Raw genomic sequence first — 144,179 nt, 5'->3', positions numbered from 1 at the left:
ATCCCATCGTGGGGCCAGTGAGGGGGATCGAGTCCCAGAGCAGGGGGCCAGTGAAAGGGAGTGAGTCCCAGAGCAGGGGGACAGTGAGGGGTATCGAGTCCCAGAGCAGGGGGACAATGAGGTGGATCGACTGTCAGAATGGGGGACAGTGAGAGGGATCAAGTCCCAGAGTGCAGGACAGTGAGGGGGATCGAGTCCCATCGTGGGGCCAGTGAGGGGGATCGAGTCCCAGAGTAGGGGGTCAGTGAGGGGGATTGAGTCCCAGAGCAGATGTACAGTGTGGGTGATTGAGTCCCAGATTGGAGTATAGTGAGGGTATAGAGTCCCAGAGTGGGGGACAGTGAGGTGGATTGAGTCTCAGACTGGGGGACAGTGAGGGGAATCGTGTCCCAGAGTGTGGACAGTGAGGGGGATCGAGTCCCAAAGCAGGGGGTCAGTGAAAGGTATCGAGCCCCAGAGCTGGGGGACAGTGAGGGGATCGAGTCCCAGAGCGGAGGACAGTGAGCTGGTTCGAGTCCCAGACCAAGTGGGCAGTGTGGGGGATCGAGTCCCAGAGAGGGGGACAGTGAGGTGGATCGAGTCCCAGAGTGGGGAACAGAGAGGGGGATCGAGTGCCAGATCAGAGGACAGTGAGAGGGATCGAATCAAAGATAATAGGACAGTGAGGGGGGTCGATTCCCAGATTGGGGGGACAGTGAGGGGGGAGTCCCAGAGTGGGGACCGTGAGGTGGATCGATCCCAGAGTGGGTGGAAAGTGAGGGGAAACGAGTCCCAGAGTGGGGGGCCAGTGAGGGGGATAGGGTCCCAGAGTGGGGGGCCAGTGAGGGGTCAGAGTGCCAGAGTGAGGGACAGTGAGTGTGATCGAGTCCCAGAGTAGGGGGACAGTGAGGGGGATCGAGTCCCAGAGTGGAGGACAGTGGAGGGAGTGAGCCCCAGAGTGGAGGACAGTGAGGGGGCTCAAATCCCAGAGCAGGGGGACATTGAGAGGGATCGAGTCCCAGGGCGGGGAGACAGTGAGGGGGATTGAGTCCTGGAGTGGGGATCAGTGAGGGGGATCGAGTCCCAGAATGGGGAACAGTGAGGGGGATCAAGTCCTGGAGCAGGGTTCAGTGAGGGGGATTGAGTCCCGGAGGGGGGGGACAGTGAGGGGGATCGAGTACCAGAGTGGAGGGACAGCGAGTGTGATCGAGTCCCACAGTGGGGGGTCAGTGAGGGGGATTGACTCCCAGAGTGGAGGACAGTGAAGGGGATCGAGTCCCAGAGTGGAGGACAGTCAGGGGAATCGTGTCCTACAGTGAGGGACCGTGAGGAGATCGAATCCCAGAGTGGAGGACAGTGAGGGGGATCGAGTCCCGGAGCGGGGGGGACAGTGACGGGGATCGAGTCCTGTGGGGGGGACAGTGAGGGAGATCGAGTCCCAGAGTGGGGGACAGTGAGGGGATCGAGTCCTGTGTGGGGGACTGTGAGGGGGATCGAGTCCCAGAATGGGGGACAGTGACCTGGACCGAGTCCCAGAGTGGAGGACAGTGAGGGGGATCGAGTCCCGGAGTGGGGGGACAGTGAGGGGGATTGAGTCCCAGAGCAGGGTGTCAGTGAGTGCGAATCGAGTCCAAGAGCAGCTGGACAGAGAGGGGGATCGAGTCCCAGAGTGGGGGACAGTGAAGGGAATCGAGTCCCAAAGTGCAGGACAGTGAGGGTGATCGAGTCCCAGAGTGCAGGACATTGAGAGGGAATCAAGTCCCAGAGCAGGGGGACAGTGAGGGGAATTGAGACCCGGAGTAGAGGGACAGTGAGAGGGCTCGAGTACCAGAGCAGAGGGTCAGTAAAAGGGATCGAGTCCCAGAGCAGGGATACAGTGAGGGGGATCGAGTCCCAGAGCGGTGGGACAGTGAGTGGGATCAAGTCCCAGTGCAGGGGGTCAGTGAGGGGGATCGAGCGTCAGAATGGGGGACAGTCAGGGGGATCGAGTCCCAGAGCAGGGGGTCAGTGAGGGGGATCAAGTACCAGATTGGGCGACAGTGAGGGGGATCGAGTCAGGGAGTGGTGGGTCAGTGAGGGGGTTCGAGTCCCAGAGTGGGGGACAGTGAGGGGTATCGAGTCCCAGAGCCGTCAGTCAGTAAGGAGGATAGAGTCCCACAGCAGGCAGTCAGTGAGGGGGATCGAGGCCGGAGCAGATGGACAGTGAGGGGGATCGAGTCCCACAGCAGGGGACAGTGAGGGGCATCGAGTCCCAGAGTGGGGGACAGTGAGGGGGATCGAGTCCCAGAGCAGAGGGTCGGTGAGGGGGATCAAGTCCCAGAGCAGAGGGTCAGTGAGGGGCATCGAGTCCCAGAGTGGGAGACAGTGAGGGGGATCGAGTCCCAGAGTGTGGGACAGTGAGGGGGTTCGAGTCCCAGAGCAGGGGGACAGTGAGGGGGATCAAGTCCCAGATCAGGGGGGACAGTGAGTTGGGTCGTGTCCCAGAGTGGAGGACAGTGATGGGGATCGAGTCCCAGAGTGTGGGACAGTAAGGGGGATCGAGTCTCAGAGCAGGGGGTCAGTGAGGGGGATCGAGTCCCAGAGTGCAGGACAGTGAGGGGGATCGAGTCCCATCGTGGGGGCCACTGAGGGGGATCGAGTCCCAGAGTGTGGGACAGTGAGGGGTTTCGAGTCCCAGAGCAGGGGGACAGTGAGGGGGATCAAGTCCCAGATCAGGGGGGACAGTGAGTTGGGTCGTGTCCCAGAGTGGAGGACAGTGATGGGGATCGAGTCCCAGAGTGTGGGACAGTAAGGGGGATCGAGTCTCAGAGCAGGGGGTCAGTGAGGGGGATCGAGTCCCAGAGTGCAGGACAGTGAGGGGGATCGAGTCCCATCGTGGGGGCCACTGAGGGGGATCGAGTCCCAGAGTGCAGGACAGTGAGGGCGTTCGAGTCCCAGAGCAGGGGGCCAATGAGGGGTATCGAGTACCGGAGCAGAGGGTCAGTAAAAGGGATCGAGTCCCAGAGCAGGGATACAGTGAGGGGGATCGAGTCCCAGAGCAGGGGGTCAGTGAGGGGGATCGAGTCCCAGAGCCGGCAGTCAGTGAGGAGGATAGAGTCCCACAGCAGGCAGTCAGTGAGGGGGATCGAGGCCGGAGCAGATGGACAGTGAGGGGGATCGAGTCCCACAGCAGGGGACAGTGAGGGGCATCGAGTCTCAGAGTGGGGGACAGTGAGGGGGATCGAGTCCCAGAGCAGAGGGTCGGTGAGGGGGATCAAGTCCCAGAGCAGAGGGTCAGTGAGGGGCATCGAGTCCCAGAGTGGGAGACAGTGAGGGGGATCGAGTCCCAGAGCAGAGGGTCAGTGAGGGGGATCAAGTCCCAGAGTGTGGGACAGTGAGGGGGTTCGAGTCCCAGAGCAGGGGGACAGTGAGGGGGATCAAGTCCCAGATCAGGGGGGACAGTGAGTTGGGTCGTGTCCCAGAGTGGAGGACAGTGAGGGGGATCGAGTCCCAGAGTGTGGGACAGTAAGGGGGATCGAGTCTCAGAGCAGGGGGTCAGTGAGGGGGATCGAGTTCCAGAGTGCAGGACAGTGAGGGGGATCGAGTCCCATCGTGGGGGCCACTGAGGGGGATCGAGTCCCAGAGTGCAGGACAGTGAGGGGGATCGAGTCCCAGAGCAGGGGGTCAATGAGGGGTATCGAGTACCGGAGCAGAGGGTCAGTTAGGGGGATCGAGTCCCAGAGCAGCGGGTCAGTGAGGGGGATCGAGCGCCAGAATGGGGGACAGTAAGGGGGATCAAATCCCAGAATGGTGGACAGAGTGGGGAATCAAAACACGGAGCCAGGGGACAGAGAGGGGATCGAGTCCCAGAACAGGGGGACAGTGAGGGGGATCGAGTCCCAGAGTGGGGGACAGTGAGGGGGATCGAGTCCCAGAGTGGGGGGACAGTGAGGGGGATCGAGTTCCAGAGCGGAGGACAGTGAGGGGGATCGATCCCAGAGTGGAGGACAGTGAGGGGAATCGAGTCCCGGAGTGGGGGGACAGTGAGGGGGATTGAGTCCCAGAGCAGGGGGACTGTGAGAGGAATCGAGTCCTAGAGCAGGGGGACAGTGAGGGGGCTCGAGTCCCAGAGCAGAAGGACAGTGAGGGGGCTCGAGTCCCAGAGCAGAGGGTCAGTGAGGGAGATTGAGTCCCAGAGCTGGGGGGACAGTAAGGGGGTTCGAGTCCCAGAGTGCAGGACAGTGAGGGGGATCGACTCCCAGAGTGCAGGACATTGAGGGAGATCGAGTCCCAGAGCAGGGGGTCAGTGAGGGGTATCGAGTACCGGAGCAGAGGGTTAGTGAGGGAGATCGAGTCCCGGAGCAGGGGGACAGTGAGGGGGATCGAGTTCCAGAGTGGGGGACAGTGAGGGGGATCAAATCCTGTGTGGGGGACAGTGAGGAGGATCGAGTCCCTGAGTGGGGGACAGTGAGGGGGATCAAATCCTGTGTGGGGGACAGTGAGGGGGATAGAGTCCCAGAGTGGAGGACAGTGAGGGGGATCGAGTCCCAGAGTGGGGTAACAGAGAATGGAATTGAACGGATGCCAGCAATGGGAAAACAAATCTGAGAGAAACCGTCCCTTGGAGCAGCTGAGAGTCAGTGTGGGGACGTCAGCTCCACTGGGTCTGGTGCGGCTGGTCAGACCGCATGTTGACGCCCCTGTGTCCAGTTACTACAATCTAATGTTCATGACAGATTTGTTTCTCTTACTGTAATAACTATCCTTTCACAGTGTCTTATTTATGTAAGATGATGCAACTACTTTCCTTTCTTACTCCTGTTTTGTACCTTGGCTCTTTGGACCTAAGATGACGCTCTAAGAGGTGATATGGTAAAATGTTTCCCTGTCCTCCTGTGCTTCTGTACTTGAGTACACGTGACAATAAAGGATACTTTATTCTATTCTCTGACCAGTTATTGTTTTCTAACTTGCAGACAAAGCATGCCTGGATTTGATTGAATCTCTTTTCTTCCTGCAGCTTGAATGAAGTTGAGAAGCCACACAACAGACAGAAGAATAAATCCCTTCACCAAAGACTTTCACTCTGGTCCATCACGAGGATAGAGCGAAAGGATTCCTCATCAGCTGCAAGGTGCGAGATTCAACATTGACTGCTCAAGAGGAAAGAAAATGCCAACTAAAGACCTCGGATCCAGAGTTATCCCATTCCCATGAACAAAGATAATACTGAATAACATACAACAGTACAGTGCAGAACAGGCCCTTCAGCCCTGGATACTGCACTACCTGTGAACTAATCTAAGCCCATCCCCCAACACTATTCCCGACTCTGACTGTGTGGAGTTTGCACATTCTCCCCATGTCTGTGTGGGTTTCCTCCGGGTGCTCCGGTTTCCTCCCACAGTCCAAAGATGTGCAGGTTAGGTGAATTGGCCATGCTAAATTGCCCCTAGTGTTAGGTAAAGGGGTAAATGTAGGGGAATGAGTGGGGTACGCTTCGGTGGGTCGGTGTGGACTTGTTGGGCCGAAGGGCCTGTTTCCACACTGTAAGTAATCTAATCTAATCTAATCTAATCATTATCCATGTGTTTATCCAAGGATTGTTTAAATCTCCCTAATGTGGCTGAGTTAACTACATTAGCAGGCAGGGCATTCCACGCCCTTACCACTCTCTGAGTGAAAAACCTGCCTTTAACATCTGTCTTAAATCTATCACCCCTCAATTTGCAGCTATACCCCCTTGTATGTCTCTATTAAATCGTCTCTTAGCCTTCTTTCCAGTGAGAACAGACCCAATTCTCTCAGCCTTTCCTCATAAGACCTTCCCTCCAGAGCAGGCAACATCCCCTCTGCATCTTTTCAATGCTTCCACATCCTTCCTGTAATGGGGCGACCAGAACTGTACACAATATTCCAAGTGTGGCTTCACTGGCGTTTTGTATAGTTACAGCATGACACCACGGCTCCGGAACTCAATCCCTCGACTAATAACACCTAACACACTGTCGGCCTTCTTGACAGCACTATCCACCTGGGTAGCAACTTTCAGGGATCTATGTACGTGGACTCCAAAATCCCTCTGCACATCCACACTGCCAAGAATCTTTCCATCGCCCCAGTACTCTGCCTTCCTGTTATCCTTCCCAAAGTGAATCACCTCACATTTATCTGCATTGAACTTCGTTTGCCACTTCTCAGCCCAATTCTGTAGTTTATCCAAATCCCCCTGCAACCTGTAACATTCTTCCATACTGTAAACTAATCCACCGACTTTATTGTCATCTGCAAATTGACTAATCCATCCACCTATGCCTGCATCTAAGTCATTTATAAAAATGACAAACAGCAGTGGTCCCAAAACAGATCCCTGTGGCACACCACTAATAACCAGACTCCTGACTGAATATTTTCCACCAACCACTCGTTGCCTTCTTTCAGAAAGCCAGTTTCTAATCCATCATCCTCAATCCCGTACCTCTGCATTTTTTCCAACATTTTCTCCATGTGCAACCTTATGAAAGGCTTTACTGAAGTCCATGTACACCACGTCAACTCATCTACATGCTTGGTTAGCAATGAGGTTTGTGAGACACAACCTGCCCTTGTATCCATGTTGACTATCTGAAATCAAATTGTTGCTTGCTCGATGATTATAAATCCTATCTCTTATAATCCTTTCCAAAACTTCCTACAACAGACGTAAGGCTCACTGCTTCATAATTACAATAACAAAAGAGAACTAAGGAATTGCATTTGTTCAACAAGGGTATAGCCTGATGACTGTGTGCTCAGTGAATCTAATGTCAGATATATCTACAAGATATGCAAGGTACAGAACAGGGATATATGTCATGTTGGGACCATCATTGGTTTTCGTCATTTTTGGAACTGTGAGCTGTGGTTGAACATCGGATTTGGAACTTTGATTGGCTGTTTTCTTCTGTTTCATTTCTGAAAAAGAAACGGATATTTGCACTTGGGAAATGGCCTGGAAAAATAACTGCAGGTTAATTATTGTTCAAAGAATGCTGCAGACATTTCAGCGCTGGGATGTGCTATGCTCAAGGACTAGCAGCTGATATTGGTCAATCAAGGGGAATTCAGTGCTGACCAGACAATCACAGGGAACTTTGGAAAAGGGAAATCATCAATTCAACTGTTTGTGGCTGGGTTTTTTTAGTGACAGAAGGCTGCATGCTGGGAAGCTGTGTGTTATATTATCGTTAGCTTTATATTCAGTTAATAAATTGTTGAATGTTTTGATAAAAAGATCCCAGTTTATAAGAAAACACAAGTTCCTCAAAGCCTGTTGGAAGCTGTTTGCAGGGACCAGAGACCTCAAAATTCAACCAAATCCAATCCCATGTGCATATGATATAACATGTTGTTTAAGGATTCAATTTAAAATAACTGTACTCATTGTTATCACAGTTATCAAACTGGTAAGTTTATTTCCTTTCAATTTATCCTTTTCATTGTGTCAAGTCTGATCATGTATGTGTGGTGGATATGATCAAAGAAGATCAAAGAAGTTGAAATCATTGGCGTGAATTCGATTACCTTGTTGTATAGTTTGACTCTGCTAAATGTACAACATTAATAATAAATTGCTCATTTCTGTTTAAGTTATAAATTTGGTGTTGGATATCTGTTCTTCTTAGAATTTGGTTCGGAACAGTGGGTCAATCTTGAGGTTCATTGATTATGTTAATTTCACTACCTTGTGAATCCAGTGATAGTTAGTTTGGCTTGCTGTTTTTGTGACCTTAATTGCACTGTCACATTATTGGCTGGAACAGGCACTGAGCTGGAATTAAATTTTGAAATCTCAGGTGAGGGGAGAGGTTGAGATGGAGAATTCTCAACTGGTCATTGAGCCATAGAGTCTTACAATCTGGCCTTCCGTGCTGCACTGCCATTGTGAACATTTGCCCAAGCCTTCCTCTGTGTTTGGTGATCACAAACAAGTCCAGGTCTTGCTGCAAATCAGCCCGTTCCCATACCAGGGCAAGGTCATTGCCAGTCAAAACAGGCTGCTTATATACTAAGCCTGTTTTTCACATTGAAATAACTCCACAGAGGCCAGTATCCCACCAGCAAGTCACCCTTTAGTTACACTGGCCTGGCTTCCTCAGTGCCAGCTCTCAGAGTGAGCAGAACCTCTAACACTCCTGTTCCTATCTGTCAGCCAGGGTTCCCTGATTGGACCAGGTTAACAGCTGGTCCACCTGGCTGACATAATCACAATCACTACAGGTACAATTACAACAGGTATAGGACATTTGAACAGGTACATGGATGGGAAAGGTTTAGAGGGATATGGGCCAAATGTAGGCAAATGGAATGAGTTCACCTTATAAAACCTGGTCAGCATGGGCGAGATGGGCCAAAGGGCCTGTTTCAATGCTATATGATTCTATGGCTCAATGACCAGTTGAGGATTCTCCATCTCAACTCTCGCGTCACCTGAGGTGTGGTGACCCTGGGGTTAAACCACCACCAGTCATCTCTCTCCCTAATGATCTGGTAAGGCTATGGTGACTTTTTCCTTCAGCGTTCCTTGACAGTTTATATCTTCCCGGAAGAGGACAAACCAACTCAATGATAATCAAACATAATTTGTTCACAATAATGGAGTGTTTACAAAAAAATCCAACAGTTTAATGCTTTCTTGAATATTATCATTGTTCACAAGATTTTTTTTTCTCTATTTGGAAGCATTCCCAGTTCAGAGCTAGATCTTTAGGATATGAAAGTATAAAATTTTAGCTGACTTTATTTTGGCCATGTTTGCAGTATTGTGTGCAGTTCTGGGCCCCCACACTGCAGGAAGGAAGTAGAGGTTTTGGAGATGATGCAAAAGAGATTTAGTGAGATGGTGCCTGGGTTGGATTGTGTTAATTATGAGGAGAGGTTAGACAAACCTCAATCATTTTCACTACAGTGTCAGAGACTGAGGGGTGAACTGATAGAAATATATAAGATTTTGAGAGGCAGGGATAAGGTGGATGTTTGGCGTCTTTTTCCCAGGGTGGAAATGTCAACTACTAGGGGGTCATTGGTTTAAGGTAAGAGGGAGAAGATTTTAAGAATATGTGTGAGGCACATTTTTTATACAGAGAGTAGTAGGTTCCAGAATGCGCTACCAGGGGAGGTGGCAGAAGCAGGTACAATAGTAATATTTATGAGGCGTTTAGACAGTAGCATGAACAGGCAGGGAATAGAGGGACACGGACCATGTGTAGGCAGATGGGTGATATGGTGACTCAGTGGTTAGCACTGCTGCCTCACAGCACCAGGGTCCCAGGTTCGATTCCAGCCTCGGATGACTGCCTGTGCGGAGTTTGCACATTCTCCCTGTATCTGCGTGGGTTTCCTCCCAGTGCTCTGGTTTCCTCCCACAGTCCAAAGATGTGCAGGTCAGGGTAGGTTGGCCATGTTAAATTGCCCATCGTGTTAGGCGCATTAGTCAGGGGGAATTGCTCTGAGTGGGTTACTCTTCAGAGGATCAGTGTGGACTGGTTGGGCCAAAGGGCCTCTTTCTACACTGTAGGGAATCTAATCTAAAATGGCATCATGGTCAGACAGGCATGGTGAGCTGAATGGGCCTATTCCTGTACTACATCAGTTTGCCTCCATGGGGCAACGTAGAGATGGAAGCTGTTTTCTGATTTGCGGTGGTCAATTGCAAATTGGTAGCAAGCAAACATTATTGCTCCCATATTTTGGCTACATCAGAACAGAAGAGTTGTCATTCAAATTTTCTTTAAAATCAGTATTGTACCATTAAAAGAACCAACAAATTAGCTGCAGATCAACGGGGGCTTCATAGACTTGTTGGCTTAAAGACTTGTTCTCTGAATGAATGCAATGGCTATGAAAATCTAGTGTGTGGGATTCGACCCCAGCTCTCCTTTGTTTCAGGGAAGCACTAAAGATTAGCAACGACTGAGCCAGCCTGTCTCAAAGCAAGCATATCCTATAGAGATATCTGACAAGTATGTGTTTCTATAAATTGCAGCTTCAGCACATTTTCATTTCACTCCTGGCTCCTAAAAGCTGCATTAGCAACGTTTTTGGTACTTGTAAACTCCAAGTAAGTTGAAGAAATGACGCATGTGAATATAGAGAGAGAGAGAGTGAAAGAAAGAGAGGAAGAAAATTTGAAGGTGGCAGATAAGGGACATTGTTTATTAAGATTAGAAAACCACTGACTAGTCACAACCACAAACCGTACCCTGTCTAATGATTTGAGTACGGCTCTTCTGTTTGACCACAGCCCCACAGGCAGGAAGTAAAACCAAACTCCTGTCATACCATGTGATCAAAGAAAGTGGAACTAGTGCCCAGTGACTTCCTCCTCCTCACTCCCTCAACCTTCTGGGTGAAATAACAATGTCCCTGTACTTCACTGAAACTATATACGTTGCTCACAGTCAAGTCTTCTCCAAACTGGAGAGACAAAACACAGACTCACTTTGCAAAACACCTATGTTCTGTCTGTAAAAATGACCCTGAGCATCCAGTTGGGTGCCCCTTTAACACTTCACTGTGTGCCCCATTAACACCCCACCGTGTGTTCCCCTCAACACCCTACTGTCTGCCCCTTTAACACCCCACTGTGCGCCCCTTTAACACCTCACTGTGTGTCCCATTAACACTCCACCATGTGTCCCTTTAACACCACACTGTGTCCCTTTAACACCCCACCGTTGTCCCTTTAACACCCCACTGTGTGCCCCTTTAACACCACACTGTGTCCCTTTAACACCCACTGTGTGTCCCTTTAACACCCCACTATTGTCCCTTTAACACCCACTGTGTGCCCCTTTAACACCCCACTGTGTGTCCCTTTAACACCCACTGTGTGTCCCTTTAACACCCCACCGTGTGTCCCTTTAACACCCACTGTGTCCCTTTAACACCCCACCATTGTCCCTTTAACACCCACTGTGTGTCCCTTTAACACCCCACTGTGTGCCCCTTTAACACCCCACTGAGTGCCCCTTTAACACCCCATTGTGCGTCTCTTCAACACCCCACGGTGTGCCCCTTTAACACCCCACTGTGTGTCCCTTCAACACTCCACCGTGTGTCCCAGCAACACCCCACTGTGTGTCCCTTCAACACCCCACTGTGTGTCCCTGTAACACCCCACTGTGTGTCCTTTTAACACCCCACTGTGTGTCCTTTTAACACCCCACCATGTGCCCCATTAACACCCCACTGTGTGCCCCTTTAACATCCCACTGTGTGCCCATTTAACAACCACCTGTGTGCCCCTTTACACCCCACTTTGTGTCCCTTCAACACCCCACTTTGTGTCCCTTCAACACCCCACTGGGTGCCCCTTTACCACCCCACCATGTGCCCCATTAACACCCACTGTGTGACCCTTTAACACCCCACTGTGTGTCCCTTTAACACTCCTCCGTGTGTCCCTTTAACACCCCACTGTGTGTCCCTGTAACACCCCAACGTGTGCCCCTGTAACACCCCAACGTGTGCCCCTTTACCACCCCACTGTGTGCCCCATTAACACCCCACCATGTGCCCCATTAACACCCCACCATGTGCCCCATTAACACCCCACCGTGTGCCCCTTTAACACCCGACAATGTGCCCCTTCAACACCCCACCATGTGCCCCTTTAACACACAACTATGTGGCCCTTTAACACCCCACTGTGTGCCCCTTTAACAACCCACAATGTGCCCCTTTAACACCCCACCATGTGCCCCTTTAACACACAACTATGTGCCCCTTTAACACACAACTATGTGGCTCTTTAACACCCCACCGTGTGTCCCTGTAACACCCCACTGTGTGTCCCTTCAACATTCCACTGTGTGTACTTTCAATACCCCACTGTGTGCCCCTTCAACAGCCCACAAATTACCCCTTTAATACCCCACTATGTGCCCCTTTAACACCCCACTTTGTGTCCCTTTAACACCCCACTATGTGCCCTTCAATACCCCACTGTGTGCCCCTTCAACACCCCGCAAAGTGTCCCGTTAACACTCCATCGTCTCCCTATAACACCCCACTGTGTGTCCCTTTAACACCCCACCGTGTGGCCCTTCAACAGCCCACTGTGTGTCCCTTTAACACCCCACCGTGTGGCCCTTCAACACCCCACTGTGTGTCCCTTTAACACCCCACTGTGTGCCCCATTAACACCCCACGGTGTCCCCCTTTAACACCCCACTGTGTCCCTTTAACACCCCACTGTGTGTCCCTTTAACACCCCACTGTGTGCCCCTTTAACATCCCACTGTGTGCCCATTTAACAACCACCTGTGTGCCCCTTTAACACACAACTATGTGCCCCTTTAACACACAACTATGTGGCTCTTTAACACCCCACCGTGTGTCCCTGTAACACCCCACTGTGTGTCCCTTCAACATTCCACTGTGTGTACTTTCAATACCCCACTGTGTGCCCCTTCAACAGCCCACAAATTACCCCTTTAATACCCCACTATGTGCCCCTTTAACACCCCACTTTGTGTCCCTTTAACACCCCACTATGTGCCCTTCAATACCCCACTGTGTGCCCCTTCAACACCCCGCAAAGTGTCCCGTTAACACTCCATCGTCTCCCTATAACACCCCACTGTGTGTCCCTTTAACACCCCACCGTGTGGCCCTTCAACAGCCCACTGTGTGTCCCTTTAACACCCCACCGTGTGGCCCTTCAACACCCCACTGTGTGTCCCTTTAACACCCCACTGTGTGCCCCATTAACACCCCACGGTGTCCCCCTTTAACACCCCACTGTGTCCCTTTAACACCCCACTGTGTGTCCCTTTAACACCCCACTGTGTGCCCCTTTAACATCCCACTGTGTGCCCATTTAACAACCACCTGTGTGCCCCTTTAACACCCCACTTTGTGTCCCTTCAACACCCCACTTTGTGTCCCTTCAACACCCCACTGGGTGCCCCTTTACCACCCCACCATGTGCCCCATTAACACCCACTGTGTGACCCTTTAACACCCCACTGTGTGTCCCTTTAACACTCCTCCGTGTGTCCCTTTAACACCCCACTGTGTGTCCCTGTAACACCCCAACGTGTGCCCCTGTAACACCCCAACGTGTGCCCCTTTACCACCCCACTGTGTGCCCCATTAACACCCCACCATGTGCCCCATTAACACCCCACCGTGTGCCCCATTAACACCCACCGTGTGCCCCTTCAACACCCCACAATGTGCCCCTTTAACACACAACTATGTGGCCCTTTAACACCCCACTGTGTGGCCCTTTAACACCCCACTGTGTGCCCCTTTAACAACCCACAATGTGCCCCTTTAACACCCCACCATGTGCCCCTTTAACACACAACTATGTGCCCCTTTAACACACAACTATGTGGCTCTTTAACACCCCACCGTGTGTCCCTGTAACACCCCACTGTGTGTCCCTTCAACATTCCACTGTGTGTACTTTCAATACCCCACTGTGTGCCCCTTCAACAGCCCACAAATTACCCCTTTAATACCCCACTATGTGCCCCTTTAACACCCCACTTTGTGTCCCTTTAACACCCCACTATGTGCCCTTCAATACCCCACTGTGTGCCCCTTCAACACCCCGCAAAGTGTCCCGTTAACACTCCATCGTCTCCCTATAACACCCCACTGTGTGTCCCTTTAACACCCCACCGTGTGGCCCTTCAACAGCCCACTGTGTGTCCCTTTAACACCCCACCGTGTGGCCCTTCAACACCCCACTGTGTGTCCCTTTAACACCCCACTGTGTGCCCCATTAACACCCCACGGTGTCCCCCTTTAACACCCCACTGTGTCCCTTTAACACCCCACTGTGTGTCCCTTTAACACCCTACTGTGTGCCCCATTAACACACCACTGTCTGCCCCTTTAAGACTCCACCATGTGTCCCTTCAACATCCCACCATGTGCCCCTTTTCCACTCCGCCGTGTGCATTTCAACACCCCACCATGTGCCCCTTTAACACGCCACCGTGTGTCCCTTTAACACCCACTGTGTGTCCCTTTAACACCCACTGTGTGTCCCTTTAACACCCCACTGTGTGCCCCTTTAACACCCCACTGTGAGCCCCTTTAACACCCCACCGTGTGCCCCTTTTACACCCCACCATGTGCCCCTTTAACACCCCACCATGTGTCCCTTTAACACCCCACCGTGTGTCCTTTATATCATATATTTTTATTAAGAAAAAATAGATTTTTAAATATTACAACAAATACAAAACAATGCTATTCAAAACAGTACAAAAATACTACAAAACTAAACCCAAATAATAAAAAGAAAAATTCTCCACACTCCTATCTGAATGTATAAAGATATATATAGAGTATAAAATTAAAAAAAAACCTAAACTAGCTATTTAACTAACTAAACAAATTCCTAACAACAAGCAAATAAATAGTAATAACTCAGCCCAGCCAAACAAAACACTCATACATTCACAGTTCCTCCTCCCTGGATATTGGACTCATGAAACGCAATCGTTACGGCTATATAAAAGTCCTTGTTAGTGTTGCAGATAAATCTGTGTCCAGGTATTTCAAAAAGTGTTGCCATGTCTTGTAAAAATTCTCAGTTCTGTGGTGTACCATATTTGTGAGAAAATCCAGGGGAATATGCTCCATAACAATCTTCCGCCAACCCAACAGGCCTGGGGAGTTTTCTGATATCCAACCTAGCAAGGTATTCTTCCTTGCACACAGTGTAAGGATATTGAAAAGTTTTTCCTTATGCGAGTCTGCAGGAAACACAATGGGTTGGCCTAAAAGGAGCGAAATAGGGTCCTTCTCCATCCCTACACCTAAAATTCTCTGCATTGCACCCACCACAGCGCTCCAATATGTTTGAAGCCTGTCACAAGACCAAAGATAATGGGTAAGAGTACCCGTACAGACCTTGCACTTGGGGCATGCTGAAGATACCACCGGTTTAAATTTTGATAAAAGGTCTCAGGCTAAGTGGGCCCTGTGGAGAATCCTCAACTGTAAAGCATGGGTCCTATTGCAAACTGATATCTTCCTTGCATTCTCCCAAATATCCTCCCATGCCTCTGAAGAAATTTCAGCTCTTTCCCACATCTTGCAGAGTCGATCAGGCTCATCTGAGGTGGCACCCTCCAATTTGTGATATAGAGTACTGACAGAGAGTGTACTCTTAGCCCTTAGTACCCCGAAATAGAAATAGAAATTTATGTCAGATTTGCAGGGATCAGTCAAAACTGTGGTCTGTTTTTGAATAAAATCCCTAACTTGAAAAAAACAAAAGAGGTCTCTATTAGGAAACTCGTACTTCCGTACTAACTGATCGAAGGACATCATTACATCTCCCTCAAATAACTCACCCATCGGGACACCACCCACGCCCTCCACCTCCTCCATGATTTTCTTTTCCCCGGTCCCCAACGCCTTATCTTCACGATGGACATCCAGTCCCTGTACACCTCCATCCCCCATCCTCCCCTTTGAAGGACTCAAAGCCCTCCGCTTCTTCCTTTCCCGCCGCACCAACCAGTCCCCTTCCACTGACACCCTCCTTCGACTGACTGAACTGGTCCTCACCCTGAACAACTTCTCTTTCCAATCCTCCCACTTCCTCCAAACTAAAGGAGTTGCCATGGGCAACCGCATGGGCCCCAGCTATGCCTGCCTCTTCGTAGGATATGTGGAACAGTCCATCTTTCGCAACTACACTGGCACCAGCCCCCACCTTTTCCTCCGCTACATCAATGACTGTATCGGCGCTGCCTCGTGCTCCCAGGAGGAAGTTGAACAGTTCATCCACTTTACCAACACCTTCCACCCCGACCTCAAATTCACCTGGACCGTCTGAGACTCCTCCCTCCCCTTCCTAGACCTTTCCATTTCTATTTCGGGCAACCGAATCAACACAGACATCTACTATAAACCGACTGACTCCCCCAGCTACCTAGACTACACCTCCTCCCACCCTGCCCCCTGTAAAAACGCCATCCCATATTCCCAATTCCTTTGTCTCCACCGCATCTGCTGCCAAGAGGACCAGTTCCAATACCGTACAGCCCAGATGGCCTCCTCCTTCATGGACTGCAGATTCCCCCCAGACGTGATCGACGATGCCCTCCACCGCATCTCCTCCACTTCCCACTCCTCCGCCCTTGAGCCCCGCCCCTCCAACCGCCACCAGGACAGAACCCCACTGGTTCTCACCTACCACCCCACCAACCTCCGTATACAGCATATCATCCGCCGTCATTTCCGCCACCTCCAAACGGACCCCACCACCAGGGATATATTTCCCTCCCCTTCCCTATCAGCGTTCCGAAAAGACTACTCCCTCCGTGACTCCCTCGTCAGGTCCACACCCCCAATCAACCCAACCTCCACTCCCGGCACCTTCCCCTGCAACCGCAAGAAATGCAAAACTTGCTCCCACACCTCCTCCCTTACTTCTCTCCAAGGCCCCCAGGGATCCTTCCATATCCGCTACAAATTCATCTGCACCTCCACACACATCAGCTATTGCATCCGCTGCACCCGATGTGGCCTCCTCTATATTGGGGCGACAGGCCGCCTACTTGCGGAACGCTTCAGAGAACACCTCTGGGACACCCGGACCAACCAACCCAACCACCCCATGGCTCAACACTTTAACTCCCCCTCCCACTCCACCAAGGACATGCAGGTCCTTGGACTCCTCCATCGCCAGAACATAACAACACGACGGTTGGAGGAAGAGCGCCTCATCTTCCGCCTGGGAACCCTCCAACCACAAGGGATGAACTCAGATTTCTCCAGTTTCCTTGTTTCCCCTCCCCCCACCTTGTCTCAGTCGATTCCCTCGAACTCAGCACCACCCTCCTAACCTGCAATCTTCTTCCTGACCTCTCCGCCCCCACCCTACTTTGGCCTATCACCCTCACCTTGACCTCCTTCCACCTATCACATCTCCATCGCCCCTCCCCCAAGTCCCTCCTCCCTACCTTTTATCTTAGCCTGCTGGACACACTTTCCTCATTCCTGATGAAAGGCTTATGCCCGAAACGTCGAATTTCTTGTTCTTTGGATGCTGCCTGACCTGCTGCGCTTTTCCAGCAACACATTTTCAGCTCCCATGCAAGATATACCCCTAGCTGCCCAATGTTTAACTCTTGAATCTATCATACCTGGTTGAAAACTCGGCATACCCACTAAAGGTGTAAACAAAGATGTTTTGCCAATATTACCTTCCCTCTGCCGAATTGCCCTCCATGCTTTAACAGAATTGATGACTATTGGATTATGACAATATTCCCTAACTGTCCTCGCTTTGTCCAAAAACAGCAAACTGATAAGGGGGCACCTTGCCTGGGAGACTTCGATATCTAGCCATATTGAAAGAGGGTCTCTACAAACTCAATCACTTTCGTAAGCCAAAAGCGAGCTTAATTGGTCATTTTTAATGTTCGGAAGGTCTACTCCCCCCAATCTGTGAGGCAACTGCAGTTTGGCTAATTTAATGAGGGGCCGTTTACGGTGCCAGATAAAGGAGCTGAACCAACTGTTCAATCTCCTGAGTGTTTGTTTATTGAAAATCAGGGAGAGCATCCGCATAGGATATAGCAAACGAGGGAGAATATTCATCTTAGTAAGCGCTATCCGACCCAGCCATGCGACTGGAAGTGCCTCCCATCTTTCTGGATTTTGTTTAATTGTTTTCAAATAATTGAGTAAAATTGGCTTTGAACAGCCAATCCAGAACTGGAGTAATGAATATGCCCAAATACTCAAAAACCCCCCTGTGACCACCTAAATGGGAATCTATAGTCACTCTCAAGAGCCAACTCTTTCGGAAGACCACCCATAGGCATAGCCTCTGATTTAGCAAAATTAATCTTATGCCCTGAAAAAGCGCCAAACGCGTGAATGCATTGTATCAGGCAAAGCTCTGAAACTGCTGGATTTGTCAAGAAAATTAGAACATCGTCTGCATACAGCGAGATCTTATATAATTTTGACTCCACTTCTGGAGCTGATATATTGAGATCTCCACAAGTGGCCTCTGCCAACGGTTCAATCACCAACAGAAAAAGTAATGGTGAAAGGGGACAGCCCTGCCAGCTGCCCCTAAAAATATTAAAATTGCTTGATCGTATCCCGTTGGTAATGACCGCAGCGAGAGGTACACTGGAGAGAACCTTTACCCATCTTATGAAAACTTCACCCAGACCAAACCGGTCTAGAGTATAGAAAAGGTACGGCCACTCAACTCGGTCAAATGCCTTCTCTGCATCTAAAGAAATCACCAATCCCTGTTGGCATGCTTGAATTATATTAAGCAGCCTCCTAACATTATTGGAGGATCTGCGACCCTTTATGGAGCCCGCCTGATCCTCTTTAATAATAGAGGGTAACACAGTCTCCAGCCTTAACACAAGAACCTTAGAAAGGATCTTAAAGTCCACATTTAAGAGCGAGATGGGGCTGGATTAAGCACAGTCTTCCGGATCCTTCCCTTTTTTAAGGATAAGTGAAATATTGGCCTCTCTCAGAGATGGTGGGAGACAAACATAACTGTATGAATCATTAAACATATTCAGCATCGAGCCAGTATACTTAGAAATTCCTTGTAGAAGTCCATCAGGACCGGGCGCCTTTCCACTCTGAAGCTGCGTCACAGCTTCCTGCACTTCTTGCTCTGATAATGGGGCATTGAGAAAGGACTGTTGTTCGGAAGTCACATCCGGGAGCTTGTGATCTCTAAAAAAGGATTCCATTTTGGCCTGCCCCTCCTCACAATTCTAAGACTAATATAACTTAGAGTAGAATCTCTGGAACGCCATATTAATCTTTTTAGAATCACATGTGAGGTTCGCAGACCCTTCCCTAACCGCTATAATGGTTTGTGGGGCACTTCTCCTTCTGGCAAGGTATGTTTAGTATTTGCCTGGCTTGTCACCAAGCTCGTATAACCTTTGCTTTGCAAAAGCCAGCTCCTTCTTTGTTGTCTGCGTGAGCACGGAATTTAGTGCAGACCGCAGTGCCATATTCCTCTGTCGTTTGACCAACGAGGGTCTGTCAAAATAGGCCTTCTCGGCTGCCTTCAACCGTGCTTCAAGGAGACGTTGCTGCTCACCCTTCTGCCGCTTCCTACTTGTGGAATATGAAATAACTAACCCTCTGGCATAAGCTTTGGCAGTTTCCCAAAGAACAGATGAGCTATCAACTGAGCCTATGTTGATGTCTAGGAATGCCCGAAATTCCCTGGAGAAATACTCCACAAACCTGCTGTCCATGATAATAAAGGGGTCCATTCGCCAGTACCTTGAATCCACTGTAACATCCTTAATCTAAACCATGAGGTACACTGGAGCATGATCAGAGATGGCAATATTAACAATCGTACAAGATGCCACCAGATCCAGGGTTACCACAGGGGTCAGAAAAAAAAATCAATCCTCGTGTGACATCTGTGCTGATTGGAGAAAAACGTGAAATCTCTACCTGTAGGGTGGAGACACCTTCAGACCTCCACCAATCCTAATTCCCCACACAAACCCAATAACTGTTTAGTTTGTGCAGAGGGTATCGAGGGACCTTTAGGCAACCTGTCTACTGTGGGGTCCATGAGGCAGTTAAAATCTCCCCCTATAATGATGTGCCGAGCCTTGAGACTTATCAGTTTAGAAAAGCATCTATCAAGAATTTAAGAGGATGAGCTGGGGGACAATAAACATTTAAAAAACCATATTCTTCCCCATTCAGCAAGGCTTTAAGAATTACAAACCTCTCGTATGTGTCTTTAACACATTCCAACAATTTAAATGAGAGATTTTTCCTAACCAATGTAGCCACTCTCCTACTTCTGTATTAAATGATGAAAAATAAACTCGGTCAAAGCCATTCTGCAGTAATTGCAGGTGCTCCATGTCATCCAAATGTGTCTCCTGTAACAAAACAATATCCACCTTCTCCTTTCTAAGACTTAAGAGTACCTTCTTCCTCCTAATTGGTGAGTGACTTCTCTTGATATTCCAGGTACACCATTTAATCAAATCATTAGCCATAATCTTCTGCTATTACATTTAAATTCCAGAGAGGAGGAACCCGAACCACAAATTGCTAAGCCTTAGTGTCGCATGGTCCACCAAATATAAAAAACTACATAAACTAAAACCACTACATTTAACAAACATACAAAATTATTAAAAATAAAAAAAAACAAACCAATAGCGCTGAGCAGGAGAACTCACCCCCTGCCTGGAGGGGGCAACTACCCATCCCGAACTGCCCATAAAAAGGCATCTAACCATCTCAACCACCTTCACTTCTCCCAGCTAGAGCCGCATCGCAAGCATAAGCTACAAAATATAAACACCCCATAGAATATCAATATGAATAAAAAAATATTTTATAAAAAAAGGGGGAATAAATACCCCACCCATCCTTTGGCATGTCCTTACTTAGAAATTTAAAATGTACATCCTAACCACCGCCAGACATAGTTTGAATCAAATTATTATCAATAGAGGAAAACAAGGGGGATAAACAAAGCTCCAACCGGATTTCCTCCATTTCTTTTACAGAATGATGAACGCATACCCAAGCAACGATATTTATACATACTACAATTGTTTAAATTAGGTTAGTTTGTCCACAAAGTCTCTTGCCTTCTCCAAAGTGTCAAAGAGATGCATGGATCCATCTAAGGTGATCCGAAGCACTGCTGAATATCTCAGGGAGAACTGAATCCCAAGTTCCCTCAGTCTTCTTTTGACACCATCTTATGATTTTCATTTCTGGATCACCGCCACTGAAAAGTCCTGAAAAAACATGATCTTAGACCCCTCGTAAATTAGGGCCTTTGGATCCTTCCCCTGGAGTCTGGAAGCCTCCATGACTCTCTCCTTATCCCGGTAATGATGAAACCGCATCAGGAAAGGACAAGGGCATGGACCCTGACCCAACCTCCGCTCTGCGACCCAGTGAGCCCTCTCTATCTTCAATCCTCTCATGCCAGCCTCCAAGTCAAGGAATTTCGGAAGCCAATCTTCAACAAATTCCACAGGCTGTTGAATGTTTTTTTCTCCTGCCCCTGTTTTCAAGATCATCCACTTGGTCACGCAAATTAAGAACCTGCATCGTCAGAGCTTGGATCTCATCCTTGAATGAACTGGCATCAGCTTCCACCACTGTGACCATGTGCTACACCTCATCCGTCCTCTTCTCTATGTCTCCCAGCTGCTGCTCATGCTTCTGCAGCATGAGAGAGACTGAAGCCAGCTTCTCTTCAATCTGTTTCCCCAACATCTCGCAAGATTTCAAGAGCTGGTTCACCAGGTCTTGGAGAGTAACCGGCTCCGAGGCTGCTGCAGGCTGAACTGCTGACCCGGACTTGGATGCTCCTCCTCCGTTTTAAGGCATTTCTGGACAGCTAAAAATACAGGTAGGCCAATTTTTAAATGTTTCTTGGGGCTCCACAATCTTTCTAACGCCCCAAGAAATCCTGATGACCTGGGTTGGATGGGTTAAAGGACTGTCCTGCTCCTGCTGCGATGCGAAGCTCTGCAGTGTGATCTTCTCAGATCACCGCCATCTTAGATCCCCAAAGGATCTTGTTTAATTGAAACAAAATTTCTTATATCTCCATCATGCACAATTAGATTAATATTTCCAAGCATGGGTGGCACGGTGTCACAGTGGTTAGCAGTGTTAGGAATTCCATTGCCCGTAGTGTTAGGTGAAGGGGTAAATGTAGGGGAATGGGTCTGGGTGGGTTGCTCTTCAGAGGATTGGTGTGGACTTGTCGGGATAAAGGGCCTGTTTTCACACTGTAAGTAATCTAACCTTATTTCCACATATATCCTCATGCGATAGGGATAACTCCTTCATTTCGATTTTCCTCTGGAAGATAACTCAATAATTTATCCCAATTTCTGACAACTTCCTCATTGTCCAATTTAATTTGAGGAATGTTCCAATTCAGAATCTTCTGATCTTGGTTCTTCACTCCATGTTGTAATCAGTAACACTTTCTCCTTTTGCTTTCCTACTCCGTCACAATTCCTTTTGAACATATTCACATGACACACGGTGAGATTTCTTTCTGTCTGGAGACCTTACCAAATAGTTCACCTTACACAATCTCCTTTCAACTTGATTTGGTTCACTAAACCTTGCTTTTAAAGGTTCATCTCTCACTGGAAGTAATACCCCCAACAGCAAACTTTCGAATTATTGATTTCTTGCCTGCTTCCTGTTTCATTGTATGCTGCAATACTTTTAACTGCTGTCTGGCCAACACCCCCACTCTATTTAACCATTCTCTAAAAATTGACACCTAGTCCAAATATGTGGTCTCTGAAATCTGACTAACCAATTTTTCCTTAATTAGTTTTAGCGGTCCTCTCACTCTATGTCCAAAAACTAATTCAAATGCACTGAATTTGGTCGATTCATTTGGTGCATCCCTGATCGCAAAAGGTAAAATCAGAATTCCATTATCCCAATCAGCTGGATAATCTTGACAGTAAGCCCTCAACATGATTAGATTAGACTTACAGTGTGGAAACAGGCCCTTCGGCCCAACAAGTCCACACCGACCCGCCGAAGCGCAACCCACCCATACCCCTACATTTACCCCTTACCTAACACTATGGGCAATTTTAGCTTGGCCAATTCACCTGACCCGCACATCTTTGTGACTGTGGGAGGAAACCGGAGCACCCGGAGGAAACCCACGCAGACACGGGGAGAACGTGCAAACTCCACACAGTCAGTCGCCTGAGTCAGGAATTGAACCCGGGTCTACAGGCGCTGTGAGGCAGCAGTGCTAACCACTGTGCCACCGTGCCGCCCATATCTTTAATATCTAATGCCATCTTTCAGTACCCCCTGCGATACTCACTGGTATATAGTCGATTTGAGTTGTTTTATTCTTAAGCTGTCCATAACTTTCTTGAATAATTTTGATGTGAACTTTGACCCTTGAACTGTGAGTAGTCTCATGAAAAATTTGAGTGACCATTCTACAATTCCTTTAGCTGTGATATTGTGTAATGGAATACCCTCTGGAAATTTAGTGGAAACATCCATTATTGTTAACAAATACAGATTCACACTTTTTGTTTGAGGTAGAGGATCATACATAATCAGTTAAGACCCTTGCAAAAGGTTCCTCATATGCAGGAATAGGTATGGTAGGTACGGGTTTTATTACTACCTGCACTTTGTCAGTTACCTCACCGGCTCTACCTCCTAGCTTTGGTTGAATCAACAAAACCCACATGGTCACTGGCCACTTTGTTTATTTAGCCAGCTTCTCAAATGAGATGAAAAAAGACTTCTACATCTTTCTCCTCAAACTTCGGTAATGCTTGAATATATTTAACAGATCCCCAAGGCCTTTGGCTCCTAGGGGTTTGCTCCTCCTCACTCTCCTCCTCCCTCAGCTTACCTTCAGACTTCCCCTCCATCCTTTTAAGCTGACATTTCTGTCTTAGTGCCAATTTACAAAGTTCAAACTCTCTCTTTCTCCCTTTCTTCTGCTGAAGAGATTTTATCCTTTTCTTTTTTGTTCTGCTGGGTGATTCATTCTTTCTCTCGTTTCACTGCTTTTAATTGTAATTTACACTGTCTCATTTCTTTTCTTCTTTCTTTTCTTTTTGCCTATAACTCAAGCTGCTTCGCTTTCAATTGAAATTTAGAATTTCCAAAAATTCTGATGGTATTTCCATCAAATTTGAATGCTGAGCTACTGTTGTAATTATCTCTCTTTTCCTCATGGAAGGAGGCTGCTCCAACTCCAACTTGTTTGCCAATTCCAGCAGCTTTTCCTTGATCACCTTCTTCCACTCCCAGAAACCCTTAGCAATGAAAAAGCCATTACTAAACCAAGCGCTGCCTAAACCAACCAAATTCAACGCCTGGAACATAAAGACACCAACACCTACCACATGCTGTCTTCGAGTCCAACAACCCGAAGCCCAAACTAAATCCTACCAAGCGACCCCAGTCTGTTATGGACCAGTCCAGATCCCCACAAAACATTGTAAATAGATAACCCAGGCTCTAATGTTTCCTATTTTAAAGGCAGATCTAAAATGGATATTCAGGAAGTGTTGCAGCTGGTCAAACCACTTGGCTTTAAGCAAAACAGAATTTATTTAAACACTACTGTTGAAACATGAACAAAAGAAAATAGCACTTAGAATAACTTAACTATTTGAATACCCAACCAACGTGATAATGCTAATAAGCTTGGCATTTAAATTTGATAACCTTTGGAAATTTACTGTTCCAATCCCCGCAACATCCCATAAACACATCCCTTGACAAAGGGTAAATTCCAATACAAGTTCTTATAGGCAGGACAGAGTTCAGAGAGAAATGTCAAGCAAGAAACATCTGTTGAAGCATGGAACCTTTCTCACAGTAGCAGCTTCTCTATTGTCAGCAGCTTCTGACTTCCTGCTCAAAAGTAAACAAAATAGTTTAAAACTGAATTGGGAGAACTGGGCACTCCTCTGCCATTGCTTAAAGTAGCCACTTTCAGATATACGGCACCTCTGCCTTTATGACCCCTCTTGTAAAATAACAAGGTCAAAATAACCTTGTTAAAGAGACAGCATCATCACAGGAGTCTTCAGTGTTCCAACATTCATCTTTGAGATCCTGGCAACTACGTCAAATTGTTGGGTTCCAATGAAATGAGGAACAAGTCTGCAATCTTTTGCTTCTTTTTATATGTAGATTACATAATTGCAAGTTGAGACCTCTGCAGTAACAGCTTTAATTGTGCTTTTTATACATTTTTACTGGATGCTTCCTGAAACCAGAAATATCAGTCAGTACATTTTGTTCATCTATTTGACAATATATCTCCATGACATACTCACAAACTGGTCCCCATATCCTAACCATAAGATCTTGGTAACAGTCTATTCATTACACACTCTCACATCTGCTTCAAACTGATTTCTTTAGTTTTGACCGTACAACGACAATAGCATTTGTAATTTTAATCGTTGTCATTTTGTAGCTTAATCACACAATTTTCAATATATCCCAAACCATCCTGAACACTGCGGCAATCCCAATTTGTGTTTGGAAAGTTGAAATCTCCTACCAATCTATGCTCCTAGGGGCGGCACGATGGCTCAGTGGGTAGTGCTGCTGCCTCACAGTGCCAGGGACCTAGGTTCCCCTTCAGGCAACTGTCAAGAGTGGAGTTTGCACATTCTCCCTGTGTCTGCATGGGCTTCCTCGAAGTGCTCCAATTTCCTCCCACAATCCAAAGATTGTGTTTGGTGAATTGACCATGATAAATTGCCCATTGTATTCTGGGATGTGTCGGCTAGGTGGATTATTCAGGGGAAATGTCGAGTGATAAGGTAGGGGAATTGGGCTGAGTGGGTTATTCTTTAGAGGGTCGGTGTAGACCTGTTGGGCCAAATGACCTGTTCCCACACTGTAGGAATTCTTTTCTACTCTATTCTATTCTTATAGCTAACTGCAGTCACCCTACATACTTGCTCCTCAATTTTCCATTGCCTACAGGTTGAGCCTGTTGTACAATCCCAATAAAGTAATCGCCCACTTAATTTTTTTTCACAGTTCCACCCATTTGGCTTCACTGGATGATCCCTCAGGAGTATCCTCTGTAAGTACTGCCGTGATGTCTACCATCATCAATAATACCACTCACCCTAACAAAGGGGCACACTTTTAAATTAAAAGGCAGGAGATTTACTGGGGATCTGAGGAAAAATCTTTTGTATCCAGAGGGCGGTGAGGGTCTGGAATGTACTGCCTACAAGAAGGGAGAAGGGTGGTAGCTGGAATGCAAAACCTCAAAATATTTAAGAAAGGACTTGGACGAGCACTTGCAGTTTCAGAACTTTCAGGCTATGTGCTTTGTGTGGGAATTTGGGCTACTGTTGATTGAGGATAACTTTGGTGGTACTGACTCAATAGGTCAAACGACCTCTCTGCTCTGTACAATTTAATAGTACTCCTCATCACAATGAATCCAATTTTATTATCAAAACCAACACGCAACGGTGTTTTTGCATGAAAGCAGTTGTACTTAACAGAAAGATGAAAACTGCTTTCTAAGCTGAAATTTACTGTTTGTGGCAAAAGTGAAATACCAGCACAAACTGATACTGCAAACGTAGCCAGTTTTCACTTCTGGGTTTTTCTGCTTTAAAAAGCAAAGATGTCATGCCTTGCCAGTCTTCATCTCCAGCAGTGTTAACAAATCAAACTGGGTAAATCGCCTTGGAGTTATGCCAATCCTTGGTCAGTCAATTGTAACCCCCTCATGCATGTTACTACTTACCGGTGAGTGATTTCAGATTTTGGCAAATACTGCCTTGAAAACTTAAAGGAAAAGGAAATGTGGGAAATGCTTTGAAAGATTTTGGAAAGTTTGTAATTGTTGGAAGTTGATTTTGTTGTGTCCAATAGGTTTCGTGATCGTTCATTACACCCTATGTACAAATTCACTTTCTTACAGCTGTTTGTTTTCACTGGTTTTGGGAATCCTCAGAATGACCGGCCTGTCTGAAAGTTTTTTTCTCAAATCCCTTCTGAATCTCCTGTCCTTTAGCTTAAACGTGTGTCTCATTATTATTGATCGTTTGACTAAGGGAACAGCTACTTCCTAACCCCTCTGTCCATGCCCCTCATAATCTTACACACCTCTGTTAAGTTCCCCCTCAACCCTCCCTGTTCCAAAGAAAGCGACCTGAGCTTATCCAGCCTCTCCTCATTGCTGAAATGCTCCATCCCTGGCAACATTCTGGTGCATCTCCTCTGTACCCTCTCCTATGTAATCACATCCTTCCCATAGTACAGAGACGGGTACTACACACAGTGCTCCAGCCATGGCCTCACCAAAGTCCTGTACAGCTCCAACATCACCTACCCATTCTTATAATATGTATTGTTTGCCTATGCTTATACGGTAGTCCATCAGATCTATGTGATGGCCAAATTAGATTGCCAATCTCTGCTACCTCACATACAATTTCTTTAGGATCTTGCTGGAAATTCAACTCTACTTTCCTGTCCACTCTCCGTAGCCCTTCAACCTATATGTTATTAAAATCTGTTCGCCTCCTCCTTAAATTTAACTTCCAGCATTTTCCCACCTTGCTGCACCTTAACACAAACTGAAATGAATTGAGTTAGTGATATTGGTTGAGCAATGTCCCCACAGCGAGGTCCAGCAGATTGAGAAGTAATGTTTAAGAGAAAGTTAGACTGATGTCTGAGGACAGGGACATCAAGAAGGGGTTTGGTGAATTATAAAGTCAATGATAAAACCAACTTTCATTGCACTGTTGAAATGAAAAGGCTTGTTTGTCCATTACAGTATAATAGATGCCAAACTAACTGAGAATCTTTTTCCTTTCTAAATCACATCCCTGGGCAATGGGAATCATGTATTTATTGTTGATTTTAGGAGGTTTGCAATTACAGTTACCTAACAAAGGCATTTGAACATGTTAAAGCAATTGTCTGACAATTTGTTCAGAAGCAGTCGTTTAGATATTGTACATTTGTTAGTTTGTAAAAGAAAATATACAACCATGACAATTAGGAATGGCTCACTGACAATAAGAGACAAATTGCCTATTGATGCAGGGTGCATTTATCTTCTGAAGGTGTTAGTGAACTCTGCCTTGCATCTTCCTCCTCTTTCTCCTTTCTCATCTTCCTAATGTTACCTGCCCTTGAGCATATATTGTTGCATTGTCTTTCCAGGACCAGGCCATTTACTCTGTGTCAATCCATTGTTGGAGCCCTTTCCAACAATCATAACTTACCTGCTCATAATGTTCGATAATTGTTGAATATTTGACTATCTCGATTTAAAGTTTACCATTCTTTCAAAGTACAAACACTTCCTATTTTCAGAAATAACAAACTGATAATACTGTAGGAGAAAGTGAGAGCTGCAGATGCTAGCGATCAGAGCTGAAAATGTGTTGCTGAACTTCCTGAAGAAAGGCTCATGCCCGAAACGTAGATTCCCCTGCTCCTTGAACGCTACCTAAAAATAGTGTATACAGCATTTGTTGATGCTAGTTCTATGTGCATCATGAACTCTGTGTTTCTTGTAATCCTTCCCTTTGTTTCGCATGTTAGAAACGTGAAAGGTTAAGTGCCTTTTGTAATAGCTGGTTTCATGAAATGTTATGTTACACAGTGAACAATGGCAAAATCCAGATTTTTAATGGACCCCAAAATCCAACAAATCTCGGAATGACCTTGAGAATATGATGGCAAGCTGATTGCTTGAATGCCTGAAGTATTTGGGAAGTAATTAGCTAAAAAGGTTTGAGGTGCCATGCCAATGAGAATGAATAAACGACAATGAACAAAGAACAAAGAAAATTACAGCACAGGAACAGGCCCTTCGGCCCTCCGAGCCTGCACTAATCCAGATCCTGCACTGATCTAGATCCTCTCACTATTTTCTATGGATCTCAAAGCCTCTGCTCCCTGCCCATTCATACATCTGTCCTGGTACATCTTAAATGACGCTATCGTGCCGGTCTCTACCACCTCCACTGGCAACGCATTGCAGACAACCACCATTCTCTGCATGAAGGACTTTCCATGTATATCTCCCCTAAACTTTTCCCCCCTAACTTTGAACACATGACCCTTAGTAATTGAGTCCTCTACTCTGGGGAAATGCATCTTGCTATTCACCCTGTCTATATTTCTCATGATTTGTGCCCCCCTCAATCTCCATCTTTCTAATGAAAATAAATCTAATGTATTCAACCTCTCTTCATAGCTAGCACTCTCCATTACAGGCAACATCCTGGTGAACCCCCTCTGCACTTTCTCCAAAGCATCCACTTCCTTTTGGTAATGTGGCAACCAGAACTGTACGCAGTATTCCAAATATTGCCAAAACAAAGTCCTATACAACTGTAACATGACCTGCCAACTCTTGTACTCGATATTCTGTCGAATGAAGGAAAGCATGCCGTATGCCTGCTTGACCACTCTACTGACCTGCATTGTCACCTTCAGGGCACAATGGACCTGATCACCCAGATCTCTGTGTACATCAATTTTCCCCAGGACTTTTCCATTTACTGGATAGTTCACTCTTGAATTGGATCTTCCAAGATGCACCACCTCACATTTGCCCGGACTGAATACCATCTGCCATTCTCTACACAACTCTCCAATCTATCTATATTCTGCTGCATTCTCTGACAGTCCCTCACTATCTGCTACTCCACCAAACTTAGTGTCATCTGAAAACTTGCTAATCAGACCACCTATACCTTCCTCCAAATCAGTTATGTATATCACAAACAACAGTGGTCTCAGCATGGATCCCTGTGGAACACCACTGGTCACAGATCTCCATTTTTGAGAAATTCCCTTCCACTACTACTGTCTGTCTTCTGCTGCCCAGGCAGTTCTCTATCCATCTAGTTAGTATACCCTGGACCCATGCAACTTCACCTTCTCCATCAGCCTACTGTGGGGAACCTTATTAAAGTCTGACTGAAGTCCATGTAAATGACATTGACCGCCTTCCCTCATCAATCAACTTTAACACTTCCTCAAAGAATTCTATTAAGTTGGTAAGACATGACCTTCCCTGCACAAAACCATGTTGCCTATCATTAAAAGTCCATTTTCTTCCATCAGGCTCACCAGTCTATAATTGTCTAAATTATCCCAGCTACGCTTCTTAAACAGGGGGACAACATGAGCAATTCTTCAGTCCTCTGGAACCTCACTCATATTCAAGGATGCTGTAAAGATATCTGTTAATACTACAGCTATTTCCTCTCTCGTTTCCCATAGTAACCTGGGATAGATCCCACTCAGACCTTGGGACTTGTCTACCTTAATTCCTTTTAGAATGCCCAATATTTTCTCCATCCTTATGCTGACTTGACCTAGGATAATCAAACATCTATCCCTAAGTTCAACATCCATCATATTCCTCCCTTTGGTGAACATCAAAGCAAAGTACTCGTGTGAGAGAGATAGGGAGTGAGACAGACAGACAGACAGAGAGCAGTGCGGACTCCCTGCAGCTTGCAGAAGGTTTAGCTCTTTGAGATTTGGTTGGGATGGACATTTGCTTGTTTGTGAGTGAATGTTTGTGTTTTGTTTCGGTGTTTTATGGGGTTGGAGCCCCTGTGTATTGTTGGGTGGGAGCTCCTGTAGTAATTGGGGTTGGAGCCACTGTAGTAATCGAGGTTGGAGTCCCTGTAGTAATTGGGGTTGGAGTCCCTGTAGTAATTGGGGTTGAAGCCCCTGTAGTAATTGGGATTGAAGCCCCTGTAGTAATTGGGGTTGGAGGCCCTGGAGTAATTGGGATTTGGAGCCTCTGTAGTAATCAGGGTTGGAGCCCCTGTAGTCATTGGGGTTGAAGCCCCTGGAGTAATTGTGATTAGAGACCCTGTAGTAATCAGGGTTGGAGCCCCTGTAGTAATTGGGGTTGGAGCCCTGTAGTAATTGGGGTTGAAGCCCCTGTAGTAATTAGGATTGGAGCCGCTGTAGTAATTGGGATATGGAGCCCCTGAAGTAATTGGGGTTGTAGCCCCTGTAGTAATTGGGGTTGGAGCCCTGTAGTAATTGGGGTTGAAGCCCCTGTAGTAATTAGGATTGGAGCCGCTGTAGTAATTGGGATATGGAGCCCCTGAAGTAATTGGGGTTGTAGCCCCTGTAGTAATTGGGGCTGGAGTCCCTGTAGTAATTAGGGTTGGATTCATGTAGTAACTGGGATTTGGAGTCCCTGCAGTAATTGGAATTGGAGTCCCTGTAGTAATTTGGGTTGGAGCCTCGGTAGTAATTGGGGTTGGATCCCTGTAGTAACTGGGATTTGGAGCCCCTGCAGTAATTGGAATTGGAGTCCCTGTAGTAATTTGGGTTGGAGCCCCTGTAGTAATTAGTGTTGGAGCTTCTGTAGTAATTGGGGGTGGAGTCCCTGTAGTAATTGGGTTTGGAGCCCCTGTAGTAATTGGTGTTGGAGCCCCTGTAGTAATTGGTGTTGGAGCTCCTGTAGTAATAGGGATTGGAGCCCCTGTAGTAATTGGTGTTGGAGCCCCTGTAGTTATCGGGGTTGAAGCTCCTGTAGTAATTGGAGTTGAAGCCGCTGTAGTAAATGGCGTTGGAGCCCCTGTAGTAATTAGGGTTGAAGCCCCTGTAGTAATTGGGGTTGGAGTCCCTGTAGTAATTGGGGTTGAAGCTCCTGTAGTAATTGGGGTTGGAACTCCTGTAGTAATTGGGAGTGGAGCCCCTGTAGTAATTGGGATTTCGAGCCTCTGTAGTAATTGTGATTTGGAGCCTCTGTAGTAATTGGGGTTGGAGCCCCTGTAGTAATTCGGATTTGGAGCCCCTGTAGTTATTGGGGTTGAAGCCCCTGTAGTAATTGGAGTTGGAGTCCCTGTAGTAATTGGGGTGGGGACCCTGTAGTAATTGGGGTTGGAGACCCTGTAGTAATTGGGGTTGGATCCCTGTAGTAACTGGGATTGGAGCCCCTGTAGTAATTGGCGTTGGAGCTTTATAGTAATTGGGGGTGGAGTCCCTGTAGTAATTGGTGTTGGAGCCCCTGTAGTAATTGGGATTTCAAGCCTCTGTAGTAATTGTGATTTGGAGCCTCTTTAGTAATTGGTGTTGGAGCCCCTGTAGTAATTGGGATTTCGAGCCTCTGTAGTAATTGTGATTTGGAGCCTCTTTAGTAATTGGTGTTGGAGTCCCTGTAGTAATTGGGATTGCAGCCCCTGTAGTAATTGGGGTTGAAGCCCCTGTAGTAATTGGGGTTGGAGTCCCTGGTGTAATTGGGGCTGGAGTCCCTGTAGTAAGTGGGATTTGGAGCCACTGTAGTAATTGGGATTGGACTCCTGTAGTAATTGGGGTTGAAGCCCCTGTAGTAATTAGGATTGGAGCCGCTGTAGTAATTGGGGCTGGAGTCCCTGTAGTAATTGGGGTGGGGCCCCTGTAGTAATTGGGGTTGGAGTCCCTGTAGTAATTGGGGTTGGATCCCTGTCATAACTGGGATTTGAAGCCCCTGCAGTAATTGGAGTTGAAGTTCCTGTAGTAATTGGGGTTGGAGCCACTGTAGTAATTGGGGTTGGAGCCCTTGCAGTAATTGGTGTTGGAGTCCCTGTAGTAATTAGGGTTGAAGTCCCTGTAGTGATTGGAGTTGGAGTCCTTGTAGTAATTGGGGTTGGAGCCCCTGTAGTAATTAGGGTTGAAGTCCCTGTAGTAATTGGGGTTGAAGCCCCTGTAGTAAGTGGTGTTGAAGCTCCTGTAGTAATTGGGATTTCGAGCCTCTGTAGTAATTGTGATTTGGAGCCTCTGTAGTAATTGGGGTTGGAGCCCCTGTAGTAATTTGGATTTGGAGTCCATGTAGTAATTGGTGTTGAAGCCCCTGTAGTAATTGGAGTTGGAGTCCCTGTAGTAATTGGGGCTAGAGTCCCTGTAGTAATTGGGGCTAGAGTCCCTGTAGTAATTGGGGCTGGAGTCCCTGTAGTAATTGGGGTTGAAGCCCCTGTAGTAAGTGGTGTTGAAGCTCCTGTAGTAATTGGGATTTCGAGCCTCTGTAGTAATTGTGATTTGGAGCCTCTGTAGTAATTGGGGTTGGAGCCCCTGTAGTAATTCGGATTTGGAGCCCATGTAGTAATTGGTGTTGAAGCCCCTGTAGTAATTGGGGTTGGAGTCCCTGTAGTAATTGGGGTTGAAGCCCCTGTAGTAAGTGGTGTTGAAGCTCCTGTAGTAATTGGGATTTCGAGCCTCTGTAGTAATTGTGATTTGGAGCCTCTGTAGTAATTGGGGTTGGAGCCCCTGTAGTAATTCGGATTTGGAGCCCATGTAGTAATTGGGGTTGAAGCCCCTGTAGTAATTGGGGCTGGAGTCCCTGTAGTAATTGGGGCTGGAGTCCCTGTAGTAATTGGGATTTCGAGCCTCTGTAGTAATTGTGATTTGGAGCTCCTGTAGTAATTGGGGTCAGAGCCCCTGTAGTAATTGGAGTTGGAGCCCCTGTGGTAATTGGGGTTGGTGTCCCTGTAGTAATTTGGGTTAGAGTCCCTGGAGTAATTGGGGTTGGAGCCCCTGGAGGAATTGGGGTTGGAGCCCCTGAAGTTGTTGGTGTTGGAGCCCCTGTAGTAATTGGTGTTGGAGCCCCTGTAGTAATTGGGGTTGGAGTCCCTGTAGATCAGTAGTTTTGTGAAGATTTAAAGTAAGGACGATAAAGATGGGAGCAACCCGAGATAAGATGAAAGACAAATGTTCCTGAACAGAAATGAGAATCTGTATCCTAATTATGAGAAACAATTAAGGAGAATATCCGCTGCAACTGCTCAGCAGAAGAAGAATTGGCCTCTATGAGCCACACAGGATTTAACTCCACTCATGAAAATTGAACAACGAATTTAGGTAAAAAAGAAAGGGAAGTAAGCAGGAAAATGCCACATCAGCATGAAGAATGATAGTGAGAGAAAAGTGGGAAAAAAATCCAAACAAACATCACGAAGACAAAACTGCATGAAAAGGAAAATTAATCCATTAATTGAGGAAGGATCTGAATTAGATTGGACAGAATTAAATCGCAAATATGAAACACATGATTTAGAAGTAGAATTGGAATTGGCTCGGAAAAAAATAAAAATAAAGGAAAACAAAGATTCAGAACCTAAGCCAAAACGTTAGGGGCCCCAATGAAAAGGAAAACCGGTGTCTAAAGAACAGGCTGCAGCCGCACAGGACCAGATGTTCTACAGAGAGTGTTCCTTACACCCACCCTCCCCTCTCCCAAAGACACATTACTAAAGAATCCTGATTCACCTGTGGATGAGGAATGGGATTCTGATTCGGAGAAGGAAATATTTTATCTTTCCCCTCCTGTCAGCCAACCTCCTCCAGTTCCCACTGGGGACCTTCTCAAAACTCACCCCAGTATGGCCAAGGTGAACACGCTTTATCAAACAAAAAGTCACCTGAACCCCTCTCCCTACTCTGAGGACCAACTTGAGACCACTGATTCTGATCAACTCTAACTGCTGCTTTTATAACCAGTTCCTAGTCTTTAACCAGCCGGTGAAAGAAAATGATGCACTGCTGAAAGAACGAAAACTTTGCTAGTTTTTCAAAAAATGTATTTCAATTCAACTTTAAAAAAACCAGAGGTGGGGGGGCGGAATCCAAGATGGCAGCGACCCAGCAAGTCTGAGTCTATAGTGCTCCTCCCAAGACTTGGGTAAAGTGGGTCACCCACCCCCACCACACTCACCAAATCATTTACAATAGCTGTTTAATTTAATTAGTTACTTAGTATTAAATTTAAACAATCTAATATTTAGTGAAAATGACCAAAGGGAAGGGAGCCCGCAGCTCTCAGCAAGCAGGAACCCCTCCCCCACCCTCTCCAGCTGCAGCAGAGGCGTCCACAGCCGCCCCGGGGGACTTACCTACAGTGACAAGCCTTGTGGAAATGATCTCCAAACTGGATGCGAAGATCGACGCCTTTATCAAAGAATCCCAAAATCGATGGGACTCACTCTCGGCCGCGCTGCCAAAGCACGACCGAGACATCCAGGAAATCGAGCGCTGAGTTAGAGGGGCGGAACTAAAGGCCGCGACCTCCGAGACTACAGTGCAATCGGCTGTGGATCAGGTCCGGACTCTCAAACAACGAGTCCGGACCTTAGAGAATCACATTGATGATCTCGATTATCGAGGTCGTCGAAAAAAATATTCGTTTGCTGGGCCTTCCCGAACGGGAAGGAAGGCCAGCTTACAGTGTTTCTCGAACAGTGGCTGCCACAGCTTTTAAATCTGGAGGCTGGATCAGGCCAGGTAAGGGTGGAATGGGCCTACCGGGTCGCAATACGCGGGCCCGGCTCGAACCAGCGCCCACGCCCGGTCCTGTAGAGCTATAAGGAGAGGCACATACTCCTAGAAGTTTCTTGGGCGGCACGGTGGCACAGTGGTTAGCACTGCTGCCTCACAGCGCCTGTAGACCCGGGTTCAATTCCCGACTCAGGCGACTGACTGTGTGGAGTTTGCACATTCTCCCCGTGTCTGCGTGGGTTTCCTCCGGGTGCTCCGGTTTCCTCCCACAGGCACAAAGATGTGCGGGTCAGGTGAATTGGCCAAGCTAAATTGCCCGTAGTGTTAGGTAAGGGATAAATGTAGGGGTATGGGTGGGTTGCGCTTCGGCGGTTCGGTGTGGACTTGTTGGGCCGAAGGGCCTGTTTCCACACTGTAAGTCTGATCAGAAATCTTGGAAAAAACCCCCAACCTATGATCTATAAAGGATCCAAGATCATGTTATTCCAGGACTTTTCCCCAGTTCTGGTCCGAAAGAGGAACGTATTCGATGAGGTGAAGAAGCGTTTAAGGGACTTAAATATTCAGTACTCGGTACGCTACACTTTAACCATGAAGGATCCGTGTATAACTTCGGATCACCAGAAAAGGCTAAGGAATTCTTGGACTCTCTTAGATAAACTGTAAGAGATAATCGATGTTGGTTTGCCTTTCCCCCCGCTTTGGTTTATATCCCCCCCCTTTTTTTTCTTTTTTCTTACCTTACTGTTTAATATTATCATGTGGGGTGGGGAGAGGGATTTGATTTTCTTCCCCCCCCCGCCTTGGGGTTGTTTTCTTTTATTATTTTATGTACATATGTGGGTATGTATGTATATGTGTGTATATATATATATGTGTGTGTGTGTGTGTGTGTGGATGTGAATGTATGTATATATATAAGCCGGGGGATTTGGTTCATGTTGGTGGGGGGAGGTGGTTACCTTATTCTATTTTACTTCTGTCTTTAGGAGCGGGGTTGTATCTATCTTGTTATTTTGTATTATTATATTTAATTATTATTTGTTGAGGTTGTAATTTTATAGTTATATGTTTATATATGGTATTAACATTACCAAATATATCCAGGTGTTGATATGGGTGGGGGTACGGTGCTCACTGTTAACTCTAGCTTTGTATTATATCTGAATTCTTCTCATTTTATTGAGGAGCGCCTGGGTCAAGGGTGGGGCATTGATTGGGAGAGGATAAGATAGACTTTTGGAAAGGAAGTGACACCCCCTGGGAACAAGAGGGCAAATCTCCACTTAAATACGTTTTTTTTTATTATTAAGAAATAGTTTTTTATTATACTGTTGTGAGTGTATTAGAGAACCTTTATTTTTGTAAATTTTATATGTTCTATGCTCAGGATGTTCTGGATAGGGTTTCCCCTCCCAAGGGGTCTCGGATTTGCCCGGAAGATTATGGTTGATCAGTTGGTTAAGTCGTGCACCTGGAATGTCAAGGGGAGTAATTCGCCAGTCAAAAGGAAGAAAATATTATCAAATCTTAAGAAAGAAAGAGTTGATATAGCTCTCCTACAGGAGACACACCTGCTGGATAAAGAACACTTGAAATTACGACAGGGTGGATTTGATCAGGCCTTTTTTGCTTCTTTTAGCTCAAAAAGCAGGGGAGTTATTATTCTTGTTCGGAAGAATTTCCCTTTCAAAATCCTAAATCAGATAAAAGACGAATCTGGACATATATTTTGATTAAAGCCCTTATAAATGGAGAGGAATATGGGATTTTAAATTTGTACTGCCCCCCAGCACACTCCTTTAAATTTATAACAGAAGCCTTTTCAAAATTGATGGCTTTTGATGCCCGTCATACAATTATAGGGGGAGACTTTAATTGTATTATGGATCCGGAAATAGATAGGATTCCCAAGAGTACTGCAGGAGTATCTCCCAGATCTAGACAATTGGTGGATCTGAACAAAGAATTAGAATTAGTAGACGTATGGAGATGTCTTCATCCACAGGGCAGAGATTTTTCTTTCTACTCCAATCCACATAAATGTCATACCAGAATTGATATGTTTTTTGCCCTCTCGATTTTTTAAAAATTCCACATCATCCTGTAAAATAGGTAGAATAGCAATTTCCGACCACGCTGCTGTATATATGGAAACTAAGACGAGGAACAATGGGACATCCCCTCAGCATTGGCGTATGGACCCCTTCCTAATGAAAGATAGTAAATTTGTAAAATACTTCTGTCAAGAATTTAAAACTTTTTTAGAAATTAATTCAGGTATGGCTAGCAACCCATCAATGATGTGGGAGACCATCAAAGCTTACACGCGAGGTTTGATCATCTCCTACTCAGCGACACAGAAAAAATTGAAGGGAGAACAACAGCATCTGCTTGAAGCTCGCTTAAAAGCAGCTAAAACTGCATACACTGATAGACCTTCTATTATTAAATTGCAAAGGATTACAGCTCTTAGGACAGCTCTAAACACTGCGCTTACTCAAACGGCTAAGAGGGAAATACTATTTGCAAAACAAAGGTTATATGAATATGGCGACAAACTGGGTAGATACTTAACATTTCTTGCAAAGAGAAAAAAGGCCCCTCAGACTATTACGTCTATCAAGGAAAATACGGGTATTTTGACTCATGATCATAAAAAGCTTAATGCGATCTTTAGAGAATTTTATTCTGAGTTATATCAATCACAGGATTGTGAAGATAGGACTAGGAGGATGCAGTCATTTTTAAAACATTTGACCTTTCCGGGCCTAACTCCGAACAGGTATCGGTCCTAGATGCTCCTCTAACAGTCCAAGAAATACTTGATGCAATTAGGCAACTTCAGAGCGGTAAGGCACTGGGCCTAGATGGTTTTCAAGCTGAATTCTATAAAGAATTTACAGAAATATTGGCTGGTCCACTTATGGACATGTATAACTATGCATATAGTCAGGGCTGTCTCCTGCCTTCGCTGAAAGAGGCAAATATCTCTCTTATCCTTAAAAAAAGGAAAGGATCCAGAAGATTGTACGTCATACAGACCAATATCCTTGCTAAATGTAGATTTTAAAATCCTTTCTAAAACGTTAGCATCGAGACTAGAAAGGATACTACCATATATTATACAGGAGGATCAGTTGGGGTTTATTAAGGGCCGTAGATCATCCAATAATATTAGAAGGGTTTTGAATATGATTCAAGCCTGTCATCAGGGAAAGATACCAGGAGTAGTAGTTTCATTAGACGCGGAAAAGGCATTTGATAGGGTTGAATGGTCATATTTGTTTAACACATTGGAAAGGTTTGGCGTTGGACAGGTGTTTACCAAATGGGTCCTCAACATTGTATAGTGATCCCAAAGCAGTTGTGGCTACCAATGGATTAGGTTCGGATAGCTTCAGTGTGGGTAGGGCCTGCCGTCAGGGATGTCCTCTCTCGCCATTGTTATTTACACTAATGATTGAACCACTAGCAGAAGCTATACGAGCTGATCCTAATATAACGGCCCCGAGGATTGGTACAGGTAAACATAAAATTACCCTTTAAGCAGATGATGTTCTTCTATTCCTCAGTAATCTTCTGATGTCCGCACCTCGCCTAATCCAAGTTATTATTACATTTAGCGCATTCTCAGGCTATAAAATTAAGTTTTCAAAATCGGAGGCTATGCCAATGGGTGGCCTTGCTATAATACCCGACTTAATGGACGGATCCCTTTTTCCCTTTCGTTAGTCCCTGGAGGGCTTTTTATATTTAGGCATTTTTATTACTCCAGTATTTGGTCAGTTGTATAAGGCTAATTTTGTGCATTTACTGGAAAGGATAAGGCAGGACCTCCAGCGATGGGGAGACCTTCCAATTTCTTGGTTGGGTAGAATAGCACTAATTAAAATGCATGTCCTGCCCCGTCTGCTATGTCCTATGAGAATGCTTCCGGTGATGCTACCGAGGGTGGCTCTACGTAAATTATATGGCTGGCTGGGTTCCTTTACCTGGAATCATAGATGGCCCCTCATTAAGCTGAAGAAGCTACAGCTTCCACAGGAAAGGGAAGGATTGGATTTCCCAGATTTCAGGAAATATCAGTTAAGTTCCTTATTAAGTTACATAGCTGATTGGGTCTTGTCTGATCCACAATCAATCTGGTTGGATATCGAGGCCTCTCAAGTAAAATGCCCACTTATTAAACTTTTATTTTCAGACAAGAGGAAAATCATTACAGATCACTGTAAAAACCCTATAATACTAAACACAATTAAGGCTTGGAATATAATGCGGCAAAATGAGGGTAATTCACACAAAACATCCCCCTATGCACTGATAGTGGGAGCATGGGGATTCCAACCGGGGTGAACAGATGCCACTTTTAAACTCTGGAGATCCAGGGGTATCTCATGTCTAGGGGACCTATTTAAAGATAGGGTCCTGATGTCTTTTGAACAGCTGCGTCAGAAATTCGGATTACCTAATGGAGACCTCTTTCGATACTTCCAACTTCGAGACTATATACAAAAGAAGACTACGTTATTAGATAGTTTTTATAAATCAGATAGAGAATGTAGTGTCCTACGACCAGTGGGGGTATCTTCCGTCAGTACTATTTATCATTTACTACATGATGAAGTATCTGGAGATATGGATAATCTGCTTAAAACATGGGATCAGGATTTGGGACTAGAAATCTCTAGAAACATGGAATGATATTTGGGAAAACGCTAGAAGAATTACTATCTGTAACAGAACCCAGGCTATCCAGCTGAAGATACTTCATAGGGCCCATATAGCACCGATTCGATTGGCAAAATTTAAGGCAGGAGCATCTCCAATGTGTCCCAAATGTAAAATAGAGGTGGGCACTCTTGTACATTGCCTATGGACCTGTCATAAGATCCGTAGATATTGGACTAAAGTAGCAAGTACCCTGACAGAAATTTTAGGAACGGAAATTAAAGTGGACCCTGTATCTCTCCTTTTGGGCTTTTCGAACTTTCCCTCCCTGGACATGTACAGGAAGAAACTATTTTCTATTCTCTCTTTCTGTGCAAGGAAAACTATTTTGGTGAACTGGGTGGCTGAGGGCCCCCCTGGACTTTCAAATTGGCACAGATTAATTATGGAATGTATTCCCCTTGACTTCCTTACAAATATGGTGCACCGAAAGAACGAATTATTTTGTAAAATATGGCAGCCCTTCTTGAATTACATAAATACAGATATTTCGGCTATCCTAACAAGGGCTTTTATTTAATTGAGATTACAAACATGGCTGGTCCGAGGCCCCTTAGGAGAGGAATCCCGCACGAATACGGGTTTTATTACATTTGATGTTAACACATTCCGAGCATGTAAGAGACTTAAATATACACTTTGGTTAGTTGTAGGTTAGATTAGTAGACAGTTGAGTTTTGTTTTTTTTTCTTTTTCGGTATTTTTTTCTTTTGTTAAGTTTTGGCTATTGTATATTTGATTTAATTGTATATCAATGTTTGTATTTGAGAGTTTTGTTTATTTTTGTAAACTTGTAAAAATGTTAAATTTCTAATAAATATATCTATTAAAAAAAACAACCAGAGGTGTAAGTTAAATTCAAATGAATACAATTTAAAATTCCGATTAGAAGGATTAGGCCACAGTATAGGTTGGCAAGACAGCCTGTGGCATTCTACATGATTAGTTTAAAACTGCACCCTGATTTTCCCAGCTATCCATACTATGGTATTGATTGCCTCTAATATAAGTTTACATCAAAATGTAGAAGTCTGTACCTCCCATTCTGCAGTATGGTTGCTTACCTCTAAATGTACTCCACTCAGAATCCATCTCTCCTTTAAATACTGCTCCAACATTAACCCAGCTACATTCCTGCAGGAAGAACCTCTTGAACTGCCTGACCCTTCCCATGATTGTGTTCTCATAAATGGCCTTGTTACTAAACCATGCCCTAATCTTACGGATCAGGCTCTTGTTAACCCAGACCTTACACTTTATGTTGATGGTTCTTCTATTTCTCCAGATGTCAAACACATGTCAGGGTATGCGACTGTCACTTTGTCCCAGACAATAGAAGCTCATTCTGTTGACCACCCAATTCCGCCCAGCAAGCTGAACTCCTTGCTCTCCCGTGCCTGTGTACTTGTTAAAGGAAAGTCAGCTAATATCTAGACTGATTCCCGCTACGCTTTTGGATGTGCCCATGATTTTGGTCAATTCTGGTAGCAGTGCGGCTTCCTCACCTCATCAGGAACCCCTATCCTCAATGCTGCCTATGTTGCTAATCTCCTCAGTGTTATTCAACTTCCCTCTCAACTGGCAATTACCAAATGTTCTGCTCACTCCTCTGACGCTTCCGATGTCACTAAAGACAACAATGTTGCTGACACAGCTGCTAAGAAAGCAGCTTTTGAGCAAAAAGATATGGTTACTCATATCTTCTGACACCCAGACCATGCCTGACCTCGAGCAAATATGGACCCATCAGGGGGACATCTCTGATGAGGAAAGACAAAGATAAATGGACCGTGGTTGTTATGTAAATAGTTATAAAATGCTTTGGGTTACGCCGATAGGATAGACATGTCTGCCCAACTCGCTTTTGCCTATTCTAGTTGATTATGTTCATAGATATACGCATGGAGGTAAGGAGGGAATGGTAGACAGAATTCTCCAAACTTGATGGAACCCCCACCTGTAAAACAAACAAAACAAGCAGCTGCAAATTGCCTAATTTATTTGTCAAAAGCATAATCTCAGGAATGGAGTAAAGTGTCCACCTACTGAAACTCCCTTGCTAAATGCATTTTTTGATATTGTCCAGTTAGATTTTTTAGAGTTACCTAGATGCCATTGTTATAAGTATTGCTATTGTTATAAGTGATAATCGCTGTATTTAGTCAATGGATTGGAGCTTATCCCTGTACTGACTGCACAGCAACAACTACTTGTAAAATTCTGTTCAGGGAACTCATACTCAGATTTGGAATACCAGTAATAGTCTCTTCTGATAATGGTCTCCACCTCTGTGCGGAGCGAAACAAGGCACTATGTAAGAGCTTGAGTATGAATCAAAAATTCCTTTGTGCCAACCACCACCAAGCAGCAGGAATTGTAGAAAGAGTCAATGGTACCCTAAAAGCAAGTTGGTAGAAGAAACAGGCCTTAATTGGCTGCAAGTACTCCCAATTGCTGTTATTAAATGAGAACCATGACACAGAGAAAAATGGTATTCTCAGCAGCTGAACTGATATATGGAAAGCCCCTGAGGACTCCCTGGTCTGCACTATTAACTGCCCAACATCCTGTTGATGTGCATATCATGGCAGGAGAGATGCACAGTTACCTAATTAAGCTAACCAAAGTATTAAAGTTTTATCATCAACAGGTCAAAGAAGCCTATTGAGTACCAGGGAAGGAAGAAAAAAGAGCTCCAACATTTAAAGACATTAATCCTAGTGACTACGAAAGACTTTAATTGTGAAAAATTGGGCCCCCATTTGATAGGTCCTTATCAAGTTCTTCTGACAACTGAAACTGCAGTAAAGGTAGAAGGACGCTCAACATGGTCGACAAAGGACATTGCAAACTTGTATCCCTCACAGTCTTAGTGTTAGTAGTGATACAGGCATCCAATGAAACCCCAACCCAATTACATGCACCCAAATGTAACCAACCCATCTATGATATCTCAGACCAGCTAAAACTTCAATGTGACTGTACAAATGAAAGCTGTACTAATGCCATTGGAAGTTATGAATGTAGCTGCCCAGCTGAAGCTCATTTAAACTATTCACATTGTGTATCCAAACATCACTCTCAACCTTATTGTCATCCCCGCAACACTTCCATGCCAGTCATCGTGAGATGGCACAATTCCATAACCTTATCCATTCCATCAGCCGAAAATTCATATCTTGAAATGTTTGTCTGTTCCCCTTTCAAAATGAACCATACAGATTGCAGTACTGAGCACACAGTACCGAAATCATCAAACTCGAAGGCACCTATTGTCATGAGGCTGACCACCTCTACCTTTTTGACGGAATCCTCCCCTATCTGACCTACCACTACTGACAGGAATACCTTTACACATTTCCTGTATTCACTAGTGACAGTAATTAACAAGACAAGCTGGAAAGATGAAGAAAGACCAAAAAAACTATGTACTCCCAATCCTCCTTCTGTTATTAGTCGTTTCTTTATTCAAGTTACGCCCTCTGTTATCTGCTCAGCCTTCCATCATTCTGATGTACAGTGTATAAATAGGACTCACCCACTTATGCGATCCCACTTTTGTGATGGAAAACCCCATTTGGTAGAATTAGCACGTCACTGTGTGAAATGCACTGACAAACCTGAAGGATTCAATGTTAATGTTGTTCCACTGTTAGAATGGTGTGTTGAAAAAATTTCTGGTACCTACGACATGGGGCACGTGAGACTAAAACTATGCAAAAATATTATCTAAGAAACTGATCATATTCCTGCTCTCCATCCGATAATACACTTGGACAACCTGACGTTTGATAGCACCCACTGTTTCCAAGATTCAGCTCTCACTCTGGGTGGACTCATCATTCACTCACAGAGATGCACCCTTGGAATTCCTTTTGGCCTTCACTGACGATGCATAAACAAAGCCTACCCATAGTTACCCAATGATTGGGACGGACATTGTGCCCTCGTACACACCTTACCACTTTTTAACCTCCAGCATGAAGTACCTGAAGTAGATGATAAATGGAACGCCCACCAACTTGTGTATCAGTACAGAGCAAAAAGTAGAAGAAAAACAAAACGGGACTTTGATGACTTCCATCAACAAACCTGGAGGTCCAGGTTGTTGTGAGGGCTTACACCTGGCTGCGCTGTTGAGAAAGCCCTAGATCAGATAAGTGACCTTGGGTATGACATTGAAAAACATGCCAACTCAACTGCCCATGCTTTGAAGCTGGTGAACAAAAAGTTGTAGAAGACCCGGATGGTGATGCTTCAGAATCAGCTGGTGCTAGATTTCCTCAATGCTAAAGAAGGAGGCGTTTGTTCAGTCATTGGCCCGCAACATTGCACCTACATCAATGATTTCTCAAAAGACATTTTGGACGACACAGATATTATCAACAAAACGGGTCAAGGCGCAGGGAAGATTCCTGCCCCACCATCGTCCGATTCATGTGGATTCAGTATTACTTGCTGGCTATGATCACTGTGTGGATGGATCGTGTAGGACATACTGATAATCCTTTGTCTCATCCGAGGAATATACATTGTCGTCCGCTTATGCATGAAATGGACCGTACATTGTTTTTCACCTAAGCCAAAGCGGAATCCAATTAATCGGCCCTTGTCTACCCCTCTACCTCCATGCCTGAACTTCCATGCTGAAATCCAGTATCTTTCAGACTCTGCTCCTCCGGATGATGACTTGCCACAGGAGGCACTTGACTTAGATTAGATTACCTACAGCGTGGAAACAGGCCCTTCGGCCCAACAAGCCCACACCGACCCGCCAAAGCACAACCCACCCAGACCCATTCCCCTACATTTACCCCTTCACCTAACACTACGGGCAATTTAGCATGGCCAGTTCACCTAACCTGCACATTTTTTTTTGGATTGTGGAAGGAAACTGGAGCACCCCGGAGGAAACCCACACAGACACAAGGAGAATGTGCAAACTCCACGCAGAGAGTCGCCTGAGGCGGGAAATGAGCCCGGGTCTCTGGCGCTGTGAGGCCGTGCTGCCCACTTATTGAGAATCTGAATGGATTTTATCTCTCCCCTCTGGAGGCTCCCTGCCTCTATTCCTGATGAAGGGCTTTTGTCCGAAACATCGATTTTCTTGCTCCTCGGATGCTGCCTGACCTGCTGTGCTTTTCCAGCACCACTCTAATCTAGACTCTGGTTTCCAGCATCTGCAGTTCTTAGTTTTGCTTACTTGCTGTTCTTGCAGACCACTCTACAGACCTTACAGACTGCCCCACTGTCAATTCTAACTAATCAGATCTTATGTCTTATTTGAATTTGAATCACAACTGTGAAAAGAAAGCATGTTTATTTTGAAGACTAATGAATCAATTTAAATGCAACATCTCAGCCTCAGGTAAAAAGCAGGAGTCTGTTCCTAGCTTAGAAATTATTCTAGGCCTAACATTGAAGAGATTCTGGCAAAATGTGTCAGGAAGCCATTTTATTATCAAAAGTTTGCCCTCCTTGCTAAGAAGCCATTTTGTAAAACAATTGTATCTGACATGTGAGTTGTGTAAGGTTACCTTATGAACTCTCCAATTAGCTCAGACTTGTACCTCTTTATGATAGCAGTTTATCTCACTAACCGGTGCCTAACTTGGCCGGGTATGTTTTTCCCACCTGATGAATGGCTTAAGGCCTGTAGGAGTGATTAGTCAAGCTTACACAGTCCTGTCTATTAATTTTTCTTCCTTATGAATTATTGACTTTCACTGTAATCTGTCTAATTAAGAACATGCAGTATTTTTGTCAACTTTTTGGATAAAGGAAGCCTGTTTGTGACAGTCCAGCAAAGTAGCCTGCTGGGGCACTTGAAGAGCTAGTACCCTGCTCTCCTAGGTTATTCGAAACTAGTTAGTTTAGCTTATAGGTATCAGTGTTATGTTATAATAGTGATGCTATTGGTAAATAAACGGGATGACTAAAGTTAAACTAGTTTGTCAGTGAGAGGCTTTTATTCCAACCTTCCAAAGAGTACGATCTCCGGGACGAACCAAGAAAGAGAGGCTTAAAGGTCTGAGTCCATAAGAGATTCCCTGGGCGTCTCATGTCAATACTTTAACAGCTTCATCTATCATCAGTCACCTGGACCTTATGTATGCTTCCTTTTTTCCTCTTAGCTCGTCTCACAATTTCATCCGTCATCCGTGGTTCCCTATTCTTTCCATTTCTATCCCTATTTTCACAGGAACATGTCTCTCCTGCACTCTAATCAACCTCTCTTTAAAAGCCTCCCACATATCGAATGTGGATCTACCTTGAAGCAGCAGCTTCCAGTCTACATTCCCCAGCTCCTGCCGAATTTTGGTAAAGTTGGCCTTCCCCCAAATTAGCACTCTTCCCTTAGGACCACTCTCATCTTTGTCTATGAATATTCTAAAACTTATGCAATTGTGATCTCTACTTCCAAAGTAATCCCTTACTGAAACTTCAACCACTGGCTCATTCCCCGACACTAGGTCCAAGTTGGACTGTTTACATACTGCCCTAGAAAGCCCTGTTGGATGCTCCTTACAAATAGTGCTCCATCTGGACTTCTAACATTGAGTGATTCCCAGTCAATGTTGGGAAAATTAAAATTTCCTATCACCACCCTGTTGCTCCCACATCTTTCCATAATCTGTTTATACATTTGTACCTCTATCTCACACTCACTGTTGGGAGGCCTATAGTACAGCTCCAACATTGGTACCGCACCCTTCCTATTTCTGAGCTCAAAGAGAGTGAACAAATGCCAGCACAGTTTCAAAGCAGGATGGAGTTCTATGTGGAGAAGAATCTATAATACATCTTCTGTTCTATCTTTCCCCAGGTTCTTAGAAAGTCATGCATTTACAAAAAGACATGTTATAAATCAAATAAAAAACACACAAACATTTTAAAATATTCATTATATTATTAATTATATATGTTATATATATATATATTTATATTCAGTTAAATCAATTAATTAATAAGAATGCACATTATCTTATATTGAGTACATATATATTAAATGTAGTATATAAAATGTATGTAAATAATATCATAGAATAGCATTTTGCGCACCCACCACTCTCTGTGTAAAGAACCTATCTCTGACATCTCCCTTAAATCTTGCTCCAATCACCTTCAAATTATACCCCTTTGTGAAAGCCATTTCTGCTCTGGGAAAAAGTTTCTGAATACATTGTACATTATATAAAGGTTCTGGTGTACATTATATCGAACGAATGTATGTGTTCTGTAATAATTACAGTACATACATTGTATTTTTATACTAGTAACTGTTTATGTTGTACAAAGTCTTAAGTATATATAATTAACAATTGTATTCTATATGCAGTTGATGCAATATTGCATGCTGTCATATATATAATTTATTAATGTGAAATGTAATTTATTAAGATTATATTTGTTATATCATATTATTATATAATAATAATCCTAAATACTGAAATTTCAACTCTAATGTTACTCACTGCATTTTATTATAATGATAATTTTATAATTATTATCATGAATGATACAGTGGTAAGTTAAAAGATATTGAATCGTGTTTGAGACCAAATATTATGGATTATGCAATATGTAATAAACCTATAATAATATTTATTGTATTATGGTTATTGTTATGTTATTGTACCTTCTGTTCAGAATATTGCAGTATTTAAGTATATTAAGTGAAATTTTGTTTTGTTCTAAAGCAAGGAAACATCATTTGCAAATGCTAAACAGAAGGCTGATTTTGTTTCAATTTCTCTTTCAGTATTTCTGGCCATACAGCGGACGGTTCTTTCCCAGGGTCAGTATCTAATTTATTCTGGAACATAGATCATGGAATTGTACAGCACATTACAGACCCTTCGGCCCTCAATGTTGTGTCAAACTTTCATCATACTCTAAGATCAAACTAACCTACATATCTTTCATTTTACTATTGTCCATGTGCCTATCCAAGAGTTGTTTAAATGTCCCTAATGTGTCTGACTCTACTACCACCAGTGGCAGTGCATTCCACATCCTCACCCTCTCTGTGTAAAGCACCTACCTCTGACATCTCCCCTAAACATTCCTCCAATCACCTTCAAATTATGCTCCCTTGTGATAGCCATTTCTGCCTTTGGAAAAAGTCTCTGACTATCCACTATATCTATACCTCTCAACATCTTGTACACCTCTATCAAGTCACCTCTCATTCTTCTTTGCTCCAATGAGGAAAGCTCTAGCTCCCTCAACCTTTCTTCATAAGACATGCTGTCCAATCAAGGCAACATCCTGGGAAATCTCCCCCACACCCTCTCTAAAGCTTCCACAGGTATCCTATAATGAAATAGCCAGAACTGAACATAATATTCCAAGTGTGGTCTAACCAGGGCTCCATGGAGCTGCAGCATAACCTTGCATCTCTTAAACTCAATTCCCCTTCTAATGACAGCCAATACACCATATGCCTTAACAACCTTATCAACTTGGGTGGCAACTTTGAGGAATCTATGGACATGGACCCTAAGATCCCTTTGTTCCTCCACACTGCCATGAATCCTGCCTTTAACCCTGTATTCAGCATTCAAATTCAACCTTCCAAAATGAATCACTTCACACTTTTCGAAATTGAACTCCATCTGCCACTTATCAGCCCAGTTCTGCACACTATCAATGTCCCATTTCAACCTTCAACAGCCCTCCACACTATCAACCACTCCACCAACCTTTTTGTCATCGGCAAACTTACTAACCCACCTTCCACATCCTCATTCCTTATGAAAATCACAAACAGCAGAGGTCCTAGAACTGATCCCTGCAGAACAGGGCGGCACAGAGACACAGTGGTTAGCACTGTTGCCACACAGTGGCAGAGACCTGGGTTCAATTCCCACCTCAGGCGACTCTCTGTGTGTAGTTTGCACATTCTCCCTGTGTCTGCGTGGGTTTCCTCCGGGTGCTCCGGTTTTCTCCCACAGTCCAAAGATGTGCAGGTTAGGTGAATTGGACATAGTCTTGGGTGAAGGGGTAAAATGTAGGGGGGTGGATTGCGCTTCAGCAGGTCGGTGTGGACTTGTTGGGCTGAAGGGCCTGTTTCCACACTGTAAGTAATCTAATCTAAAAAAAACACTGGTCACCGAGCTCCAGGCTGAATACTTTCCATCTACGACCACTCTCTGTCTTCTATAGGCCAGCCAATGCGGTTTCCAGGCAGCCAGATATTTCTGTATCCCATGCCTCCTTCCTTTCTGAATGAGCCTACCATGGGGAACCTTATCATACATCTTGCTACAATGCATGTACCCCAGATTCACTGCTCCTACCTTTGCAAACGTGTTTTGTCACATTCTCAAAGAATTCAATGAGGTTTGTGAGGCATGTCCTTTCCCTCATAAAGCCATGATGATTATCTCTAATCAAACTATGGTTTTCAAGTAATCACAAATCATGTCTCTCAGAATCCTCTCCAATAATTTGCCCACCACAGACGCAAGACTGACTAGTCTGTAATTCCCAGGATATTCTCACTGATGTGGTTCTGTTCGCCGAGCTGGGAGTTTTTGTTGCAAACATTTCGTCCCCTTTCTCGGTGACATCCTCAGTGCTTGGGAGCCTCCTGTGAAGCACTTCTGTGATGTTTCCTCCGGCATTGATGTGGCTTGTCTCTGCCGCTTCCGGCTGTCAGTTGCTGTCCGCTGCAGTGGCCGGTATATTGGGTCCAGGTCGATGTGTTTGTTGACAGAATCTGTGGATGAGTGACATGCCTCTAGGAATTCTCTGGCTGTTCTCTGTTTGGCTTGCCCCATAATAGTAGTGTTGTCCCAGTCGAATTCATGTTGTATGTCAACTGCATCTGTGGCTACTAAGGATAGCTGGTCGTGTCGTTTCGTGGCTAGTTGGTGTTCATGGATGCGGGTTGGTAGCTGTCTTCCTGTTTGTCCTATGTAGTGTTTTGTGCAGTCCTTGCATGGGATTTTGTACACTACGTTGGTTCTGCTCATGGGTATCGGGTCCTTTGTCCTGGTGAGTTGTCTGAGAGTGGCTGTTGGTTTGTGTGCTGTTATGAGTCCTAGTGGTCGCAGCAGTCTGGCTGTCAGTTCGGAAATGCTCCTGATGTATGGGAGTGTGGCTAGTCCTTTGGGTTGTGGCATGTCCTCGTTCTGTTGTCTTTCCCTTAGGCGCCTATTGATGAAATTGCGCGGGTATCCGTTTTTGGTGAATAACTTGTATAGGTGTTCTTCTTCCTCTTTTTGCAGTTCTGGTGTGCTGCAGTGTGTTGTGGCCCTTTTGAACAATGTCCTGATGCAACTTCGTTTGTGTGTGTTGGGGTGGTTGCTTTCATAGTTCAGGACTTGGTCTGTGTGTGTGGCTTTCTGGTATACCTTCGTGCTGAATTCCCTGTTCAGTGTTTTCTGTACCATCACGTCTAGGGATGGGAGCTGGTTGTCCTTTTCTTCCTCTCTCGTGAAACGTATTCCTGTGAGTGTGGCATTGATGATCCGGTGTGTGTTCTCTATTTCTTGGACATCATCAGAAATATACACATAGACAAGGAAGAAACCATGGTCTCATTCGATGTAACGGCACTGCTCACCTCTATCGACAAAACCCTAGCCAGAGAAACAATATCCAATCTGCTGGACATACAGAGCAGACAACAGGACGTTGAACGTCTTAACAAAGACGGCATACTTAAACTACTGGACCTGTGCCTCACAACACACTTCACATTCAACAACCAGATATACGAACAAATCAACAGAACACCCACGGGCTCACCTATCTCTGGACTCATAGCAGAAGCAGTAATGCAAAGGTTAGAACAAACAGTCTTACCGCAAATACAACCCAAACTCTGGGTCAGATATGTGGACGACACCTTTGTAATCATTAAAAACACAGAAATAGAGAACACACACCGGATCATCAATGCCACACTCACAGGAATACGTTTCACGAGAGAAGAAGAAAAGGACAACCAGCTCCCATCCCTAGACGTGATGGTACAGAGAACACTGAACAGGGAATTCAGCACGAAGGTATACAGGAAAGCCACACACACAGACCAAGTCCTGAACTATGAAAGCAACCACCCCAACACACACAAACGAAGTTGCATCAGGACACTATTCAAAAGGGCCACAACACACTGCAGCACACCAGAACTGCAAAAAGAGGAAGAAGAACACCTATACAAGTTATTCACCAAAAACGGATACCCGCGCAATTTCATCAATAGGCGCCTAAGGGAAAGACAACAGAATGAGGACATGCCACAACCCAAAGGACTAGCCACACTCCCATACATCAGGAGCATTTCCGAACTGACAGCCAGACTGCTGCGACCACTAGGACTCATAACAGCACACAAACCAACAGCCACTCTCAGACAACAACTCACCAGGACAAAGGACCCGATACCCATGAGCAGAACCAACGTAGTGTACAAAATCCCATGCAAGGACTGCACAAAACACTACATAGGACAAACAGGAAGACAGCTACCAACCCGCAACCATGAACACCAACTAGCCACAAAACAACACGACTAGCTATCCTTAGCAGCCACACACACAGATGACAAACAACATGAATTTGACTGGGACAACACTACTATTATAGGGCAAGCCAAACAGAGAACAGCCAGAGAATTCCTAGAGGCATGGCACTCATGCACAAATTCTATCAATAAACACATCGACCTGGACCCAATATACCGGCCACTGCAGCGGACAGCAACTGACAGCCGGAAGCGGCAGAGACAAGCCACTATCAATGCCGGAGGAAACATCACAGAAGCGCTTCACAGGAGGCTCCCAAGCACTGAGGATGTTACCTAGAAAGGGGACGAAACGTTTGCAACAAAAACTCCCAGCTCGGCGAACAGAACCACAACAGCGAGCGCCCGAGCTACAAATCTTCTCCCAAACTTTGAATATTCTCACTGACCCCAATAGCAGCAGGGAGATGGAAGAAAGCATAGGTCGGTAGATTTTGGAAGAGTGTGGACGTAGTAAGGTTGTTGTAATGGGTGACTTTAACTTTCCCAATATTGATTGGAACCTCCTTCGAGCAGAAGATTTGAATGGAGCTGTTTTTGTAAGGTGTGTTCAGGAGGGCTTCCTAACTCAGTACGTTGACAGGCCGACAAGGCGAGAGGCCATTCTAGACTTAGTGCTCGGAAACGAGCCGGGGCAGGTATCAGATCTTGTGGTGGGAGAGCATTTTGGTGATAGTGACCACAACTGCCTCACATTCTACATAGCTATGGAGAAGGAGAGGATCACAAAAAATGGGAGGATATTTAATTGGGGAAGAGGAAACTATGATGCAATTAGACATGAGTTAGGAAGCATGAATTGGGAGCAATTGTTCCATGGTAAAGGCACTATAGACATGTGGAGACTGTTTAAGAAACAGTTGTTGCAAGTGATGAATAAATATGTCCCTCTGAGACCGGCAAGAAGGGGTAAGGTAAAGGAACCTTGCATGATGAGAGCGGTGGAGCTTCTCGTCAGAAGGAAAAAGGTAGCTTACATTAGGTGTAGGAAGCAAGGGTCAAGCTCAGCTCTACAGGATTACAGGTAGGTGAGGAAGGAGCCTAAAAATGGTCTGAGGATGGCCAGGAGGGGGCACAAGAAAGGCTTGGCAGAACGGATTAGGGAGAACACAAAGGCATTTTACACTTATGTGAGGAATAAGAGAATGGTCAAAGAAAGAGTAGGGCCGATCAGGGATAGCATAGGGAACTTGTGTGTGGAGTCTGAGCAGGTAGGGGAAGCCCTAAATGAGTTTTTTGCTTCTGTCTTTACGAAAGAAACGAACTTTGGAGTGAATGAAACCCTTGAAGAGCAGGTGTGCATGCTGGAATGGATAGAGATAGAGGAAGCTGATGTGCTGAAAATTTTGTCAAACATTAAGATTGACAAGTCGCCAGGCCCGGACCAGATTTGTCCTCGGTTGCTTTGGGAAACGAGAAATGTAATTGCTTCACCACTTGCGAAGATCTTTTCATCCTCGCTCTCCACTGGACAGAGGCAAATGTAATTCCTCCCTTCAAAAAAGGAAATAGGGAAATCCCAGGCAATTACAGACCAGTCAATCTCACGTCTGTTGTCTGCAAGGTGTTAGAAAGGATTCTGAGGGATAGGATTTATGACAATCTGGAAGAGCATGGCTTGGTTAAATGCAGTCAACACGGCTTTGTGGGGGGCAGGTCATGCCTCCCAAACCTTATCGAGTTCTTTGAGGATGTGACTAGAAAAGTTGATGAGGGTCGAGCTGTGGATGTGGTGTATATGGACTTCAGCAAGGCACTTGATAAGGTTCCCCGTGGTAGTCTCATTCAAAAGGTCAGGAGGAATAGGATTCAGGGGAACATAGCTGTCTGGATACAGAATTGGCTGGCCAACAGAAGACAGAGAGTAGCAGTAGAAGGAAAATATTCTGCCGGGAAGTCTGTGGTGAGTGGTGTCCCACACGGCTCTGTCCTTGGGCCTCTATTGTTTGTAATTTTTATTAATGACTTGGATGAGAGGATTGAAGGATGGGTCAGCAAGTTTGCAGATAACACAAAGGTTGGAGGTGTCGTTGACAGTACAGAGGGCTGTTGTAGGCTGCAACGGGACATTGACAGGATGCAGAGATGGGCTGAGAGGTGGCAGATGGAGTTCAACCTGGATAAATGCGAGGTGATGCATTTTGGAAGGTCGAATTTGAAAGCTGAGTACAGGATTAAGGATAGGATTCTTGGCAGTGTGGAGGAACAGAGGGATCTTGGTGTGCAGGTACATAGATCCCTTAAAATTGCCACCCAAGTGAACAGGGTTTTTAAGAAAGCATATGGTGTTTTGGCTTCCATTAAAAGAGGAATGAGTTTAAGAGTCGTGAGATCTTGTTACAGCTCTATAAAACTTTGGTTAGACCATCCAGTTCTGGCCATCCTATTATAGGAAAGATGTGGATGCTTTGGAGATGGTTCAGAGGAGGTTTACCAGGATGCTGCCTGGACTGGAGGGCTTATCTTATGAGGAGAGGTTGACTGAGCTCGGACTTTTTTCATTGGAGAAAAGGAGGAGAGGGGACCTAATTGAGGTATACAAGATAATGAGAGGCATAGATAGAGTCGATAGCCAGAGACTATTTCCCAGGGCAGAAATGACTAACACGAGGGGTCATAGTTTTAAGCTGGTTGGAGGAAAGTATAGAGGGGATGTCAGAGGCGGGTTCTTTACACAGAGAGTTGTTTGAGCATGGAATGCGTTGCCAGCAGCAGTTGTGGAGGCAGAGTCATTGGGGACATTTAAGAGACTCCTGGACATGCATATGGTCACAGAAATTTGAGGGTGCATACATGAGGATCAGTGGTCGGCACAACATCATGGGCTGAAGAGCCTGTTCTGTGCTGTACTGTTCCATGTTCTATCTTCTCAGAAAGTTCAAAATGACACAAGTAGACACTTTGGCAAGTGTTCTTTTTATTGAGTACATTATATGATTTTGATGAGTTTAATTGTACATTTTTCAACAAACTTTTCTTATTTTTCACAGAGATTAGTGGCCACTTTTGTCTGATATTTGGGGCATCCAGCAATAGTTAGGGAAGCTCAGAGCGACAGACTGATCCTGCAGATCCCTGAAGACAGTAGGACAAGTTATTAGGGGAGTTACAAAGGCAGGTGGGACACTGGAGGATGTCTTGTTATGGAGGGAGTGCAACAAAGGTTTACCAGACCGATTCCTGGGACGGAAGGATCAACATATGAGACAGACTGGATCCATTAGGTCTACACTCACTGGAGTTTAGAAGAATGAGAGGGGATGTAATAGAAACTCATAAAATTCGATCAGAACTAAATGCAGGAGGGATGTTCCTGATAGCCAAAGAATCCCTATAATGTTGTAGCAGGCCATTCGGCCCACTGGATCCACATGGACCCTCCAAAGAACACCCCACTCAGTCCCTGTAACTCTGTATTTTCCATGGCTAACCCACCAAGCCTGCACATCTCTAGACACTATGGGCAATTTAGCGTGGTCAATCCACCCACACCTGCACATCTTTAGGAGGAAACTGGTGGATCTGGAGGAAACCACACAGACATGGGAAGAAAGTGGAAACTCCACACAAAGAGTTGCCCGAGACTGGGATTGAACCTGGGTCCTTGGCACCGTAAGGCAGCAATGTTAACCACTGAGTCATTTTGCTGTACAGGGGGAGTGCATAATCAGGTTGTCATGTTCTGAAGGAGATGGGAGAGGACTGAGATGTGGAGAACTGTCTTCACTCGGAGAGCAGGGAGCGTGTGGAATTGCCTAAGACTGAATGTGGTTGGGGTTAAAACACTGAATTTTGTTCAAGAAGGCAGGGGTTAGAGTTCTTGGGGCTAAAAGGATCAAAGGGAAATACACAAGAACAACTGAGTCGGATGGTCATTCCTACTGAATGAGTGGACCAGGCTCGAAGCACTGAATGGCCTACTACTGCTCCTATTTTTCATGTTTCCTTTCCCAATAACTGCTGTCCTCCCAGGAGTTCTCCCTCAATCTTCTAAACTACACTGATTGAAGACATTCCTCCTCATCTCAGTCCTAAATGGCTGACCCCTGTGTCATTAGACTGTAACCCTTGGCTTTGGACTCTCCTGGTCATCAGGAATATTCTTCCCGCATTTACCTTGTGTAGTACTGTTTGAATTTTATCGGTCTCTATGAGATCAATCCCTCCTTCTTGTAAACTCTGGTGAGTATTGGCTTAAATGATCCCGTTTCCCTTCAGACACCAGTCCTACCATCTGAGGAATCGTCTGGTAAACCTTTGCTGCACTCGCTCCATCGGCAGGACATCCTTCCTCAGATAAGAAGATCCAAACAGCAAAGACAATAGCCCAGGGTGCTCTCACCATGTACAATTGCAGGAAGACATTCGTGCTCCTGTGCTCAAATCCACAGGCCAAAATCCCATTTGCCTTTTTCACCAACTGCTGGTCCTACAATGCTTATGTTCAGTAATTGGTGATGGTGGAAATGTCTCCATCGGCCAGAGGTCAACATGGAATATATGAAATGTAAGTGAGGGGAAGTCAAAGGAGATGTGAGAGATGAGTTTTTTTACACAGAGAATGGGAGGTGCCTGTGATACACGGCCGGGGTAGTGATGGCCATATCTAATGAGGGTTTGAAAGAAATGAGTATACTATGGTTGCCAGATGGATTGGTTATCCAACTACAGTATAGGGAACAGTCCAACTACCCAGCAGAGCATTGAGACCATTTGATCACCACTAATTTGGTCCCAGTAGAAAAAAAAGTGAGTATCACACCTAATATACACACTGTCCAAATGACCTAGATTCCCGACTCAGGCGACTGACTGTGTGGAGTTTGCACGTTCTCCCCGTGTCAGCGTGGGTTTCCTCCGGGTGCTCCGGTTTCCTCCCACAGTCACAAAGATGTGCGGGTCAGGTGAATTGGCCATGCTAAATTGCCCGTAGTGTTAGGTAAGGGGTAAATGTAGGGGTATGGGTGGGTTTCGCTTCGGCGGGTCGGTGTGGACTTGTTGGGCCAAAGGGCCTGTTTCCACACTGTAAATCTAATCTAATCTAATCTAATAACAGCTCCAAAACCATCAATCGCTACCAACTGTAGAAATCAGGAAAGCAAGTACAATTCCCCAAAGGTGTTGCACTGAATTGGATGCTGTTCTATTGCCTCAAAACTTTTAGGTTGAAGCAAAAAGATTTGGTCAGGAAGAACCGTTAGAGTCGAAAAGTGTGGTGCTAGAAAGGGACGGCAGGCAGGTAGCATCAGAGGAGCAGCAGAGTCGACGTTTACGATGACAAGCTTATGCCCAAAATGTCGGTTCTCCTGCTCCTTGGATGATGCCTTTTCCAGCACCACACTCTCGACTCTGATCTCCAGCATCTGCAGTCCTCACTTTCTTCTACATCGTTATAACTTACTGTTTATGACGATAAACTATATACAAGTAGATGGAATTGTCCTGGAGTGAGCAATGCTTAATGATGAAAAAAAAGACAGTCAATGATGTTCTGTTATTTTCTGTATATCAATATAAAACATGTGTGTGTCAATAACAGAAACGTGAATGGCCAGCAAAGGGAAATCAAAGACAGCATGATTTGGAAAGGTCCGTTCTCATTCTCAGTAGAAGTAATGGATCCACTCTGTTCTCTCAGGACCGGATGTGAGATTGGTCAATTCGGACGATCGTTGCTCTGGAAGAGTAGAAATCTTTCACGATGGAAGTTGGGGCACGGTTTGTGATGATGGCTGGGATTTGACAGATGCCACTGTTCTTTGCAAGGAGCTGCAATGTGGACCCGCCCTATCGGTGCATGGTAACGCTCGGTTTGGTGAAGGTACCGGCAAGATTTGGATGGATGATGTTTCCTGCGGGGGGACAGAGTCCCATCTCCGGTCTTGCTCCTTCCCTGGTTGGGGAACCCAAAACTGTGGTCATGGTGAGGATGCAGGTGTAATCTGTAACCCAGGTAAGACCCAGCCGTATAAAAGAATAAATAACATCTGTACAACTCAGTTTCCTTAACAGGATCAGAAATCAGAGGGAGGATATCTCTATTTTTATAAACTAAAATTAAAGACTCCTGTACTGTTTTACTTATCATATAAAGCTCCCACTAAACCTATCTCTCATCAAACTCTCCCAGGACAGGGGCATCATGGTGTTAAAGCTACCTTTAACAACCCTCATCTACTATTCCCAGGATAGAGACAACTAAGGAAGATACAAATATTGAAACATATTTGCTTTTGCTTAACTGAAAGAATATTTGTTGGGGAAAATATAAAGAAATCTTTACTTTGTATGTACCCGTGTCCTGGAGGTTTAAATGGGGGATGTCTCTGCCCCTGTTCTGTCCCTGTCCTGGGAGTGTTTCATGGGGTCAGTGTCAAGGACACATAACACAGTATCTTCCTTAGTTGTCTCTATCCTGGGAATAGTAGATGAGGGTTGTGTAAAGGTAACTTTAATACCATGATGCCCCTGTCCTGGGAGAGTTTGATGGAGACAGTGTAGAGGGATCTTTGTACTGTGTCTAACCCAATGCTGTCCTGATCTGAGAGTGTTTGATGGGGACAGTGTAGAAGAGCTTTACTTTGAATCTGTCAGATTATGTCAAGATTCAAACAGTAACAGGAGCTTTAATCTGAAAATACAAATAACATATAAAATAAAACAAAGGCTCAGAGTTGCCTTCCTAAGATTGGCTGGATGGTGTTTTCCGATACACAGAAACACACCCAGTGTAGATTCACTTCATTCACACAGGCTGAGATTAAAGAAAACACTCCAGTTTCTCACCTCACTCATCGTTTGCTCCCTCTAATACAAGAGCAGAAACTGGGATTGTGCCGCCCTTAAGTTTTACCTGGGCATCATTATAACTTACAGTTAACAAAATAAAGTGTGCCCACATTGATTAACTTGCAAATGAGTGAGTAATGATTAGTGATGGAAAGTACAACCAGTCAATGGTGTTCTGTTCTCCACATCTATATAAAGCGTATGTGTATCAATCAGAATCATGAAACAACAACAGGAAATCAAAAGGGAAAGATTTGGAAAAGTCTGTTCTCATTATCAGTAGAAATAATGAATGCACTCTATTTTCTCAGGATCAGGTGTGAGATTGGTAAATTCAAACGATCGTTGCTCTGGAAGAGTGGAAATCTTTCACGATGGAAGTTGGGGCACGGTTTGTGATGATGGCTGGGATTTGACAGATGCCACTGTTCTTTGCAAGGAGCTGCAATGTGGACCCGCCCTATCAGTGCATGGTAACGCTCGGTTTGGTGAAGGTACCGGCAACATTTGGATGGATGATGTTTCCTGCGAGGGGACAGAGTCCCATCTCCGGTCTTGCTCCTTCCCTGGTTGGGGAACCCAAAACTGTGGTCATGGTGAGGATGCAGGTGTAATCTGTAACCCAGGTAAGAGCACAGCAGTACAAATGTATGGATACCTTCTGTAGAAGTCAGTTCCCTTAATCGGATCAGAAATCAGAGCGAGGATATAGGAAAATATTGAAAGATGTTTGCTTTTGCTTAACTAAAAGATTATGTAAAGAAATGTTTATTTTGTATGTGCCTGTGTCCTGGGGTTTTTTGAATGGGGGTTGTCCCTGTCCACGTTCTGACCCTGTCGCGGGTGTGTTTGATAGGGTCAGTGTAGAGTATGCAAAATGACATATCTTGCCAGAATTGTCTCTATCCTGGGAATAGTAGATGAGGTTGTTTAAAGGTAACTGACGCCATGACTGCCCTCTCCTGGGAGTATTAAATGAGGGACCATTTATTGGAGGTTTATACTTTACCAAAAACAGTACAGGAGTCTTTAAGTTTAGTTTATAAAACTGGAGGTAGTATTCCTCTGTATCTAACCCCATGTTGGGTATGCCGTCACAGTGTTTGATGGGGGACTGTGACAATGGCAGGTTTTCTTTGAAGTTAAAAGTGGAGAGGCTCTTTACATCTAAACCCACCTTGCCCCTGTACTGGGACTATTTGATGGGGACAGGAGAGAAAGAGCTTTACTCTGTATCTGTCAGATTACTTCAAGATTCAAACAGAAAAGGGAGATTTAATTTGAAAATACAAATAAAGCATAAACTAAAACAAAGGCTCGGTGTTGTCTTCCTGACTAGGATCAGTTTGCAAGTTTGGTTGGATGGTGGTTTTTCCGATACACAGACACGCACCCAGTCTGGGTTCACTTCATTCACACAGGCTGAGATCAAAGAAAATATTCCATTTTCTCACCTCATCAATTGTTCGCTCTCTCTAATAGAAAAGCAGAAACTGGGATAGTGTTGCCCTTAAGTTTTACCTTGGCATCATTATAATTACAGTTAACAAAATAAAGTGTGCACACATTGACTAACTTGCCAATGAGTGAGCAATGATTAATGATGCAAAGTACAACCAGTCAATGTTGTTCTATACATCTCTATAAAATGTATATGTGTCAATCACAGAAACAACAATGGGCAATCAAAAGGGAAAGATTTGGAAAGGTCTGTTCTCACTATCAGTAGAAATAATGGATCCACTCTGTTCTCTCAGGATCGGGCGTGAGATTGGTCAATTCAGACGATCGTTGCTCTGGAAGAGTAGAAATCTTTCACGATGGAAGTTGGGGCACGGTTTGTGATGATGGCTGGGATTTGACAGATGCCACTGTTCTTTGCAAAGAGCTGCAATGTGGACCCGTCCTATCGGTGCATGGTAACGCTCGGTTTGGAGAAGGTACTGGCAAGATTTGGATGGATGATGTTTCCTGCAAGGGGACAGAGTCCCATCTCCGGTCTTGTTCCTTCCCTGGTTGGGGAACCCAAAACTGTGGTCATGGTGAGGATGCAGGTGTAATCTGTAACCCAGGTAAGACCCAGCCGTACAAATGAATGAATATCTTCTGTACAACTCAGTTTCCTTAATAGGATCAGAAATCACAGCGAGGATACAGGAAAGTATTGAAAGAGGTTTGCTTTTGCTTAACTGAAAGAATGTTTGACGGGGATTATGTAAAAAAATCTTTACTGTGTTTCTGCCCGTGTCCCACGTTTTTTTAAAAATGGGGGATGTCCCTGCCCCCGTTCTGTCCCTGTCCTGGGTATGTTTGATGGGGCCAGTGTCCAGGACGCATGATGCTGTATCTTGCCTCAGTTGTCTCTATCCTGGGAATAGTAGGTGAGGGTTGTGTAACGGTAAATTTAACTCAATGCTACTCCTGACCAGGAAGAGTTTAATGAGGGACACTTTAGTGGGCGCTTTATGTTTTAACTAAAAGAGTAGAGCAGTCCTTAATTTTAGTTAATACAACTGGAGGTATCATTACCCTGTATCTAACCACATGTTGTGCACGCCTTCACAGTGTTTGCTGGGGGACTATGACATGGCAGCTTTTTTTTTAAGTTAAAAATGGAGAGAGTCTTTACTCCACATCTAAACTCATTTTATCCCTGTTCTAGGAGTGTTTGATGGGGACAGTCTTGAAAGAGCTTTACTCTGTATCAGTCAGATTACTGGGAAAAAGTGAGAACTGCAGATGCTGGAGATCAGAGTCGAGAGTGCGGTGTTGAAAAAGCACAACAGGTCAGGCAGCATTCCTGCAGAAACCCCTCAGGAAGGGTTTTCCAGCACTGCACTCTCTCTGTCAGATTACTTCAAGATGTAAACAGTAAAGGGAGCTTTAATCTGAAAATACAAATAAAGCATAAACTAAAACAAAGGCTCAGTGTTGTTGTCCTGACTGGGGTCAATTAGTAAGTTTGGCTGGATGGTTGTTTTCTGACACACAGACACACACCCAGTGTAGATTCACTTCATTCACACAGGCTGATTACAAAGAAAGCACTCCACTTTCCCATCGCATGAATCATTCGCGCTCTCTAATAGAAGAGCAGAAACTGGGATAGTGTTGCCTTTAAGTTTTATCTGTGCATCATTATAACTTACAGTTAACAAAATAAAGTGTGCACACATTGACTACCTTGCCAATGAGTGAGCAATGACTAATGACGGAAAGTACAAGCAGTCAATGGTGTTCTGCTCTCTACATCTATGTAAAATGTATGTGTGTCAATCACAGAAACACGAACAACAGGCAATCAGAAGGGAAAGATTTGGAAAGGTCCGTTCTCATTCTCAGTAGGAGTAACGGATCCACTCTGTTCTCTCAGGACCGGATGTGAGATTGGTCAATTCAGATGATCATTGTTCTGGAAGAGTGGAAATCTTTCACGATGGAAGCTGGGGCACGGTTTGTGATGATGGCTGGGATTTGACAGATGCCACTGTTCTTTGCAAAGAGCTACAATGTGGACCCGCCCTATCGGTGCATGGTAGCGCTCGGTTTGGACCAGGTACCGGCAAGATTTGGATGGATGATGTTTCCTGCGGGGGGACAGAGTCCCATCTCCGGTCTTGCTCCTTCCCTGGTTGGGGAACCCACAACTGTGGTCATGGTGAGGATGCAGGTGTAATCTGTTACCCAGGTAAGACACAGCCATACAAACGGATGAATACCTTCAGTACAACTCAGTTTCCTTAAAAGGTTCAGAAGTCAGAGCGAGGATTCTGGACAGTATTGAAAGAGGTTTGCTTTTGCTTAACTGAAAGAATATTTGACAGGGAAAATATAAAGAAATCTTTACCCTATATCTACCTGTGTCCTGGGGTTTTTTTTAATAGGGGTTGTCCCTGCCTCCGTCCTGCCCTGTCCTGGGTGTGTTTGATGGGGTCAGTGACAAGGACGCTAAGTTGTCTCTATCCTGGGAATAGGAGTTGAGGGCTGTGTACCTTCTTCTGGGAGTGTTTAATGAGAGACACTTTAGGGAGAGCTTTATATTTTAATTAAAACAGTACAGAAGTCTTTATTTTTTAGTTTATAACAATAGTGGTAGCATTACCCTGTATCTAACGCCATGTTGTGCATGCCTTCAGAGTGTTTGATGGGGGACTGTGACATGACAATCTTACTTTTAAGTTAAAAGTGGAGAGGTTATTTGCTCCACATTTAAATCCATGTTATCCCTGTCCTGGGAGTGTTTTACAGGGACAATGTGGAAAGTGCTTTACTCTGTATCTGTCAGATTAATTCAAGATTCAAACAGTAAAGGGAACTTTAGTCTGAAAATACAAATGAAGCATAAAGCAAAACAAAGGCTCAGTCTTGTCATCCTAACTGGAGTCAGTTTTCAAGGTTGGCTGGATGGTGGTTTTCCAACACACACCCAGTGTACATTCACTTCATTGAGTTGAATTGAACTGAATTGAATTGAATTTACCAAGGTACAATGAAAAGCTTTGTCTTGCCAGCAATATAGGGGCAGATCACAGAATTAAGTAGCATAGATAAGTAAATAATTCACACAGGCTGAGATCAAAGAAAAGATTCCACTTTCTCACGTTATCAATCATTGGCTCTCTCTAATAAAAGAGCAGAAACTGGGATTGTGTTGTCCTTAAGTTTTACCTGGGCATTAGCACTGCTGCCTCACAGTGCCAGGGACCCTGGTTCGATTCCCGCCTCGAGTGAATGTCTGTGGGTGTTTCCACATTCTCCCGTGTCTGGTGGTTTTCCTCTGGATGCTCCGGTTCCCTCCCACAATCCAAAGATGTGCAGGTCAGGTGAATGGCTGTGCTAAATTGCCCATAGTGTTAGATGCAACATATAAGTATGGGGTAGGGGAATGGGCCTGGGTGGGTTGCGCTTCAGAGTTTTGGTGTGGACTTGTTGGGCCAATGGGCCAGTTTCCATGTTGTAGGGAATCTAATCTAATTACAGTTAACAAAATAAAGTTTGCACACATTGGCAGACTTGCCAATGAGTGACCAATGATTAATGATAGAAAGTACAACCTGTCAATGGTGTTCTGTTAGACTAGATTAGATTCCCTACAATGTAGAATTCTATACAACTATATAAAAGGTATGTGTGTCAATCACAGAAACAGGAAACAACAATGGGCAATCAAAAGGGAATGATTTGGAAAGGTCCGTTCTCATTCTCAGTAGAAGTAATGGATCCACTTTGTTCTCTTAGGATCGGGTGTGAGATTGGTCAATACAGGCGATCGTTGCTCTGGAAGAGTGGAAATCTTTCATGATGGAAGTTGGGGCACGGTTTGTGATGATGGCTGGGATTTGACAGATGCCACTGTTCTTTGCAAGGAGCTGCATTGTGGACCCGCCCTATCGGTGCATGGTAGTGCTCGGTTTGGAGAAGGTACTGGCAAGATTTGGATGGATGATGTTTCCTGCGGGGGGACAGAGTCCCATCTCCGGTCTTGCTCCTTCCCTGGTTGGGGAACCCACAACTGTGGTCATGGTGAGGATGCAGGTGTAATCTGTAACCCAGGTGAGAGCCCAGCCGTACCTTCTGATACCTTCTGAGCAACTTATTTTCCTTCATAGGATCAGAAATCAGAGCGATGATACAGGAAAGAATTGAAAGATGTTTACTTCTGAACAAAGAAGAACAAAGAACAAAGGAAATTTGCTGCCCAGGAACAGGCCCTTCGGCCCTCCATGCCTATGCCGATCCGAATCCACTGATTAAAGCTATCGCCCAATTCCTCTGTATCCCCCTGTATCCCTCTTCTCCCCACTTATGCATCTGTCCAGACGCACCTCAAATGAATCTACCTTGCCTGCCTCTATTACCTCTGCTGGCAACGCATTCCAGGCACTTACCACCCTCTGTGTAAAAAATGAAAGAATGTTTGAGGGGAATTATAGAAAGAAATCTTTGTATCTGCTCATGTCCTGGGGTTTTTGAATGGAGGTTGTTCCTGACCACCTTCTATCCCTGTCATGGGATGTTTGATGGGCTCAGTGTCGCGGAGGCATAACTCTGTATCTTGCCTGAGTTGTCTCGTTCCTGGAAGTAGTAGATGAGGGTTATATCAAGGTACCTGTACTGGGAGAGTTTAATGGGGGACAGTTTAAAGGGAGGTTTACTTTTAAATTAAAACAGCACAGCAGTCCTTAATTTTCATTTATCCAAATAGAGGTAGCATTATTCTGGATCTAACGCCATGTTGTGTACGCCATCACAGTATTTGATGGGGGACCGTGACATGGCAGCTTTTCTTTTAAGTTAAAAGTGGAGAGATTCTTTACTCCACATCTAAACCTATGTTGTCTCTGTCCTGGGAGTGTTTGATAGGGACAGCGTAGAGGAATGCTTTACACTGTATCTAACCCCATGCTCTCCAGGTCTGGGAATTGTTGATGGGGACAGTGTAGAGGAGACATAACTATCTATCTTGCCGGAGTTGTCTCTATCCTGGGAATAGAACATGAGGGTTGCGTAGTGGGAACTTTAACGCCATGAAACCTCTGTCCTGGGATGTTTAATGAGGGACAGTGTAGAAAGAGCTTTACTCTGTGCCTGTCAGATTACTTCAAGATTCAAACAGTAAAGGGAGCTTTAATCTGAAAATATAAATAAGGCATAAAGTAACACAACGACATAGGTAGGAAGAGGGGTGGGGAGGTCATTCAAGAGCTCAGGGAGTTAGGCTGGAAGCTAAAAACTAGGACAGACAGAGTCGTCATCTCTGGGTTGTTGCCGGTGCCATGTGACAGTGAGGCAAGGAATAGGGAGAGAGTGCAGTTGAACACGTGGCTGCAAGGATGGTGTAGGAGGGAGGGCTTCAGGTATTTGGACAATTGGACTGCATTCTGGGGAAGGTGGGACCTGTACAAACAGAACGGGTTGCACCTGAACCAGAAGGGCACCAATATCCTGGGGGGTAGGTTTGCTAGCACTCTTCGGGGGGTTTAAACTAATTTGTCAGGGGGATGGGATCCGGACTTGTAGTCCAGCAAGTAAGCTAGCTGTGTGTCAGGATGTCCAAGAATGTAGGGAGGCTGTGGAGAAGGTAGCACTGACAGGGAATACTTGCGGACACAGAGATGGGCTCAAGTGCGTATACTTCAACGCAAGGAGTATCAGAAATAAGGTGGGTGAACTTAAGGCATGGATCGGTACCTGGGACTACGATGTTGTGGCCATCACGGATACGTGGATAGATGAGGGACAGAAATGGTTGTTGGAGGTTCCTGGTTACAGATGTTTCAGTAAGATTAGGGAGGGTGGTAAAAAAGGAGGTGGGGTGGCATTGCTAATTAGAAATGGTATAACGGCTGCAGAAAGGAAGTTTGAGGGGGATCTGCCTTTGGAGGTAGTATGGGCTGAAGTCAGAAATAGGAAAGGTGCAGTCACCTTGTTGGGTGTTTACTATAGGCCCCCCAATAGCAGCAGAGATGTGGAGAAACAGATTGGGAAACAGATTTTGGAAAGGTGCAGAAGCCACAGGGTCGTAGTCATGGGCGACTTCAACTTCCCAAATATTGATTGGAAGCTCTTTAGATCAAGTAGATTGGATGGGGTGGTGTTTGTGCAGTGTGTCCAGGAAGCTTTTCTAACTCAGTATGTAGATTGTCCAACCAGAGGGGAGGCCATATTGGATTTGGTACTCGGTAATGAACCGGGACAAGTGATGGGCTTGTTAGTGGGTGAACATTTTGGTGATGGTGACCACAATTCTGTGACTTTCACCTTGGTTATGGAGAGAGATAGGTGCGCACAACAGGGTAGATTTTACAATTGGGGGAAGGGAAATTATGATGCTGTAAGACAGGATTTGAGGAGCATAAGTTGGGAGCATAGGCTGTCAGGGAAGGATGTGGTGGAAATGTGGAACTTTTTCAAGGAGCAGATACGACGTGTCCTTGATATGTATGTACCTATCAGGCAGGAAAGAAATGGTTGTGTGAGGGAGCCTTGGTTGACGAGGGAGGTTGAATGTCTAGTAAAGAGGAAGAAGGAGGCTTACATAAGGTTGAGGAAACAGGGTTCAGACAGAGCAGTGGAGGGATACAGGATAGCCAGAAGGGACCTGAAGAAAGGGATTAGGAGAGCTAAGAGAGGGCATGAAAAATCCTTGGCGGTAAGATCAAGGATAACCCCAAGGCATTTTATGCGTATGTGAGAAACATGAGAATGACGAGAACGAGGGTAGGTCCGATCAAGGACAGTAGTGGGAGATTGTGTATTGAGTCGGAAGAGATAGGAGAGGCCTTGAACAAGTACTTTTCTTCAGTATTTACGAACGAGAGGGACCATATTGTTGAAGAGGAGAGTGTGAAATGGACTGGTAAGCTAGAAGAGATACTTGTTAGGAAGGAAGATGTGTTGGACATTTTGAACAACTTGAGGATAGACAAGTCCCCCGGGCCTGACGGGATATATCCTAGGATTATGGGGGAAGCAAGAGAGGAAATTGCAGTACCGTTGGCAATGATCTTTTCGTCTTCACTGTCAACGGGGGTGGTACCAAAAAAGGGAATAGGGATAACCCCGGGAATTACAGGCCAGTTAGTCTTACTTCTGTGGTAGGCAAAGTAATGGAAAGGGTACTGAGGGATAGGATTTATGAGTATCTGGAAAGACACTGCTTGATTAGGGACAGCCAGCACGGATTTGTGAAGGGTAGGTCTTGCCTTACAAGTCTTATTGAATTCTTTGAGGAGGTGACCAAGCATGTGGATGAGGTTAGAGCAGTGGATGTAGTGTACATGGATTTCAGTAAGGCATTTGATAAGGTTCCCCATGGTAGGCTTATATGGAAAGTCAGGAGGCATGGGATAGAGGGAAACTTGGCCAATTGGATAGAAAACTGGCTAACCGGTCGAAGTCAGAGAGTGGTGGTAAATGGTAAATATTCAGCCTGGAGCCCAGTTACAAGTGGAGTTCCGTAGGGATCAGTTCTGGGTCCTCTGCTGTTTGTAATTTTTATTCATGACTTGGATGAGGGAGTCGAAGGGTGGGTCAGTAAATTTGCAGATGATACAAAGATTGGTGGAGTTGTGGACAGCGAGGAGGGCTGTTGTCGTTTGCAAAGGGACTGAGATATGATGCAGAGCTGGGCTGAGGAGTGGCAGATGGAGTTCAACCCTGCCAAGTGTGAGGTTGTCCATTTTGGAAGAACAAATAAGAATGCGGAATACAGGGTTAACGGTAGGGTTCTTAGTCAGGTGGAGGAACAGAGGGATCTTAGGGTCTATGTACATAGATCTTTGGAAGTTGCCACTCAGGTGGATAGAGCTTGTAAGAAGGCCTATGGTGTATTAGCGTTCATTAGCAGAGGGATTCAATTCAAGAGTCGTGAAGTGATGTTGCAGCTGTACAGGACTTTGGTTAGGCCACATTTGGAGTACTGTGTTCAGTTCTGGTCGCCTCACTTTAGGAAAGATGTGGAAGCTTTGGAGAGTGTGCAGAGAAGATTTACCAGGACGTTGCCTGGAATAGAGAATAGGTCATACGAGGGTAGGTTGAGAGTTCTCGGCCTTTTCCCGTTGGAACGGCGAAGGATGAGGGGTGACTTGATAGAGGTTTATAAAATGATCAGAGGAATAGATAGAGTAGAAGTCAGAAACTTTTTCCCCGGGTACAACAGAGTGTTACAAGGGGACATAAATTTAAGGTGAAGAGTGGAAGGTATAGGGGAGATGTCAGGGGTGGGTTCTTTACCCAGAGAGTGGTGGGGGCATGGAATGCGCTGCCCGTGGGAGTGGTAGAGTCAGAATCATTGGCGACCTTTAAGCGGCAATTGGATAGGTCCACGGATGGGTGCTTAATCTAGGACAGATGTTCGGCACAACATCGTGGGCCGAAGGGCCTGTTCTGTGCTGTATTGTTCTATGTTCTATGTTCTAACAAAGACTCAGTGTTGTCTTTCTGTCTGGGGTCAGTTAGTAAGTTTGGCTCGATGGCAGTTTTCTGACACACACCCAGTGTAGGTTCGCTTCATTCACCCAGGCTGAGGTCAAAGAAAACACTCCACTTTCTCACCTCATCAATCTTTCACACTGTCTAATACTACAGCAGAAACTGGGATTGTGCTGCCCTTAAGTTTTACCTGTGCATCATTATAACTTACAGCTATCAAAATAAAGTGTGCACACATTGACTAACTTGTCAATGAGGGAGCAATGATTCATGATGGAAACTACAACTAATCAATGGTGTTCTGTTCTATACAACTATATAAAACATATGTGTGTCAATCACAGAAAACAACAGGCAATCAAGAGGGAATGATTTGGAAAGGTCCGTTCTCATTATCAGTAGGAGTAATGGATCCACTCTGCTCTCTCAGGATCGGATGTGAGATTGGTCAATTCAGATGATCGTTGCTCTGGAAGAGTGGAAATCTTTCACGATGGAAGTTGGGGCACGGTTTGTGATGATGGCTGGGATTTGACAGATGCCACTGTTCTTTGCAAGGAGCTGCAATGTGGACCCGCCCTGTCGGTGCATGGTAACGCTCGGTTTGGACCAGGTACCGGCAAGATTTGGATGGATGATGTTTCCTGCGGGGGGACAGAGTCCCATCTCCGGTCTTGCTCCTTCCCTGGTTGGGGAACCCACAACTGTGGTCATGGCGAGGATGCAGGTGTAATCTGTAACCCAGGTAAGAGCACAGCAGTACAACTGAATGGATACCTTCTGTACAACTTAGTTTCCTTAATGGGATCGGAAGTCAGAGCAAAGATACTGGAAAATACTGAAATATGTTTGCTTTTGCATAACTGACAAATTATGTAAACAAATCATTATCTACCCACGTCCTGGATGTTTTTGATGGGGGTTGTCCTTGCTCCTGCTCTGCCCCTGTACTGGGTGTGTTTGATGGGGTCAGTGTAGAGGAGACATAACTATCTATCTTGCCGGAGTTGTCTCTATCCTTGGAATAGAACATCAGGGTTGCGTAGTGGTAACTTTAACGCCATGAAACCCCTGTCCTGGGAGGGTTTAATGAGGGACAGTTTACAGGGGGCTTTACATTTTAATTAAAACAGAAGAGCAGTCCTTAAGTTTAGTTTATACAACTGGAGGTAACATTATTCTCGATCTAACGCCATGTTGTGTACGCCGTCACAGTGTTTGATGGGGTCTGTGACATGACAGCTTTTCTTTTAAGTTAAAAGTGGAGAGATTCTTTACTCCACATCTAAACCCATGTTGTCCCTGTCCTGGAAATGTTTGATGGGGACAGCGTAGAGGTAGCTTTATACTGTATCAAATCGCGTACTGTCCTGTCCTGAGGGTGTTTGATGGGGACAGTGTGGCAAGAGCTTTACACTGTATCTAATCCCATGCTGTCCTAGCCTGGGAGTGTTTTACGGGGACAGGGTAGAAAGAACTTTACTCTGTATCTGTCAAATTACTTCAAGATTCAAACAGTAAAGGGAGCTTCAATCTGAAAATACAAATAAAGCATAAAGTAAAATAAAGACTCAGTGTTATCTTCCTGTCTGGGGTCAATTAGTGAGTTTGGCTGGATGGTGGTTTTCCGACACACAGACACACCAAGCATGGGTTCGCTTCATTCACACAGGCTGAGACTAAAGAAAACACTCCACTTTCTCACCTCATCAATCGTTCACGCTCTCTAATAAAAGAGCAGAAACTGGGATTGTGTTGCCCTTCAGCTTTACCTGTGCATCATTATAACTTACAGTTAACAAAATGAAGTGTGCACACATTGATTACCTTGCCAATGAGTGAGTAATGATTAATGATGAAAAGTACAAACAGTCAATGGTGTTCTGTTCTATACATCTAAAATGTATGTGTGTCAATCACAGAATCATGAAACAACAACAGGCAATCAAAAAAGAATGATTTGGAAAGTTCCATTGTCATTATCAGTAGGAGTAATGGATCCAACTATGTTCTCTCAGGATCGGATGTGAGATTGGTCAATTCAGACGATCGTTGCTCAGGAAGAGTTGAAATATTTTACAATGGAAGTTGGGGCACGGTTTGCGATGATGGCTGGGATTTGACAGATGCCACTGTTCTTTGCAAGGAGCTGCAATGTGGACCCGCCCTATCGGTGCATGGTAGCGCTCGGTTTGGACCAGGTACCGGCAAGATTTGGATGGATGATGTTTCCTGCAATGGGACAGAGTCCCATCTCCGGTCTTGCTCCTTCCCTGGTTGGGGAACCCACAACTGTGGTCATGGTGAGGATGCAGGTGTAACCTGTTACCCAGGTAAGAGCCCAGCTGTATAACCGAATAGATATCTTCTGATGACACAGTTTCCTTAATGGGACCAGAAATCAGAGCAAGGATACACAAAAATATTGAAAAATGTTTGCTTTTGCTTAACTGAAAGATTATGGAAAGAAAAATTTACTCTGTATTTGCCCGTGTCCTGGGGGGGTTTTAATAGCAATTGTCCATGCCCACTTTCTGTCCCTGTCCTGGGTGTGTTTGATGGCATCAGTGTAGAGGACGCATAACTCGGTATCTTGCCTGAGTTGTCACTATCCTGAGAACAGTAGGTGAGGATTGTGTAAAGGCAACTTTAACGCTATGATGACCCTGTCCTGGGAGTGTTTAATGAGGGGCAGTTTACAGGGAGCTTTACCTTTTAATTAAAACGGTACAGGAGTCCTTACTTTTAGTTTATAAAAATAGAGGGAGCATTACTCTGCATCTAATTCCATGTTGTGCATACGTTCACAGTGTTTGGTGGGTATTCTGACTTGCCAGCTTTTCATTGAAGTTAAAAATGGAGAGGTACCTTGCTCCACATCTAAACCCAAGTTATCCCTGTCCTGGGGATAGTGGGGACAGTGTAGAAAGAGCTTTACACTGTATCTAACCCCATGCTGTCCTGGCCTAGGAGTATTTGATGGGGAGAGGGTAGAAAAAGGTTTCCACTGTATCTAAACCCGAGCTATCCTGGCTTGGAAGTGTTTGACTGGGACAGTGTAGAAAGAGTTTTACTCTGTATCTGTCAGATTACTTCAAGATTCAAACAGTAGAAGGAGCTTTACTCTTAAAATACAAATAAGCATTAAGTAAAACAAAGGCTCAGTGTTGTTTTGGCTGGATAGTGGTTTTCTGATACACTGACACACACACACCCAGTCTGGGTCCACTTCATTCACACAGGCTAAGATTAAAGAAAATATTCCACTTACCACCTCATCAATCGTTCACACTCTCTAATAAAAGAGCAGAAACTGGGATTGTGTTGCCCTTAGTTTTACCTGTGCATCATTATAACTTACAGTTAACGAAATAAAGTGTGTACACATTGACTAACTTGCCAATGAGTGAGCAATGATTAACGAAAGTACAACCAGTCAATGGTGTTAAGTTCTATACATCTCTATAAAATGTATATGTGTAAATCACAGAAACATCAAACAGAAATGGGCTATCAAAAGGGAAAGATTTGGAAAGTTCCATTCTCATTCTCAGGAGAAGTAATGGATCCATTCTGTTCTCTCAGAATCGGATGTGAGATTGGTCAATTCAGACGATCGTTGCTCTGGAAGAGTGGAAATCTTTCACAATGGAAGTTGGGGCACGGTTTGTGATGATGGCTGGGATTTGACAGATGCCACTGTTCTTTGCAAGGAGCTGCAATGTGGATCCGCCCTATCGATGCATGGTAGCACTCAGTTCGGACCAGGTACCGGCAAGATTTGGATGGATGATGTTTCCTGCAATGGGACAGAGTCCCATCTCCGCTCTTGCTCCTTTCCTGGTTGGGGAACCCACAACTGTGGTCATGGTGAGGATGCAGGTGTAATCTGTACCTCAGGTAAGAGCCCAGCTCTACAAATGAATGAATACCTTCTGCACAACTAAGTTTCCTTAATACGTTCAGAAATCAGAGCAATGATACAGCATAGTGTTCAAAGAGGTTTGTTTCTGCTTAGCTGAAAGAATGTTTGACGGTTAAAATATCAAGAAATCACTATTCTGTATCTACCCATGTCCTGGGGGTTTTTAATGGGGGATGCCCCTGTCCCTGTTCTGTCCCGATATTGGGAGTGTTTGATGGGGTCAGTGATGAGGACGCATGATGCTCTATCTTGCTTCAGTTGTCTCTATTCTGGAAACAGTAGGTGAGGGTTGTGCAAAAATAATTAATTCCATGCCGTCCCTGTCCTGAGAGAGTTTAATGAAGGATAGTTTAGAGAGAGTTTTACGTTTCGATTAAAACAGTACAAGAGCCTTTATTTTCAGTTTATACTAACAGAGGTATCATTACCCAGTATCTAATCCCATGTTGTGCATGCCTTCACAGTGTTTGTCGGGGGACTGTAACATGGCAGCTTTTCTTTTAAGTTAAAAGTGGACAGATTCTTCACTCCACATTTAAACCCATGTTGTCCTGGGAGTGTTTGATGCATACAGTGTAGAAAGAGCTTTACCCTGTTCCTAACCCCATGCTATCCAGGCCTGGGAGTTTTTGATGGGCACAGGGTAGAAAGAGCTTTACACTGTTTGTAACCCCATGCTGTCCTGCCTGGGACTGTTTTACAGGGACAGTGTAGAAAGAGCTTTACTCTGTATCTGTCAGGTTACTTCAAAATTCAAACAGTAAAGGGAGCTTTAATCTGAAAATACAAATGAAGCATAAAGTAAAACAAAGGCTCAGTCTTGTCATCCTGACTGGGGTCAGTTTGCAAGGTTGGCGGGATGGTGATTTTCTGACACACAGACACGCACCCAGTCTGGGTTCGCTTCATTCACACAGGATGAGATTAAAGAAAATACTCCACTTTCTCACCTCGTCAATCATTCGCGCTCTCTAATAAAAGAGCAAAAACTGGGATGGTGTTGCCCTTAAGTTTTACCTGGGCATCATTGTAATTTACAGTTAACAAAATTGGTTAACAATGTTGGTTGGTTAGCTCAGATGGTCAGAGCATGGTGCTAATAACGCCAAGGTCGTGGGTCCAATCCCCACACTGACCAAGTATAAGGCTGAGGTAGGCAAGCATGTGATGTTTATGGTGCCGTGTCAGGGTTGGTGATTGCTTTAAAAGTGGCGGCTCAGTGGTTAGCACTGCTGCCTCACAGCACCAGGGTCCCAGGTGCGACTGCAGCCTCGGGTGACTGTCTGTGTGAACTTTGCACTCTCCTCACACAGTCCAAAGATGTGCAAGTCAGGTGAATTGGTCATGCTAAATTGTCCATAGTGTTAGGTGCATCAGTCAGAGGGAAATGGGTCTGGATGGGTTACTCTTCGGAGGGTGGGTGTGGACTTGTTGGGCTGAAGGGCCTGTTTCCACACTGTAGGGAATCTAATCTAATCTAAACAAAATAAAGTGTGCACACATTGACTAACTTGCCAATGAGTGAGTAATAATTAATGATGCAAAGTACAACCAATCAATGGTGTTCTGTTCTATACATCTATACAAAACGTGTGTGTCCATCACAGAAAAATGAAACAACAACGAGCAATCAAAAGGGAATGATTTGGAAAGGTCCGCTTTCATTCTCAGTAGGAGTAACGGATCCACTATGTTCTCTCAGGATCGGATGTGAGATTGGTCAATTCAGACGATCGTTGCTCTGGAAGAGTGGAAATCTTTCACAATGGAAGTTGGGGCACGGTTTGTGATGATGGCTGGGATTTGACAGATGCCACTGTTCTTTGCAAAGAGCTACAATGTGGACCCGCCCTATCGGTGCATGGTAGCGCTCAGTTTGGAGAAGGTACTGGCAAGATTTGGATGGACGATGTTTCCTGCGGGGGGACAGAGTCCCATCTCCGGTCTTGCTCCTTCTCTGGTTGGGGAACCCACAACTGTGGTCATGGTGAGGATGCAGCTGTAACCTGTTACCCAGGTAAGACCCAGCTGTACAAATGAATGAATACCTTCTGTATAACTCAGTATCCTAAATGGAATCAGAAATCAAAGCAAGGATGCAGGTAAGTTTGAAAGATGTTTGCTTTTGCTTAACTGAAAGAATGTTTGTAGGCAAATACATAAAGAAATCTTTACTCTTGTACTGCCCGTGTCCTTTTTAATGAGGGTTGTCTCTGACCCTGTTCTGTCCCCGTTCTGGGTTTGTTTGATGGGGTCAGTGTTGAGGAGGCATAACTTGTCTGACTTGCCTCTAACCTGGGATTAGTAGATGAGGGTTGTATAAAGGTAACTTTAATGCCATGCTACCAACTGACCTTGGAGGGTTAATGAGGGACAGTTGCGTGGGAGCTGTTCATTTTACTTTAAACAGTGCAGCAATAAAGGTAGCATTACTCTATATCTAACCCCATGTTGTGTACACCATCACAGTGTTTGATGGGGGATTGTGACAAGGCAGCTTTTCTTTGAAGATAAAAGTGGAGAGGTTCTTTACTCCACATCTAAACCCACGTTGTCCATGTCCCGGGAGTGTTTGATGAGGGCAGCATAGAGAAAGCATTACACTGTATCTAACCTTATGTTATGCTAGCCTGGGAGGTTGATGGGGGGAGTGTTGAAAGAGCTTTACACTGTATCTAAGCCTACGCTGTTCTGGCCTGGGATGGTTTGATGGGGACTGCGTATCTAACCCCATGCTGTCCTATCCTGGGACTGTTTGATGGGGACAGGGCAGAAAGACCTGTATGTGTCAGATTACTTCAAGATTCGAACAGTAAAGGGAGCTTTAATCTGAAAATACAAATAAAGCATAAAGTAAAATCAAAGCTCAGAGTTGTCTTCCTGACTGGTGTCAGATAGTAGGGTTGGCTGGATAGTGGTTTTCCAATACACGGACACACACTCAGCATGGGTTCGCTTCACTCACCCAGGCTGAGATCAAAGAAAATACTCCACTTTTTCACCTCATCAATCGTTCACTCTCTCTAATAAAAGAGCAGAAACTGGGATTGTGCTGCCCTTAAGTTTTACCTGGGCATCATTATAACTAACAGCTATCCAAATAAAGTGTGCACAAATTGACTAACTTGCCTAATGAGTAATTAATGATTTGTGATGGAAAGTACAACCAATCAATGGTATTCTGTTCTATACTACGATATAAAACATATGCGTGTCAATCACAGAAACATAAAACAACAAAGGGCAATCAAAAGGGAATGATTTGGAAAGATCCGCTCTCATTCTCAGTCGGAGTAATGGATCCACTCTGTTCTATCAGGATCAGATGTGAGATTGGTCAATTCAGATGATCGTTGCTCTGGAAGAGTGGAAATCTTTCACAATGGAAGTTGGGGCACGGTTTGTGATGATGGCTGGGATTTGACAGATGCCACTGTTCTTTGCAAGGAGCTGCAATGTGGGCCCGCCCTATCAGCGCACAGTAACGCTCGGTTTGGACAAGGGACCGACAAGATTTGGATGGATGATGTTTCCTGCAAGGGGACAGAGTCCCATCTCCGGTCTTGCTCCTTCCCTGGTTGGGGAACCCACAACTGTGGTCATGGTGAGGATGCAGGTGTAACCTGTTACCCAGGTAAGAGTCCAGCTGTACAACTGAAACGATATCTTCCGGACAACACAGTTTCCTTCATGGAATCAGATATCACAGCAAGGATACAGGAAAAAAATGAAAGATGTTTGCTTTTGCCTAACTGAAAGATTATGTAAAGAAATCTTTACTCTGTATTTGCCCGTATCCTGGAGGTTTTAATAGGGGTTGTCCCTGCCCACGTTCTGTCCCAGGCCTGGGTGTGTTTGATGCAGTCAGTGTAGAGGATGCATGACTCTGTATCTTGCCTGAGTTCTCACTATCCTGAGAATAGTAAATGAGGGTTGTGTAAAGGTAACATTAATGCCAGGTTGCCCCTGTTCTGGGAGTGTTTAACGAGAAACAGTTTAGTAGGAGCTTTACATTTTTATTAAAACAGTACATGAGTCCTGACTTTTAGTTTATAAAAATAAAGGTAGCATTACTCTGCATCTAACGCTATGTTGTGCATGCTTTCATGGGGGACTGCGAGTGGCAGCTTTACTTTTAAGTTAAAAATAGACAGATTCTTTATTCCACATCTAAACCCATGTTATCCCTGTCCTGGCAGTCTTAGATGGGGCCAGAGTAGCAAAAACTTTCCACTGTATCTAACGCCATGCTATTCTGGCCTGGGACGGTTTGATTGAGACAGTGTGGAAATCTGACAGTGTATCTGTCAGATTACTTCAAGACTCAAACAGTAAAGTGAGCTTTAATCTGAAACTACAAATAAGTATAAAGTAAAACAAAGGTTCAGAGTTGTCTTCCTAGAGTTGGCTGGATGGTGGTTTTCACACACATAGACACACAACCAGTGTGGGTTCATTTCATTCACACAGGCTGAGATCAAAGAAAACATTCCACTTTCTTATGTCATCAATCATTCACTTTCACTAATAAAAGACCAGAAACTGGGATTGTTTTGCCCTTAGGTTTTACCTGTGCATCATTATAACTTACAGTTAACAAAATAAAGTGTGCACACATTGATTAACTTGGGAATGAGTGAGCAATGACTAATAACGGAAAACTAGAACCAGTCAATGGTGTTCTGTTCTCTACATCAATGTAAAGCATATGTGTGTCAATCACAGAAACATGAAACAACAACAGGCAATCAAAAGGGAATGATTTGGAAAGGTCTGTTCTCATTCTCAGGAGAAGTAATGGATCCACTCTGTTGTCTCAGGATCCAATGCGAGATTGGTCAATTCAGACGATCGTTGCTCTGGAAGAGTGGAAATCTTTCACGATGGAAGTTGGGGCACGGTTTGTGATGATGGCTGGGATTTGACAGATGCCACTGTTCTTTGCAAGGAGCTGCAATGTGGACATGCCCTATCGGTGCATGGTAGTGCACGGTTTGGACCAGGTACCGGCAAAATTTGGATGGATGATGTTTCCTGCAATGGGACAGAGTCCAATCTCCGGTTTTGCTCCTTCTCTGGTTGGGGAATCCACAACTGTGGTCATGATGAGGATTCAGGTGTAATCTGCACCTCAGGTGAGAGCCAGCTCTACAGAAGAATTAATACATTCTGCACAACTCAGTTTCCTTAATAGGTTCAGAAATCAGAGCGAGGATACATGACAGTATTGAAAGAGGTTTGCTTTTGCTTAACTGAAAGAATGTTGGATGGAGAAAGTATAAAGAAACTTTACTCTGTATCTACCCGAATCCAGGGGTCTTTAATTGGGGGATGTCCCTGCCCCCATTCTGCCCCTGTACTGGGAGTGTTCAATGGGGTCAGTGTCGAGGACGCATAACACTGTATCTTGCCTCAGTTGTCTCTATCCTGGAATAGTAGATGAGGCTTGTGTAAAGGTAAATTTAGATCCATTCCGTCCCTGTCCGGGGAGTGTTAAATGAGGGACAGTGTTGAGGGAGCATTTCAATTAAATCAGTACAGGAGTGCTTATTTTCAGTTTATAACAACAGAGGTAGCATTACTCTGTATCTAACCCCATGTTGTGTACGCTTTCCCAGTGTTTGATGGGAGATTGTGACATAGCAGCTTTTCTTTTAAGTTAAAAGTGGACAGAGTCTTTATTTTACTTCTAAACCCATGTTATCTCTGTCCTGGGACTGTTTGATGGGGCAGCGTAGAAAGAGCTTTAAACTGTATTTAACCCCATGCTGTCCTGCCCTGGGAGTACTTGATGGACAAGTGCAGAAAGAGCTTTACTCGGTATGTCAGATTACATCAAGATTCAACCAGTAAAGGGAGCGTTAATCTGAAAATACAAATAAGCATAAAGGAAAACAAAGGCTCAGTGTTGTCTTCGTAAGGTTGGCTGGGTGGTGATTTTCCAAAACACAGGCTGAGATTAAAGAAAAGATTCCACTTTCTCACCTCATCTAATAAAAGAGCAAAAACTGGGATTGTGTTGCCCTTACGTTTTACCTGTGCATCATTATAACTTACAGTTAACAAAATAAAGTGTGCACACATTGATTAAGTTGGCAATGAGTGAGCAACAATTAGTGATGGAAAGTGTTACTCGTCAACGATGTTCTGTTCTATACATCTATACAAAATGTAAATATGTCAATCACAGAAACATGAAACAACAACAGGCAAGCAAAAGGGAAAGATTTGGAAAGGTCTGTTCTCATTCTGAATAGAAGTAATGGATCCACTCTGTTCTCTCAGGATCGGATGTGAGATTGGTTAATTCAGACGATCGTTGCTCTGGAAGAGTTGAAATCTTTCACAATGGAAGCTGGGGCACGGTTTGTGATGATGGCTGGGATTTGGCTGATGCCACTGTTCTTTGCAAGGAGCTGCAATGTGGATCCGCCCTATCGGTGCATGGTAGCGCTCGGTTTGGACCAGGTACCGGCAAGATTTGGATGGATGAGGTTTCCTGCAAGGGGACAGAGTCCCATCTCCGGTCTTGCTCCTTCTCTGGTTGGGGAACCCACAACTGTGGTCATGGTGAGGATGCAGGTGTAACCTGTTACCCAGGTAAGAGCCAGCCGTACAAATGATTGAATATTTTCTGTATAACTCAGTTTCCTCAAAAAGATCAGAAATCAGAGGAATATTACAGGAAAGTATTGAAAGGTGTTTGCTTTTGCTTAACTAAAGAATGTTTGATGGGGACTATGTAAAGAAATCTTAAGTCTGTATCTACCCATGTCCTGGGGTTTTTTAACGGAGGTTGTCCTTGCCCAACTTCTGTCCTTGTCCTGGGAATGTTTGATGGGGTCAATGTTGAGGAGGCATACCTCTGTATCTTGCCTGAGGTGTCTCTATTCTGGGAGTAGTAGATAAGATTGTGTAAAGGTAACTTTAATGCCATGCTGTCCCTGTCCTGGGAGTGTTTAATGAGGGATTAATTACAGGGAGCTTTACATTTTAATTAAAACTGTACAGGAGTCCTTATTTTTAGTTTATACAACTGGAGGTAGCATTAACTCTGTATCTAACGCCATGTTGTGCATGCTTTCAGAGTGTTTGATGGGGACTGTGACATTCTTTTTTAAGATAAAAGTGGAGAGATTCTTTACTCCACATCTAAACCCATGTTATCCCTGTCTTGGGAGTGTTTGACGAGGACAGTATAGAAGGAGCTTTGTACTGTGTCTAATCCCGTGCTGTCATGATCTGGGAATGTTTGATGGGGCCAGTGTAGAAAGAACTTGATTCTGTATCGGTCAGATTACTTCAAGATTCAAACAGTAAAGGAAGCTTTAATCTGAAATACAAATGAAACATAAAATAAAACAAAGGCTCAGTGTTGCCTTCCTGACTGAGGTCAGTTAGTAAGTTTGGCTGGTTTGATGGTTTTTTGAGACACAGTCACACACCCAGTCTGGGTTCATCTCATTCACACAGGCTGAGACTAAAGAAAACACTCCACTTTCTCACCTCATCAATCGTTCGTGCTCTCTAATAAAAGAGCAGAAACTGGGATTGGTTGCCCTTAAGTTTTACCTGGGCATCATTATGACTTACAGTTAACAAAATGAAGTGTGCACACATTGATAAACTTACCAATGAGTGAACAATGATTAATGATGCAAAGTACAACTAGTCAATGGTGTTCTGCTCTGTACATCTATCTAAAGCGTATGTGTGTGTGTGTGTCAATCACAGACACAGGAAACAACAACAGGCAATCAAAAGGGAAAGATTTGGAAAGGTCCGTTCTCATTCTCAGTAGAAGTAATGGATCCATTCTGTTCTCTCAGGATCGGGTGTGAGATTGGCCAATTCAGACGATCGTTGCTCTGGAAGAGTGGAAATCTTTTACAATGGAAGTTGGGGCACGGTTTGTGATGATGGCTGGGATTTGACAGATGCCACTGTTCTTTGCAAGGAGCTGCAATGTGGACCCGCCCTGTCGGTGCATGGTAACGCTCGGTTTGGAGAAGGTACTGGCAAGATTTGGATGGACGATGTTTCCTGCGGGGGGACAGAGTCCCATCTCCGGTCTTGCTCCTTCTCTGGTTGGGGAACCCACAACTGTGGTCATGGTGAGGATGCAGGTGTAATCTGTAACCCAGGTAAGACTCAGCTGTACAAAGGAATGAATACCTTCTGTACAACTCAGTTACCTTACAAGGATCAGAAATCAGAGTGAGGATATAGGAAAATATTGAAAGATGCTTGCTTTTGCTTAACTGAAAGCATGCTAGATGGAGATTATGTAAAGAAATCTTTCCTCTGTATCTAACGTGTCCCAGGGGTTTTTAATGGGGTATGTCCCTGCCCATGTTCTCTCCCTGTCCTGGGATTGTATGATGTGCTCAGTTTCAAGGAGGCATAATTCTGTATCTTGTCTGAGATGCCTCTATCATGGGAGCAGTTAATGGGGGTTATGTAGAGCTAACTAATGCCGTGCCTGTCCTGGGACAGTTTAATGAGGGACAGTTTAGTGGGAGCTTTACATTTTAATTAGAACAGTACAGAGTACTTAATTTTGGTTTATAAAAATAGAGGGAGCATTACTCTGTATTTAACCACATGTTGTGTACGCCGTCACAGTGTTTGATGGGGATTGTGACATGCCAGCCTTTCTTTTTAGTTAAAAGTGGAGAGGTTCTTTACTCCACATCTAAACCCACTGTTTGATGAGGATAGTGTAAAGAAAATATTGCACTGTATCTAACCCCATGTTTACTGGTCTCGAGGCTTTCATGGGGACAGGGTGGAAAGAGCTTTACACTGTATCTAATCCCATGCTCTCGTGGCCTGGCAATGTTTGATGGGGACAATATAGAAAGAGCTTTGCACTGTATCAGTCAGATTACTTCAAGACTCAAACAGTAAAGGGAGCTTTAATTTGAAAATACAAATAAAGTATGAAGTAAAACAAAAGTGTTGTCTTTCTCACGGGGACCAGTTTGCAAGGTTGGCTGGATGGTGGTTTTCCGACACACACCCACTGTACATTCACTTCATTCACACAGGTCGAGATTAAAGAAAAAAATTCCACTTTCTCACATCAGCAATCATTCGCTCTCTCTAATAAAAGAACAGAAACTGGGATTGTGTTGCCCTTACATTTTACCTGTGCATCATTACAATTACAGTTAACAAAATAAAGTGTTGCACACATTGACAAACTTGCCAATGAGTGAGCAATGATTAATGATGCAAAGTACAACTAGTCAATGGTGTTCAGTTCTCTACAACTATATAAAACATATGTGTGTCAACCACAGAAATGTGAAACAACAACGGGCAATCAAAAGGGAATGATTTGGAAAGGTCCGTTCTCATTCTCAGTAGAAGTAATGGATCCACTCTGTTCTCTTAGGATCGGGTGTGAGATTGGTCAATTCAGACGATGGTTGCTCTGGAAGAGTAGAAGTCTTTCACAATGGAAGTTGGGGCACGGTTTGTGATGATGGCTGGGATTTGACAGATGCCACTGTTCTTTGCAAGGAGCTGCAATGTGGACCCGCCCTATCGGTGCATGGTAGCGCTCGGTTTGGACCAGGTACTGGCAAGATTTGGATGGATGATGTTTCCTGTAAGGGGACAGAGTCCCATCTCCGGTCTTGCTCCTTCTCTGGTTGGGGGACTCACAACTGTGGTCATGGTGAGGATGCAGGTGTAATCTGTAACCCAGGTAAGAGACCAGCCGTACAAATGAATGAATATTTTCTGTACAACTCAATTTCCTTAAAAGGATCAAAAATCAGAGGGATGTTACAGAAAAGCTTTGTTTGCTTTTGCTTAACTGAAAGAATGTTTACGGGGATTATGTAAAGACGTCCTTATTCTGTATCTACCTATGTCCTGGGGTTTTTTTAATGGGGATGTCGCTGTCCACGTTCTGTCCATGTCCTGGGAGTGTGTTTGATGGGGTCAGTGGAGAAGATGCATAATGCTGTATCTTGCTTGAGTTGACTCTATCCTGGGAAAAGCAGATGAGGGTTTTGTTAAGGTAACTTTAATGCATGTCTAGTGAGTGTTTATTGAGTTTATAAAAATAGAGGCAGCACTACTCTTTATCTAAACACATGTTGTACATGCCTTCAGAGTGTTTGATGGGGGACTGTGGCATGACAGCTGTAATTTTACGTTAAAAGTTGAGAGGTTCTTTACTCCATCTCTATGTTGTCCCTGTTCCGGGAGTTTTTGATTAGGACAGTGTAATGGGACTTTGTACTGTATCTAACCCAGTACTGTCCTGGCCTGGGACAGTACAGAAAGAGCTTTACTCTGTATCTGTCAGATTACTTCAAGAATCAAACTGTAAAGGGAGCTTTAGTCTGAAAATACAAAGAAATACAAATCCTCTGATCAAAAAAAGCACTCATGTGTTGCTAAGGTAAGGCATTTCAATTGATATTTTTTGTGTATCATGTGATTGATTACAGGTTTACTGTTAGTTGGTTAGTTGAAGAAGACCGTCGAAAAGTACTAGAAATTATTTAACTCATAAATTTGTACAACTTAATGAAATAAGTAGAGATGGATGGTCAGGTGATGTGCTGTAGCTGTATAATATGGGAGCTGGCTGATCCCATTGTGAATGGCAGTGACCACATCTGCAGCAAGTGTCGGTTCTGGATCAGAATTGATCATCTGGAATCTGAGCTTCAAACACTGCAACACATCCAGGAGGGGCAAAGGTACCTGGGCGCTTTGTTTCAGGAGGCAGTCACACCCAGTAGATTAAGTCATTCAAATTCACTTAGTGATCAGGGACAAATAGGGTGTGACTGTATGTGAGGCACGTAGGGGAATCCTGAGTTCAGAAGTGGAGGAGCCTCAGTCCTTGACATGTCTCGCAGTTATGAGATTCTTGCTCCCTGTACGGATGAGGGAAAGGGCTATGGACAAGATGACCCAGCTGACCACGGCACCATGGTGCAGAAAGCCATTCAAGGGGAGAAGCAAGAAGACAAGTAGTTATTATAGGGGATTCTATAATTAAGGGACAGAATGCAGGCTATTGCCGACTAGCTTGAAAAGATATTGGAGCGAGAGGGAGAAGATCCAGTTGTTGTAGTCTATGTTGGCACTAACAACAATGGCAAGGCGAGGAGGGAGGACCTGAGGACTTGTTTGGGGATTATCAAGCACTCAGAAGGAAACTGAAGAACAGGTCCTTGAGCGTCATAATCTCTGGATTACTGTCTGAGCCATTAGGGAAGTGAAGATGTTGCTAAGAGATTGGAGTGGGAAAGAGGGGTTACATTTCAAGGAACCGGGGAAGTCTGTACTGATGGGACAGTCTCCACCTGAACCGATCTGGAGCCAGTGTTCTAGCGAAAAGGATAAATAGGATAGTCACTAGGACTTTAAACTTATGAGTTGAGGGCGGGGGAAAGGGAAATGGAAGGCGACAGGGAGTATGGAGTGAAGTGAAGTAGAAGGTTAAGCAGCAGGTGACCATGTGCAGCGTTTAAGTTCAAGGCAGAATAGGAAACAAGCAAAAAGGAAGGATACTTTAGGACATATCACTCGACATGCTGGAAATCATGAAGATAAGAAAATTAGCATTGGGGTACTTTACCTGAATGCTCATAGTATTTGTAACAAAGTAGATGAATTAACAGCACAAATCAACGCAAATGATTATGATGTGGTAGGCAACACAGAGACGTGGTTGCAGGGGCTTCAGGACAGGCAGTTAAACATCCAAGGATTTATAACATCAAAAGGACAGGGAGGTGGGCAAAGGGGGTGGGGTTGCCTGAAGTTAAGATTGAAATTAAATCTACGGCACTGAATGACATTGGGTCAGAGGATGTGGAGTCTGTGTGGGTGGAGTTGAGGAATCACAAAGGCAAAAAAAAACATAATGGGAATTATGTACAGACCTCCTAACTGTGGTCAGAATCACGAGCGCAAGATGTACCAAGAAATAGATAGGGCATGTCAGAAAGGCAAGGTCATGGTGATCATGGGGGACTTCAATACACAGGTGGACTGGTGGATTCAAAGAAAGGGAATTCATGGAATGCTTACAGGATAGCTTTTTGGAACAACTTGTGATGGAGTCCACAAGGGAGCAGGCTATTCTGAACTTAGTGTTATGTAATGAGCCAGACTTTAGAAAAGAGCTTAAAGTAAGGGAACACTTAGGAGGCAGCCATTATAATATGGCCGTGTTCGGTCTGCAGTTTGAAAGATAGAAGGTAAAATCAGATGTAATTGTGTTACAGTTAAATAAAGATAATTACAGGGGCATGAGAGAGGAACTGACGAAAATCGACTGGAAGCAGAACCTAGCGGGTATGACAGTAGAGCAACAATTGCAGAAGTTTCTGGATGTAATCGAGGACACAGTACACAGTTCATCCTAAAGAAAAGAAAGATTATCAGGGGGTGGGGGAATGGGGGTGTTAGACAACCATGACTGACAAAGGAAGTCAGGAAATGTATCAAAGAAAGAGAGAGATCCTATAAAGTAGCCAAGAACACTGGGAAATCAGAAGATTGGGAAGGCTACAAAAACAAACAAACAGAGGATAACAAAGAGACAAATTAGAAAGGAGAGGATCAAATATGAGGGTAGGCTAGCCAGTAATATTAGAAATTATATGTATTGAAAGAATCTTTCACTAAGAAACAAACAAGAGGCAAAAGTAGACATTGGGCCGCTCCAAATTGATGCAGGAAGACTAGTGCTGGGAGATAAGGAAATAGCTGAAGAACTTAATAAGTACTTTGCATCTATCTTCACAATGGAAGACATGAGTAATATCCCAACAATTAAGGAGAGTCGGGGGCAGAGTTGAGTATGGTAACCGTTACAAAAGAGAAAATGCTAGAAAAGCTAAAAAGGTCTAAAAATTGATAAATCTCCTGGCCCCAATGGACTACATTCTCAGGTTCTGAGGGAGGTGGCTGAGGAAATAACAGAGAAATTGGTTGTGATCTTTCAAAAGTCACTGGAGTCAGGGAAAGTCCCAGATGATTGGGGGAAAAAATAAAAATCGCTATTGTAACCCCCTTGTTCAAGAAAGGATCAAGACAAAAGACAAAAAATTACTGGCCGATTAGCCTAACCTCAGTTGCTGGTAAAATTCTAGAATCCATCGTTAAGGATGAGATTTCTAAATTCTTGCAAGTGCAGGGTCGGATTAGAACAAGTCAGCATGCATTAAATAAGGGGAGATTGTGCCTAACAAACCTGTTAGAATTCTTTGAAGAGGTAGCAAGTAGGTTAGACCAAGGAAACCCACTGGATGTTATCTATCCAGACTTCCAAAAAGCCTTTGGTAAGCTGCCTCACAGGAGGTTGCTGAGTAAGGGGAGGGCCCATGGTATTCGAGGTGAGATACTGGCATGGATTGGGGATTGGCTGTCTGATAGAAGGCAAAGAGTTAGGATAAAAGGTTCTTTTTCAGAATGGCAGCTGGTGACAAGTGGTGTCCCACAGGGTTTATTGTTGGGGCCATACTGTTCACTTTATATATTAATGATCTGGATGAAGGGACTGGGGGCATTCTGGCGAAGTACATCAATGATACGACATTAGGTGGACAGGCAGTTAGTACTGATGAGGCGGGGAGGCTGCAGAAAGATTTAGACAGTTTAGGAGAGTCGTCCAGTAAAATGTCTGGTGAAATTCAACATGAGTAAATGGGAGGTCTTGCATTTTGGGAATAATTGCATGGACTACTTTCTAAATGGTGAGAAAATTCATAAATTCAAAGTACAAAGGGATCGGAGAGTGTGAGTCCAGGATTCTTTAAAGGTTAACTTGCAGATTGAGTCCATGATTAAGAAAGCAAATGTAATGTTGTCATTTATCTCAAGAGGGTTGGAATATAAAAGCAGCGATGCACTTCTGAGACTTTATAACGCCCTAGTTAGGCCCCATTTAGAATACTGTGTCCAATTTTGGGCCCCACACCTCAAGAAGGACAGATTGGGACTAGAGAGTGTCCAGTGGAGATTCACACAGATGATCCCTGGAATGGTAGGCCGAATATACAATGAACAGCTCAGGATCCTGGGATTGTATTCATGAGAGTTTACGAGATTATGGGGAGATCTAATAGAAATTTACAAGATAATGCATGATTTAGAAAGGGTGGATGCTGGGAAGTTGTTTCCATTAGGTGGGGAGACTAGGATCCGTGGGCTTAGAATTAGAGGAGACCAATTTAGAATGGAAATGAGGAGACATTTCTTCAGCCAGAGTGTGGTGGGCCTGTGAAATTCATTGCCGCGGAGCACAGTGGAGGCCGGGAAGTTAAATGTCTTCAAGGCAGAGATTGACAAATTCTTCATCTTGCAAATGATTAAGGGCTACGTGGAGAGTACGGCTAAGTGGAGTGTTAAAATGCGTATCAGCCATGACCAAATGGTGGAATGGACTGGATGCGCTGAATCCACTCCTGTGTCTTATGGTCTAAATAAAGCATAAAGCAAGGTTCAGTGTTCTCTTCCAGACTGGGGTGCATTAACAAGGCTGGCTGGATGGTGGTTTTCCAATCCACAGATACACACCCAGCATAGGTTCACTTCATTCACACAAGCCGAGGTCAAAGGAAAGATTCCACTTTCTCACCTTATCAATCGTTCACATTTTCTAATAAAAGAGCAGAAACTGGGATTATGTTGCCATCAGGTTTTACCTGTGCATCTTTATAATTACAGTTAATAAAATAAAGTGTGCACACACTGACAAACTTGCCAATGAGTGAGCAATAATTAATGATGGTAAGTGCAACAGTCAATGGTGTTCTGTTCTCTACATCGATATAAAACGCATGTGTGTCAATCACAGAAACACGAAACAACAATGGGCAAAACGGAATGATTTTCCATGTTCATTCTCAGGAGAAGTAATGGATCCACTCTGTTGTCTCAGGATCCAATGCGAGATTGGTCAATTCAGACGATGGTTGCTCTGGAAGAGTGGAAATCTTTCACAATGGAAGCTGGGGCACGGTTTGCGATGATGGCTGGGATTTGACAGATGCCACTGTTCTTTGCAAGGAGCTGCAATGCGGGCCCGCCCTATCGGTGCACAGTAGCGCTCAGTTTGGACCAGGTACCGGCAAGATTTGGATGGATGATGTTTCCTGCAAGGGGATAGAGTCCGATCTCCGATCTTGCTCCTTCTCTGGTTGGGGAATCCACAACTGTGATCATAATGAGGATTCAGGTGTAATCTGTTCCTCAGGTAAGAGCTCAGCCATACAAGTGAATGAATACCTTCTGTACAACTCAGTTTCTTTAATAGGATCAGAAATCACAGCGAGGATACAGGAAAGTATTGAAAGAGGTTTGCGTCCGGTTAACTGAAATAATATTGACATGGAAAATATAATAACATCTTTATTTCGTATCTACCCAAGCCCTGGGGGTTTTTAATTGGGGGGGGGGGCGGTGGAAGTCCCTGCCCAGGCCTGGGAGTGTTTGATGGGGTCAGTGTCAAGGCCGCATAACACAGTATCTTCTGGAGTTGTCTCTATCCTGGGAATAGTGGATGAGGGTTGTGTAAAAGTAACTTTAATGTCATGCCGCCCCTGTCCTGGGAGGGTTTAGTAAGGGACAGTTTAAAGGGAGCTTTACATTTTAATTAAAATAGGACAGGAGTCCTTAATTTTAGCTTATAAAAAGAGGTAGTATTACTCTGAATCGAACCTCAATTTGTGCATGCCTTCATAGTGTTTGATGGGGTACTGTAACTAGATTACTTACAGTGTGGAAATAGGCCCTTCGGCCCAACAAGTCCACACCAATCCTCCGAAGAGCAACCCACCCAGAACCATTTCCCTGCATTTACCCCTTCACCTAACACTACAGGCAATTTGGCATTGCCAATTCACCTAACCTGCACAATTTTGGACTGTGGGAGGAAACCAGAGCACCCAGAGTAAACCCAAGCAGACATGGGGAGAATGTGCAAACTCCACACAGACTGTTGCCTGAGGCGGGAACTGAACCCGGGTCTCTGGCACTGTGAGGCAGCAGTGCTAACCACTGTGCCACCGTGACATAACAGCTTTATTTATAAGTTAAAAGTGGAGAGGTTCTTTACTCCACATCTAAACCCATGTTGTTCCTGTCCTGAGTGTGTTTGATGAGGACAGTTAAGAGGGAGCTTTGTACTGTATCTAACCCTGTGCTGCCCTGGTCTGGGAGTGTTTGATTGGGACAAGGTAGAAAGCTTTATTCTGTAGCTGTCAGATTAATTCAAGATTTAAACAGTAAAAAGGAACTTTAGTCTGAAAATACAAATGAAGCATAAAGCAAAACAAAGGTTCCGTCTTATCGTCCTGACTGGGGTCAGTTTGCAAGGTTGGCTGGATGGTGGTTTTCCGACACACAGACACACACCAGCATGTGTTCACTTCATTCACACAGGCTGAGATCAAACAAAAGATTCCACTTTCTCACCTCATCAATCATTCACACTCTCTAAACGAAGAGCAGAAACTGGGATTGTGTTGCCTTTAAGTTTTACCTGGGCATCATTAAAACTTACAGTTTACAGAATAAAATGTGCACACATTACTCACTCATTGGCAAGTTTGTCAATGAGTAATGATGGAAAGTACAACCAGTCAATGGTGTTCTGTTCGCTACATCTACATAAAACATACGTATGTCAATCTCAGAATCATGAAACAACAACGGGCAATTAAAAGGGAATAATTTGGAAAGTTCCATTCTCATTCTCAGTAGAAGTAATGGATCCACTCTTCTCTCAGGATCAGGTGTGAGATTGGTCAATTCGGACGATCGTTGCTCTGGAAGAGTGGAAATCTTTCACAGTGGTAGTTGGGGCACGGTTTGTGATGATGGTTGGGATTTGACAGATGCCAATGTTCTTTGCAAGGAGCTGCAATGTGGACCCGCCCTATCAGTGCATGGTATGGACCAGGTACCGGCAAGATTTGGATGGATGATGTTTCCTGTAAGGGGACAGAGTCCCATCTCCGGTCTTGCTCCTTCCCTGGTTGGGGAACCCACAACTGTGGTCATGGTGAGGATGCAGGTGTAATCTGTCACCCAGGTAAGAGCCCACCTTACAACTGAACAGAAATCTTCTATAAAACTCAGGTTCCTATATAGGATCAGCAGTCACAGGGAAGAGAACACAAAGCATTGAAAGATAATAATCATTAACGTAGTTAAATAGATTGTAACAGTTTGTGGCTAAATCTTGAAGTAAGAAACAGTAAAGTAAAACCTTAAATGAGCCATAAGCTAATTAGCTTGAACGGAGACTATTAAAGAGATAACTGTGTGGCTCAAAGTTTTACGTGCGTGAGAACTGTATTTGAACCCCTGGGATATTTGCACCACTACTGGGGAAGGGGCAGCTGTTCCCACAGAACATGTTCCACCTGGAACATGTTGGAACCAGAGTCCTAGTGAATTGTAAAACATGCCTGCAAAACAGATTTTGAATGAAATAATTGGCTGTGTGTTTTCAGTTGCCTGGAAAATTGGATAATTAAAGCTAAAGGAGAATGTAGGATTGTACGTTAGTGGTGATGCTGATTGTTGCAGATAATATAAGGAAGGGACACTGCATGCGATTATCATATTGTACTGAGGAAGCAAGAGTGTGAGGAATGTTGACAACAAATCAGACCTAAAGGGTTAAGTCTATGAAGCATTATTTTTATGTATGAATAAGTTCGAATAAGGTGGAAAAACTGTTGGTGCAAATCAAGGTTAATGAATCTTATATCATAGACATAAAGGAAACATGCTTAAAAGTAGAACAATAAGGGAATCTTAAGATTCAGGGCTATTTGACAATTGAGAGAGAGAGAGAGAGAGAGAGACAGAGACAGAGACAGTTTGGACGCTATTTAATCTTGAATGATGTAGTATTAATTTGGGTGCAGCTAAAGAAACAGCAAGGGAATAAAGACACAAGAGCAAAGAGATTAAGCTAAATGATCAGCTTGATCATTATGAATGTTGGAGCATTCTAAAAAGGCCAATGGTCTACTCCTGCTCCTAATTTCTATCATTCTACATTCCTAATGTTTCAGTCGACTTGAAATGCAGAGGCATTAAAAAAAATGGCAAACAGGTCTCCAATCACAATGGAGACTCTACCCTTTATAGTTGGCAATAACAAGAACACCCTACACATTAATCACACAGAATACAATTACAGATTTCTGAAATCTACCTTGCTGATTTTACTCTTTTTAGATTCTTCAACGGAGCCGACAATCTCTGTCAGCCCTTCATTCGCACTCTACGTGGCTGGAGATTCACTCACTATTAATTGCACAGTTCCACACAGCAACTTGACCGGACATCTGGAGTTGCTGAAGGACTCAAATTCTGTCGCCATCGGACAAGGAGCCCTCACATATGTCATTGAAAACGTCACTACCAGCAGCCAAGGGAGCTACCAATGTTCCTATCAGACTGAAGTGACAAAGCAATGGTCACCCAGCTCTCTGAGTCAACCTGTTGAAATTGTTGTTACAAGTGAGTGAGTCTTGTGTCAGTTTTGGAGAAAGTGAGGACTGTAGATGCTGGAGATCAGAGTTGAAAAGTGTGGTGTTGGAAAAGAACAGCTGGTCAGGCAGCATCTCAGGAGCCCGAGAGTCAACGTTTCAAGCAGGAGCTCTTCATCGGAATGTACTTCTCCAGTACCACACTTTTCAAACTGTGTCAGTTTTGTCAAATTTCCAATTCTAAAATTGTTCCAATGTTTTCCAGACCTATTCTGGGGCGGGATCTCCAAGGTAGGACTGGAATTCATTTTCAGCTGTGTCTTATTTAAACACACATTGTTCAGAAAATGCAACATTTACTTCTTTTGCTTTATAGTTTCCATGTTTTCTGAGATCGTGACCCTTTGGTTCTTGACTGCCCCTCCATCCGGAACACCGTTACTACGTTTACCCTGTCTAGTCCTGTTAAAAGATTTACTAGCTTTTGTTCAAACACCTTATTGCTGGGTCATGTAGTCACATTACAGAAAGATGCCATCACACTGATACTCAGTTTGTCCAAGTCACACTGAATGTAAGTGGCAAATGTAAGGCAGATGCAGTTTAATGCGGATAAGCGAGAGGTTATCCAGTGCGGTGTAAAGTGACAGGATGGTGGATTATTATCCATGTGGTGATAGATGAGGAAAGCGGGGAGGTAAAAATGAACCTGGGTGTTCCTCCTATACCAGTCGCAAATAGTAATTGTTACCAGTGCAGCAGGCAATGAAGAAAGCAAATGGGATATTGTCCTTCATAGCAAGAGGATTCAGAACCGGGACGGGATAGCTTGATACCACACCTGGACTTGTGTGTGCACCTTGGGTCTCCTTATCTGCAGAAGGGTGTCCTGGCTGCAGAGATTAGTTTTACCAGACTGTTTGCTGGGATGGCAGGACTGATGTATCAGGAGAGACTGGATTGGTTAGGACTATGATCACTGGAGTTTAGAAGAGGGATCTCATGGAAACTTACAAACTTCTAAAAGAACTAGATAAGGATAAACCACAGGAAGGATGTTCCTGATCACTGGCGGAGTCCAGACCCAAAGTCTAAAGAAGACAGAGTGGAATTGAAAAATGGACTCGTGTCTTCACTCAGAGTGGGGAGCTTATAAGATTCTCTGCCACAGAAAGCGGTCAAGGCCAAAATATTGAATGCCATTCCAGTTGGAGTAGAATAGGTGTTTTAGAGATTACAGTGAGAAAGCAGGGAGCAGTGGACTGAGTTGAATGATGACCCATAATTTTATTGAATTAGCGAAATAAACTTGAAGGGCTGAATGGCCTACACTTGCTCCAATGTTAAATATTAAAATGAGATGTTTTATTCGTCAGATCCTGCAGCCCAGCCGAACATCTCCATGACAGCTGACAGCAAATCAGTCAACATCAGCTGCACAGTTCCAGACGGTGTCCCCACTGGCTGCTTTCAGTTGCTAAAGGACACGATTCACATCATCAATAGCACCATTAGCCAGCAGTCTTTCACGTACACCATTCCAAACATCACTGTCAGCAACCAGGGCCAGTACACATGTTCCTACAAGATCCAAGTTTCAGATCGTTGGGTACCATCATTTCAAAGTCGCCCAGTAATTGTCGCACGTGAGTAAGGCTTCCAGTGGCTCTGTTAGACGTTAGTATTCAGAAATCATTTCGCAGACCTTGCCTAATTGTGTAAGGTAGATACTTACAATATATTTCCAACATGAGAGTAGCTTTCCTATGAAAGATGGAACAGTAAGTATGTTTGCCTTTCTTACTACCTCAATAACTCTCCCCACATGTCTACAATATATCAGTTGGCAAAGTCTCGATGTTCTGCTTTTGACCGAGATGGGTTAGCAAAGTTGGCTGGATAGCTGGTTTGCAATGGACAGGGGCACCCAATCCGTGGTTTTACGTTGGTCAAAGTGAGGAACCAGCCTTCTCAAACTTTGACTGTGGCGTGATGACATTCCGGGAAATCCGCCACCGGTCAGATGCCACTCTTTGAAAGGACCTGCAGTGTGGTCACCCCCACCACATCCCCAACCCCATCAGTGCATGGTAGCGTTCGGACGAGGTAGCAGCAACACTTGGATGGATGATGTTTCCTGCAAGGGGACAGAGTCCCATCTCTGGTATTGCTCCTTTCCCGGTTGGGGAATCCACAACTGCAGTCATGGGGAGGACGCAGGTGTGATCTGTTACACAGGTAAGACCCAGCTATAAAACTGAATGGCCATCTGATTTAGTCATGGGTTCACAGTGTATTACAGCAAAATAACTGACCCTTTGGCCCATCAACTCCACACCGATCTCCACACCGATGAAAACGCTCATCTAACTATTCTAATCACCATGTCCCCAGTATCTAGACTGTATTCTTCTTCAATGTGGTGAGGGTTTCTGCTTCTCCCACCCAAGCAGGCATTGAGTTCCAGAGTCCCCACCATCTTTTGGGTGAAAACGGTTTCCCTCACATCCACCTCTATGTCTCCAACCTTTTACAAACAATCCATTATGCCTCTTCCTTTGACATTGATCCCTCTATCAAAGGGGAAACATTTCTTCTTGTCTGCCCTATTTATACCCATCATTTTATACATTTATATCCTGTCCCCCTTTATCAACCTCGTCTGCTCTAAAGAAAACATCCCCAGTCTGTCCAATTCCTCTCCATCACAAACTCTCAAACCCCAAGGCAACATTATGGTTAATCTTCCTGTGTATCCTTTCCCAGTGCTATCACATCCCTCCATGAATGTAGATTCCAGGATGGCACACAATACCCTCGATTGACATTTCAGGGAGAAGAGCAGCATCTAAAGGTGAAATCTTTCTCAGTGACCTGAACAAACACCAATCCTAATGGATTGTTTCATCGCTCACAGGAATAGGACAGAGCAGCAAGCCCATAGCATCACAACAGCTCTCCCTTTCAAGTTGAGCAGCATTTCACTTCAACAATGAGGTGAATATTTATGTTGTGCTAACTCAACACCTCCATCATAAATGGCCAACACCATTCTAGCTTTCACAGATTTAGCATGTTTGCAGGAATGTGTTCTTTTTCAATTTGTGTACCTTCAAACTGATGGAGGGGATATTTAGATCTGTTGTTAAAATTAATGCATCTTTCCATGCACTATATAGAGTAAAAGTGTGGGACTGCGTAATAGTCATCATAATACAATTACCTGACCATTGTGTACAATTTGGTATAGAGTGATACACTAATAATGTGTAGAAACATCTCACAGCCCAACCTGTCCATACCAACCAGGTTTCCTAAACTGAACTAGTCCCATTTGCCTGTGTTTGGCCTATATCCTTTAAGCCTTTCTTATTCATGTATCCGTCCAAATGTCTTTTAAACATTGTAATTGTAACCATGTTTACCCTCTGGCAATGTATTCCATATACACACCACCCTGTGTGAAAAGGTTGCCCTCAGGTCTCCTCTCACCTTAAACCTATGTCCTCTAGTTTAGGACATCCTTCTTTAAGGTCACCCCTCAGCCTCTTATGCTGAAGGGAGCAAAGTCCCAGATTATCCAGCTTCTCCTTATAACTCAAACCTTCCATTCTCACTCACATCCACCTTATTTGCAGCCTTTCCAGTTGAATAACATCCTTCCTTTAGCAAGACGACCAAAATTGTACATGGTACTGCAAATGTGGCCTTACCAATGTCAATAAAAGTCCCAACTCCTGTACTCAACTGCTCAAATTGATGAAGACAACTGTGTCAAATGCCTTCTTCACCACCTTCTTAAAGGACTCAAATTAATGATGAAAGTAGCAGAAACAGCATGAGTGACTGAAGAGATGTCCAATCACAGTACACGTCTGGGAGTTTGGAGAAGAACCAGCAACTCAAAGATTATCAATGACAGTGGCTTGAGGGAGTCAGATGTTAGATGCACAAGAGTGAGTATAGGTCAGCTGCTCAAAGAAAAGGGAATGAACCATGATTTCAACATTTCTCAGACCTCCAAGACTCCAAAGAAAGGAGCAATCTGAAAAACCAGATGATGGCCTACTGGTATTACCATTGGACTATTAATCCAGAGACCTAAATTAACATTCCGGGCTCCAGGGTTCAAATCGCTCTACACTAGATGGATGACTTTGAACTCAATAAACCTTGGAATTAGAGTATAATGATGACCATTGTTGGAAAACCACATCTGGTTCAGTAATGACCATAAAGGAGGGAAATCTGCCATCCTTCCCTGGTCCAGCCTACACATGACCCCACAGTGATATGATTGACTCTTAAATGCCTCCTGGGCAATGATGTTCATAAATGCTGGCCCAGTCAGAGACAACCACATCCTGCAAATGAATAAGCCTAAACTCAAGGGAGAGGAGGGTGTGCTATGGGGAAAGTCCTAAGGGCAATGTGACCCTTAGCTGAAACAGTAGGAGAATGAAAAGTGCACACAGAATATTTTCTTTTAAAGGAGATAATTGTCAAAATCTGGGAGAGAGTGAATGGAGAATTGGGCTGATTTGGAAATCAAGGCAATATGATGATAATGCTTTGCAGACACCAAAAGCTGTTACCACGTCCAACCGGAATGTAGTCTTAGTCACACAGAAACTTTGTTGCAGTAAAGGAGGATGCAGAGACGTTTCAGTGTGATTTGGACAAGACGAATGAATGGGCAAATGCACAGCAGATGCAGTTTAATACTGGTTAGTGTGAGCTTGCCCACTTTGGAAACAAACACAGGAAGGTGGATTATTATCTGAATGGTGATAGATTTGGAAAGGGAACAGCAAGATATGGCTGTTCCTCGTACCTTTGGGTTCATTAATGTCTTTCAGGGAAGGAAACTGCCATCTTACCTGGTCAGACCTACACATGATTCCAGACCCATTGCAATGTGATTGATTCTTAACAGCAAACTGGGATGGGTAATAGCCAGCTGCATCATCATCCTGTGAACGAATTTTTAAAAAGTAAAGTAGTGACTGAAAGTAAGCATTGCAGATGCAGCAGGTTTTGAAGAAGGCAAATGATATGTTGTCCTTCATAGCGAGAGGATTCAAGTCCAGGAAGTCTTGCTGCAATTGTACAGGGTGAGGCCACACCTGGAATATTGTGCACGCAGTTTTGGTCTCCTTATCTGAGGAAGGATGTTCTGGCTATGAGGAGAGTGCAGCGAAGGCTCGCCAGACTGATTCCTGGGATGGAGGGACCCATGCTTGTTGGCACGGTTAATCACAGATCATAGAACCCCAACGGAGTGAAAAAAAGGCCATTTGGTCCAACAAGTCCACACCAACACTTCAAAGAGTAACCCACCCAGACCCATTCCCCTACCCTTTTATTGTACATTTACCCCTGAATAATGCACCTAAACTAAACATTGCTGAACATAATGGGCAATTTAACATAACCAATTCACTTAACCTGCACATCTCTAGATTGTGGGAGTAAACCGAAGCACCTGGAGGAAACCCACACAGATACAGGAAGAATGTGTAAAGTCCACACAGATAGTTACCCGAAGCTGGAATCAAACCCGGGTCCCTGGCGCTGTGAGGCAGTAGTGCTAACCAATGAGCCACCACAGTGCCAGGGACCCAGGTTCAACTCAATACTCAGGTGACTGTCTGTGTGGAGTTTTCACGTTTTCCTCATGCTTTATGGGTTTCCTCTGAGCGCTCCAGTTCCTCTCCTCCCCACCCCCCAATTTATCTGTCCACACTGGAGGCTTCCTGCCTCTATTCCTGATGAAGGGCTTTTGCCCGAAACATCGATTTTCCTGCTCCTCGGATGCTGCCTGACCTGCTGTGCTTTTCCAGCACCACCCTGATCTAATCTCTGGTTTCCAGCATCTGCAGTCCTCACTTTTGCCTATTGCCATACTGTTGTCATTCTGTGTATGAAGAGAGACTGGATCAGTTAGGATTGTATTCACCTAATTCTCAAAGATTCTTTGCAAACCTTGACTTATCCTGCACCATTAACCTGTATAAAGTTCTCAGATACAGCAGCCTGCCTTATTCAAATCAAGTTAATTTGACCAGTACAGATCGTTCTGCTCTAACGCATTTCGTTACCGCAAATTTGTTATAACACAATGGATGAGTTGGGGAATTGGGCACACTGTTTATAAAGCGTGAACTTTTAAAGTGCGTGTCGGCTGTAACACAATTATGTCGCCAACACTTCAGCACTGTTTCTGAAGTGTCATTTTTCTATAACACGGGGGTTGCGCAAGAATGCGACCATCGTGTTAACAAAGAACTACCTGCATTCAGAGTGCTATCTCGGCCTCTCTGAACTCTCCCTCCCTGCTCTTTCTACTTCCACTCTCTGGACAAGCTGCTCCATTTGAAAGCATGGTCACTGACTAGACAGTAGATTCAGAGAGTTTTACAGTCACCACTGAGAATAAAAGGCCAATCATGTCCATCCTGGTCAAAACAAATCCATGAATTCCAATCCCATTTGCCATCATAGCTTTGATATCGTAAGTGCATATCTAAATCCTTCTTCAATGTGATGAAGGTTTCTGCATGTACCATCCTTATAGGCAGTGAGTTCCAGATTCCCCTCCACCCTCTGGATGAAATCTTATTACTCAAATACCTTATAAACCACCTAGTCTTTGCATTAAAATTTCTGCTCCCCACTCCTGGTTATTGATCTCTCCCTCAAGGTAAAATATTCTTCTTGTCTATGCCCCTCAGATCCCTGTGCACATCTATTAGATCCTCACCCTGCTCCAAAGGAAACAAGCTGAGCTTATCCAGCCTGTCTACATCACTGAAATGCTCCATCCCAGGCAATATCCTGATGAATCTTCTCTGCAACGCCCTCCAATACAATCACCTCCTTCCTATAGTGCAGACACCAAAACTGCACACATGGCCTCACCAAAGTCCTGTATAGTTCCAATATCAGCTCTCAGCTCTTCTCATCCAAACCACTACAGATAAAGGCAACTTTCCCATATGCCTTCTTAACCAACCTATTTACGTGTTTGGCATGGAGGGACTATCACATGAGCAAAATTTAACAAGGTTGGGACTCTACTCCCCGGAGTTCAGAAGAATGAAGGTGATCTCATTTATACATATAGGAGTATGACAGGGTCAATGCTGAGAGGATTTTTCCACTCATTGGAGAGTCCAAGACCAGAGGGTGTGTGTGTGTGTGTGTGTGTGTGTGTGTGTGTGTATAAAAAAAGAGTCCTTCTCTATGTTGAAGGGGGAGATAGGGGGAGATTCTTGATCAGTCAGGGAAGCAAGGGAAAAAGCAGGAAGGTGGATGTGAGGAATAAGTGATTGGCCTACACCTATTCCTATTTCTCATGGTTTTATATTCAAGAGAAAACATTCTGATGTGTGGGGATTTTATAGATCCATAGAATCCTGACAGTCAGAAAGAGGCCTTTCAGGCTATTGAGTCTGCATTCACCCTCTGAAAAATATCCCACACAGACCTCATCCCCATGTCCCCTCATTTCCGATGCCTATCCCGCCTAGTTTATATATCCCATTGCCCTTAACACTCAGCAGAAATCCCTGCAGACATGGGGAGAATGTGCAAACACACAGACAGTCACGCTAGACTGAAACTGACCCTGGCATTGAGGGAACAGTACTAACTACTGAGGCACCATGCCGCCCTTTTACAGATCCCTACACCCAAAAAAAAACTGTTTGCATTATCTTCAGACAGCCTGATTCTAGTAAAATTCATGATGCTACACTCTACTTATTATAATTTCCGTTTAGTTATCATGAAGGCATTTCTTAAAATCTATGGCTGGTGTTTCATGCAAAGCCTGTTGTGCTTTGGAATTGAACAATGGATAAAGCAGATGTTGAGAAGTCAGATGCTCAAAGGCAGTTGGGATACCACCCTTTGCGGGATGCCAAGGTTCCACCTGTATAAATGACCCTGAGCTGCAAGTTGCCTGCTCCTTAAACATAACACTGTGCTCCACCACCCCACATTTGTGTCTCAGGGCCTTATCACAAGGCTCAGCGCAAGCTGAAAGATCAGCATCTCATCTCCCCTTTGGGAGCCATGCAACCTTCAGGACTTAATATTGAGCTCAATCATTTCAGAGCCTGATAACCTGCAACATCCTCTCTCTCCCCCGCAAAGAATGCTGCCAGACCTGCTGAAATCCACCAGCACTTTGTGTTTATAGCTTGCAATGTTAACTCTGTTCCCCACTCTCTCTACTAGATGTTGCTAGATTGCTGAGTCTCTCCAGCGATTTATGTTTCACTTCATATTTCCAGCATCTATTGTTCTCTATTTTGCGAACACACAATTTGATTCAATTGCTTTTAATTTCACAGAAAACCACTGGACTTAAAAGCTGACTCACTATCCTTGGGTGACGGGAATAGCACTGTTCATTGCTGTTGTTCATCAATAGTGATGAAATTGAGAAACAGAAAGGAAAGAAGTTGGAGGATACATTATTGTTTAATATTGTGAGACTGAATTTTCTATGGCTATAATTTTTTTTAAAAATTGAACAGCATTCAAACGACTGGGCCTTCACCCTGCACCTAAATTCAGGTTAAGACAACAAATGAGGAATCGGAAAAGGAGTAGGCCATTTAGCCCTCATGCCCCATCAACTCCACCATTCATAGGGATCATGGCTTTCCTTTGATTTCCTGATTAATCAAGAATCTCTCTGTCTAGGCCGTAAATATACACATCCCGCCCCACCGCACACAAGCAAGAGGTTCCAAAGACTCTTAACCCTCAGAGAAGAAATTCTTCCTCATCAGTCTTAAATTGGCATCCTTTTGTCGAAGATTGTGCCCTCTGGTCCTAGACTTTCCTATCACAGGGAAACATACTTTACGCTTTGACACTGTGAAGCCCCTATATTCTTCTATATTTCAGTGAGTTGAGTTCTAACCTTTTTAGCCTTTGCCCAATAATTGATCACGGAATCCCTATCGCCTATTGTTGAACTCAAAAGGTAAGGCATCTGTTTGATGTTAGGTTCCCACTCTTGCTTATGTGAGTCATAGAGAAAAAAAATCATTATTTACATTATTATTATTAATTACTAATTACTAAGAGGAGAAGACAGGATGAGCGCAGGAAGGATGTTCCCAGTAACTGTGGGAGTTCAGTGGCCAGGTGGAGGGTGGTTACAGTCTGAAGAACACAAGATAGGACTGAGAGGGGGGCATCATCCAAGAAATAAATTATTCCAATGGGCACCAATGCATCTCTATTTGGTAATAATTAGGTGTAAATGAGTGAAACGGCATTAGATTAATGAGGAGGTTGGGTGTGTTCAGTAGCACCTATGTTAATGGAGACAAATGGTTTTTTTTCTCTATTTAAAGGACATGCTACATCCAGAGAATCTACTTCCAAGCCCAAGATGCAAAATATTGCAGCCACAATCAATCCATAGGTGTTCAGAGCTGACACACTGTGCAACTGAAGATTGCAGACTGGTTGAACATTGTTGATTCATAGTGGGAAACACTGCCCTTGTCATAATTTACTTTTCACTCCGAGAATTTTGCAAATTTTTGACAACACATTGAATGCATGAACTCTGATGCTTTGGAGAGAATACAGAATTAGAATCAGAGTGTTCTACAGGGCAGAAAATTTTCTTTGGCCCATTAAATCTGCACTGACATTACTTTCCCACACTACACTCCCATACTTCAAGTGCTCATCCAAGTATTTCTTAAATGTTGGGAGGGTTCCTGCCTCAATTATCCTCCCAGACAGTCCATTCCAGACCCCCACTACACTGAGGGAAATAATGCTCAAATCCCCCTCTAAACCTTCTGCCTTTCACTTTAAAATAATGCACCCCCTTGTTATTAACCCTTTGATTAAAGGGAATAACTGCCTCCTATCCACTCTATTCATGCCCCTCATAATCTTGTATTCGATTTCATCATCTTGGAGTCTTTACCATTTCCTCTGACAGCTCATTCCATATATACACCATACTCTGCATTTGAAATGTATTCCTTGGGTTCTTTTTAATCCTTTTCTCTCTCATCTTAAACCTATGCTCTCCACCTTTGGCCTCCTCCACCCCAGAAAAAGACCTTGGCTATTCACCCTAACCATGCTCCTCATAATTTTATGGCTCTATAAGGTCACCCCTCAACTTCCAACGCTCCAGGAAAAAAAGCCCCAGGCTATTCAGCCTTTCCCTATAACTCATATTTTCCAGTCCTGAATTGTGTGGAGTATTCTAAAAGTGTCCTCACCAATGTCCTTTATAGCTACAACATGACGTCCCAACTCCTGTAATCAATGTTTGACAAATGAAGTCAAGTGTGCTAAATGTCTTCTTCACCATCCAGTCTACACGCGACAGCAAAGGGTCAGAGCCCTACAGCACAGAGACAGGTCCATGCCGACTAAAGAGTCCATCAATGCTCACCCCATTTCCCCTCTAAACCTTTCCTATCTATGTACTTATCCAAATGCCTTTTAAATGTTGGTAATATACCCGCCTCAGCCACTTCGTCTGGCAGCTTATTCCATATGCGTACCACCCTTTCTGTAAAATAGTTACCCCTCATGTTCCCTCATATTCTTTATCCTCTAACCTTCAACTGTTACCACTTTCAAGGACTTCGAGGCGCTGGTATTGGACTGGGGTGGACAAAATTAAAAATCACACAACACCAGGTTATAGCCCAACAGGTTTATTTGGAAGCACTAACTTTTGGAGTGCTGCACCTTCATCACAACACCTGATGTTGGACTATAACCTGGTGTTGTGCGATTTTTAACTTTGTCTACTTTCAAAGAACTATGCACCTCACATTTATCTAAATTAAGCTCCATCTGCCACTCCTAGCCTATTGGCCCATCTGGTCAAAGTGCCATTGTGTTCGGAGATAATCTTCATTGTCCATTACATCATCTATTTTGGTGTTACCTGCAAACTTACTAACCATGCCACCTATATTCACATCCAAATCATTTTTATAAATGACAAAAAGCAGTGGACTCAGCACCAATCCATGTGGCACACTGCTCGTCAGAGCTCCAGTCCAAAAAGCAACCTTCTACCACAAATGAATTAAACAGAATAATTTGATTAAAAATGTGTGTGTGTGTATCTCATTATATTCAATGAATATTGCAGTTTTCTGTGGAGCAACTGGGATTTAAACTTGGACTCCTGGCTCAGAGGTAGAGACACCACCACACTATGACCATAATGTGTGCAAGCACACTTGCATACGCACGGTGCGGTGAGGTGTGAGGTGCTGCATTTTGGTAAGGCAAACCAAAGCAGGACTAATACAGTTAATGGTAGGGCCATGAAGAGTGTTGCCAATAAAAGAGACCTAGGTGCATAGTTCCTAGTTCACAATGTCCAGTGTATCCAAATTGGGAGTTAAGAGGTTCTGTGAGGCCAACCTTCCATGACTAATGTTATGTCCCAAGAACGTCACCTCTGCTTTCGCGAGTTCAGTTTTGTTTTAAGTTTATTGCCAGTTTTGCTTCTCATTGTCGTTGAAAGAGCTTTGTCAGCTGAACCAGGTGATCTTTCCAGGACTTACTAAAAATCAGTACATTGTCCAAATCGACTACACAATTTGTTAACTCAGCCACTATTCTGCTCATAAGTCTTTGGAATGTGGGGGTGCATTCTTCATTCCAAAGAGCATCACTTTACATTGTTATTGCCCATTTGAGGTTACAAACGTAGGTATTTCTTTTGTCGTCTCTGATAAAGGCACATGCTAGTAAACATGCAGTAAATCCAACTTAATGATGTAACCAGATTGTGTTGCTGGTAGCATTTAGACAGGAAGTGTAATGGGTAGCACATGAACTACCTAGGGTCACTAAGGGGTACGAAAGACTCAGGCTAAAGTACAAAAATCATTTTTATTGGCCTGGAATGCACAAGGATGTAGTTAACTTTTGCTGTATGTATGTATCATACATGCCAAATGGGAGGTAAGCCACAGGTGGTAATAAAACCACCACCTTTGTTGCCAATTCCCATATTTTACGAACCTTTTAGATTAGATTAGATTAGATTCCCTACAGTGTGGAAACAGGCCCTTCGGCCCAACAAGTCCGAACAGCAACCCACCCAGACCCATTCTACTACATTTGCCCCTTCACCAAACACTCTGGGCAACTTAGCATGGCCAATTCACCTAACCTGCACTTTGGACTGTGGGAGGAAACCGGAGCACCCAGAGGAAACCCATGCAGACATGGGGAAAATGTGCAAACTCCACACAGACAGTTGCCCGAACCGGGAATTGAACCTGGGTCTCTGGCACTGTGAGGCAGCAGTGCTAACCACTGGGTTTACATGGGTTATAAATTAAATTGTAGGTCCTCTCCAGAGAACTAGAAAAGAGGAGGAACTGGAGAAACAGGTGTTAGTTACTGCCCCGCAGAGTGAGGAATCAAATCCAAACGGTGTGGATTTTGATGAATCTCAAAATAGGTTTTAAAAAAAATGAAGAAGGAGGAGTGGGATAGGTTACTAAACTATGTGTCTCAGGAGCAAAGAATGTAGTTGAGAGGTATGTTACTGCAGTATGAAGACATTAACAGAAATCAAATGGGGAGGACGAATGCTATTGTACATAAAGTAGACGTAGGGAATACTGTTCCAATAAAACAACACCCCTATCGGCTTAATCCTTTCATAGCCAGACAAGTCCAGAGGAGGTCATGCTCAACAAGGATATCATCAAGCCGAGCCAGAACGAGTGGAGTTCGCCGATCGTCTTAGCACCCAAACCGGACGGGACTCAATGATTTTGCATGGATTATTGGAAGGACAACTTCAATACACAATCGGATTCACATCCAATACAGGAGATTGGAGAACTCTATCGAGAAAGTTGGACAAGCCAGTTACATCACCAAGTTGGACTTTCTGCGTGGTTACTGGCCGGTACTTTCATCAAAGATGGCAAAATAAATTCTGCATTTGTAATCCCAAATGGGCTATACCATTTCAAAGCAATGTCCTTTGGAATAAAGAATGCACCTGCCACATTCCAAAGACTCATGAACAGAGTTGTGATTGGGTTAACAAACTGTGCAATCTATTTGAACTATGTAGTGAACTTTGGTAAGTCCTGGAAAGATCACATGGTACAGTTGGCAGCGCTCTTTGAACAACTACAAGAAGCAATACTGGTAATAAACTTAAACAAAACTGAATTCGTGAAAGCAGAGGTGACTTTCCTTGGACATAACATCGGTCATGGAACGTTAATCCCACGGAATGCAAAGATGAAGGCCATTGAAGGATTTCCTTGATCACCCTCAAAGAAAGAGGTGCTTCGATTCTTGGGACTAAGCGAATTCTATTGGAAATTTGTTCCAAACATCAACAATGTAATGGCACCTTTAACCAATTTGCTGAAGAAGAACACAAAAGTTTGGTGGACAGAACAATGGCAGAAGGCATTTGACCATTTGAAAGCAATATTAATCAGCAAACCAGTTTTAGCTACACCAAACTTCTCAAAATCTTTCAAAGTTGCCATTGATGCTAATGTCATAGGAATTTGAGCTGTACTGTGGCAGAAAGATGAGGATGGGATTGAGTTGCCAATTGGTTACTTTTCAACGAAACTCAACATCCACCAGAGGAGATACTCCACAATCGAAAAAGAACTATTGAGTTTGGTGCTGGCCTTACAACATTTTAATGTGTATATCATGAGCAAAGTGTCGGCGATGGTTGTGTACACGGATCACAATCCTGTTATATTCTTGGAACACTTTAAAGATAAGAATATGAGACTATTTTGTTGGAGCGTTATGTTACAAACTTTAAATTTACATATCGTATATATTGCAAGTTGTAATCGCAGATGCATAATCACAGATTTAACTGATAACGTATAGATAAGGTTGGCATATATCCAATATATACACGTGGGAAGAAGTCAATATGAATTTAGATTAAAGTCAAGTATGTCGTGGTTGAGGAATAGAGGAAAAAAACTGAAGCCATCTTTTCATTATGATGGTTCATTTTTTTCTTAAGGGGGAAGAGGTGTTACGAAGGTGTAAACGTGCACTGTACCTTTCAGAGAATTGAAAAGCTCGCAAGAACTGACAAAGCAAGAATGCAACACTTGGGAAACAGATAGCTGTAACTGAGATGCCATGAAACAAAAACAAATTCAAATTCAGCCAGTTTAAATTATGCTAGGAGAAAGTGAGAACTGCAGTTGCTGGAGATTAAAGCTGAGAGTGTGGTGCTGAAAAAGCACAGACGGTCAGCAGCATCCGTGGAGCAGAAAAAAAAAACGTTTTGGGCATAAGCCCTTCATCAAGAATAACGCTTGGGGGTGGCTGAGAGATAAATGGGAGGTAGCTGGGAAAGCGATAGGTGGAAAAAGGTGATAGATCAGAGGGGACAGTGATGGACAGGTCTGGAAGGTGGGGCTGAGTTGGAGGCTTGGGACTGGGATAATGTGGGGGGTGGGGAAATGAGGAAGCTGCTGAAATCCATATTTATCCCATGCGTTTACAGCGTCCCAAGGCAAAATATGAGGCATTCCTCCTCCAAGCGTTGGGTGGTGGAGGCGGCCCAGGACCTGCATTTCCTTGATGGAGTGGGAGGGGGCATTGAAGTGTTTCACCATGGGGCGGTGGGTTGGTGGGTGCAGGTGTTCCAAAGATCTTCTCTGAATCGATCCACAAGGCGGCGTCCTGTCTCCCTGATGTAAGAGAGACCACACCGGGTGCAGCGGACGACGTGATACTTACCTTGAACGTCACTTCCACCCCTGCAGTTGTCGCCCCGGTAGAAGGCTGTATCGTTGACGTCACGTCTGCTGCCAGTAACAGCAGCAGCCGAATATCCAACAGTAACATTGCCCTGGCTGCCTGTGATGTCACTTCCACCCCCATTAATACAACCGTAAACACTACTTCCGCCCTCTTTGTGAGTATCACTTCCTTTGGTAATGTCACTCCTGACCCTACAACCACGCCCACAATCAAGCAACTGTCTCTGCCCCAACTTCAAACTCCAGCCCCACTCCAGGTCCTAGCTTCCATCCTCTACCGTATCTTTTCACCATTCCCCAAACCTCCCCCTCATTGTGGATGAATGTTTAGTCCTCTGTCAAGGCCTCACCTTTATCCCTCTACTGTCCCATATCAATGATTTCAACACATGCTGCGACCTTGAACGTTTTCTTCCACCACCTCCGCTTCCGTGCCTACTTTTTTAAACCAAGACGCTTGCCCACCCACCAAGGAACCCTTCTCCTGCCTCCAACACACTCCACCTTGCTGGACACCCCATGCCGGCCTGCTACCCGCCCTTGACCTCGTCATTCCAAACTGCCGCCGTGACATTGACTGCCTCAACGTGTCCAACCGCCTCACCCATTCCAACCTCTTGCCCTCACAACACGGCGCCCTCTACTCCTTCCACTCCAACCCCAACCTCACCATCAAACCCAAAGACGGAGGGTGGGGGGGGGGTGTTGTGCAGTAAAATTGTGGCACTCTGACCTCTACACTGCTGAAGCCAGGTGCCAACTTGCAAACCTCCTCCAACTGTCCCCTTGATCACGACCTCACCTCGCATCACCAAACCATCATCTCTCAGACCATCGACAACCTCATCACCTCTGCGGATCTCCTTCCACAGCCTCCAACCTCACTGTCCGTGAACCCCGCACTGCCAGATTCTACCTCCTTCTCAAGACTCATAAACCTGACTGCCCCAGTTGACCCATTGTCTCAGCCTGCACCTGTCCCACCAACCTCAGGTCTTCCTACCTCGACACCGTTCTCTCCCCGCTAGTCCAGAAACTCATTTCCTTGGCCCCCAAAACCACATCTCCACTATGACATCCAGTCCCTGTACACATCGATGTGCCACAATGATGGTCTCCAAACCATCCGTTTCTTCCTCTCAACCAGTACCCCTCTACTGTCACCCTCATCCCTTGGCTGAACCGGTCCTCACCCTCAACAAAATCTCCTTCCAATCCTCCCACTTCCTCCAAGCCAAAGCGGTAGCCATGGGCACCCACATGGGACCCAGCTTTGCCCATTTGTCAGATACGCCCGCACCACCCCCAACCTGTTCCTCTGTTACATCGATGACTGTATTGTCACCCCCTCATGCTCCCAAGAGGTGGTTGAACAGTTAATCATCTTTACCAAATTCACCTGGACCATCTCAACAACCTCCCTCCCCTTCCTGGACCTCTCCATCAAGGTCTCTGGCAACCAGCTAACCCAGACATATACTACAAGCCCACCGACTCTCACAGCTACCTAGACTACACCTCTCCCCACCCCACCTCCTGTAAAAACACCATCCCTTATTCCCAATTCCTCCGCCTCCACCACTTCTGCTCCCAGATGGCCTCCTTCTTTCACGATCGCAATTTCCCTTCCCACGTGGTTGATGATGCCCTCCAGTGTATCTCCTCCACTTCATGTATCACTGCCCTTAAACCCCACCCCTCCCAATGCAACAAGGACGGATCCCCTCTGGTCCTCACCTTCCACCCCACCAACCTCTGCATACAACGCATCATCCTCAGCCACTTCTACCACCTCCAAACGGACCCCACCACCAGAGATATATTTCCCTCCCTAACTCTAGCAGCATTCCGAAAAGACCATTCCCTCCACAATTCCCTCGTCAGGTCCATATCTCCCATCACCCCACTCCTGGCACATTTCCCTGCCAACGCAGGAAGGGCAAAACCTGAGCCCACACTACTCCCCTCACCTATATTCAAGGCCTCAAGGGATCCTTCCACATCCGTCAGAAATTCACCTGCAGTTCTAACAATGTCATCTCCAGCATCTATTGCACCGGTGTGTTCTCCTCTACATCGGGGAGACAGGACTTCTGCTTGTGGATTGTTTCAGAGAACATCTCTGCGACACCCGCACTCACCAACCCCCACCACCCCGTGGCTGAACATTTCGATGCTGCCTGACTGGCTGTGCTTTTCCAGTACCACACTCTCGAGTTTAAATTATGGCCCAAGATACCAAAATCCAATCAAATATGAATTTAGTATTTGGATAATGTTAAAACCAAAGGAACGATCAGATGTTTTAGGGGATAAAACCAGACCTTTTGAACAGTTAGAAGGAGAACTGCCAAGGACATCTACAAATATAGACTGCTAGTTGAAGAGCTCTTTAAGAAGTTCGGTCTATGAGATGTTTGCCAGCAGAACATCAAAAGCAACCTAGAGAAAATCTGTGATATGGAATTGACAAAGCTGACTGGTTTTGAAATGTTTTCTTTTGTAAATCTTAAATCAGGATTTTTTAAATCAGACCACTATTGTAGGAGGGGGGGGTAAAAGATAGTTTAAGAGAAAGAAGTTGTAAATAATTGTTGGCTTTAATATTCTCTGTTGACTTAAAGCATAAAACTGTCAATTTTTACTTTAAATAGTGACCTCTGGAATAGTTCTTTGCCCCTCGAATTTTAACAGATGTGAACTTTTTCCTGTGTGGCTGGTTTAAATTAGCAGAGGTGTTTACCCAGTGTTGTAACATTACTGTCCTTCTCACTGGCTAACTTTTCCTCTTCTATGGCCTGTCCCTCCTAGGTGTCCCTAGTTTCAGTATTTTTGTGCAGGGTGGCACCTTCCTGTCCTTTGGGGTTTGCGATGCTATTTCCAGCCATCTGAGCATATGTGCTTCTCCGCCACCCCTCTATCGTCTTGGGCAGGCCTTGTACAGGTGGCCTACTTCCCCACAAAGGTTGCAGCTCTTGTATTTCTTTGGCTGGTGGCCCTCCTGTTTCCAGTTCCTGCAGAGGGTCACTTTATACTAACCTCCCGTAGATTCTGCACACTCCAGTCAGCCCCGTGTATGTCAAGCAATCTTGGTTCCCTCCAATTGCGAAGGTGGAGGATGTCCCCCACTGGAGCCCATCTTCAGTGTCACATTGACTTGCCACTTGCTGGTCCATATTTCGAACGGGTCCACTACATCGGTGCTGACTGCTTTTGTCTGCACGCACCTTCTCAGGAAGGTCAAGACATTTGCTGCTGGGACATAGCAGCTGTACATATGGACCGTAACAACCCTGCTCCTCTGTACAAGGAGAACGAATAATGGTGCCACAGCCAGAACGGACAGGGGACCCTCACTTCCTTTCTCCTCAAAATATCTTCAGGAGATGTTCACACTGCTTCACTCTCCTGAAGGTCTTGTCCAAACAGCCCATGCTAGGGAAATCTTGCAGACAGAAAATACCTGCTGCTTGGAACCCACAGCAATCCAGGAGGACTCTCTTCACGAAGGTCTGGTCGACTGGGAACCCTTACTCCACCTTCTTCACAGTCACTCTACCTGTATTGTGGACCCTCTGGCTTGGGGTGCAGGGACTAGTACAGGCCATAGCTCTGCTTGGCTGGTCACTGGTTTTCAGCCAAAACCAGCATAAAGATCCACCAATTGCAGCTCACCTTTACCAAGACCCTCCAGTTATGTTTGCAATCACAATCCAACAATGATCTCAAGATCTGATGATGATCGGTTCTCAGCTCAGACTTGGCCTGAAAGAACCAGTTTCCTGATCATGGTGACCCTCTTGCCAGGTAGTTCTTAATTTGATTTTTAAAAATTAAGTGAATCAAATGGAGATGGCAGGTCAGATGAAGTGTTGTAACCCATTGTGGTTGATTGTGACCATATCGGTAGCAGTCACACTGCTTAGATGAACTACCTCAAATTTGGTCAGTTATCAGGGACAGATGGGTGTGACTATATGTGAGACAGGTAGGGGTATCTAGATGTCATTCCTAGATGTCACAGTAGAGCAAACAGCCAATGGGGAATTTCAAACCAACATCTACAGAAAAAATAACATACACAGATCGAATATTGAACTACAGAAGCAATCATCCCAACACCCACAAAAGCTGCATCAGAACATTATTTCAACGAGCCAACACACACTGCAGCGCCAAGGAACTACGCAGAGCAGAGGAAAATCACCTCTATCGTAGGTTCAAAAAGAATGGTACCCAATGAACACAGTCCACAGATTTCTCAGCAACAAACCCAAACAAGCAGGCAAAACACATGCAGAAACCCTCGCCACTCTCCCCTACATCAAAGACATCTCAGAAATGACTGCCAGACTACTCAGACCCCTTGGCGTCATGGTAGCCCACAAACCCATTAACACACTAAAACAGTAGTCAATGAACTTGAAAGACCCTATACAGACAACAAGCAAAACACATGTCATTTACAAAATACCATGCAAGGACTGTAATAAACAATACATTGGACAAACAGACAGAAAGCTAGCCACCAAGATAAATGAACACCAACTAGCCACAAAAAGACATGACCTTCTCTCACTAGTATCCTCACATACGGATGAGGAAGGACACCACATCGACTGGGACAACCCATCAATCCTAGGACAAGCCAAACAAAGACATGCACGAGAATTCCTAGTAGCACGGCATTTCAAATGGAACTCTATCAACAAACACATCGAATTAGACCCCATCTACCACCCCCTGAGAAAAGGAACAGGAAATGACTTCACCACAGGAAATAACACCATCAAAGGAAATTATATCACCAACCCAAAGAAACCCAAACATATAAATAGAAATTAGAAAGTTTCAGCATTGCTTTGCATAAAGTCCACTGAAGGTGTTACCTAGTAAGGTAATGAAACGTCTGGAAATGAACCTTTCAGCTCAGCGAGCAAACAGCGATCCAAAACCTCAACCTGAGCTACAACTCTTCTCAAAACTCGCTAAGACCTATGGGCGTAATACGCTAAAACTGGCCTGAAAATGGGAAACGAATGCCAGGTATTTTGAATATTGTGTTTTTCACACTTGAGGGGAAATTTATGAGTTTTCCTTGACGTTGAAAACCTAGTGTTTTTATTCTTGCTCTATTTATCCACCACACTCACTATAATTTTCATCACATTCAGTGCTACCACTGAATCTACTTTTTCAAATGAAGTATCACTCAACTCAGCACCGCCCTCCTAACCTGCAATCCTCTTCCTGACCTCTCCGCCCCCACCCCACTCCGGCCTATCACCCTCACCTTGACCTCCTTCCACCAAACCCCGCCCCCACGTCGAGCAACGTCACCACGTCTTACTCCGCCCCTACTTCGATCTCTGTCCCCGCCCCTAACCCCGCCTCCAGCTCCAGCTCCAGTCCCACACCAGGTCCTAGCTCCCAGCCTTGCCGGATTTTCACCATCCCTCCAGATCTCCCCCTCTCTGAGGATGAAAGATCAGTCCTCAGCAGGGGCCTCACCTTCGTTCCCCTACGCCCTCGGATTAATGAGTTCAACACGCGGCGAGATATTGAACAATTCTTCCGCCGCCTTCGCCTCCGTGCCTACTTTCACAACCAAGACTCCCGCCCACCCTCTGACGACCCCTTCTCCCGCCTCCAACACACCCCATCCACCTGGACACCCCGTGCAGGCCTCCTACCCGCCCTCGACCTCTTTATAGCCAACTGCCGCCGTGACATCAACCGACTCAACCTGTCCACCCCTCTCACCCACTCCAACCTCTCACCCTCAGAACGTGCAGCCCTCCACTCCCTCCGCTCCAATCCCAACCTCACCATCAAACCCGCAGACAAGGGAGGCGGGGTGGTAGTTTGGCGCACTGACCTGTACACCGCTGAAGCCAAACGCCAGCTCGCGGACGCCTCCTCTTATCGCCCCCTTGACCACGACCCCACCTCCCACCACCAAACCATCATCTCCCAGACCATCCAGGACCTCATCACCTCAGGGGATCTCCCATCCACCGCCTCCAACCTCATAGTCCCACAACCCCGCACCGCCCGTTTCTACCTCCTGCCCAAAATCCACAAACCTGCCTGCCCCGGCCGACCCATTGTCTCAGCCTGCTCCTGCCCCACCGAACTCATCTCCCAATACCTCGACACGGTCCTGTCCCCTTTAGTCCAAGAACTCCCCACCTACGTTCGGGACACCACCCACGCCCTCCACCTCCTCCAGGATTTTCGCTTCCCCGGTCCCCAACGCCTTATTTTCACTATGGACATCCAGTCCCTGTACACCTCCATCCCCCATCACGAAGGACTCAAAGCCCTCCGCTTCTTCCTTTCCCGCCGCACCAACCAGTACCCTTCCACTGACACCCTCCTTCGACTGACTGAACTGGTCCTCACCCTGAATAACTTCTCTTTTCAATCCTCCCACTTCCTCCAAACTAAAGGAGTTGCCATGGGCACCCGCATGGGCCCCAGCTATGCCTGCCTCTTCGTAGGATATGTGGAACAGTCCATCTTCCGCAACTACACTGGCACCACCCCCCACCTTTTCCTCCGCTACATCGATGACTGTATCGGCGCTGCCTCGTGCTCCCATGAGGAGGTTGAACAGTTCATCAACTTTACTAACACCTTCCATCCCGACCTGAAATTCACCTGGACTGTCTCAGACTCCTCCCTCCCCTTCCTAGACCTTTCCATTTCTATCTCGGGCGACCGACTCAACACAGACATCTATTATAAACCGACTGACTCCCACAGCTACCTGGACTACACCTCCTCCCACCCTGCCCCCTGTAAAAACGCCATCCCATATTCCCAATTCCTTCGTCTCCGCCGCATCTGCTCCCAGGAGGACCAATTCCAACACCGCACAGCCCAGATGGCCTCCTTCTTCAAGGACCGCAGATTCCCCCCAAACATGATCGACGATGCCCTCCACCGCATCTCCTCCACTTCCCGCTCCTCCGCCCTTGAGCCCCGCTCCTCCAACCGCCACCAAGACAGAACCCCACTGGTACTCACCTACCACCCCACCAACCTGCGCATACAACGTATTATCCGCCGCCATTTCCGCCACCTCCAAACGGACCCCACCACCAAGGATATATTTCCCTCCCCTCCCCTATCAGCGTTCCGCAAGGACCACTCCCTTCGTGACTCCCTTGTCAGATCCACACCCCCCACCAACCCAACCTCCACCCCCGGCACCTTCCCCTGCAACCGCAGGAAATGTAAAACTTGCGCCCACACCTCCACACTCACTTCCCTCCAAGGCCCCAAGGGATCCTTCCATATCCGCCACAAGTTCACCTGTACCTCCACACACATCATCTATTGCATCCGCTGCACCCGATGTGGCCTCCTCTATATTGGTGAGACAGGCCGCTTACTTGCGGAACGCTTCAGAGAACACCTCTGGGCCGCCCGAACCAACCAACCCAATCACCCCGTGGCTCAACACTTTAACTCCCCCTCCCACTCCACCGAGGACATGCAGGTCCTTGGACTCCTCCACCGGCAGAACACAACTACACGACGGCTGGAGGAGGAGCGCCTCATCTTCCGCCTGGGAACCCTCCAACCACAAGGTATGAATTCAGATTTCTCCAGCTTCCTCATTTCCCCTCCCCCCACCTTGTCTCAGTCGGTTCCCTCAACTCAGCACCGCCCTCCTAACCTGCAATCCTCTTCCTGACCTCTCCGCCCCCACCCCACTCCGGCCTATCACCCTCACCTTGACCTCCTTCCACCTATCCCACCTCCATCGCCCCTCCCCCTAGTCCCTCCTCCCTACCTTTTATCTCAGCCTGCTTGGCTCTCTCTCTTATTCCTGATGAAGGGCTTATGCTCGAAACGTCGAATTCTCTATTCCTGAGATGCTGCCTGACCTGCTGTGCTTTGACCAGCAACACATTTGCAGCTGTGATCTCCAGCATCTGCAGACCTCATTTTTCACTATCACTGTTAGATAGCCAACTGCGTGAAGAGCAGATGAAGGTAGTTCTGGCAATTAAAGCGTTGAGCTCTTTGAAATAAAACCTGCCAATACATTGTATTCAAATGAAGTCTGTTTGTGTCTGTATCCTTGTATGTGAAGTTGTTACCTTGCAAACTCTTCAGTGGGAAGCTCATTGGTCTAATGCGCTTTGAAACAAAAACAGGATTCGGAGAAACTCACCAGATCCTGAAATGTAGGAGCAGAATTAGGCCATTCAGCCCATCGAGCCTGCTCTGCCATTTGATTGTGGCGAATGTTTCTCAACCCCGTTCTCTTGCTTTCGCCCTCTAACCCTTGATTCCCTTACCTAGCAAGAACCGAGCTTGTTTTAAATACGCTCAATGCCTTGGCCTCCACAGCCTTTTGCAGCAACAAGTCCCACAGAATCACCACCGTCTGGCTGAAGGAGTTTCTCCTCATCTCGGGTCTAAAGGGCTGTCCCTTCACCCTGAGGCTGTGCCCTTGGATCCCTCGTCTCTCCGACTCCATCTCCAAGTCTCTCAGCTTCAATCGGATTCACCCTCAAACTCCATCGACCCAGAGTGCCCAACCCTTCCTCATCTCACAACAGATTCATCCCCTGGGATCTATCCTCTAAAAGCCCCCCTGGACAATCTCCAAATCCAGCACATCCTTCCTTAGATATGGGATCTGAAACCACTCACAATGTTCCAAATGTGGTCTGACCAGAGCCTTCCACAGCCTCGACAGCACACCCCCTGCTCTTGTATTCTGACCCTCTCGAAATGAATGCTAACATTACATTGACCTGCCTGTGAACCTGAAGGGAATCCTGAACTCGGACTCACAGCTCCCTTCAAGATTGTTCACATTTCCGAAACCTTTCCCCCGTTTAGAGACCAGCCCACGCCTCTATTTCTGCTCACCACATCGCAGCACCTTCACACACACCTTCCCACAAAGTGTCATCCATCTGCCAACCGAAAACATTATAAAATCTTCAACGAGGACTCACCCACCGAGGACTTTTATTGTGCTCCAGAGAGAGAGAGAGAGGGAGATGGAGAAAACAGATCGACGTGTGGAGTCCAGGGGAACCATCCTGAGGAGGAGTTTGCTGTGGACTTGATGTGCTGACCCATGACTCCCCACTCTCTGTCAGTGTGAGTCTTTCTCGTTATTATGATGATGATTTAGTTTGGCGAGTCCCGGAGCCGGCCCTGTTGTTTCTCTCCCCTGAAAGGGTTGTCTCTTTAAAGAGTCTTCCCCCTGAAGCAGCTGCTAACGGTCACTTGGGGCACGAGGCGGCCGTTAACCGCCATCTCGCGCGGGGCCAGAGGGGGCGGGGCCTGAAGATCAAATGGCGCCGGGGACACGCGGGAAGGAGAAGTGCCGAAGGAGAGCGGACTGTGTCAACATGTCCCGTCCCCGAGGGTCATGGTCATTGGGAGATGGATGTGGAGAGGGAGAGCGGACTGTGTCAACATGTCCCGTCCCGTCCCCGAGGGTCATGGTCATTGGGAGATGGATGTGGAGAGGGAGAGCGGACTGTGTCAACATGTCCCGTCCCCGAGGGTCATGGTCATTGGGAGATGGATGTGGAGAGGGAGAGATTCCGCTCGGGCCTCCTCCCAGTGAGGGATCTTGTCGGTGAGCCGTTCCTGTTTATTTAATGTTCCCCCCTCACCCAGCTGGAAGAAATGGGCAAGTGTGTTGTTTTTGCAAGATGTAGAAAAGTAAGAGTGTGTCGGTGCAGAAAAGGGGTACAGGGAAAGATATCAGCGAGGCAAGCATTAGGGAAATGTGTCTTTAATGTGTAATTGTGGATAATTGAATACTAACTTTAGTGCAGAATTATTAAAGCAAATAATTTCTTTCATCATAATGTTTTAAATAATTTAGTCTCAGCAAAATAGCTGAGATAGCTGAAACGCATAAACTAGGCAAGAAAAGACACATTGTTAAAATGTATATTCAGGAATGGAATGTTCCTATTGTTAGAAATAAATTTAATAAAATTTAGATGAGACCACCAAAACTGGAAACAAGACAATTTATTCTACCATCTTGCAAGAAATGCAGAAACAAATGAGCAATGAACATTCAAACTACTACACAGTTATACTTTTGAGCTGCGTGAGGTCATCTCTCCTGACTCTTACATTACCCAATCTTTCTGATTGTATTCTACCCCTACCCAGCTGTGGTCTGCCCTTATTGCTCCCTTTTCTCCAAGGTGGCAACCTTTCCCTCTAAGTGCTGACATCAGGATAAACTTGTATCTTCCATCGTCCACAGGTACATTCCATTCCTGAACATGTGTTTTGACAATGTGTCTATTCATGCTTGGTTTATGCGTCTCAGCTATTTTGCTGAGACTATTATTTAATTATTTGCTCTAATAATTCTGCACTAAACTTAGTATTTCATTATCCACAATTATTCATTAAAGATAAAGACACACTTCCCTAATGCTTGCCTTGCTGATATCTTTCCCTGTATCCCTTTTCTGCACCTACACACTCTTGCTTTTCTATATCTGCAAAAACAACACACTTCCCCATTTCTTACACAATGAACAATGGAAGATGTTACAAGCAAAGTAAAAGAACCCCAAGATACAAGTTTAGCCTTATGTCAGCACTTAGAGGGAAAGGTTGCCACCTTGGAGAAAAGGGAGCAATAAGGGCAGACCACAGCTGGGTAGTGGTAGAATACAATCAGAAAGATTGGGTAATGTAAGAGTCAGGAGAGATGACCTCACATAGCTCAAAATTATAACTGTACTCGTTTGAATGTTTATTGCTCATTTGCTTCTGCATTTGATGCCCTTTCTTGCAAGATCGAAGAATAAGTTGTCTTGTTTCCAGTTTTGGTGGTCTCATCTAAATTTTATTAAATTTATTTCTAACTGATTTGGGGGCTCGTCTGGGATCTCAAGCTCAGGTCGCTCTGCATTTTTGGCAAAACTGAGCAGGTGCACCTCACTGATTTCAGCGGTCTCTAGTTTCCCTCCTTGCGGCGGTGGCTTGGGCAAGCGTGATCCGGGCTGAGAGACCCTGGAAATAAGACGGGCAGACACGGCGGGTTCGGTCGGGTGACTCTTGTGTGCACTAGACCCGGGTAAGAAAGGTCTTAAAAGATTGATCTGGGCGACCAGGGTAGGCAGTGGTATTTGCTGCCAGTTGGATATATCCAAGGTTCCCGGAATCTGGGGAACCGGGGTTCCAGGTGGCCAGGGTAGGCAGCTATAGTTGCTACCAGGTAGATATATCCGGGAATTGCAGTGGGACGAGGCACGCTGAAATGACCAGGTAACTCTGTGCACAGACCAAAGCAAAGAAAATGGACCTTTTTAAGTATTGCCTTGGTGGTCGGGGACATACGAGAAGTACGGGAATTGGCAACATATAAAATAAAGTATTTAATCGGCTAGATTAATCTGACGAGTAAGGTGTCTACCTGATTCGACCACCCAGCCTTAGACCTGTTGTTAAGAGGGGAAATGCCCCATGCGGGGGTCAGGACCCTGAAGTGGGTGTGGAAGAAGGTGACACCGGACCTCAGTAAGGTTAACTAAATTACATAAAGAAAGGGCCGAGTATTGAAATGGGAAATAAGAATAGTCATTTACGTGTCGAAGGGGACATGAGAGGGACGCCCGAGGACCACATCCCAACAGACAGTCCTTTAGGAAAAATGTTAAGAGATTGGAAATACAATCCTCGGACAAATGATAAAATGTCAATAGAAAACAGCCTTCCAGTCAGGAGGAATCAGATTATGCTTCGTGTCAGAAGGGCTACTGAGGGTGCACTTCGTAACTAACATATGGCCAGACGCCCAGAAAAATATTCAAAAGCTAGAGGAGTCGTTGCAGGAAGCTCAGTGTGTGTGTGTGTGAGAGAGAGAAAAAAAGCTGTACAGCTAACAGAAAGTTTAACCCTTTGTGATGAGGTTTGAATGCACATTTGTTTGTTGGTTTTGAATGTTCCCTGGAATTTGAGATCCGGGACTGTTTTGAACCTGATTTCTATTATGGAAATTTTAACATAATTTCTTTTAAGGTTAAGGATTTTACAGATTATGAAATAAAATGTTAACTCCTGCCTTTTTACAAGTCATGACTGCCTTACTATTAGTTTCTAACTAATCTCTTTTATTCTTACATAAACGTGATTTATGGAGGACAGTTGAAGTTTTAACTTGAATAGACAAATCCTTTTAAGACAGCTCTAGTTATTTCACGACATATAGCATTGTAATTGAGCAATGACTGGTCAGGACTACTTGGGAGGACTAGTTTTGGATTTGAATCAGGGGACTGGAACTGGGTGATTGTGGTGGATTTCAGAGTTGGGAACTGTGTGCATTTTGGATTACAGGGAGCAAGAAATATTGCAATATTTTTTTTTAAAAAATCATGGTCTAAACAAAACATTGGGTGATGAGGAATGGCCATGAAGTGGCACTAAAGCTGTTCAGTTGGTTAAATAGGCTCTGGCAACGTAATATGAGAAGCAGAAACAGAAGGCAAAATTAATGATAAGCCATGGTTGATGAGGTAATAAAGAAAAGAACAAAACTAAAAGGATAAGGAAACTGGAATGGTTGAAAATAAAGGGAAGAGAAGGGATCGGGGAAGGGATGGTAAGGGGTCTGGTAGACAGGAATAAGGGTCAAAGTGGAAATCCACACAGGCGGGATGTTATCACTGTGGAAAGACAGGTCACTTTAGGAGAGAGTGTCCAAATCCGAAAAAGGAAGTAAAGGCAGTGCCGTTTATGAACCTTGATGAAAAATAGGGGTGTCAGGAGTTCCTGCCCCCGGGGACCCACCAGGAACCCTTGATAAATTTAAAGGTGGGACCTTACATAGAGATGTAGTTTTCCTAGTCGATACAGGGGCAGCAAGGTCATCCTTAAATTTTAAGCCCAAGGGAGTGGGAGCGAAAAAAGTTAATTGGATTATTGAAACAGTTTTGTGATGAGAGGCACGAAGAATCAGTTTTGCGTTCATGACGAGATATTGCCACCAAATTGGGGATTTAATTAACTGCAAATGGTGCTATGGAATCTGTTGAGGTTCTTAAAAACGAATGTGCTTGAGAAAAACAATTACAGAAACAGAATGAGAAGTCACAAGTGACTGGTAAATAAACAGACCTGTGCGATTACAGTTGTTAAAATGTTTTAGTCACTTGTTGCGTTTCCACCCTGAATTTTATAATTAATAATTGATATTTATAATAAATCAATTGTGTTAGCCTGAATCCATATTAATTGGCAGGATTGCTTCACACATTCTCAGTGATTTGTCGTATTGATTCATGGTTAATTTAAACATAACTGCATTAATTCATTGTTAATTAAAGAATGGAAAGCTACATTACTGGCCAGAGTGTGTGCAGGCAGTGGCAGCAACAGCCTTATTGGTAGAGGAGAGTCAGAAACTTACTTTTGGAGGAGGCTTAATAGTCAGCACCCCACATCAGGTACAGACCATACTAAATCAGAAAGCAGGATGATGGCTCACAGACTCTAGGATCGTGAAATATGAGACAATCTTAATAAAACGGGATGACCTTATGTTAGTCACAGACAGTTGCTTGAATCCAGCTGCATTTCTGTGGCGGGGAGAGGGGGTGGCCCTTGACAATCCAGAACATGACTGCCTTGATATTACTGAATATCAGACTAAAAGTGCGAATGGACTTAAGAGACGTACCGTTATGTGCAGGAACTCGGTTGTTTATCGACTGGTCCTCCTGGATAATTAAGGGTAAAAGGCACAATGGATATGCTGTAGTAGACGAGATAGAGGGAAGCGTTATCGAGTCTGAAAGACTGCCTAACGGCTGGTCAGCCCAAACTTGTGAACTCTATGCCCTAGAAAGAGCTCTCCGAACCTTAGAAAACAGAAAGGAATGATCTATACGGACTCCAAATATGTGTTTGGAGTGGTTCATACTTTCGGAAATATTTGGCAAGAAAGAGGACTGATAAATACCAGAGGAAAGGAACTAGCTCATGAGGAATTGAGAAAACAAGTGCTGGAATCCTGTTACTCCCGAGAGAAATAGTGATAGTTACATCAGAAGGGGAATGAACCGGAAGTAAGAGGAAATAGACTGTCCAATGAGGTAGTTAAAGAAGCGACTGTGAATCCACAAGGAGCAGTGATATACTCCCTAATACCTACAATTTCAGATCTTGCAGGTGCCCCGTTGTTTACTGCAAAGGAGGGAAAAGGACTAAAAGATTTAGGAGCTGCAAAGACAGCAGATGGATGCTGGATGTTACCCGATGGGAGGGAAATGTTGAATAAAATGATGATGCAAGAGATTATGGCTGTCCTACATCAGGGGAGTCACTGGGGAGCGCAAGCTATGTGTGACAGTGTTAAGGAAGTACGGATGTAAAGGGATATACACCTTAGCCAAGCAGGTATGCGCAAGATGCCCGACTTGCCAAAAGATTAATTAGAAAGTAACGAGAGGGTGTGCCAATAGGTGGAAGAAACCCTGGGGTAGGACCTTTTTCAAAGAATACAGGTAGACTATACAGAATTACCCCTAGTAGGGAAACAAAAGTACTTATTAGTCCTAATGGATCACCATTAGGGTGGGTGGAGGCACGTCCAATGTCCTCAGCCACCCCGAAGGGAGTAGTGAAAACTCTTTTAGAATATATAATTCCTCGATTTATGGAGTGGTGGAAAGTATAGATTCAGACCAAGGGAGCCATTTTACCTCGAAGATCCTACAAGAAGTAATGGCGGGATTAGAGATCTCTTGGAAATTCCACACTCCTTGACACCCGCCTTCCTCTGGATGGGTGGAACGAATGAATCAAACCTTAAAGAAGCCATTGTCTAAGCTAGTCCTAGAGACTCGATTACCATGGACAAAATGTTTACCTATCCCGTTGCTACGCATTAGGACTGCGCCTTGACGTGATATCGGCCTCTCTCCTTATGAGATGATGTTTGGATTACCTTTCGTGGGTGGAAGAGGGGAATTACCAACTGTAAAGTTCAATGAGAAGTTTTTAAAGAACTATATTGTGGCACTTGGCTCTCCTTTGTCTGTCCTTAGGACTGCACCCGAGCTGGGAGGGACCATTCCTAACCCTCCTGACTACTGAGACAGCTATCTGAACTGCTGAGAAAGGGTGGAGTCATCACACTCACATTAAAGGTCCTGTGTACACCCCATTGGCAGAGTGGCACGCTCATCCTACAGACAACCCTCTGAAAGTTAAGCTGAGGAAGAAGGAATGAACTGAGACAAAAGACTCTTCTAATGTTTGATGATATCTATTGTTATTAATTGTAAGGACTGTGTGGACTCACCCCTTTCTGGCACCTAAAAGATCAAGACAGATAGACAGGGCGGTAGGCAGGGGTCAGAGATGGGTACTGGTATAACATTGTAACGTTAGTAGTACTAATTGTTCAAGGAGGGGGGAAAAAAAATCACTTCACTATGCCAAAACTATGCAGAACAAAAAGGATTTGCCAACAGTTGGGTCTGTGCAGAGGTCCCACACCATGGCGAATCTGGGATCCCCACCTCGGTAACACCGCTCATGAAAGGAGAAGTGTACGATGTACCACAATTTGACTCGGGCTCAAATGATACAAAGTGGAGTTTTGACAGGGGTAAATATAATTTTGCGGGATGGTTCCCTAGACCGGCCCCGAAAGCCCAGGGGGTTATCGATGGCCTTAGAGTTTCCTCACCGAAAGGAGCAGTAAATACCACCTGTTTCTGTAATCAGAATGACGCCGCACCCTTCCAGTTAGGAAAATCATCTTGTGTCCACACCAGCCAAGCCACTGCCACCACCACTCCCCGACTATTAAACAGAACATATTGGGTATGCGACCTGAAGGCCTATGCTTTTATTCCTGGGGAAAAATACATTTGTGTGACCGAATATATAGGAAGGCATGCGCCCATGTTATGATGTTGATGAAACACTGCCTCAAAGTCAGAAAGGCTGGAGTGGCTGCTGTTACCTCGCTTATATAGTTCCTCATCTCCGATTAGAAAAACATAAGGAAATAAGACATAAGGCTCGAGAGGTCTCTGAAGGAGACTGTCTGTTGTGGACACTATTCCCAAACTACGGCTCTGCAAGGGCAGGGGTAGAAATACAGAAACTGGCGGCTGCCCTTGAGAAGCTAATTAATGATACCATCAACGCACTGGGAAAAACTCAGTCCCAAATATCAGCCATAACCACCAAAATGATTGCTACAAGACTTGCAGCTTTACAGAATCGAATGGCTTTGGACTATCTCTTGGCTGAAAAAGGGGGAACCTGTGCTCTGATGGTGAGTAATGCTGCACTTTCATCCCAGACACCTCTTCCATAGTGGAAGATAAGGCAGAAATAGTACAGTAAAAGATAAGCAATATAAGAGAAATTGGGGATGAACTCCGAAAAGATGAAAGATAGAGATGGGGCAACTGGGGACTGACTGGTTGGGGAAAATGGTCAGTTATTTTAGGCATTTATGAGTTATTAATAATTGTAGGTTGGTCCTATGAAACGTGTTTACAAATTTACCAGAAAATTTTCAGTAATATTTAATGGAGATGAATTACTAAGGATAGATAGAGTCACTGAGATATACAGTATGGAAGCAGACCCTTCAGTCCAACCGGTCTGTGCTTAAATTAATCTAGTCCCATAATCTAGTCCCATATTCCAGCACCGAGCCCATATCCCTCCAAACCCTCCCTATTCATGACTCATCCAGATGCTGAAACCACTAAGATGGGTAGTGTATCACTAAATGCAAAGGCAGAAAATCGAAGTCAAAAGCACATCAGTACAAAAAAGCATATTTAAAGTTAAATAATCAGACGTGAAAGCAGGCTGACAAATTCCTGCCATGTAGTCATTGATTCATTTTAATACATTTGGGTGTTGCTGTCCAGACCAGCACCTGTTACCCATTTCTAATATCCACTCTACTGCTTTCTATCATACTTCCACATGCTCTCCCACAAATCTTTCATTGTCAACTCTCCTTATATCACACAAACTCTCACGCACACATACAAATCTTTAATAATTCGTCACTGCTGCTGTGATCCCTGTGTTCACTCTCTGCGGGAAGGGTTGTCCTCATCATCTTCTGTTTTGGTCTCTTTCCCCTCCAGGGGAGGGAGGATTTTCTCTCTGTCGCTCTCTCCCTAATTGCTGACATATCCTCTACTCATTCCAATGGAATTGAATGAGGGTAGAAAATTTTGTCTTGAAACAATGACTGACCAATCAATAAACAAAACAGAATATCTCCAAATCATAGCCATTTCGTTTAAAACAATTTGTCAGAAGGAGATCAGCCTTAAAATGACAACTACTCTGTATGTGAACATCATTTACTGAGCTTGGTTAGTTAAATCATAACACCCTTACCCCAAAGATCTCCCAATCTTTGTTTTGATTATTTTTTTTCTCATTTGAACTCCAGTGTCAACAGTTAATTGAAGAAGAATACTCTACATTTCCAATCTCTGTGTGTGTGAGAAAGAACTTCCTGACATCAACCTAGAATGACCTGGCAGAAGACTCGCACTCACGTTTACAATGTGGAAGCAAGCCATTTGGCTCATTGAGTCCACACAGACCCTCCGAAGGATATTCCAGCCATACCCACCCTCCTACTCTATCCCTGTACCCTGCATTTCCCATGGCTAGCCCACTGAAACTGTGCATTATTGGTTGCTATGGGCAACTTAGCAGAGCCAATCTACCTAACCAGCATATCTCTGGACTGCAGGAGCTAACTGAAGCAGTTGGTGGAAATCTGTACAGACATGGGGAGAATGGGCTACTATCTGTGTGGAGTTTGCACAAAGGTAGAATGAAACTCGACTTCCTGGTGCTGTGAGGCAGCAGTGCTAACCACTGAGCCAAAGTGCAGCGCCCTCTTCTCCAGAGGAAAGTTGCTGTCTACCTGTTCCCGAACGCACTGTGAAATATTCACCATGACTCGCTTCTGTCAATCCTTTACCTACTCAATAGGAAGTACAGGAGCCTATTCTGTGAGATCCTTCCTCATGAAGTTGAGTCTTGATCCCGAGTTGCTGTCCCCCACCTTCTCGCTCTAAGCTCTGGTCCCTGTGCTGCCATAGTCAGTGCACACCCAGAATCGCTATTTCATGGCAGATTTCAGGCTCCGTTCCGTGCCCTGTCCACATGTCAGCTGAAGAGCAAGCTGGGCACTCTTCAACATGACACTCAATCTTCACCTCATCGCCAACCTGGGACAGAAGGATCCAGGAGATGGTGAGTGATCCATAGAATCATAGCATTCCTACAGTATGGAAACTGGCCATTCAGCCCAGTGACTCCACACCGACCCCCCCAAAGAGTATCCCACCAGACCCATTCCCCCACCCATCTCTGCAACCCAAATATCCATGAACACTGGGTAATTTAGCATTGCCAATCCACCTGATCTAAATATCTTTGGCGTGTGGGAGGAAACTGGAACACCCAGCGGAAACCCAGGCTTTTTTTTATTATGATGTTAGCCTGAGTCAGTAGAATCCTTACAGAATGGGAGCAGGCTATGTGGGTGTAGTTTCAGAGTCACACCGTCACCTGACTGAGGCATTGGCAGTCGCCTGTGGAAACTTTCAACTTCTTATTTGATCTGATCATGTTCCTAGTGTCAAGAATGTTCACCACACTTGGCCTTTGATGGAGCTATTCACTGATGAAGACAGGCTGGATAAAGTCGTCTTGTTTTGTTTTGGGGCAGAGAAGACTGAAGGGTTCCTCATAGAGGTGTATGAGGTGGGCTTGGACCATAATATCACTGAAACAAACACACAAAGTGCTGGGGAAACTCAGCAGGTCCTGTGGAGAGAAAGGAGAGATCATGTTTCAAGACCAGCTGCCTGAACTGCTGTGCTCTTCCAGCACCACTAATCCAGAATCTGGTTTCCAGCAGCTGCAGTCATTGTTTTTACTTCCATCAGCACATCCCAGTCTGTCCAATCTCTCTCTATCGGTGAAACACTCCAGACCCAAGGCAACATCTTGGCAAATCTCCCTTTGCAACCTCTCCCCGTGCTATCACATTTTGCGGAGAATGTGGATTCAAGAATTGCACTGAATACTCTCACTGTGTGCCCAACTGTCATCTGATCCAGTCACCTTATTCAAATGCCCCCTGCCTTGCACTATCTGATACTTTTGCATGTTGAAGCACATCATTCTTGTTTTCTGCCTTCAAATGCTTGTAATATTGGTGACCACAAGAATGAGCCTTAACACAAGGCACAAGTCCTAAAGAACCAAGCAAGGGTCACTGGACCCAAAACACTGTCTGTCCTCAGATGCTACCAGACCTGCTGAGCTTTTCCAGCAATTTCTGTTTCCTTCAGGAATAGCTTCTTCCCAGCTGTTATCAGACTTTTGAACAGACCTCTCAAATGTTAATTCTGATCTCGCTCTCAACAGCTGTAACACTGTAATTTGCATTCGGGTTTACTACCCAACGCACTTTGTATGGAGTGACCTGCCTGTACAGCATGCAATACAGCACTTTTCACTGTATTTCAGCGCATGTGACAACAAATCAAATCAAAACCACTTCGGTGCTTGGTCTTCTCCTCTCTCGCCCGTACAGTCTGGTCTCTGTCGCTCTCTCACCCCCACACACCCATCTCCTACCAGCAGAGCAGCAGTAAATATTCTCAGTCAGCAACATTCATGTTCCATGAGTGAATTCAAAGAAGCACACAATACAGAAGTATTTATATCCAAACTGGTGAATGGACCGACAGCAGATCATTTCAAACTGAAGTTGGAATGACACTTAAAGGTTTTCAAATGGCAACATGCCAGGGATATAAAGAGGGGAAGGTTCCTTGTGGTTGGACAGAAATTGCAATGAACTCAATTGCCTGACTGCTTCCGTTTTTTCGCTGTGACTCTGCAGAAGAGCTGGTGATGTTTGTTTCTGTTGGGTAGCGATTAGACCACACTCAGAGCTCTGCCTGCAGTCCTTGTTTGATTAGACCACACTCAGAGCCTGGTGTGCAGTTCTGTTGTGGTTAGTTGGCCTGACAGCTGGTTTCTAATGGAGAAAGTGAGGACTGCAGATGCTGGAGATCAGAGCTGAAAAATGTGTTCAGGAATTCCTGAAGGGCTTATGCCCGAAACATCAATTCTGCTGCTTGGATGCTGCCTGACCTGCTGCGCTTTTCCAGCAACACATTTTTCAGCTGGTTTCCAATGCCGACCTGTATGAGTTGAGTTCCCGCATGGACTGGGGTTCCCAGGAAGGACTCTCCATCCCAACCTCTCCCCTCTCCTCAGGTTAAATCATCATTGATCATCTCTGTGATAATGTAAACTTCAGAATTTTAATAACTGTTCATGGATTGGAAAATGAGCAAAGATAAACTTTTACACGTGGATTTTAAAAGCAGCAATAACTCTCTTTTAGGAAGAAACTGTACCTTGAGATGAAAGGGAGAGTGAGAAGCTGTTGTAAAAATAGTTATAGCAACATGGGAAGGAGTTACAGAAGCAAACTGTTGTTCCAACAGCAGGAAGTGTGGGAATGTCGAGCAGGAGCAGTCGGAGAGGTCCAAGGTTACATATGTGGGCAGTTGCTTTACCCGAAACACCACTGGAGTAGTGTCTCCCACTCATCCTCCTCCTCTGACCAAAAAAACAGCATCTTACCAACTGATGCACAGAACTAAGTGTTTTCTTTTGTGTTTCATTTTTTCAGCGGTCTATTTGGGAATTTAGAATAGTGGGAATGGAGGTTAGGGGAGTTGAATGTTCCTCCTGCAGTATTTGGGAGGTAAGGATCACCTCTAGTAACCCCGCTGACTTCATTTATGGAAAGTGCACCCAACTCCAGCTCCTCGAGGACTGCATGAGGGAAATGGAGCTGGATGAACTTGGGGTCATTCAGGAGGTAGAGGGGGTTATTGAGAGGAGTTACAGGGAGGTAGTTACTCTATAACCATGTGAAGAAGGCAGATGGTTTACTGTCAGGGGTAGGAAAGGGAACTACCAGCCAGTGCAAGGATCACCTGTGGTGGTTCCCCTCAATAACAACTATACTGTTTTGGATACTGTTGTGGGGGAGGACCTACCAGGGGTAAGCAGTGGGGCATAAGTCTCTGATGCAGAGATGCTGCTGCTTAGAAGGGAAGGGGGAGCAGGAGCAGAGCTTTTGTCATTGGGGATTCTATAGTTAGGGGGACAGATAGGAAGTTTTGTGGGAACTGGAGAGACTCATGATTGGTCTGTTGATTCTCAGGTGCCGGGTTTGTGATGTTTCTGATCGTGTTTTCAGGATCCTTGAGGGGAAGCAGCCCCAAGTTAGGGTCCACATAGGCACGGATGACATAGGTAGGAAGAAAGGTGAGGATATCAGGCAGAAATTCAGGGAGCTAGGTTGGAAGCTCAGCGCTAGAACAAACAGTTGTTATCTCTGGTTTGTTTCCTTTGTGACGTGCAAGTGAAGCAAGGGACAGGGAGAGCGTGGAGCTGAACATGTGGCTGCAGGGATGATGCAGGAGGGAGGGTTTTGGATTCTTGGATAATTAGAGCTTTTTATGGGGAAGGTGGGACCTCTACAAACAGGATGGTCTTCACCTGAACCAAAGGGGTACCAATATCCTGAGGCGGGGGGGGGGGGGGAATTTGCTAACACTCTTCGGTGGGGGTTTAAACTAATGCAGTAGGGGGGATGGGAACCTGAATTATAGTTCCACTGTACAGGAGGTTGAGGGTAGTGAGGTCAGGGATCAGTTTACAAGGTCGCAACAGGGCACTAGCAACCAGGATGTTGGTTTGAAATGTGTGTACTTCAATGCCAGGGGCATCCGGAATAAGATGGGTGAACTTGCAGCATTGTTGGTACCTGAGATGTCAATGTCATGGCCACTTCAGAGACATGGCTAGAGGAAGGACAGGAATTATTGTTGCAGATTCCGGGATTTAAATGTTTCAGCAAGAACAGAGAAGATGGGCTGAGCTTAGAAACAAGAAAGGAGCAGACATCCTGTTGGGAGTTTTCTATAGGCCACCGAATTGTTCCAGGACTGTAGAGGAAAGGGGAGCAAAGATGATTCTTGATAGGAGTGAGAGGAACAGGGTAGTTGTGATGGGGGACTATAACATCCCCAATATTGACTGGGAATACTATAGTTCTAGTAGTTTAGATGCGTCAGTTTTTGTTCAATGTGTGCAGGAGGGTTTTCTGACACAGTATGTAGACAGGCCAACGAGGGGCAAGGCCACATTGGATTTGGTACTGGGTAATGAACCCGACCAGGTGTTAAATTTGGAGGTGGGTGAGCACTTTGGCAGTAGTGACCATAATTCAGTTATGTTTACAATAACAATAGGCATGGATAGGTATATACCACAGGGAAAGAGGTATAACTGGGGTAAAGGCAATTATGATGTGATTAGGCAAGATTTAGGATGCATGAGATGGGGAAGAAAACTGCAGGGGATGGACACAGTTGAAATGTGGAGCTTATTCAAGGAACAGATACTGCAGGACCTTGATGACAAGAGAAGGAGCCATGGTTTACCAAAGAAGTTGAAGCTCTTGTCAAGAGAAAGAAGAAGGTTTATGTGAGGATGCAGCGTGAAGGCTCAGGTAGGGGGCTTGAGTGTTATAAGTTAGCCACAAAATATCTAAGGAGATGGCTAAGAAGAGCCAGAATGGGACATGAGAATTTGTTGGCGGATAGGATCAAGAAAAACTCTAAAGCTTTCTATAGGTGTTGTGGAAATTAAGTCAACCTGACTCAATAATTTGCAAGTGCAAAGCAAGGGTCTTTATTAAAAATCTTGCAAGGTTGACTCATCACACTAGGTCAGATTCCTCAATGCAATGAGTATTGAAAAATTACACACACGCCTGCCTTATAGCTTTCCTTATCACACTCTCAAGGGCAGAGACTGGTAAAACTCTAGTTGTTATCCTTTCATCCCCTGGTCCTAGACATAGTCGTACTCAGCGAAAGCTGAAGAACTGTTATCGTGAGGTTGAGTTGAATGTTTACAGAATTCAAACAGAAATAAGCTAACTGCGGACTTTCATCAAAGCTCAGTACAGCATTGATTTAAAATTGACTCATTCTCTTTAAATTTCACAGTAAATGGATAATTAATTTCACAGTAAATGCATAATTTTTCATTCCATTTTCCCCCTTTTTGTCATTTTATGACAATAACGACAACCAAAGCAACAATTTAAAAAAAAACATGGCCAAAATAGCTATACATCAGAAAATGTTGATGAAACACCAGGCCTTTCCTCAGACACCACCTACACAAAACACAGCTTTGTGGTGGTATCGTCACTTGCTCTGGTATGCCCTGTATACAGCCCATGTTCACACGTCACACTCATCAAAGCCATGGTAGGGTGGGGTCCACGCCATGCCCCTGCCCTCATGAATAGTACTACCAGGGCACTTGCTAAAGGTGTGAGCTGGGGCAGCCCCATATTCATATGAGGCTTCTAATCACTACTTGCACTTAATTGGTTCTGGTGCTGTCTGATGTCTCCTCAGGACCAGCTGCACGCTTGCAATGGCTGGCGTATATTCACATGACTCTTTCTGTGATGTTGTAAGGAGCACTTGAAACGGTTCCAGCCACCTCTTCACCTTCCAGTTTTTCCTCCTGAAGTCTTTCACCATTATCCAGTCTCCAGGTTCTGGATCATGCAGCTTCCCTTCTGCTGGTTGGGGTAGTGCTGCTTTCACTTGATTCTGTATTTGAGACAAAAGTGTAGCAAGTTTTATACAGTAACCCAACATCACATCCACGCAGTGGCCTGTTATCTGTCTTACCTTAGGTCTTGAGCCAATTCCTGTATTGGGTGGCCCACCAAACAACATCTCAAACCGGCTAAGATTAGCTCTTTCTCTCCTCCTTGAACACATATACATTAGAATAATCGGAAGTGCCTTTGTCCATGTCACCCCTAGTTCCTCACAACATTATGTCAATTTATTTTTTAGGATAGCATTTTCTCTTTCCACTGCCCCGCCGCTTGCTGGGTGGTAGGCACTGTTGTCTCATGTTTATTCCCAAGTAATCACTGATCTGCTGTAAGGTATTATTGACAAATGGTGTCCCATTGTCACTACTAAGCCTTTCAGGGATGCCGCATCTCGGAATTATCTCAGTTACTTGAGCTTTGGCTACTGCACCTGTTTAGATGTGGGGTACATTTCCACCTGTTTGGAAAACAAATCAACTATTACCAGACAGTACCTTTTCCCTTCGCTGGGCATTAATTCAATGAAATCCATCTGGAAATGTTCAGAAGGTTTTTGGGGTTGGGGGTGTGCTGCCTGACTGATCTGTATTCCCTTCCCCACATTATTAGTGACACAGAAAACACAATGCTCACAATATTTCTGGGAGTAGTGAGTAAATCTCTTAGTGTACCGAAATACAGTCGTACATCCCCCCTTTTGATACATGGTTCTTACCGTGTGTGAATTTGGCATAGAATGGAAATAATGATCGTGGTAGACAGGGTTTACCATTGGGGCCACATCATACTCCTTCCCTCACGCTGCACTCTGCTTTTGTCCACTCATGCTCCAGGATTAGATGGGATTGAGGTTGACAAAGAGGAAGTTTTCGCAATTTTGGAAGATCTGAAAATAGATAAGACCCCTAGGCCGGATGGAATTATTCTCTGATTTCTGGGAAGCCAGGGAGGAGATTGCAGAGCCTTTGGCTTTGATCTTTAAGTCATTATTGTCAATAGGAGCAGTGCCAGAAAACTGGAGGACAATAAATGTTGTTCCTTGCTTAAGAAGGGGTATCAGGACAACTCTGGTAATTATAGGCCAGTGAGCCTTACTTCAGTTGTTGGAAAAGGTTATAAGAGATCAGATTTATAATCATCTGGAAAGAAATAATTTGATTAGGGATAGTCAACACGGTTTTGTGAAGGGTAGGTCGTGCCTCACTAACCTTATTGAGTTCTTTGAGAAGGTGACAAAACAGGTGGATGAGGGTAAAGCGGTTGATGTGGTGTATATGGACTTCAGTAAGATGTTTGACACAGTTCCACACGGTCGGCTCTTGCACAAAATACGGAGTTTCGGGATTGAGGGTGATTTGGCGGTTTGGATCAGGAATTGGCGAGCTGAAAGAAGACATAGGGTTGTGGTTGATGGGAAATGTTCATCCTGGAGCTTAGTTACCAGTGGTGTGCCGCAAGGATCTGTTTTGAGGCCACTGCTGTTTGTCATTTTTATAAATGATCTGGATGTGGACGTAGAAGGATAGGTTAGTCAATTTGCAGATGAGACTAAGATAGTCAGAGCTGTGCCAAAGGATGTTGTGGGTTATGAGGGTCATAGATAAGATGCAAAGCTGGGCTGAGAAGTGGCAAATGGAGTTTAATGGGGAAAGAGTGAGGTAGTTCACTTTGGAAGAGATAACAGGAATGCAGAGTGCTGGGCTAATGATCAAATTCTTGGCAGTGTAGATGAACAGAGAGATCACGGTGTCCAGGTACATAAATCCCTGAAAATTGCCAACCAGGTTGATAGGGTTGTTAAGAAGGCACATGATGTGTTGGCGTTTATTGGTTGGAGGATTGAGTTTTGGAGCCAGGGGATCATGCTTCAGCTCTACATGACACTGGTAATGCCACACCTGGAGTATTGCATGCAGTTCTGGTCACTGCATTATAGGAAGGATGAGGTAGAGCTTTGGAAAGGGTTCCAAGAAGATTTACTACAATGTTGCCTGGTATGGAAGGGGGGCCTAATAAGGAAAGGCTGAGGGAAGGTGGTTGATAGGTGACTTAATCGAGGCATATAAGATAATCAAAGGGTTAGATAGGGTGGACAGTGAGATCTTTTTTTCCTTGGATGGTGAAGGAGGGGACATAACTTTAAATTGAGGGGTGGTAGATTTAGGACAGATATCAGGGTAGTTTCTTCACCCAGAGTAGTAAGAGCGTGAAACGACCTGCCTGCAACAGTCGTAGATTCACTGATGTTAAGGGCATTTAAGTGGGCATTGGACATCCGTAAAGTCATAGAGATATACAGGACGGAAACAGACCATTCGACCCAACTCGTCCATGCCGACCAGATAATCCAACTCAATCTCGTCCCACCAGCCAGCACCCATCCCATATCCCTCTAAACCCTTTCTGTGCACATACCCATCCAGATGCCTTTTAAATGTTGCAATTGTACCAGCCTCCACCACTTCCTCTGGCAGCTCACACATGTCACCCTCTTCATGAAAAAGTTACCCCTTAGGTCTCTTTTACAGAGGAACCTCAATTATCCAAATATCAATAATCCGAATTTCGGATTATCCAAAGGAGATCTCAAGTTCCCGATAGAAACGTTACGTCAAAGAGCTGTTTCAACCCTGATTGAATCTTTTGTTGACAGGTACAATGATTAAAAATGAACTCGGCTCACTGAGATGCTGTCGAGAACAGTCCTGGACAGTCCAGGCACCATCTCCAAATTACTGACCTCCTGCCCTCTCTCTCCCCCCACACTTTCCCTAGAGTTTAATGGAGGGATGAACCCGAAGCCCCCCATTCCCCAGATCATCTCTCTAACATTGTCCTGTACAGGGCAAAGGTGGAACCTGTTGAAATGTTGCAGTAAAAAGGTGTGTGTCTCGCAATTTGGAGAATCACCTTCCTCCCCCCAAAGACAGCTGCAGTCTTATTGTTGTTGTACAGTCCGGCTGCCCCGGGGTGAGTCGACTGGGGGCGGATGAGGTTGAGAGCGGACTGGGTTGGGGGGCAGGTTGGGGGCAGGTTCTCACGTGCGGTGTGCTGCTGCCTAGTCTCCTGAACGGGGAGCAGACTTCACAGAAAACTCCGAGCCCCAGAGGTAATCAATTAACCCAATAATCAATTATCCGAATAAAAAAGTGCCTGCCCATCTCATTCGGATAATCAAGGTTCCTCTGTATATCTTTCCCCTCTCACCTTAAACCTATGCCCTTTAGTTCTGGACTCGCACCCCAGGGAAAAGACTTTGCCTATTTACCCTATCCATGCCCCTCATGATTTTATAAACCTCTATAAGGTCACCCCTCAGCCTCTGACGCTCCAGGGAAAGCAGCCCTAGTCTATTTAACCTCTCCCTACAGCTCAAAGCCTCCAACTCTGGCAACATCCTTGTAAATGTTTTCTGAACCCTTTCAAGTTTTACAATATCTTTCCAGTAGGAAGGAGACCAGAATTGCACGCAATATTCCAAATGTGGCCTAAAAAATGTCCTGTACAGCCACAACATGACCTCCCAACTCCTGTACTCAATACTCTGATCACTAAAGGAAAGCATACCAAACGCCTTCTTCACTATCCTATCTATCTGCAACTCCACTTTCAAGGAGCTATGACCCTGCACTCCCTAGGACCTTACCATTATCAGGAAGTTGGAAAGCCACAAAGCGGTCAGTCCCATGTTTTACTTCTCTTTCAAGGCACATTGGGGACTCGGGTTAAACATTCCACTGCCAAAGAGTCGCACTGCAGTATCAACTGGGAGCCTGTCCTCTCACAATATAGAAAGCACACCTCAGTAGTGGGGAGCTGACTGTAACCCAGAAAAGGAGCCCAGTGGAGCCATGTGTGGATTTCTCTGCAGCCTCAGACAGAGGTCATTGTCCTTCCCAGACAAGACTGACAGGCCTTGGGAACAACCCTGTTAAAGTGCCTCCTGCTTCCATTGTCTGACTTCCTCTCCATATTAGAATAGGTATGTGAATTCCCCCATTTAGAACAGGCAAAACCCTTGTGTCTTAACCTCTTCCTGTCAACACATAATCATGAAGAATACGATAGTCAGTCCCTGTAATCCATTCACACGTTATCATAGGACATAGACATTCATTGGGCTTTGAAAATTCGTAATTACCTATTTTAAACTATGTAATGACAATTCACCATGTGACTGATAAACCTTTTGTTAAATTCCTGAGGAAAATTACTGTCTTTGTGTGTGGGACAGAGATTCGTGAAGAGGTGTCACCACAAGTAGACGAATGGCTACTTCTGGTCACATTGAGAGTCTCTCGCTGGCTTTCTAATTAATAAAGCATCTACTTTTGAGCAGAAACTTGTGTTGTCTGGATTTGTGGAAAAAAGCCATCAACAAGTAAGTGTATACGTCTGCCAAGATTTGCTTTCCCAATATACAACACCTCGCTTTTACCTAATGGAATGGTATAGGTTAGATGGGCATCGGATTTCTTTCATAGGTTGGCACAGCACGAGGGCTGAAGGGCCTGTCCTGTGCTGTTATGTTCTATATTCAAACTGTCTCCTGGGAGAGAGACAATAACACTGCTTGATAATTTACTGCCTTGTGATAAATGAGAAATTAGACCTGCCTGAGGAAGTAATGTTCTGAGGTAAAGGGGTTAATTGCAGGAAAAAGGTTGTGTTTTATACAGGCAGTTAACCCCAAATGTAACAAGGAATGAAGGAGCGATTTTTGAAAGAGGGCAAGCTGAAGACTTGAGGTCTCTGAAAAAGTAGTTAATGTTGGGGATGAAACAATCTAAAGGATATCAATAATGCCACACTACAAACGTGAAACAGAGAACATTGCATTAGAATCCAAAAATGGAACAACCCAATAGCTAGGCCTGGCTAGATTTCACGACACAAAGATTCAGGGAAAAAATGAGGACTGCAGATTCTGGAGACTCAGCGTGGCACTGGAACTGCACAGCGGGTCAGGCAGATCCTGAGCATGAGAGTCGACATTTCAGGCATAATCCCTTCATCAGGAATGTGGAGGGGGTAGGGGGCTGATAGATAAATAGAGGGGTGGGGGTATGGCGGGGGTGGGGGGATGTAGGTGGGAAGGCAATGGGTGGATGTAGTTGGGAGTAATTAATAGGTTGGTGGGGAGGGTGGAGCAGATAATTGAGAAGGAAGATGGTCAGCATGGACAGGTTGGACCGAAGGGTCTGTTTCCATGTCATACATCTCTATGACTCTATGACCAGAACTAGAGACCATACTCCAGAAGAGGTCTCATCAATGTCCTGAGAAGGTAGGACTGATCAGGTCAAGAGGGCAGTGCCAAGTTGGAGGGTTGGACCTGGGATGAGGTATGGGGAGGGAGATTTGGAAATTCGTGAAGTCAGTGTTGATGCCATGTGGTTGTAAGGTGTTGGGTTGGATCTGGGATGAGGTGGGGGGATGGAATTGGACGGTTGGATCTAGAATGAGGTGGGACCTCCTCTACCACCAACTGAAGGAAAAATGCCTCATCTTCCACCTCGAATCTACAACCGCACGGTATCAATATCGATTTCACTAGTTTCCAAATCTTCTCTCCCCTACCTATCTATGTTCCTTCCCATCTATCCTCTCTACCGACCTATCACAATTAACTCCACCTGGATCCACCTCTCACCTTCCCTCCAGCCACATCCCCACCCCTGTATTTATCTCTCAGCCCCCTTCCCCCTCCACATTCCGGATGAAGGCTTTATGCTGAAACATCAACTCCTGTTCTTCAGATGCTGCCAGCGCCACACTTTTCGAAAGAAATCCAGCAGTTCAGGTACATAATTCTTTGTCCACCTATGACACTAACTTCAATGTGGTTAAGAAGGCATTTAGCACACTTACCTTCATTGCTCAGACCTTTGAGTATAGGTGTTGAGATGTTATGTTCAGATTGTACAGGACATTGATGAGACCTCTTCTGGAGTATGGTATCTAGTTCTGGTCATAGAGTCATAGAGATGTATGACATGGAAACAAACCCTTCGGTCCAACCCGTCCATGCCGACCAGATATCCCAACCCAATCTAGTCCCACCTGCCAGCACCCGGCCCATATCCTTCCAAACCCTTCCTATTCATATACCCATCCAAATGCCTCTTAAATGGTATATTTGTACCAGCCTCCACCACATCCTCTGGCAGCTCATTCCGTACACGTACCACCCTCTGTGTGAAAACATTGCCTCTTATGTATCTTTTATATCTTTCCCCTCTCGCCCTAAACCTTTCCCCTCTAGTTCTGGACTCCCCAACCACAGGGAAAGGTTTTTGTCTAATTATCCTATCCATGCCCATCATAATTTTGTAAACGTCTATAAGGTCACCCCTCAGCCTCTGACGCTCAGGGAAAACAGCCCCAAGCCCATTCAGCCTCTCCTTATTACTCAAATCCTCCAATCCTGGCAGCATCCTTGTAAATTTTTTCTGAACCCTTTCAGGTTTCACAACATCCTTATGATAGGACGGAGACCAGACTTGCACACGATATTCCAACAGTGGCCTAACCAATGTCCTGTACAGCCGCAATATGACCTCCCAACTTCTGTACTCAATGCTCTGACCAATAAAGGAAAGCATACCAAACGTCTTCTTCACTATCCTATCTACCTGCGACTCCACTTTCAAGGAGCTATGAAGCTGCACTCCAAGGTCTCTTTGTTCAGCAACACTCCCTAGGACCTTACCATTAAGTGTGTAAGTCCTGTTAAGATTTGCTTTCTCCCCGTACAAAGAAGGATAATATTAAGCTGAAGAGGGTTCAGAAGAGGGATGTTGTCAGGAATGGAAGGTTTGAGTTATAAGGAGATGCTGGGACTTTTCACTGAGTATAGGAGATTGAAAGGTGGACTTTATCGAGATTTATAAAATCATCAGAGATATCTTTAAGGTGAATGGCAGCTGTCTTTTCCCAACAGTGGGAATTTTTAAAATGAGAGGAGAGAGGTTTTAAAAAGACATGAGGAGCAACATTTTCATGTGTGGAATGAACTTCTCAAGGAAGTGGTGGATGCAGGTGCAGTTAGTGTTTAAAATACAGCAAGATAAGGAAATGAATAAAAAATGTTTGGAGGGATATGGGCCAAGTACAGGCAGGTGGCACTTGTTTAGTTTGGGATTGTGGTGGGCATGGACTAGTTGGACTGAAGGGTCTGTTTCTGTGCTCTATGACTTTATTAATTGGGGAATAGCGAAGTTGTAGGCTTAGACTTGACTGATCTTGTATTTGGTTGCTACGTGCAATAAAGTTGGAATTATTGTTTCAATATTTGATGGTGTGATTCCTTAATGTGTAGTCAAGTTAAATGTAAGTTGCGGCGATTTACCCACATACCTCTGAGAGAGCAGCCATATGGTCTGGTCAGACTGTGGTGAGTTCAACTTTTTATAGACTTCCTTCAGTACAAAATGCAGCAAAAACAAGATGGTGAAAACAAAGAGAGAAATATCACTAGATTCAATATCTATCCAGCAAGAAGATGCAATCAGTTCACACAGTTATGTGGTTATAGTTGGAAAGTAGCAGTGGGAGATGGAAGTGTTTCTGCAAGATACACATCTTTATTATGGAAACACAGGTTACAAAGTTCAGCAAAAGTTAAACTAAATGTATGCCATAGTTAAACACATGTATACTGAAAAATACATTGGAATGTAAAGTCTGATGAGGAATTTTTTTTAGATTACTTACAGCATAGAAACAGGCCCTTCGGCCCAACAAGTCCACACCGACCTGCCAAAGCACAACCCACCCAGACCCATTCCCCTACACCTAACACTGTGGGCAATTTAGCATGGCCAATTCACCTAACCTGCATATTTTTGGATTGTGTGGGAGGAAACCCACGCAGACACAGGGAGAATGTGCAAACTCCACACAGTCAGCTGCCTGAGGCTGGAATTGAACCCTAGTCTCTGGTGCTATGAGGCAGCAGTGCTAACCACTGAGCCACCGTGCCGTCCACTAAATGGAAGGTACATCTATGCAGTTTGCTGGATACAATGTTGGATGCTTTTTCTACTGGAACTGAAATGATGAAGTAAGTGTACAACAGAAGCAGGTGAAGTGTGAACACAAATACATGCTGCAACTTAGGAAATGTCTTCAAAATTACATTTTTAAGTTATTTAGGGCCGAGAAATTAGGCATTGTTACCAAATCTCATGTGAATGTTTGTTGAGCACAAAGTCAACCAACCAGCACCTGGCCCATATCCATCCAAACCCTTCCTATCCATATACCCATCCAAATGACTCTTAAATGTTCCAATTGTACCAGCCTCCACCACTCCCTCTGGCAGTTCATTCCATACACGTACCACCCTCTGTGTGAAACAGTTTCCCCTTAGGTCTCTTTTATATCTTTCCCCTCTCACACAATATACCTATTTTCAGCAAATCCCTGTTCCCAGGATCAAGGGTATCTCAGAACAGCTGCAGAAAGTTTGTCTGGATTAGGATCAAAAGACAGGCGTAGTGTTCCATATTGGAGACAAAGTCCTGGTTCGGAAATTGGGGATGTAGTTCATAAAGCAAATTTAAGGCAGCTAGAAATAAGGTGGGAAAACAGGACCTGTAATCTCATAATCACTAGGAGAAAGTGAGGACTGCAGATGCTGGAGATCAGAGCTGAAAATGTGTTGCTGGAAAAGCGCAGCAGGTCAGGCAGCATCCAAGGAGCAGGAGAGTCGACGTTTCGGGCATGAGCCCTTCTTCAGGAATCGCATTTTGGGCATGAGCCATTCCTGAAGAAGGTCTCATGCCTGAAACGTCGACTCTCCTGCTCCTTGGATGCTGCCTGACCTGCTGCGCTTTTCCAGCAACACATTTTCAGATCTCATAATCACTGCCAGTCCCAGCGCTGGTGAGATTAGAACCAGAAGCACTGAGTGGTTGAATATGTTGCAGGAAAACTGGTTCAGGACGGCAGGCAGTATGTTCAGGAGGAACTGGGACCACGTCTGGAGCAGGTTGGATCTCAAGATTAGACAGATGCAACTTGGCTGGACATGAATGACAATCCTCTCAAATAGGTTTGTCTGTACTGTTGTGGAAGTGTCAAATGCGATTGCAAATGTAAGGGGGATTTTAGTTTCAAAGGAAGGCTGCATTCATATTCTCTCCATCCCCTGTTCAGTTCCTAGCTCATCCTTTACTCTGTCCAAAATTGCTCCTAATTCCCAGACTGACTGTCGTTGCAGGCATTCCTGTCTGCCATTTCTTTTGATTTAGTGTGACAGTAAAACAGCTGTTCTTTTTACTATCACAGCAGCCGGTAACATTTGCAGCACAGTAGAATGTCGAAAACTTCCAGAGAGAATTTACAAAACAAGATCTACACTCGCGTAAGAAAGTAAAGAAATCAATGGATGACCCCGGAGCATTTTGAGTGAACAGGTGAGAGTTCAAAGTTGAGAATTTGGATGACAATATGTCTGTGCTGGTTCCTGCAGTCACCGGATTATCGGAATCATGGAATATGTAAACCAGAAGGACAGATGAAATGTATGGAGATTATAATCTGGTGTCCAGCTGATGTGGTGCAGGATGTGAAGACCCAAAGGCAACAATGGAATAAATGGCTGTTTTACCAATTATGAGCTGAGGCAAGGGTGCTTTGAAGATAGAAAAAAAAATTCTTCATGATGATGCGAAAATCTTTTTGCATTTATTGCAGTCTTCATTGTGAAGCCACACTGCAAACAGCGTTGATCAGAGTCTGAGCTAGATAGAGTCAGTGAGAGCCACAAAATGTTTTGACGGGAGCACTGAGGATGTCAACTCATCTGCCCCGTCCAACCGCATCCTCAATCTTCAGATCCCATGTTTTCCTGGCTTTGAGTCCAGCAAGAATTTGGAAATGCATCGGAATAGCTGACACTCTAAATTCGGCAAGACCTCAGCAAAGGTTTTCCTCATTTTAGTGTGTGTTCCTCCTCCTCTCTGCCATATGGGACATTCCCTAGAGACTAACCACCCCTTGGATTCAGAGATATCCTCCTGCAGGTAAGGGAACAGCGATTATTTTCAAATATGATGGTGTCTGCATTGCCTGTGGGAGGAGAGGTGCAGAACTTTTACCCAGCTACAGCGAAATATTTTTAAGTCAAAATGAAATCTGGTTTGGAAGGGAACTTCACCTGTAGGTGATATTCATTGTTGGTTCTGATGTCTTTGGTGAAGCAAGTGATTACTGAATGTAGTGATTGCCCCATCAACCAATCGGCTGTTTGTACTGCTCAAAATGGAGCACCCAACAAGATACGTGAGGAGCATTCCATCCCGCCGCTGTGCTATGCTTTCCGGGTGGTGGACATGGTTTGGAGAGGCAGGCAGGGAGCTGATTGCCACAGTATCTGACATCCTCCTATGGCCACATCACTTGTATAGCTAACCCAGTTGTTGTCAGTAGTTGCCTCAGGTTGTTGGCCACTATGCACTCAGTGATGATAAGCCAATGGGAAATTGGGCAGTTCCCACATTTTGGAGATGGTCATTTTCTAGGTCATGTGGGATAGGAATGTTACTTGTCAACTGTCAGCCCAAGCTGGGTGTTATCTTCCTGGATATGGACACAGATCTAAGGAGTTGTAAGTAGTGCTGAATGTTGTGTAATCACAAGCAAACCTCTCCACTTCAGAAATGACAATGCCCAGAGGGGCAGAGATGAGGCAGCGGCAGGTTTGAGGGCTGAGGAGAGAATCCTGGAGACTTCCTGCAAAGATTAAAAATGCAACCCATTCTAAACAATGAAAGTCTTAACAACAATTTAGGTTTGTCCAATACATCGTATGAGTCGCATGACACTATGATCTACTGCGATAAATTGATCCTGCCCCATGAGCTACCTGATAGAGGGGAAACCCTCCGAAAGCTAGTCCTGTCCTCCCAAATAAACCTGTTGAGCTGTAACCTCTTGTTGTGTAAGTTTTAACTTTGTTCACCCCGGGCCAACACTGCACCACCTCACCATCGTGACAGCTGAGATGATTGACCTCCAACAACCAAAACTATCCTTACCCGTAGTCAGTATGGTACTAAAGAGTATTGTAGCCTCATTGACTGCAATTTCTCAAGGGTTCCTTATTGTGAATATATGTTCATTAATTTATATGCATAAAAGCTGAACTTTTCAGTAATTACAATATAATTCTAAAAACAAACACATCTGATTAAGGAGCGGATATTCAGTGTTTCTGTAAATGCAAATTACACAATCCTGAGGGTGTCACACATTCAAGTTCACAGGTGGTTGGGGTGTAAGGTCCAAGGCTATGGAACAAAAAATGGCAATTTGGACACGCAGGCTGAGAGAGAATGTTTGTCATTATCACACTTCATGAACAGAAATGCTCACCATTCTGTAAATCGGATTATAAATTCTGTTGTTGACATGACGTATATAGACGGAAGGCAGAATCGAACTGTTATGCCTGAGGTGGGTATTGTTACATGTTGTTTGGTACAGCTGTCTCACAGTGCCAGGGACCCGGGTTCAATTCTGGCCTTGCAGTACTGTCAGTGTGGAGTTTGCACATTCTCACCATGTCTCCCTGGGTTTCCTCCATATGCTCTGATTTCCTCTGATAACCAAAATGTGGTTAGGTGAATTGGCCATGCTAAGTTGCCCTATAGTGACCAGGGATGTGCAGGATAGGTAGGTTAGCCATGATAATTGCAGGGTTTCGGGGATAAGGTAGTGGGGTGGGTCTGGGCGGAATGCTGTTCAGAGGATTGGTGTGGATTCGATGAGTCAAATGGCCTGTTTCCACTCTGTATGGATTCTGTGAATCTGAGATAAAATACTTCATTCACAATTTTCTGCATTTAATGTAGCACATTCTGTATTCATCTCTCCAACTCAGTTGTTAATCATAACCATAACATTGTAGGTATTAGTGTGAGTTATTTGTTGAAACAGACATTTTTATTCCTCGTACTATTTTTTTAAAAAATAAGTTATATATTGGTTTAAAACGGATGGACATTCCTTACCAAAATCTCTTCCTCCCATGGAAGACATACAACACAAAGGGAAGGGCAGGGACCACTGGAAAATTAACTGGGGATAGATTATGAATTACAGATTCAAAAATTGTTGATCAAAATCTAATCAGATACTTACATGAAATAGTGACAAATATCTAGCTCTAAATCTGTCCTTATTAATGCCTACGGAAGATGTGTCAGCCATGAGAACCCTAGCAGGCACTTGTCCTGGCGAGTGACCCATTCCGCCCCCTCAGATGTGTAAAAGGAATGGGTATGGCGGGGTGGGGGGTGTGATTATTCCACTCGAGCGCGTTGGCCCCATGCTACACACCCAGCAACTAGACTGATCTGACTGCAAAGCATGTTCATAACCCAAATGCAGAGAAGTGTTGAGGTGTAGACTAGTCTATAGTGGTCCAGTCTGAGTCATTAGAAAACATAGTACTACTGTCCGTTTCCAGTTGCCGATGAGGTTGGGGCTTCCCCGTGCAGTGTGAGACGTGGATCCACCTGGGTGCCCTTTGACTTTAACAGCATTGTTGGTGGTCAGCAGGATCTGTAATGGCCCCTTGAACCTTCGAGGCTGGTCTTTCTCAAGAGCACGTTGTACATGAATTCCCCTGGTTCCAAATTATGGCACTCTCTTCCAGATGGTCAAATTAAGCTTTCTTTAGCTGTGAATGGAAGGTAGGTTAGATTAGATTCCCTACAGTGTGGAATTACCAAATGGATTACGTGAGACAGTGTAAACGTTAACTGTTTTGCCAGTAGCCACGATGTATGCCCGTGTTATGGGGAAAAAAGTTCAGCTTGTTGAGCAGAGAAAGTCTTGGGGAGAGCTGCTGCATTGACGGTTGGGTAGTGACTACAGCAGTGTCCAGTGTCATTCCTTAAGGCAGAATCATTGACAAAGTAGATTAAGTCCGGGTTTCCTGGGGGGGGGGGGTCTCGCTTATATCAGCCCAAGGTTCTGAGACTGGCTGAGTAACTGTCTCACAGCAATGAGGGGTGCCATCTTCAGGGGTCAGCAGAAGCATCGCTGGATTTAAGGTGGAGCAGCGATTGATGATCAGGTTCGGATTGTAGAGTAACTCCACTGCACATTTAATGGTGTGAGCTGAGGTCAGGTGTTGAGTGGCACGTTTGGTCAATAGGATCTGAACAGAGTGGGAAACATGTCATACAGTACGATGGTTCAGAGTGATAGCTCCAGCATGTTGGATGGCATAGAAGGTGGCAGGGGAGGGCAGGCAGGCAGCTGGGTAAGTCTCACCAACTGGATCCAAAATATGTCAGTGGGCATTGACTATCTCCATGAGTGTGTGCAAGGCCAGAGTGGACAAAACCAGACCTATGGTGGACAAGTCAGTTAAAGGGCTCTGCATAGGCAGGAAGCACTAGCTCTGGAGCTGAGATACGAGATTACTTGAGGGATTGAAAAGCATCTTTGACTTGCTCATTCCAGATCAGGATGTCAGGCTGCGCGGGCGTGGAAATGTTTAGGAGTGGTCAGACTAGCTCGGCAATGATTAACCACCCATTGTTAACAATATCTAGACATGTCTAATAAAATGTTTAACTCATGGGTCTGCTCCTGGGCCTGGCCAAACCGGCCATAAACAGGTCCTGGCAGCGGGACGTGGAGGGGTTTGTTTTACTGCTCCTCGGATGCTGCCTGACCTGCTGTGCTCTTCCAGCACCACTACTCCAGGTAGGGGTTTGTTAGGGCTGTGGCCTGCTCATCTTCCGCGGTTACGGTAGAGCCCGGGTGTCTCTGGAGAAGCAGCCCGCGATGTCTAACACCGTCGCGATTTTCAGGGAAAGGTAGGCACTGCAGTGTGCATTATTTCCCCCTCCAACTCTATTTTGATTTAATCCCTGCCCTCCCCTTCACTGTTTGATCACCCAGCATTGCCCTTTGATGTGAAGGGCACTGCTTGTCACTGGGCACTCGGGGGTTTCCTTCCTTCCTGGTGGTGGGAATTGAATAAAGATTCGAGCACCTTGTGTCTCTCACTGTATCTCACACCCGCACACACACAACATGGGTGCTGGGGAAATTATAAGCACTACCGCAGTGAGGCGGCCGTGTGGGAGTAAAGAAAACCAATATATAACCAGGAGATTCAGAGTTCGCTTCTCAGATTAGGGGACAGACTCTGTGCTGGCTGGGCCACAGTCAGTGTGCTACTGCTGGCTCTGAAGAGGAGAGTTTCTTTGTCTTTTTTCCTCTAAAGTTTAATCTCCCTTTTACTCTCGAGCAGTGGGGCTGAGTATTCCATCTGCCAGCCCAGTGTGGTTCATGTCCCAAATGGTGGACTCTTCCAGACAGAGATTGTAGCTTGAGGAAAGACATTCTGGCTATTGAGGGAGTGCAGTGTAGGTTCACGCGGTCAATTCCTGGAATGGCGGGATTACCTTACACTGAAAGACTGGAGCGACTGGACTTGTATACCCTTGAGTTTAGAAGACTGAGAGGGGATCTGGTTGAGACATATAAAATTATGAAAGGATTGGACACTCTGGCAACAGGAATCATGTTTCCGCTGGTGGGTGAGTGCCGAACCAGAGGACACAGCTTAAAAATACGGGGTAGACCATTTAGGACAGAGATGAGGAGAAACTTCTTCACCCAGAGAGTGGTGGCTGTGTGGAATGCTCTGCCCCAGAGGGCAGTGGAGGCCCAGTCTCTGGATTCATTTAAGGAAGAGATCGATAAAGCTCTCAAAGATAGTGGAATCAAAGGTTATGGAGATAAGGCAGGAACGGGATACTGATTAGGAATGATCAGCTATGATCATATTGAATGGTGGTGCAGGCTCGAAGGGCTGAATGGCCTACTCCTGCACCTATTGTCTATTGTCTTAGCTTCAGAAACTTCATGGTTAGGAATCACAGCAATATCAAGGAATCAGTCTCACAAACCAGCTGACAAGGAGATGGGAAAAGCAAGTCATCCCCATACTGTCTGCTTCCAAAATGACAACTTCCAGCTTTACAAACACTGGGAGGGAATGATCGGGTTTTCTGCAGGAGCCGAGCCCAGGTGTGTTGGCTTCATTGGCAGGTGAAAGATCTGTGAGTCCGGGTGTATCGGTGTGGGGACAAAAAGCCAAGTACACATCGATGGAGGGAGCCCGCCCGGGCACTAGCGAGAATTGTAGTCAGTTTGGGGACCACTGGGTAGGTGGGGAAGGACGATTCATTTGCTGCCCGGAGGTTCTGAACAAAGTGCCACTTTGAAATGTCAGGATAGGGGTGGTGCAGGGGTTTCCGGTCGGTTCAATAACAGCCTGCTCAAGGAGAGACGTAATGACAGCAAGGGTGCTGCCTAGGGACAGTTGAGCCATGTGCCGTAGATGGCTTTGACTGGATTGCAAACATGCCATATTTCTCCTCTGGAT

General features: G+C 44.9%; 2 protein-coding genes and 1 non-coding gene across 3 annotated transcripts; all 3 read left to right on the top strand.

Moving 5' to 3' along the window:
- The first annotated feature begins 26,198 nt into the window (after positions 1 to 26,198).
- On the top strand, positions 26,199 to 70,121 carry LOC132833901 (deleted in malignant brain tumors 1 protein-like). Its single transcript, XM_060852559.1, is given in 9 exon segments — positions 26,199 to 26,277; positions 47,270 to 47,305; positions 56,685 to 57,012; positions 58,160 to 58,461; positions 59,593 to 59,907; positions 61,209 to 61,523; positions 63,074 to 63,422; positions 68,173 to 68,513; positions 69,787 to 70,121. Coding segments are annotated over 9 exon segments (2,337 nt in total). The 5' UTR covers positions 26,199 to 26,261.
- A 2,636-nt stretch (positions 70,122 to 72,757) lies between these two features.
- Positions 72,758 to 72,831, top strand: trnai-aau (transfer RNA isoleucine (anticodon AAU)). The gene has a single exon. It is a non-coding gene; the product is annotated as a tRNA-Ile (tRNA).
- A 958-nt stretch (positions 72,832 to 73,789) lies between these two features.
- Positions 73,790 to 101,156, top strand: LOC132833900 (deleted in malignant brain tumors 1 protein-like). Its single transcript, XM_060852558.1, has 12 exons — positions 73,790 to 73,795; positions 75,141 to 75,327; positions 76,514 to 76,696; positions 77,979 to 78,161; positions 79,523 to 79,837; positions 81,094 to 81,408; positions 86,617 to 86,931; positions 88,466 to 88,545; positions 88,677 to 88,770; positions 89,931 to 90,215; positions 91,561 to 91,830; positions 99,562 to 101,156. The coding sequence occupies exons 1-12, from the start codon at positions 73,790 to 73,792 to the stop codon at positions 99,630 to 99,632; spliced, it is 2,304 nt and encodes a 767-aa protein (XP_060708541.1). The 3' UTR covers positions 99,633 to 101,156.
- The last annotated feature ends 43,023 nt before the right edge of the window (positions 101,157 to 144,179 follow it).

Source organism: Hemiscyllium ocellatum, chromosome 38 (assembly GCF_020745735.1).
Source record: "Hemiscyllium ocellatum isolate sHemOce1 chromosome 38, sHemOce1.pat.X.cur, whole genome shotgun sequence".
In the NCBI taxonomy this organism is placed as follows: domain Eukaryota; kingdom Metazoa; phylum Chordata; class Chondrichthyes; order Orectolobiformes; family Hemiscylliidae; genus Hemiscyllium; species Hemiscyllium ocellatum.
Note: the sequence above shows the minus strand (reverse complement) of the source record. Positions and strands in the feature narration are given on the sequence as shown.

Coding starts and splice junctions, on each gene's coding strand:
- LOC132833900 (XM_060852558.1), top strand. Junction 76,697..77,978: donor TAGTGCACGGTTTGGACCAG/GTACCGGCAAAA, acceptor CTGTTCTCTCAG/GATCGGATGTGAGATTGGTT. Junction 79,838..81,093: donor AGGTGTAATCTGTAACCCAG/GTAAGACTCAGC, acceptor CTGTTCTCTTAG/GATCGGGTGTGAGATTGGTC.